This window comes from Vitis vinifera, chromosome 16, assembly GCF_030704535.1.
Source record: "Vitis vinifera cultivar Pinot Noir 40024 chromosome 16, ASM3070453v1".
NCBI classification, from domain to species: Eukaryota; Viridiplantae; Streptophyta; class Magnoliopsida; order Vitales; family Vitaceae; genus Vitis; species Vitis vinifera.
In genome coordinates, this window is record NC_081820.1 from 5,706,786 (window position 1) to 5,826,025 (window position 119,240).

Below are 119,240 nucleotides of genomic sequence, written 5' to 3' on the forward strand. Positions count from 1 at the left end.
TTAAAAATATAGCACTCTTTGAAAATCTCTCTTAATAAGACATATATAAGTAATTCTTAATAAAGTCAATAAATACTCATCTTTGTGATTTGACTTACTGATTTTCAATGTAATCATTTATGTATAACTCTTGACTAAATTTTAAGATGAATTTAGTGAGACTGAGCTAATAGAATTTAATATCAATCTCAAAGGAAAACACTTTAGTTCTATGTGGATCCAACTAAACCACTATACTATTTAATATTTCTTATTATGATTCATATCATTTTGGTTTTAAGGAGCGAATGAACTTAAAGATTTTGAATATGAATGGACATAACTGGATTTGAGTTTCAAGTTGTTTTCTAAAAAATAAAATTTGAATCACACAACTAAAATTAGCATAAATTTGACTAACCAAAAACCAAAATTGGCTTTTGTTGATGGCAAAATTCCCCTGCTATAGTAGTCGTCACCAACAACAGAATCTTGATCAACGCGTTACAGTGAATCCTCCTTTCTTCTGCAAAAAAGATGCCTAGATGGGTTGTCCGGACACACCCTCCAATGACTAAGTTAGTATTTTGGAAGCTGTTGGAAAATAAGGTTTTCCTTTGGGAGTGTTGCTCCGTGATTTTTGTCAAGGATGTTTATCCCTTAGCAGGATGTTTATCCCTTGTTGCTTATCTCTCTATTGCTTATAGCTTCAAGAATGCTTACCTCCTTGAGAGCCTCCTTAGAGTTTATATATGAGTATGAAAGTATGGCCTTGCTGTGCTAGCGGGTCCCATCGTCATGATTGCGGCTCATAAGGTGGCAAAGTAATCATGACGTTTCTAGTCCAAGATGGCGGCTGTCAGGAGGATATTTAAGCGGTGGATGTCACCTCAATTTATGACTTTAAATATCGGGGATGTGTCAGGAGACCTGAAAAGACTTGGGAATGTCTTGTCGAATGTATCTTGCATTAAAAATTAGTGACAGTTCAGGAGACTTGGTCTTTAGTATTGTTAGAGTTATCTTTTTTATTGTGGGCGGAAATGGATCCGGCAAATCGCGAGTATCTGACGAGCCAAGCTGTCCAGGTAAGCATCACCAGAGGATCCGGACATGCCTGTTTGGGGAAGTTGAATCATCTTCTTCTCCCATCCGACAGCAGGCGCCGAATGTGAAATATCCGGAGAAGGTGGAACGTCGGCCGGATCCGGATGTGAGATATCTGGAGAAGGCGAAACGTCGGCCGGATAGAATTGCTGCTGCAAGATATCCAGAGAAAGTGGGATGTCAGCTGGACAGAATTGTGGCTGTGAGACATCCGGATAAGGTAGAACGTTGGCCGGACAGAATTCCGGATGTGAGACATTCGGGTGGAATGAGTGAGAATTCTCGTCCGGGTGGAATGAGCTATGCCACGCGTTGCAAGGGGGCGTCTGCGTGTCCAAGGGAGAAGGAGCCACGCGGCAATTTTTAGAGAGGATCCCACAGCTTTGACAAGCATTGCAAAATCAGCAATATGCTAATTTGGTAAAAAAAAAAAAACATGATTACTACCCAAAAGATGTCATTATCCACATATTCATCCTCCTATTCATATTCGTACTTTTATAACCATATTCCTATAACCTTATCCATAAGTAACCAATACCATACCATATTATATATATTGAATAACTTAAACCAAATCCACATATACAATGTTGTTTCTTTTGTAATCTTATTCAATAATCTTATTTATCATCTCAAAATTGCTTCATTCATTTTTGGATTTGTAATCCTCTCTTCTCTAATCAAGCATTAGAGAATAATAGTCATAATGAAATGCCATCGAATATGTCACTAGAACGAAAGATGAACCACAATTACAAATATTGCTATAAAATATCCAATTTGTTATCAAGAAGATGTCACTAGTCTAAGCCATCAAGGCAAGAATTCACCTCCAACACTAGACCACATCCCTTGAGTTTCACTATTGAGGAAGTGGATTTTGTGCCCTAACTTAAAGAAATTTCTTCAACTTATTAAATTTAAGAGACGCTTTTAAAAATTTGAACAAAAAAAAAAATCATTTGTATTGAAAAATCACTTGTAATGTTTTATGAAAAAACACTTAGAGTGTGTTTGGCAATGATTATATGAAGTGTTTTCAGTGATTTCATTACTTGAAGGATAAAATTTTCCAAGTGTTATAAAGGTTAGAAACATTTCATAAAATCACTACCAAACACACTTAATTAAATGATTTTCTTAAAAAACACTTTTAAAGAAAGTACTTCCATTAAAAATGCTTCATGTAGAAACATTATCAAATACAATCTAACTCAATCAAGCCATTTTGATAAATCAATCAACTCAACATATTCAACTTATCCCCAAAATGTTGTAAAATTATTAGATAGAGTATCAAAATTGCCTTCAAAATCGCCTCGAACCATATTAATTTATTTAATATTAGAGAGAACTTTGCCTAGTCAAATGATTATAATCTCTACCTTTGTTTGGTTCAATCATAAGTTCCTAAAAAGATCATAACCTTTTCTGTGTTGAAGCCAACAAATCATTCCAGGGGGGTCACATGTAAAAGAACAAAATTTCAAAATGAATATTTAAATAAAACACTTAAATATCAATGCATAATACTTATTTATAATATAACAATTAGTATCTTTTTTAAAATAATTATATTTTGAAACCATGTTTGGAGAAGCTCATTCTAATCAAATAATCAAATACTTCATCAAAAGTAAAAAAAAAAAAAATGTAAAATGTATAAATTAGTTAATTTTATTAAAGTTTCATTAAAAAAATTAAAAATCAAAGTTGTTGCAGGTACAAATGGCCAGTGCAATTTACAATTACAAAGAATTTTAATAAAAAATAATCAATAATTTTAATAACTTTTCTACTTAAAAAATTTTTTTTAATAAAAATTAAAATATGTCTAGCATTTATTAGATTTTTTTTTCTTTTTTTTTCTTTTTCCTCTTTTCAAGGTGGGGATGTTAATAGGCAAATTCTAAGTGGGTCAATTCTTTCAATCATCTCAATTAATTTAAATCTATTGTCATTCCCAACCAAATTAAAAAAACCATTAGCTATTAGTTTTTCCTTTTAAGGTGAACATCAATAGGCACATCGTGAGAGGAGGTTAGCCCATCTCAATCTCATCTAGATAATCTAAATCTATTTTTCATTATAATAAAATAAAATTATAATTTAAGCCTATTGTCAATATATATATATATATATATATATATATAAAAGGTAGGTATGAGAATTCCTCATATTTGCTTTACTCCGACCATATAATTTTTTTTTATAATTTTGAATGCCTTCTAATTAAAATTTTGAATTATATTCAGAGTAAATATAATTTATAAATATTAAAAGATTTTATTATTTATTTTTATTTGAAGTAAATTTATTTTTCGTTTTGTACATGTTAAAAAAGGAAAAAATAAAAAATTAAATTTAAATTTTATTTAATTATATACAATGAGGCCAATGAGCGAACAATACTTGAACCTATTTCAAAATCTAAACAAATTTAAAAAAAAAAAAATGAAACTTGCTCCTTATCACATTGTACCTCTCTTAAAACTATCAAAATTATCTTATTAAGGTCAAAACTATTAAGAAAAATAAAAAGTTGCTAAAAGAACTTTCTCTCTCAATTTTTAATCTAAATTGGGAGAAAAACAACAAGGCTATATATCAGGAGTATGGTGATGGTTTGTAACTTGTAACAAATTCCCAACTCATATATCAGCTTATTATAACAAGAAAAACAAAAACAAAAACAATCAGTTTAATACTCCCCCTTAAGATGAAGAATGAATGTTGTGAATTTGCATCTAGCTAAGAAGACAAGCAAATTGAGTTGGATGAAGAGGTTTAGTTAGCAAGTCTACAACATAATGCTATGAAGAAACATATTAACATCTTTAGATGACCAACTTGTATTTTCTCTCTTACTAGATGACAATCAATCTCAATATGTTTAGTGTGTTCATGAATATGTAAATTCGGTTGGTTGTCACAAAATAGTAAGGCAAGTTGTGGATGCTAAATATGCAAGTCCTTGAGTAAAGAGAAAAGCTACATAATTTCACAAGTTGCATTAGCTAGAAATCGATATTTTGTTTTAATTGAAGATCTTGATACACTTTGTTGGTTCTTTGATTTCATGAAACCAAAGAGTCTCTAATGAAGATACAAAAACCACTGATAGATTTTTAAGTGTCTAGATAAGAGGTCCTTTCAAAATCTGTAAATCCATTTAACTAAATTATTGATGATGAAAAGAAAAACAATCCTTAGCCTATAGTGGACTTTACATATTGGAGTACTCTACAAGCCACTTACAGATGTGGAATTCTTGGTTTAGCAAGAAATTGACTCAAATGATTGACATCATAGGATAAGTTTGGTCTTGTTATGGTAAGGAACATTTTTCCAATCTTTCTTCTATACACAATAAGGTCATCAAGTAGGTCATCTTCTTCTTATGAGAGCTTGATGTTGGGATACATTGGCATTTTACTTAGCTTGCATCCAAGTAATCCTAAATTTGATAGAAGTTGCAAGGCATAGTGTCTTTGACTAAGAGAACCTTTGGGAGATCTAGCAACTTCTAATCCTAAAAAATATTTTAAGGGCCTTAAGTTTTTTAGCTTGAAACACCCATTAAGAAATTGCTTCAATTCAACCATGTCCTTCGATTGTTGCTTTCTATGAAAATATCGTCAACATATACAAGTAGCACCATGAAAGAATTATCAATTGAAAAAAAAAAACTTATCAGTAGTAGATTGCTTGAAACCTTTGTTGATGAGTACACTTGACAATTTGGAAAACCAATTTATTGAGGCTTGCTTGAGTCCATAAAGGGATTTATGGAGTTTACAAACAACATTTGCAGGTAAGAGAGGCTCCCCCTCACAATGAAATCCAGGTGGCAAAGACATGTATACTTCTTCAGTAAGGTCACTGTGTAAAAAAACATTGTTCACATCTAATTGAGCTAAACTCTAGCCATAGATGGAATCTAAGGCAAATAGCATTTTTACAATGACAAGCTTAGCTACTAGGGAGAAAGTATCAAAATAGTTGATTCTCACTTGTTGAGTATACCCTTTCGCCACCAAACGAGTTTTATAATGCTCTATGGAACCATCTGCTTTGCATTTAATTCGATAAACCCATTTACAGCCAATAAAATGTTTTATTAGGAGGTAGAGTACATAATGCCCAAGCATAACTGCTCTTTAAGGCCTATAAATCAGTTGATATAGCCTCCTACCATTCTAGAATTGCAACTGCCTAATAATAGGTTATTGGTTTAACATGAGAAGATATGACACGAACAAAGGCTCATTAGGCTGGAGTTAGTTAATTTGTCATAATTGAGGATGTTTGATAAAAAATGAGAGGTGAAATGAGTGACACTGGAATGGAAGAGCAGTGGGAATCCTTAAGGTAAGAAAATGGTTTTGTAACACAAGAAGAACATGAGTTAGAGTTAGATGGTGGACTGGAATTTGTGTTGGAACTTGATGTTATATCAGTGGAACCGGAAATTGTTAGGATCAATAGATGAGAAAGATGGTAAAACTCGATCAAAAAAAGAAATCAGAATGAGGAAAATCTTGGGACACCAATGATTGGAGCCAAAATATGTGCTCTAATGGCACATATTTAATGTGATTTATGCACCATAAGACACTCAAATCATCCGAATTGACTCAAATCAATGCTAAGGTCGTAGACATGGGTTTAACTTTTATTTTGAAGATATATCTTAGATTTAAGGGAAGAAAATGGCACAAGTTGAAACCATGTTGGATTTTGAAATATAAAGAGATTAAATAAGAAATTGAGTGAGTAAAGACTCATGGACAATGAGGCATGAAGCAAGATTCATCAAGTTTGCTTGGAAATTTGGAACTTAAGATCTGATGGTAACATATATTATGAGTTTAAGGCAACATTTGGAGTATTTCCCGAGGTCCATTTTGGGCAAGTTGTATATTGTTTCGAATCTCTGGAAGTCAAGAACCTAATTCTTTAAATAGTGTGAAAATTGAAGCTGAAACAAGGAAGTTATGTGCATTTGAAGCAAACTGGTCAAAGAGGAAAGTTGAGTTCAAAATTGACAACTTGAGTTTGAAATGGTTTTTGGCCATTTAAAACCCAAAGGAATGCAATGAAACTTTTGGTAGAGGCTAAGTTCAAATCCTACTACTTGTTTCAAGTAAGAGGCTCACATTTCGAAGTCGAAAACATGAAGTTTTGCATAGGCAATGAGTGAGTTTGAAATTCACATATGTTGATTTTTGAACTGATTTTTCCCTTCTGCTTATGAGTTTGAAATTGATTTCAAACTCACCCAAATTTCAAACTCAGCCATTGGTGATTGATTTAAGCCCTAAAACACATCGAAACAAGTTCCAAAAGCTTCCATCCAATTCAAAACACTTTATACTCAATTAGAACTTGTAATTTTTGAAGCTCTTTTAGGTTGTTTATGACTTTCCCTTGTAATAAGTGGCCAATGAGAGGGTGCCACATGTTAGGTCATTGATGATTCTATATAAACTCTCTTAGTTCTAGGTTTTAAGGGGAGAGAAGAATTTGGATCTTGGATATTTTTCCAGAGGTTTGACACTTTGTGGGGAAGAAGATGAAAAGTTTGGTTTGTTTTCTTTTCTTCTTTATTGAATATATTGTTTTTTTTCTTTTGTTTCAAGTTGTGAATTTTTACCCTATTATGGATTGTGAATGTGACATCACCCCATGAGAGACTAAAAACCTAACTTGGGGCTTGAAGCATGAAAACCTAGGGTTAGATCTAAAGGGAAACAATAGGTAAATTATTATAACAATGAGATTAATTATTGTTTGGGTTACAATTTATCAATTTTTATCCTATCCTTGTGAGTTAGTCTAGGGAATAATACAATAGGTTATTACCCGATACTAGTGATTCTTGGTAGCTCTCAATCATTAGTTATCTTAGTCTTCCCAACCATTATTTGCTCCAAAACAAAGGTATAAAGAGTAGGAAGGGTTAAAAACTCAAATCTTAAACTAGTAATCAATCTCATTCATTCAATGGTTTTAGTAATCTATTTTTAAAAATGGGAAATTTAAGTTTTGGATGCAATTTTGAGTTATAAAACTCAAGTTGATCGAAAGCGGCCAAGGATCCCAAAACCCTAAGATCACTTTACTTAAAAAAAAAATTAAAAAACAAAAAAATAAAAAAAATAAAAAAAAACCCTTATTTTCTCTATTTCTATACCTTAAGTTAGATTGTAAAAAGCCCTAAACTTAAATCGATTGAATTAAAAATAAATATTCATTGTGTTATTAATTTAGTTTCATTCATTTAATCTCACTCCATAAAAGATAATTCACATATTATTTTTCACTTTAGGATTCATTTATTCTGGTATTGACAATTTCCATAAGTCAGTCCCTAAGGACGATACCGAGAGTAATACAAAATTCGCAGTAACTCTTTTTCTAGTTTTTCTTTATCAGAGTTGCTATGTAAAAAGGCTTAATATTTTGGACAACATAGAAGATCAATCAACCACCTTGAAGGGAAAATTTTCTTCATGAAAAACAACATTTTTGGATATGAATGTGATGTTAGTAGCTAAATCAATCAGTTGGCATCCTTTGTATCCAATAGGATATCCAAGGAAAACTGTTTGCATGGACTAAGGAGAAAATTTAGTGTAGTGATGAAGAATGGTGGAAACATAACACAAACAACCAAATGCCCAAAGATGACTATAGGAAGGCTTCTTGTTCTAGAATAATTCAAATGGTGTTTTGTTAGTCAAGAGCGATGATGGTGTTCTATTTGTTAGGTAAACTAAGGTGAGTATGCAGTCTCCCCAATGTCCTAAAGGAATATGTGATTGGAAATGTAGAGCCCTACCAACATAAAGGATGTATTGATGCTTTCTCTCAACCACTGAATTTTTTTATGGTCTATCAACACAAGGGTGAAAGGAAATGACTCTCTCTTTATGAAAAAAATTAGAAAAAACAAATTCAAGTATATTGTCTGAGCGAACAGATTTTATTTTGACTCCAAATAAGATCGGATTAAAGAAAAGAAAGTAGAAAATACTTTTGTCACTTTAGATTTTGTATTTAAAAGAGGGACCCATGTAAAATGAGTGTAATCATCGACAATTGTAATAATAATAATAATAATAATAACATCAAAAAATAAATAATGACATCCTTCAGTAGTGGAGGTGTGAAAAAAGCCCCAAAAGTTATAGTGAATCAATTGAAATGGTGATTTAGACAAATTATTTGAAGAGATAGATAGTAACGTCATTGTTTTGCAAATGGCATATCAAGTAATAATCAGAATTATTTGAAAATTTTGAGGACCACTACTTTGGTGAAAACGATCACGAAGATAGATCTAAATTTCAAAAGCATTGTCTATGTATAATAGACTATCCGTTATGTGAAACCAAGGTTTGGTTAATCTCGGTTTTGATGATAACAAAATAAGGTTTAGAACTAATGATTATATTTCAAGTGTGCTTAGGCAAGACGATTTCCAAAGTGGCAATCATAAAGACAAATCAAACCAAAGAGAAATCATTAAGAAGAAGAAGACCTCAAAGAGAAGTGTTTTTCAAGACTCAAACTTCATAAGATCTCTTTGTAAGGTTGTTGGTGCACTAAGATTTTCATGCATTACATTCTTTACTTATGCACCAAAATCATCCAAGAGTTATTTTATTTTAAATATTTTAAAATTGGATGATTTCATGTTTTCAACTAAAATCTTGTAAGGTTTTAAGTTGAAAAAATTGGTTGTTGAGTCAAAAACGGCTCAACCGGTTGAACTGGATGAGGAATCAGTCGATCCCCAGCTCAACCGGTCGAGGAGTGCCAAAAAACCTTCTCTCTCTTTCAAAACAGTTGTTTAATTGGTCAAGGTTGAACCTCAACCAATCGACCCTCACCTCAACCAATCAAGATCCAATCAAGGGGCGATCGAGGTCCAACGGTCACCTGTTGAGCATTAAATGCTAACAGCTAGTCAACCGATCGAGCTGGGGGTCAACCGGTAGAACCCTCAACGACTAGTTTGACATTTTTCCTTTATAAAAAGGCTCTGATCTTCATTATTTTATGAGCTTAACCTTCCTAAATCTTTCTTGAATATATTTGAGCCTTGGGAGAGTGTTTTTTTTAGTGCACCATTGTTCTAAAACTTGCATATCTTTAGTGCACCATTCAATCCTAGTTTTCTTATATTATTTGAGCCTAAAGTTTTGTACTAGGATTTTGTGAAATCATTTGTAAATCTTTGAGAAGAAAATTTTAAGTGTGAGGTCTCACTTAAGGATTCTCAAGTGTGAAGTATCACTTGAGGGGTCGTTCAAGAGTGGGGTATCTCTTGAGAAGTGTAAAGTGTGCTTGGAGCCAAAAGTCCAAGAGGGTGGATTGGAACCATAATCCAATTGTATTGCTTGAAGGCTTGAAAAATGTGGTATCTCTTAAGAAGTGTAAAGTATGCTTGGAGCCAAAAGTCCAAGAAGGTAGATTGGAACCATAATCCAATTGTATTGCTTGAAGACTTGGTTTGAAAGCCTTGAAATAGTGGAACCTCAAGCTTGGGATTGAAACTAAAGGAGAGTGGATGTAGGCTGGGTTGTGTCGAACCACTATAAAATCTTGTGTTTACGTTCTCTCTTCTCTACTCTTTTACTTTATATGCAATTATTTTTATATTGTTTTATTATATATTTGCATATAATTGTGTCTTGCATTCATACTTTTCAAATTTACAAAAAGAGATCATCACCTTATTCACCCCCCCCCCCCCCCCCCCCCCCCCTCTTTAGGGTGATTACCATAGGTTGGATTAGCCTAATTTTTCTAACATGTTATTTCTCTATAAACAAAATTAAGAATCTAGGAATTTACCATGCTATTGCAACAATTCCAAACACTAAAGAGAAGATGATCAAAGGTAGGTCAAGTGATATTCCCATCAACGAAACCGACTTCGTTCTTTGCAATAAGAGCCATAAGCATTGAACAACTCCAAGTGTTGTAATTAGATCTAGTCAAATAGTGTGAAACCAAAACCATACCTGGATGATCACCATTGTGTATATAAAAAGGACTTCCATAATAATCCATTGATGACATATTTGATGAACCCACAACCTAACAACTATCATTGTTGACATTTTGGTTGCTTCCTCGAGCCATTAAACAAGAAATAAATAAAGGAAGGAAGAACATGAGATAGCGGAGCAAAGAATTGCTCTAATACCATATCAGGAAAGAAAAAGGTTGTAATAAGAACTTTCTCAATTTCTTATCTAAATTGGGGGAAATACAAGAAGGCTACAAATCATAAGCATGGTGATGGTTTGTAACCTATAACTAACTTGTAACAAATTCTCAACTTAGATATTAGCTTATTATAACAAGAAAAACAGAAACAGAAACAATCCGTTTAAATAGAAACATAATCCCAAAAATACTGGTCATTACCATTCATAATTGGGGAAATTTCTCTCTCCCAAAATTGTCTTATTAAGGTAGAAGCAGATGAGTTAGCTCTTTTATTTTTTATTTTTGGAAACTAACATTTTAGTCTTGTAAAAAAAAATAATGATGTTGACTTTTAGATGCAAATGTATTAATATTATATTGAAATTAACTTGAAGAAAGAAAGGAAAATAAAAAAATTACAATTGAAAAAAAATTATAAACTTTGGATAAAACATAATTAGCAAACTCTCACATTTGATTTATGAAATTAAAGAAATTACAATTTCTATTTTGTTTTAACAAGTAATGAAAATATTAAGATACTATATTGGTACGTATCAAAATTCAAATTCATATAATTGAATATATATATATAATGAGATCTTAGTCGTTGAGTGAGGATACAAACAACTAGGACCAAGTAATAAGAAACAAACAAATAAAATTAAATTACAAACCATGAGACTTGAAAATGTTTATTTCAAATAATTGAATTACTTGATTAGTGGTACATTTTTCTATATTTACAAAAAGAATAAAAAAAATAAAAAATAAAAAATAAAAACACATTTCTTCATCATAAGTGGGCCCAACAAGTAAATATCATTTTTGGCCAATTGTGAACGGAGGCATCCGTCCCGCACCATATCCCCCAATATGGGTCTTTGGGGGAGGGGGGTGATGAGTGCATGATGTTGACTTTTAGATACAAATGTCTCATGGAGTAAAATTATTTCAATTTGCAACAATAGTCATGTCGCAACTTGTTTTCAATTTATAAAATGTCTAAATAAGTAACAAAAATTAATCTTCTCACATGGAATAAAAATATTTGAATTTTTAAATCAATTAATCGCATTTTTTTTTTCAAATATTTTCATTCTATATAATTTATCCAAATTTCCCTTTTAAAATTTTATAAATTAATAATTAAAATATTTAGAAATAAAAACTTTAGTTCATGTATGTTTGCATACTATTTTTAGTTTGTGTTTTTAAAAATTTTTTAAAAAAATGGGATACAAAATGTTAAAGCTTATCAAGATCATCAATAATTTGTTGGGTTAATTTATATTTATATTTAGTCATTTTTTTTAATTATGTCTCAATCTTATCAAATATATTTACCACACTTTCATAATCCCATCTATGTATTTGGAAATAAAATTTTAGACGTTTATAGTGTATGAAATATTATGAATAAATGAAACAATAAATTGAATACTAGGAATTAAATAATGGGACAATTATGATTTAGGGTTTATAATTTTTACATAATTGATACTAAGGATATAAAATTTAAAAGACAAAAATACCCTTAAAAATCACCTATGAAACATTATGAACAAATGACTCAATAAATTGAATACTAGGAATTAAAGAACGGCCAAATTAACAATAACGCTCGGCTTTCTTCCAACGCCCTTTAAGTTACGAGCCGAGAATATCCAACCCAAGGATGGGGTGATAACGGGGTTAACGGAGGCAAATGGAATGTCCCCTCCATGTCTCTCTCCTCCCAAACGGTCCTCCAACTTGACGGCGTTAGCGGACCCGCCTGCAAAACATTAGCCGCCGCCGCCTCTGTCACCACGGGGCTGTCAGAATCCGGTGAGGCTTCTTCTTGCTTTAAAGCCTTTATCTCCGGTTGTTTGCTCTCTTCACTTTCACTTTCGCTTTCTCTCTCCCTTTTCCGGATGGAAGTCGCCGGTGGGTCAGAATCCGACCAATTCCCTGCTTCGAGAGGAAAATTAAGAACAGCTTTGGAGCCACGCATCTTGAAAGCAGCTCGATCATAACCTCTGGCGGCTTCAATGGCTGTCTCGAAGGTTCCAAGCCAAACCCTATGTCCTCTCCGATTCGGGTCTCGAATCTCCGCGGCGAATTTTCCCCAAGGCCGGCGGCGCACGCCTCGATAGTGCCTGCTCTCGCCGGAATCTAACGAAGACGAAGTGTGAGAAATTGGTGGCGGAGGAAGGGAGATGCTGACTGGGGGTCGCCGATGACTTAATCTGGAAGGTTTTGGGGATTCGTTTTGAAACTGGAAAACGGCAGATGGAGAAGAGGTAGAGCAGTCGAAGAGAAAAGCGTTGCTTTCATCTTCATGGAGTTTCGGGTTCTCAGAAACTTGAGTAATATCATCGGTAGAAACACTTGAATCAGAGGCCGAAGATTGTAACGAATGACTTACATGAGAGATGAAGGTCTCCATAGAATCAAATTCGGAGAGGAGGAGGTGGTGGATGAGTTGCAGTGATGAAGCTTCATCTCCCATGATTGGAGATGAGCAGTGAGAAATAGTCTAGGGTTGAAAGTCGAAACAAGTTGAGAAAGAGAGACGAGGGTAAAGAGAAGTGAGTAAGTGGACCTCTGTGCTTCAAACATGAGGTTGTGGTGTGTATATATACACATATATGGAAAGAGGAGGTTTCGGATGAGGTTCCTGGTTAGTTCGAAGAATGTTCTATAAAGGTAGACGTCAGACAAGTTGGGGCTGGTCCATGCATGTGCATTATTTGTGGCGGCTGACTTGTGGTTGGATGGGGTGAGTCATTTTAAAATCCAGGCAATGCCTTGAATGTTACTCAAGTAGGATAAGGACACTTTATTATTTGGATTACCACTATATATATATATATATATATTCTCTCATGATTATAATTAATTTACATCCTAAAAGAAGATGCTAGAAGTTTAAAGAGGATAAGAAGAGAAGGGAAAAGAAGATAAGTCATATAAATGAACCTTTTTTTTTGAGAAAATGCCCACTGAGGTATAAGAGAGGATTCAATAGAGAGGAGTTATCATTCTATTGATTGGAATAAGATATTTATGAAGTTTTATTTATTTATATATTTATAGGTTTTTGTTTTTTCTAAAATTAATAGGGATAACAATGGAGCAGTTTTGGATGCGTCACCTCTATCCTAATCATCTGTTTATTCAAAATAATTATTATCTTTATTTCATTAAAAATAAATAAATGGGGCGGAATGCAAGTGGAATGAATATGTGCATTCTCATACCTATCCTTTTCCTTTCGTTTAACTTTTTTTTTAAAAAAAATTAAATTTCCTTTTAAAAATATTAATTAGATTAAAATAAATATATTTTATAAATAATTAAAATATTATAAGTTTTTTAAAAACATATACTATTGAAAAATATTTTTATTATTATTATTATTATATTTTAAAATAAGAAAATAAAAACTAAATTAAATTAATTTTATATAGAATTAAGGTAAGACAAAGTGAGATGAGACAAGATAATACCTAAACTTGTTTTGAGTTGAAGAAATAAAATAAAATAAATAATAATAATTAAATTCATCCCTAGTTTATTTATTTAAATTTCAAATTTATCTCCTTAGAAACATATACTTAAAAAAAAACTAAATCGGTTGTCATCCTTGAAATATAATGACTTTATAAGCCTTGAAACATTGATTTCTTATTGAAGTTGACTGGCCATTCACATGGCAAGTGGAGATATGGATTTCTTTTAGGAAGGAGAAGACCACTTGTTTCAATAAATTTCCATTGGGTCAAAGATCTAAATGTGTCAACGTACCGGTTTTGTTGACGAGTCCACATAACAATTTCATTTCTAATAAACGAGTAAGAAAATATATGAAATTGAACTCATCACAGACCCATGTAGGGTTCATACAGGGTTTCCTGCTGGAGCAATGTATTCCTTAAAAATATTTTTCAAAAAACTGTAACATTAAAATATTTTAAAATTTCAATACTTTTCAATTTCTAGTATAATTTATATAAAAAAAATTAAAAAAAAAAAAAGGATAAAAGAGGAATTCATCTTTTAGTACAAAAAATAAACTCGTCTGTTAAAAAAACGAAGTTAGTATAAAAAATGAATTCGGGTTTTAAAAAGATGAGTTTAGTGGAAGAATATAAGAAAGGGTGAAAAGTATCGTATTTTGTGTATTTAATTTTAAAATAATTGTATTTTAATAATATTTTTTTAAAAGAACATTGTTTTTTTTTTAAATATCCGGACAAGACATCCATTGGATTGTAATTTACTTTGTTTTTGGTTGAATTTTGTTTTATGAACTGTTATGGTGAATGGGAGGTGGAGTAACCTTTTTCTACCTTTATTCTATTTTTGTTTTCATGATTTACTATAAAATGTCAACATTGTACATTTTAAGTTGTGGGAAAGGTCATAATTAACCTCTAGGCTATGTTTGTTACCATAAAATTTGAGGAAAAATAGGAGGGAAAGAAAATAGAGAGAAAATGTAAAAGGAAAAAAAAATGAAGAAAGATAAAAAGTAGGTTCAAAATTAATAAATTATTTTTACATATTTCTTCAAACTCATTTCACTTAATTTCCTCACTTATATAAAGGTTAAATAATTTTAAAATGTATAAATTTCTAATTAATTTAAATTATATTTAATTTTCTTTTAAAAAAATTATAGTAAAATCAGATATGAGAAAATCATTTTCCTTTACATTTTTTTTTCCTTGGTACTTTTTGGGAACCAGACATAACCCTAAAGTTTTTAAAAATTTTGCTTTATTGTTGAGGATATCACTCAATTTTGTTCTCATTGATTGAAAATTCTCCTTAAATAAGTATTGAATCTTTCTTAAATATTAAGATTTCATTTTAATACTCTATAAGAGATTTCAAATTAGTATAAAATATTTTTCTTTGTTTTGAGGATGCTTTGGGAGGTTACCTATTTTGAATTTGATATGAATTCACTTACTTTATTTTACAAAAGTAGTGATGCCTCTAGAATAATTGTTGTTATGTTAATTTTGATATGTTGGAAATTTGGACAAAAAATGGTCTCTACAAAATGTATGTTGACTTTATGTGGTAGTCTTAGTAATTGGAAGATAACCTTGCAATCTATAGTTGTTTTGTCAATAATTGAAGCAAAATACATGGGAATCACAAAAATTGTGAAAAAAAAAAAAATTAAGTGTTTGGTTGACGATTTAGACTTACAATAGGAGTCATAGAATGCTATTGTAATGAAACACATTTAATTTTGTTTTTAATCTTGAGTGTTTGAGTCAAGGTCAAGATTATTCAAAAGTGTCTCAAATTCTAATTTAAGTCAATTGGAAAGTCATTGATAGTTTTTTAATAAGATATATTATTGTAAGGGAGTTTCCTATTATTGAAAAAGGAATACTTTACTATAAAATCTTCTTTTAGGAATAGGTATTCTTTGATAGTTATACAATTAGTTTATTATAAATAACTTCTCTATGTAATTAAGAAAATATATAAGAGATTTTGACAAAAAAAAAAAGTCTTATTTTGGGTGTAATCGGGGCTTTGGGATTTGAGAGTTCCGACCTTATAATCCCATCAACAATAATAAAAATTCTTCTGAGTCATAATTCGTAAATATAGAAACAAAACTATGTGAATCGTTATGCATTTGATGTGTTTTCTGATTTCGAATTATTATTTTCTTTCTCTCCATTATTATTCTTAACGGTTGCTTTTCACATGGACTCCTAAACTAAAAACTTCTACTTACGCCTAATACGCAAGGCCCACTCAACAAGATGCTTGGACAACACAAATGTTCTCAGTTAGAGCTCTAGTTATATAGTAGACACTAGGAGACAGAACTGGTAGGAAAAATATGACTTTTTATATGACAAACTCTTGATAAATAATTTTGGAGAAACAACAGTCAAGCAAGAAAACTTATACATAATTAAAAGAATAAACAAATTCAATAACATTAATTTATGAAATATATCAAGTCCATCAAACTTCAATTGCCGGTGAGAACTCTCATTCAACTATAAGTTGAGAATACGCTGTCCAATGATGGGGTCATGATGGCGTTAACGGTGGCAAATTGAATACTCCCTTCATCTCTCTCTCTTCCCACACAGCTCTCCAACTCGACGGCGTTAATGGACTGATCCCCAAAACACTTGCTGCCGCCGCTGTGCTGTCAGATTTCGGAAACTCCACTTCTTCTTGCTTTAAAACCTTTATCTCCACCTGTTCTCTCACTTCGGTCCCAAAATCTCTCACCCTTTTACGGCCGGATGTGGCCGGTGGGTCAGAACCCGACCAATTCCCTGCTTCAAGGGGGAAATTGAGAATGGCTTTGGAACCACGCATCTTGAAAGCTGCTCGATCATAAGCCCTGGCGGCTTCAATGGCTGTCTCGAAGGTCCCCAGCCATACCCTCGATCCTCTCCGATTTGAGTCCCGAATCTCCGCCGCGAATTTCCCCCATGGCCTTCGCCTGACCCCTCTATAGTGCCTGATCTCGCCGGCAACTGGCGCCGATGAGGGCTGAGAAGTGGGTGGCGGAGGAACTGAGATGCTGAGTGGGGGTCGCCGTTGACTTAATGTGGAAGTCTTTTGGGATTTGGTTTCAAACTGGAAGACCCCAGATGGAGCAGAGGTAGAGCGGTGGAGGAAAAAAGAATTATTTTCATGTTCATTGGGTTTCAAGTAATCAGAGACTTGAACAATATGTGAGGCGGAAACGCTTGATTCAGAAGTTGAAGCTTGCGATGCTTCACCTACATCAGAAACGAAGGTTTCCACACATTCAAAGTCGGAGAGGAGTTGCTGGTGGATGAGTTGAAATGATGAAACTTTATCTGCCATGTTGGAGATAAATCCCAGTGAGAGAGCTGGAAGTATTGAAGAGGAGTGAGTGTGGTGGAGTTCTATATGCACAAGAGAATGTTGTGTCGTAGAAAAACAGATATGGAAAGACGAGGTTTCGGTCGAGGTTTCTGGGTCAGAGGGGAAGAATCTTCAATTCAATAATTGTAGAGTCGAGAAACTGGGTGGGGTTTGTCTGTATGTGCTTTACTTGTGGAGGCTCCATCAGACATAGTTGAGTTGTTTCTAGGACATTTCTTCCTACGTCTACGACATTCCTCCAATAGAAATTAAATAAATAAACCATTTTCTTATGAACTATGTCACATTCACCACTATTTTATCACTAATACTATTTTAGTAACATGTTTATATGGAATGTGAGAATAAAATATAATGAAAAGTTATTTCTATTTACTTGTATAAATTTTATTGTTTGCTAATTATTATTTATTATCTATCCAAAGTGATAAAAATGATGGTAAAAATAAAAATATTATCGGTACTTTTCAATTCTTATTAGAGTTTATTTAGCATTAATTAAGATGGACAATTTTCTTATCCAAATATGTTTGTGGCACAATTTGAAATTTTATAATAAGACCTTTTCTTTTTTAAATATTACCTAAGTTTAAACATATATATTACAATTTTTTTAATAAAAAATTATGTGTATCATGAGTTCATACCTTATTTAACTATATCTTAAGTAAATAAAAACTTTTAATTACATTGTTAGTTTTTCTCATTCCTTCGATTTCTTTTTGTAGTTGGGGGGGAAGGATGTTTAGACATAATATACAATATACATCTTGTAAGTGCTAAAATCAATCTAAACATGCTCAAAAAGCATATATTACTAATGTAATCATGCTCAAAACCTTAATAATATTTATCAAATGCAAAATAAAGGAAGAACCGAAACATACGTCCAGCCATTGATGGTTTGGGAATCCGATAATCAAATTTGATATTTAGATGGGTTGAGGTGTTCTAAACCCTTAATCAATCTTAAATCAATAGTGTATATATGTCCGAATAGAGATCGGAGGCTTAGGGGCCTAACCATAAGAGCTATATTTATGACAATCAAAAAGGAAAACCAGATCAATAGAAATCCAATAATATTATGAGCCAGATTTCTGGACCCATTTAGGAAAGTGTAACATTATTCCCAAAATTGATGGAATATTATAGGCTAAATTTCGTTTAGGAAAATCTAACATTCTCCCAATTGGTCCATATATTCCATCATTTATCATAGTAAGAAACAAAATACACAAATCATGGCGATACTTCTCTAAAATGATGAGGGATATTCCTCACACACATTGTTGATCACATACTCATCCCATGCATTTTTTTGACCTCGTACATGTTCATTCCATTACCTACCCCCTTAATGATGGATAAGAACATATATTTGGGTTCGATTTTGTTTTTATTCTTTTTCCTGAGCCATGACAATGGAAACATAGTTAACCCACTCATATGCATACATTGCATTAAAGGTCTATGGAATTTGTGCAAGTGTGCAAGGTATTTACTCTAAGTGTATAGGGTAAATGTACTAACTGTACAAGGATGTACAAGACTAGCTTCCTTGAAAGATTTCAAATGATTTTGAAAAACTCGTTCTCTCATTTCCCTTTTCCAAGGATGGGGGGCATTCTTCACACTCATTGCTTGATCATGCACTCATCTCATGCATTTTATTTATCTCATACATGTTCAGTCGATTACATACCCTACTAATGATGAATAGGAACTGAAATTGGGTTCAATTTTTCCTTTTTTACCTTGATCCATGACAATGGAAACATGGTTAACCCACTTATATGCACACATTTAGTTTTACCTCTGTTGAATTTCTACCATTGTACAATACATTTACACTAAGTGTTCAAGGCAAATGTGTGAACTATATAAGGGTGTACAAGGGTACCTGTCTTGAAGGATTTCAAAGGATTTTGAAAAATCACTCTATCATTTCCCTTTTCCAAGGATGGGGCACATTCCTCACACACATTGTTTGATCACATACTCATCTCATAGATATATTTGACCTTGTACATATTCATTCAATAAACTACCTCACTAATGATGAATAGGAACCTAAATTGGGTTCAATTTTTCACCTTTTCTTTGAACCATGACAATGGAAACATGGTTAACTCACCCATATGCACAAATTTCATTATACGTCTATAGAATTTGTACAAGTGTACAAGGTATTTACACTAAGTGTACAAGGTAAATGTCCTAAATGTACAAGGGTGTATAAAGGTACCTATCATGAATGATTTTAAAGGATTTTGAAAAACTTGCTTGACTTTTATTTTTAAATTTCATCATCCAAAATTTGTGACTCCATGTTTTGTTTTTCATTGTTTTAGCAATGTTCTTTGTTTGTACATTCAAATAAGTTATGAAATGGGAATAACCAGGGTACCATTGCATGGAAGATACGTAATAACAACTTCAAGATGACTAAATTAGTGCCTAGTCTTGATGAAAAACAACAACAAATGCAACGTCTAGCTTAGTCGTACCACGATTGAGCATAACTAAAAGAACTTTTGAACAGAAAATATGATTATGAATGTTACAACACATCCTAATACAAAAAAAGCAATGAAATTTGATTTTCGATCTTTGATCTTTTTTAATACTTGGTCTTCTACTAGTTGCCTAATATCTTGATTAACCTTTTCAGGCGCAGACGATTCAATAAGTGTTTCAGGGTTTTTTCCACCGAGGCTCACACATCACCCAGGCCGATACAACCTCATGATGTGTTTTTTTTTTTTTTTTTTTTTATGATTTCTAAACGTTATCCTTGTAACCAATAATTTGAGTTTGGCCTTCAAACCAAGTTGTGTACACACCTCATCTCCTCCCAACAAAAACAACATAGAACTTGTCTTTGTTTGCCATATATGGCTCCTCATATACACAACTGCAACTATATTTGTTAATACTGATGCAAACAAAACACCATATGTGCATGAGTCTTTCTTCCATATTTGCTTAAAACATTGATAGACAATTTTAATTTAAAATAAGAAATATAGAATTGTTGCCTTAAAACATACCTAACCAATATGGTTGATATACGTTACAAATTGAGGTCATTTACACGGTGCATAGATCCAAACAATAGTGTTTAAAGGTTATACCATTTATATACTTTGAAGATTGGTTGGAGAGCCTACTTGTAATATTGGTCTGAGGGCCTACTTGCAATACAAACAAAAAGTACAACATCTATATGAAATTTTGAATAAAGATATGTGTGGGTAATAAAACTGTAATTGTGAAGTCAATTTTCACATCAATAGTGGTGTTCTAGTGATCCATCATTTTTAGTGAATAGGTAATTGAAAAATATACTTATTATTTTTTCTATATCAAAGTGTACTTCACCTACAATATGTCTTCTTATTTTGTTGTCATGCAAGGTGTTTAGAATGAATATATTTAATTCATTATCACATGCAATATGTGAATCTTATTCAAATTTGCTATCACATATTGACAAGATATGACCAGATGTGAATCTTATAACATAGGGTGGTAAGTTTGCAATGGGAGGATAAAAACAAAGTAGATCATTAATTTCCAACCATTTGCCTAAATAACTTGGAACATTTAGCCCAAAACTCAACAATATGTAAGTACCTAAAACAACATCACTGCCACCATATACCATGGGATGGAATAAATGGGAAATAAACAACAAATGAAAACATTAAAAGCACAAAAGAAGGAATCTCACAACAACTGATTATTACATTTAGATTGATTGTGTCGATGTCATTGCATCGAGAGCAATGAATAGCTCTCTTATGGCTCTATTGTGACTCAATGCGCCATTGGTGAGATCTTTCAAGAAGACGTCTCACTTATGGGGGTTTGAGAGCATGGAATAAGTTCCCTTCTCCATCTCGCACACTCCCATCTACACAAACCTTGGGCAAGTTGCTCATCAGTAATGGTTGAAACTAACCCGAGTAAATCAAATGTTGAGTGGAGACATGGTAATATGAGTCAATATACTCATACACATACACATCTTGTCTCATCATGCGGATGATAGCACAAGCATGGACGCATGGCAATCCGAACATTAGTCATGTCATACAAGTACCCGAATGTTGCTACATGTCCACAACCAAATAAACCTCCCCAATAAACATCTTAAATATCCCCTACAAATATGGCATGACAACAATCGGACCAAACCTTATGATATTTGACATTAGCTTTTCCTCTATTCACGTTCTTCCACTTTTATGTTCCACACGTGGTTACAAGCTTATCCATGTGCATCAACAACAATGTATATATTGTTTGGTAGCACTCCTCTCTTAACCACACATGAGAGAACTTTGCAATTTTAGTGGTGATTTTATCCTAACATTTTTTAGGGAACTTTGACATATTAATGTGATAAAGAACTTTGACATCATAGTTTTCTGAGCTAACTGCACCAAGGGCTAGAAAAAAGATTTCATCATCTACATCATATGAAATGGTAGACAAAAGAACCCCCTTATATAGACCGCTAAGGTGGCAAGAATCAATATCCAATACCGGTCAACACCCCATGATGAACACCTGAATTGAAAATGCATGGGCAATGATCAATTACATAAAGTAACCTTCATTAGAAGTATACCCATTATTAGTTCTTGGGTTTATTTCCCTTAGCCTATGGTATAACCAAGGCAAAAATGTGTGAGTCACATAAAACTTCATATATGTGCTCATTTGCCTTCTTTTTAAGGTACCATGCTTGGTTATGTGTCAGTTCAACTCCATGATCATAGGCGAAATCCTAGCATATTTGGCGATGAAGATAATATGGAGTTGTTCTAAAGATATCTTCAACAACAACAACACCTCTCTTTGAACTAGCCATCACCTTGGATGACCATTCATCTTGAGTTGTGTGATTATGATTAACTTAAAGTATAAATGAACTTGAAATATTACATTCCCCTCTACAACGTGAGCTATTATCTTCCAAGGACAACCCTCAACTAAACACTTTATTAACATATGATTAGGTGAATTTTTCTTGTACTTGTATTGAATCGTCCCACCTAATGACATCTAGTTATTGATTGCATTATGGAAATCTTCTACATTTTTAAATGTGTGTCCCAACCCTAATATTGCATCACGAAACTAATTTGATTCCAATGGAATGTACTCACTTTTTGCACATCGTGATGCAAAACCTCTTGATAGTATCTTAACATCACATATTGCGTCACATGATGCACCAGAGAAAGGAAATATAGGAGGTGGACCTTTGCATATTACACAAATACATGAAATTAAACTAAATCATGCATAATATTGATAATCACAATATTTTACTTGGATATTCATGTGAAAGCGCATTACACAAAAGTTAGTTGTGTATTTGGTATATTTTCTTCAATGGCTTCTACACAGGGTGACTCCACTATGTAGACATTTGCATAGTCATCATTGTGGAAAACCATATTATCCAAGTCATCATCATCTTCTAAATCTTGGATGAGTTTGGGGTTAACTTAAGAATGTAATGCATCTTCATTAGATCAAGAGAGATGTTGAATTTTTCTAATACTCTCTGAATGAATTATTGAAATGGAATTTCTTTATATATGTGAATACCTTTGCTCTTCTACCCACGTATTCCCAAAACCCATCATTTTTTTAAACAAGTTTACCTCCCACGAAAATGTAACAATATATTCTATTTGTAGCATCCATCAACCTATTCAAACATAAAATATCATTTTCATATTGTTGAACAAATAATTACGCATATAGCCTACTTAACCATTACATGCATTTCCAAACAAGCCCAATGGTAAAATCCCAAATCAACTTTATGCTCATTCATGAAACTAATAGGAAGCATTTGGTTCTATTTGTATCCTATACATGTTAGCAAGAGCTTACAAAAATAGAAACATGAAGACCTGGCTAGCAATGTATAATAGAGAGGGAAATTTTATATTTTTTTTCCACACTTTACTCAAATTGTTATATCATGCATTACATATTGCCATCCCAACACTGCAAGCACCTAAAACCTCTTTTAACCACCAAGAAACAAACTTAAAGAAAAATCAACAACAATAAAACACCACAAAAAACCATTTATCAGGCAACACACCTCTCCTAAAAGAAAGTAGAATTTATTCAAATTGAATGTCATCCAAAAAATATTTTCGTCTCAAAATATGTAATGTTCCCACATGAGTTAATACCAATAGCATTCTAAACCCAATACTCATTAGAACCCATCAAATGTTGAAACTCAAGCTTTTAATAAAATATATATCAAAAGCCTATAAAGTTTTGAAACCTATTAAAGCCCTTTGAATATTTCAAGATTAAGCATAAACAAGCAATACCCTTGAGGCTATAGCTTTATTACACAATAATTGAGGCTTAAGCCTCATTTTGTTAAGGTTTGTAACCTTATGGCTAATTCATGACACCTCACTTTTATGAGAATGCTAGTTTTATTTTGTATTGGTTAGTTGGATTCACAAAGATGACATACATGAATGTAATGGGTACATATTTAAAATAAAAATAAAAAAACAAACAAACAAACCTTGGATGCAAGGGAAACTAAGACTAGCATTTGGTAAAAATAAAAATAAATAAAAACTATATATCCTTTAAAACTTGGATTGACCATGTCTTTTTCTATTTCTAATATATACATTTCTATCTATAACTATTAAAAAAAAAATTGTTATTGTTGTTTTAATCTCCTCTCAACCATGTTAGTTGGCTAACATTTGATGCATTTTCCTCGCAATTAGTTAAACTTGAGTTGAGGACTCAAGCTAACCAGAATGAAGTGAGTAGGAAAGCATTAAACTTATTTGAATATGATTAGGTGACTAATCTTCTTTCCATGTTAAAGTTTTTATGCTCAAGCTTTTGCTTGAACGTATTGTTTCATAAATATTTTGTGAATATAATTACCACAAGTTTTTCCCTATTTATTGCTTCAACTAGCCCATGATTTCTTAATACCCATTAGAATACCATTAGATGTTGTAAAAGTTTGACTTTTTAAAAAACAATGACAATGGAGAATAAAAAAAAAAATTTGAAAGCATATATTAGGTTTTACTACTTTGTTGTAGGTTTCAAATCATTTTTTGTCATCTAAATGTAGAAGAAAAAAAAAAATTCAAGTGTCCTACAATATTATATTCTATGATCAGCATAGACAAACAAGAACCCTACAGTTTACAATGTTCAATGTCCAAAATCTAGAGACAGATAAACTACTATATGTATTTGCTCTTAAAATTGTTTTAAGAGTTAAAAATTTTATTATATTTTCCTTAAGATGAGGTATCATATACTTTGTATTTCTTAATACCCAAATTGGTTGCAGAAACTGGAGAGCTTGTATACAATGTGAACAAGTACAATCAGAAAAAACATTGTGCATATCATCAAAGAAAATCAATCCACTGCTCAAATTAATGGAAAGGTAGAGACAAAATACCATATTGATCAACGGAAATAAGCGTTTTCATTGGAATAGTAGAGCATAGGAAAAGAAAAACTAAAATCCCTTAACATTTCAAACAAATCATCAACAATCAAATAAGATAAGAGTGAAAATGAAGAAGTGGGGATGATTTCCAGTTCATAGGAATACCAAAATTGAAAAAAAACTATTTCTAAGATTTGAAATACGTACACTTGTGAAGGCACCAACAAGAAGACCATGATTGTGGTTGAGATGAAAACGATGGCAAGAGGAACCTAAGTATGGCAACGCCAATAGGAATGCGGCTAGAGCAGCAACAAGTGAAGTGTGGTTACAACAATAGGCCACAACAACGACAATGACTACGGTCGAGAAAAGGAAGCTAGTCAACAAAGGGAAACTAAGGCTAAAATATTTGGGGATTTTTGGGTTTTCTTTCTTCAAAAACCAATATAACAAGGGAGATAAATTTAAGGTAGGGATCTAATGTGGTGTTCAAATTCCAATTTTTTTTTTTTTTGTGTTTTTTTTTCATAATAAAAAAATAGTTCTTTTGAAAAAATTGAAGAATGATATCCTTCATCTCAATTTTCATACTTCTACTAGGTCTTGGGATTAAATGGCCAAGTTATGAGGACTAAGGGCTAGTTTTTAGGCCCAATTGGATCTAAAGCATAATTCTTCCTATCAAAATTGCCTTTAAAATTACCTTGGACTAGGTTAATTGATTTAAGGGAAAATTGTGTTTTAGACCCAATTGGGCCAAAAAAATAAGCTTTGGTCCATATAAGTTCACCATTTAAACCCAAAACCCAAAGGAAGTGTGAAAATTGAGAAGAAAGATATGAATTTTTTATCTTTCTGGAAATGACCTTTGTTGACTATGAAAAAAAATTCAGAAAAATCCACGTTAGAATTCCATTTATGTTGCCCTAATTTTACTATCTTCGATATTTCATTTCAGACAGTGACATTTTTCTTCTTTCTCGATTTCCTTCCTCGCTTCCATTTCATTTGAGGCCCAAAGAATGATCTAATCTCTGTGGTGATTTCCTTATCTCTCGGTTTTGTCTCTCCCGACCATTTGATTTTAGGTGTAGATAGTGGCTTTTTCATCTCTGTCGATACATTGCCCTCGTCAATTCCTACCGGTGTTGCCCTCTATGCCAAAGTAGTTGGATATTTGAGGTTAGTAGGTTCTCCAATTTCGTCTCTCCAAACCATTTAATTTTAGGTATAGATAGTGGCGTTTTTCATCTTTGTCGATACATTGCCCTCATCGATTCCCACTAGTGTTGCCCTTTATGCCGAAGTAGTTGGATATTTGAGGTTAGTAGGTTCTCCAATTTCGTTTTATGCTTCATTTCGTCTCTCCCGACTATTTGATTTCAACCCAAATAGATTGCCTTAATCTCTCTCTCAATTTCAATTCATCGTTTATCATTCCCTCGTCGATCCCCATCAACATTGCCCTCTGTGCTGATCGTAGTTGGATATTTGAGTTTAGTAGGTTCTCCAATTTCGTTTTATGCTTCATTTCGTCTCTCCCAACCATTTGATTTCAGCCCAAATACATTGCCCTAATCTCATTCTCGATTTCAGTTCGTCGTCTATTGTTCCCTTGTCAATCCCTATTGGTGTTGCCCTCTGTGCCGACCGTAATTAGATATTTGAGGTTAGTATGTTCTCTAAATCTCACCCTAGATCTATTTAATCCTACATTTTGTTTAATCATCGTTGGTATGAGGAGAGAGATTCTTGTTTTCTGTTAACCTTTAGTTTACGAAGTCAATTTAGGGTGCTATTAGTATTTTTTGCAAACCTATCTCTAAATGGAAATAGTTCTTATTTATTGTAGTATTTTTTATGTTGAGATACATAGGTGACTTATGAATTTTAGATTCTTGGATTTTTTTTTTACACTAATGGATTTTTCTGGATTGGTGAACCAAATTCTGGGGATGGAAAGTTTCAAAATTATGCACCATCCTTAATTTTTGGATAGTAGTATTCATTTGTACCCTATTTTATTGGTGATACTCTCTAGTCTACCCTGTTTTCTATTCCAACATAATCAGGCTTAGTTGTTATTTGTCTTTTATGAGTGGTTATGAATCGTTCTCCTTATGACATAAATTGAAACTATTCATACGCCTGAATACAGTGAGTATCTAAATGGAATTCTATGATGGCACCAAGAAATACAATATGTCAATATTCCTTTTTTTTTTTAAATGACCATGTTACCCTTCAACCTTGGGAACTAGGGTCATGGGATCAGATTCAATCAACATTAGCTCACACTTACCTGAATATGAGCATAAACTTGTGTCCCATGTGAAGGAATAGATAGCTTATATGACTCATCAACACCAATTTGTAAATCCACAGCACACAACAAATTTAATTTGCAGAATTGGCATTTCTTCATTAAAATAAACAGAATAATGCAAACCGGAACAAACTTCAAACAAGTTTTAGAGACAAACATGTGAATATGAAAATAAATTTCTAATGAAAAACTAGGCACTGAACTCCGGCAAGTGTTTATCTATCAATTATAAATGTTCTACTACACAAATCTTGTTTATCCATCAAACTAGATTGAGGGTTATGTCCTCTCTAAATTTAGGGTCATATAGTCTTCTTCCGTCTTGTCTTGAATAGATGCCCATGTCTAGGTTTCAACTAACATATTCATTTTTTAGTCATTTATCCATCTTAACATCTTCATTTCAGTATGCTTATTTGATGTGGGCAAGCACCATTAGTACAAGGCCTTTACTAGCAAAATTGCCCTTTAATGTTAACCTAACAACCCCGCAACAACTTTCCTGTTCTAATCTTGGAGCTAATATTCACTTCATTCTCCATATATCAATGATCAGTTCAAAGAGAACCAAATATGCACTTGGGCATCAATTCTTACAATTCCTTCACTTCTACTCTTTTCAATCTTTTTAAATTCTACTCTAGGCTTTTTTTTTTTTTTTGGATAGTAAAACAAGAATATATAAAAGATGCCAATAAAAGAACACTGCTAGTACACGGGACAATTCTACTCTAGTTAGTGAAGTTATATTTTATAAAATTTAAATTTTGTTTAATTTTAAATCCCTATATTGCAAGGCTCATTTTCACAGTTATAACTTAAATAAAATCCAAACGATTTAAAGACCACATAGGAAAAAAAATAAGTATCTAATGTGAACCTTAACATAACCATGGTTTGGAATTGATTTGTTTATTTCTCTTTCAATAATCATGTTTTTCAATATATTAGTTCTTTATCACATTAATATATCTTGTGTCCATGCTCTCATTCAAAACTTTAACTTCTTGTCATTCCATTCATCAAATCATTTATGAATACAAGTAAATGAAATTAGGATGGATGCAAAGGATAGAAGCATTTCAAATAGAACTCTCACTAACATAAGATTCCTTGCTTTTGATAAAAGTCCCTTCCTCTAAGAGGTTGTCTGTTTCTTAACCTTTTCTATCACTACGATCAATGTAAAGAAGACTAACCAATTGCTTGTTTTGGATGTGGAGGAAGGGGGTTTAAAACCTAGCAAAGTTGTTTGGTTGCGGGAAAGGGTCATTGGAAATTCTTTGTTTAGATTCCTTTGAGGTGAAAACAGCATGGAATAAGGCACTAATAGTATTTTAAGCTATGGAATTGGCCCAAATCAACTTGATGTGCATTATTACCCTATCATTACCTAACATCGATAAACTTTTGAATCAACTTTGTAGCTTAACTTTACATCAAGGGCCAAGTTGTCAGGAAGTCATAAGTTCAAACCTCACTGTATTGTTTATTTCCCCAATTTATTGAAGCTATGTGCAATTCCAAAAGAAATAAAGGCATTCATTTTTCCTAACTTTCATAATTTATGGTTGATATGAAGAAATGTTGATTACTTAAGGTTTGTTTGGATATATTTATTAGCTATTTTTTTTATGTTTAACATCATAAATCAGAGCATAGTAGAAATTTTTATAAAAGAAGAAAAACTCTTTAAGATTGATATATATAAATATTTGTGGGCAAAATTAAGGTATCATAAAACTTTAAATAGTTTAAAATTTCTCATCACTAAAAAAATGATTTTTCAAGGCATAAGCTAAAGTTAAATTTTTGTATATATAAATTGTTTTTTTTAATATAAATTTTTTTAATGTATTATTCATTAATTTTTAGAAATAGAGTGACTCTGGTCTTTACACTCTCTACTCTCTCCTTTATGTATAAGGTTATGCTTTGTGGCGAAAGGTGCTAGCAGTCAAGATTGAAGTTTCTCATTTCTTTGCATTTGCACTTGCACCTTACCCACTTTCTTTTTTAGTGCCACTGCTTGCTTCATTGTCCACCCAAAAAACCCTATAAACTCAAATTAAGGATAGGTGCATATGTAAGTGCAGGCAAATGGCATCTCCATTTTATCATGACCACCAGCAGTATCCTCACTTAACTTGCATTCTTTCTCTTTCTATCTTCCATTTCATGTGCTTCTTCTTAATTACTTGTTGTTGGCTTCAAGTTAAAGGAATGAAAAAATAGGCCTCACACTTTGTTTGAACAATAGATCTTGGTGATAAAATGTTGGTGGTAGTTATTCGTATGGGAACAATACTTCTTGTGAGATGAAAAAACTTTTTGGGTGACATTGAATATGCATAATTGTGTGTTCAACAATATGAAATTTGTGCTTTGTTTGAATAGGTTGATGGATGCTACAGATAGGATATATTGTTACATTTTCATGGAAGGCAAACTTGCCTAAAAAAATTATGGGTAATGAGAATACATGGGTGGAAAAAGCAAAGGTATTCACACATATAAAGGAATGCCATTTGAAAAATTCACTCAAAAATTCTTAGAGAAATTTGACATCTCTCTTGATGTGATGAAGATGCACTACACCCTCAAGTTCAACCTCAGAGCCATCAAAGATTTAGAAGATGAGGATGACTTGGATAACGTGGTTTCCCATAGTGATGACTTTGTAAATGTATACATAGTAAAGTCACCTCATGTGGAAGCCATTGAGACAAATATACTGATTCGTTCCCAATTGGTGTCTTAGCTGATTCATGTCCTCTCAATGGTCCCTAACAGTGGTACCATTTGATTCGTGTCCAGCTAGTGTCCCTTGATTGTGGTCCTCAGAAGGGAGTAATCAACAAAATTTATAACCTATTACATCATATAATAGGATAGCCTTAGCTAACATAGCATAGTGGCTCTAGGGTCGTTCACTGGGATGGGTTTTCACTCCACAATTGATATTACTTCAAAGATGAATTGGTGCTTTTTCATTTCAAGGTTAGCTTTAAAAGAAAACATAATCTTTGGTGGAAAAGGTTGGTTTTAAGCTAACAAAAAATAATAACTGATTTTAATTACAAAGAAAAGTGTTTCTTGGAGTTTAGATCACTAGGCTCAGGTTCCTCATACAAAAAGGAGAGTTCCGATCACTTGTTTCTTTTCCTCGCATTAGAGAATTAACATATAGTTAATTCTCTAACCGGTGTGGTACAGATGCTTCCCCTTAATGGGTTCAAACACTAAATCTCTCTCACCTAGCATTTACCATTCAAGGTGATCTTTAACCTTGGATTACCCGTCAAAAGCTCGCAAGAGATAACTAATGGATGTCTCCTTGGAGTCCAAAAGCTTACCAAGTATTGGCTATTCTAGAAAATCCTACCTTCAAACCACCTCCCAAAGGCTCGCAATAGATAAATTAGTGTATCTCAATGGACGGAGACCACTTGCCTTACCAAGTGTTGGCCCAGGTGATTTAAAGGCGTTTTAAGTTAACTAAAAACATAGAAACCATTAACGGGTCACACTTTCTATTCATTAATAATTGAAACAAAAAAACTTCAAATTCTTGCATTTGGAAACTTACCCGGCTTTCTTCACTCCAAGAGACGAAGAGCCTAGCCTCTCATCCTCTGAGGAAAAATCCTCAGAGTTTGATTGGCTAGAAAGAAAACTAACGAGAAAACAAAAATATGAAGGAAAAACAGAGCAAGTGCTCTGTAAAATATATTTCTTCCTTCCACCGATTACATGATTATATATGATTGATATGTTGTGTAAAGGAAATTACAAACTATATATAAGAGGTTATTCACATTTTTTTCTTACTTAAAGACTAAGGAATCCTATGATAGGTGGGTTACCAAGAGAGGTTGGGGATTTAAATATCAAATATCTAAAGAAAAATATCTCAAAATGTCGGTCGGGAAGCTTCAGGAGAACACCGCGGCACTGTGCAAAATGGTTGCGAAATTTTCGCAGCAAAAGGACAACATTTTCGTAGCCAAAGGATGATTTCGCAGTCGTGCAACATTCTGCCTTCAACTTGGAGTGATCTACTTACAATGGCTGTAACTCCTTCATTTCAACTCTGAATCGCATACCGTTTGAAGCATTAGATTTTTGACTTCCTGAGATTTGAAACGACATATAGCATGCATAAATTAGACTTCAGGAAGTCCTCTAAAAGTGGCTAAAATGACTGTCATCAAGAATGCTTCATGTTAGATTTCTCTTTGCTTCCCCTCCTTGCATTCCAGATTTGCTTATGGAAAAGGACTTTAAAGCTTCGATTCTTCATGTTTCTGAGCTTTCCATTTGCTTTTCCATGGATTCCAAAGAACTCTCCTCAATCTCGGATTGCTTTGGTGATCAAAAATCTATCAAAACACCAAAACTTAACACAATTTGATTAGAATTGATTGTAAGGGTCCTTAATATGTTAATTGGGTTAAAAGGTAATAACTACTACTCAAAAGTGTTTAAAAGAGTTAATTAAAAGCTATCAAATAGCACTTTTTGAGTAGTAATCATATACCGAATACACAGTTGGCATTTGGGTAATGAACTTTAACATGATGTCTATTTAAAATATTGTGAATATCAATTTTACACATGATGTAGTCTAATGTATGTAAATGCAGAGGTCCACCTCCCATGTTTCCTTCCTCTAATGCATCATGCGATGCAATTCCTAATACTATGATGCTATCAAGAGGCTTTGCATCGCGTTGTGTAGATAGTGAGTACACCCCTTTAGAATCAAATCAGTTTCGTGAAGCAATATTAGGGTCGGGACATACATTTAAAAATGTTGAGAATTTTCAGAATGCAATATACCATATGTCATTAGGTGAGAGGTTTGAATACAAGTACAAGAAAAACTCACCTATGCATATGTTCATAAAGTATTCTGTTGAGGGTTGTCCTTGGAAGATAACAGCTCACGCTATAGAGGGGAATGTAATCTTGCGAGTTCATACTTACCAAGCGAATCATAATCATATAGCACAATATGAGTATTCATCTAAGGTAAAGGTTTCTTCAAAGAGAGGTGTTGCTATTGTTGAATATGTGTTTAGAATCATTCCAGAATATCTTCTCCGTCAAATTTGCAAGGATTTTCAATGTGATCATGGAGTTGAATCGACATATAACCAAGCATGGCACCTTAAAGAAAAGGAAAAAGAGTGCATATATGGAGTTCTATGTGAGTCCTAAGCATTTTTGCCTTGGTTATGCCATAGCTTAAGAGAAAGAAACTCTAGAACTATTGCGAAGTGCACTTTCCATGAAGGTCACTTCATGCAATTTTTCATTGCCCATGCATTTTCAATTCAAGGGTTCATCATGGGGTGTCGACCGGTATTGGCTATTGATTCTTGCCACCTTAGCGGTCCATATAAAGGAGATCTTTTGTTCGCCATTGCATATAATGCAGATGATGGAATGTTTCCTCTAGCCCTTGGTGTGGTCAGTTTAGAAAATTATGAGGACTGGTATTGGTTCTTGGAGAAATTAAAGGGGGTCCTAGATGGTAAAGAAGTAGCTATTATATCAAATAGACATTAGGGAATATTGTGTAGTGTTTCCAAGTTGTTCGGAACAAAAAATCATCCATATTGTTATCGACTTGTGAAAGAAAACTTTTCTAGCTTCTTGAATTGGCAAAACATTAGAGGAAAGAAATGGAAAGAAGATGCTTTGTTGCTTTTGGATAACATTGCGTATGGTAGGTTGGATATAGACTACAACGAGACATTTGAAAAACTTTTGTGCTTCAATGACAACTTAGAAAAATGGATTGCATAAAACAATCTCAAGCATTAGGCTATATCAAAGTTCCTTAAAAATCATTGGAATAAAATGACAACTAATATTGCAGAGTCCTTTAATGTGTGGTTAAGAGATGAGTGCCACCAAAAATTTTATACATTATTGTTTGTGCCCATGGATAAGCTTGTAGCCATGTTGGACACCCATATGCGTGGTATAAAAAAGTGGAAGAGTGTGGTTGGACTGAAAACAGAAGAGAAACTAATGTCAAATATCATGAGGTCTGGTCCAATTAGTGTGTTGCCTTATTTGGGGAGGACGTTTAAGGTGTTTACTGGGGAGATTTATTTTGTTGTGGATATGCATCAACATACGTGTACTTGTATGACATAGCAAATGTCTGGATTGCCATGTTCACATGTATGTGCTGTCATCCGCACAATGAGACACAATGTGTATGAGTATATTGACTCATATTTTCATGTCTCCACTCAACATTTGATTTACTCGGTTCAATTTCAACCATTACCAATACACGACATGCCCAAAGTTTGTGAGAATGAGAGTTTTCAAGATGAAGCAGGCAACTTATTTCCTGTTCTCAAACCCCCACATGTGAAACGTCATCCAAGAAGACCCCGACAAAGGCGCATTGAGTCACAATTTAGCCATAAGAGAGCAATTCATTGCTCTCAATGCAATGGCATAGGTCACAACCACTCTAAATGTAATAATTTGTTGTCATGACATGTCCATTTTTGTGCTTGTAAGGTTTTCATATTTTGTACCATCCCTCATTATTCCATTATATGGTATATGGTGGGGGTAGTTGATTTTGGTACTTATGTATTGGCCTCACTATAGGCACGATGAACTACTTTTTTATTTTCACGATTTAGAGTTGCTTTAATTAACCAATTTAATTGAAAGTGCAATTTGAACGTGGTCTCTTTTTACTTGTTGCTTAATTTCATAAGGGTGTCTACATTATGCTATATTTTTTGTTTTGAAAGATCAAAATAGGTTGAATATTAAGAGGGAATAGGGTTGTTGAGGTTATTGATTTCAATCTTAATGAATTAGAAGGTGTAAGTGTCCTCATAGATTTCATCAATGAAGACCTCTGTTTATATTATACATTGACTTTTAGTAAATAAAATGAATAGAATAGCTACACTGTCACATTTACATGTACTTGTATGCAATCTAGTATGCCCATTTTTGGACATCTTCAATAGTTAGATGGACAAAACATCGTTGTTAGTCCAAAGCCTTTTAGTTGGACATGATCTTACAAATATTGGGCCAAAATAAACTACTTACATCATCTCTTTCTAGTTAAATTAACTATGCTCTATATATACGTACTTTTATTGCTACTAAACTACAAAAGCAGTTGCAACAATTGTCTTGCTGTGTGAACCACCACTCATGTCAGAAAATAAGTCCACCATTGTATAATATTATAGAGTGAACCATCTAATTTATTGCCATGTCACTATATAATCAATTTGTTAACAATGTATAAACTTGTCTTCATTTTAATATGATATTGTTATGCTCTTTTCATCCCTAAGGTTCATTATATCGAACTAATACATATTAGACAGTGTCAAATTTTTAATATAATTTATTATTAAGTTTCAACACTCATCCTAAACAATTTTTTGTAGTCTGATTGGTTTTTGAACCAATTCCTTCCTTCATGATGTCAATTGTTGTGCCCTCTTCATGTTCAGTAAATGTATTTAAGGTTGAGGGTCCACTCTAATGTATTGTAAACTTGAGCTAAATCTATCCCAAGGATAAATGAATTTTTGAATTGCTAATTTGCTTAAAATGCTAGTAGTTTGATTGGTTCTTGGTTGAATTAGTGTGTTGCAATGTGTTTCATGATTGTTAGAGAATTTTTTGTGTTTCATCTTTGAGAAGCTAACTAGTAATTAAATTTAGACTGTCCTATGCAATCTTGTCTCTTCTCCACGTATCTTTATGCATATGGTTGAGGTGTTCACGTTCTGCTTGTCCTTTATTATTTCCACATTTTGGTCTTCTCTTCTTATCGCATCACGTTCTACTTGCACCTATTCAAAGTTGTCACGAAGTCCTAACATGTAATAAAAACTGTCTTTCAAGGTCTCTTCAATGAGATATACTTGTTACGTAGCTTAACCTCATGGTTATTCTATAGTAATTTATTCATTATGCGAATTATGGTAAGTTGGTAGGGGAATAGTAGTTCATACAAGTGTTTGTTTCCAAAGTGGAAGTTCTATCCTAAATTGCCTTTTTTTTTTTGTTTGATTCATTTATTTTTTCCTTAGAAATCTCAATATGGTGTGCCATTACCAAATTTATCAGACTGATGAATGGTACGACTATTTAAATGACGATTCCCTTTATTATGAGTTCTTCCAAGTGGGAGATAACTACTATAGACCAAATTTCAAGTAAGCAGTTGTTGCAAAGTTGAATCTTTCAAGGATAATTTCATTCTTCAATGGCTTCTACGAAGGTAATGCTTTCTTTCATGTTTTTTATTTTCATCAATTTTGTTTGGAAGTTGAGATTTTAACCTACTTAAGACACTTAATTGTGTTGACTATTAAGGATTGTTTATTACATGAGCATTCACTAATAAATTATTGATTCACATGAATATGTTTGTTAGTTATCTCCCTTCCCATTAGCTTTTGTGGATGGTGAGAAAAAAAAAAGGGAACACTTGACTTTATATAAAATTGTTCATGTTTAATTCAAGTTTGTAGCATAACTTCAATTTATTGGTTACCTCTGCAAGCTATTTCAAGCATGTGTAGAGGAAAAAATATGTATTTCCTCATTATCAAGACAAACTATAAGAAGACAACTATTTTGTTATTTTTTAAAACATATGGTTCAAATTTTAATTCCACGTTCAATGGAAAAAGTCATACACTCTTGTTTATTCCGAGTTCTTTGAAGCAAGATTAAATATGATAACTACACAACACAATCTTGCAGTTGAATCACATGTCTGGTAAAAAAGACTTAAAAAACTTAGTCAATTTTATTTGTAAAATTAATATATATTCCTAGTATACAAAGCTCAGTAAAATGAAACTCTTATTTAATTCTATTGCACTCTTCTTTAATTATATTGTTGGTCCTTTAAGTACTATTTATGATGGTATCAATGTTGTTAGTTGTTATTGAGGATTTAGCTTCACTGCACTACTGAAGTTTTAGTAGCACCTTAATTGCTTCTTTCTGCTCTAGTTTCCCATAGCTGGTATTGTTTGTTTTTTCATTCAATTGTATTGCTTTCTTAAGCACTGATACATATTCATATTCATGTTTATACTTTTTTGTTGTTTAGTAAAATTTATGTCTAAGCTATTGGTGTCGCAATAACACTTTACAAATAATATACTTTAAAATGAAAAGCTAGTTACATTACTTCTTACATGCAAATCACCATAGTTTTTTAACCATTCCAAATATATTAATACTAGTCCACTAATTCTTCCACATTTGAAAGAAATAAAAAGGGAATGAAACAATATAGTAACACTAATTCAATTTTCCTCTTTTTTTTTTTTTTTTTTTTTGTTGCCTCGTTCCAAAAGTCTTGACAAACCATTAATGATTCTTTGTGGTAAAGATGTATCCAATAATCAGTCCCTAACCCACTTTCATATCCCATCAACACCATTTTCCTATCAAACACTCTGGCAGGCTCAGTTCTTGACCCTGTTCAAAAGTTGATGTTTGTGGTGATGCTTGTTTAGGATTTCCACATTTCCTTATCAAAGGATTTCCACACAATCCTGGGTTTCCCTCATAGGAACCACTCCAGTATTGCGCTCATTATCATCACATAGTGGCTGTATATAAGAAGTAGAGTTTGTCACCATCAGATTTTAACATAAGAGTAAAATCAGCGAGTGCACCAACATGAAGAGATACACAAATGATACCATAATCTCTAATTTAATTTAGCACTTTTGGATACGAAAAAACTTGTAGTTCAAGTCTTATGGAAGTTTCTGGCTGATGTTGAGTCTAACTCTCCCTCACATTTTTTCAATAAATAGAAAAAACAAGTTAAAAACCTTATCTCGTGAAATTGAAGCTCTAACTCCAAGTTTGACCAACTGCATCATGAAAATAGATGAAATCCCATGGTAGTGGCTATTAATTAGATAAAAATGCATAGATTATGAATAGACAATAGCTTCAATGCACAACTCTTTTTTGAGCTCTTTTGTCCACTATAATTTAGACCTATACTATTTCTCCATAATACTCAATTAACAATTGCAGTTATGTTAACGGAAGTTGAGACTAATGATCTCCAACAATTTTAATGCAAACCACCAAATTGTCGACATAATGTTTTTCTTCAAGATTTCTCAAACTATGCAACAAGTTACTGGATGAGAAATTAGAAGTAGTTCAAGACCTCAAGTTTGAAGGTCTTCTTAACATAAACTGTAAGGAGATACACCACAATATATTTCTATGGTTAATCTACCATTTTAACTTTGGATTCAAACGCCTAGACATCTCAGCCGACAAAAAATATGATCTTACAACTGCTGATGTGGGACTTGTCTTTGGCTTTCCAACAATCGGACAGATTCTACAAATTGCATCAACCCCATTTGATCATTTGTTCGATACACTCTACACATGTGAGGAAAGACTCTTCAACTTACCTGTTGGGGAAGAGTTTCGAAGATGCTTCATTTACTACGCTTGTACGATAATATTGGCACCCACCTCAAGGATTGATGGATGCCGAAACTTGTGGCATACCATCCATGAAGATGGTTTCATAAACGGCGTTAACTAGGACCAATTTGTTATTAACTAGCTTGTAAAGGATATAAGACAATATAAGCAAAGTAACAGTGTTTGGATACATCGTTGCACCCTTTTTTCTTAGGTATTGCACTTTTTTTACATGCGTTACTTGGTAAATTTTTAATTGTTAACATTAGTAACCCCAAGTAGCGATTGCACATATGTTTATTTCCATAAAATATAGCTCCATTATGTCATGAAATTCAAGATTTCTTCCGTCTATGTTCCCATGACAGTGCCCCAACTCTCGGCATGGCCAGATGAGTTGATAAAGTAGCAACTAGCTATTGAGGTCAAGGAGTTTGGCACTTTTGGACATGGCAAGGTAGTCATATAGTCTATATGCATGTAAAAATGTAATTTAATGACATGCAAATTGAACACCTTAAAGGTTTATGTGTTTTAAACAAGCATCATGTTCTCAATTGTAGGGATTCGATGAATAGTCACCACCACCTACACATGTGGAGGCCGAGAGTAGGCCCATAAGTAGTGATGTACGCATGATTTTTTGTTATTTTATGAGTTCAATCTGTCTCAATGGAATTATAATTGGGTTTACTTGTCAAAATATTGTAAATTAGGGGTTTTAAAGATTTTTTTTTTTAAAGAGTTTTACACTAAATAGTCTGGTGGACTTTGGTTGACATGTGACAGGAAATTTGGGAGCAGTACCATAAAGCAGAACATGCAATAACGGCATATCAGAAGGTCATACAACAACAACTTGGCGTCATGCATGGGTTGATGCATAGATTGGGGGCCCGAATGAAAAAAAAGTGTACCTTCGAGTGTTGCTAGTCACTCTGGGTATGCATCCGATGCCTTTCCCGTTCCCGAGTAGCATGCAAACTTTGCCCAAGATGACATGGCATGGCATGGCATGACATAGAAGACGTACCAAACACACCAATTCAGTAGCCAGCCCCAGATTTTCATATGGAGGTCGGAGGGTCAAAGTCAAAACTTAATGGTAACATTCTGGGGGACATTCATTACTACAGTAGTTCATACAAAATAACAAATATTATAGTGTCCTTCATTGAACTGATTAGTTGTTAGTCCAAACCAATAGATGATGAAGTAGTCGTCTATGACCACTTTCCTTTGCATTTTGTGATTCTAGCCCCATCCGAGAAAGGTGGGAGGCGACGAAGAGTGCGTCGGATGGCTCCCAATTTGTTGTCACCATTCATAGCGCAACCACAAACCCAACAGTCCGCCATAAAGATGGACCTGAAACAAGCAGCTGCAGTTATATTTGATGGGGATTTGGACCCAAGGTATGTTGAACCATATACTACTCCAATTTCAATTATATGAACCTGAAAAAATTTGTATTACCCTAACATATATGTTTCTAGTGATAGTGAGGAACTAGTGGCAATGCATGACATGAGTTTAAGCAGAGGCAACCTTGCCTATTTCGAATAAGACAACTAGATTGGGAATGATGTTAATATCACAGTTTTTCCATGATCTTGCATTATTTTAAGTTTCATATTCATGTAACAGCTTGTCATTAGTGATTGTTAATCTTACTTACATATTAATCATTTTTTGTCTTAGGTCATGGATGCATATTATAGGATGCTACAGTTCAAAGATGTATCAAAGATAAAACTGTTTTTTTCGCCATACATAGTTGTAATGAAGAATTTTTATGGAGACTGAATTTCAATGATTAGTTGTTATAACATGTACATAAGTTTTGCTAAATTTGAAAGCTTTAACTGTTTTCATATGATATATAGGAAATGGTCATGCTCTCCAACGGCAAACATTTGACGCGAGAAGCAGTAATAGCCCTTTTTAAGCCACATTTGTATCCCCTAGATGTTTCATATCGGATTGTTAATGAGGTGAGGTGGATTGAATTGTTTTATGTTTGCAATATTGTAATCTCATTAACCCAATATTTATTGTAATTCATTGGAAGTCAAATAATGCAAGTCTATTTACCGATTCTTGTAAAGAACCATTGGACACTATATGTATATGACCTGTAGAACAAGAGAATCCATTTCCTAGATTCTCGGCCAGGAAGGAAAATGAGTTGTATGAGTGGAATACAATAGAATTTGGTAAAGTAGCTTGAAGTTGTGTATATTTTGTTGCATTGTACATAATAAGGGGAGTTTGAATCTGCTTTGTTTGATTGTTTCAGGCGAAGGTTGTACCATGGCTTGCTACCTACAAGAAGGAAGTGGTGGATATAGACTTTAAGACATTCAGTTTCATGATGCCAGACGCACCAACCCAGCCAAATGAGTGAGTGTTTAGTATGTTTAAATTGATTGCAACGTATTTTAAGTATATTATAATTGTCATTCCACACATAATGAATAGTTTTTTGTAATTTTGTGTGTTAGTCATGACTGCAGAATATTTATTTGAAATTCATAGACTTCTAGTCAATTAGGGGATTATCCAAATCCATCGATGTGGTATGTAGATACACGAAAGTATTATAATCTCATTTATATAAAATTAGCATTACATGGCCAAATTAATTAACATTTTCTTATGTCTTTTAAACTTGAATGAATGTAGGGCAAATTGAAGAAGTATAGACTGAAGATAATGGTTAGATTGTTGTTTTCCACACAAAATGCACATCAACATCAATTTATGGCAGAATGATGGGGACTGTTGAATTGGATGTGACAAGACTAATTATTTGAGATGGTTGTACATTATTTGAGAAGAACAAACTGATGTAAATGTATGCATATGTTATTTGGTAGTATTTGGGCATAATACATAGATATATTATAAGTTAAGACTTATTTAAATTAAAACTAGCCACTTTTTTGGAAGGTTAGGTTAGACTGATTTTGGAGATAATCACAACTGAAATGAAACTGTATGATAGAAGTATGTCATATATTACTACCTCAGCTATAGGGACTTGATTTTTCAGGTAACACAGTGTTACTAATAATGTGCAGATAGGTGTAAAGGTTGATAGTGTCATCTAATAGGCAAGCTATTGTTCAAAATTGAATGTAATTGTATGGCAATTGTATAGAGACTTTGTTTATATATATATATATATATATATAAGTATATTGACTGTAAAATGAAGTATTGTCATTTGAATTATGTAGGGAATTTAATTAACATTGCTTTTATAGTTGATAAGAAGGTATTAGGTGGTGGGTGTTTAATTGAATTAATTTTCTGCTTATTTTAATATATTATGTCTACCATATTAGGTACAACATACTTTATGCCCAAGTATTTTGGGTTCAATAATATTTGTGTACTTCTAGTGGGGGTAGCACATAGGCATATGGATGTACCTTGGGAATTAAATATCTCCATTAAATTGAAGTATTACTTCCAACTAATAGGTAGAGAATTGTAATGAAAACCCATAAACTCCTTTAAATGCTTGTTACATGGCAAAAATTAGATTGCTCCAACCCATCTATATTTGCATAGTAAAGAGCATGCAAAGGTTCCTTGTAAGTGGGACCAAACCAAGTAAGGAAGTTGTAAATTGAAGTTTGAATCAAAGTTGAAAATGATACAAATAGTTTAAGGAAAAATAAGGTCAGACTTGTGAGTAGGGATTTAGGATGTCCAAGCAGACAAGTAGAATAAAGTGGATGTATCTTTACGGGACATAATAACAATATACCTTAATAGGTTTATAATTATCTCAATCAGAACGATTTGAGAATATCTATATCTTATAATGGAAAAGAGCATATGACGTAGAACTGGTTAAATGAAAGGACGTAAATAGTATAAATCATATCTAATCGAACATGTATTCGGGTATGCGTAAAATGTTCTCATACTCACACATTCACAAATCCCAACCATTGTCTTATGAAATTGGATGCAAATTCGCAATAATGACTCAAGAGCTCTTTGACGCATCATTCGATTATTTTCCATGTGTATCTCAACTAATGCATCTTCAAATGCAAACATTCTTTCACAATGTATTTGAACAAGAATTAACGAGAGAACCCCGACATGTAGTTGTTGTAATTCCATGACTAAATCAGTTTGTTCCCACACCCTATAAGCCCACTCTCTACGCATTATTCGTAATTGATCATTGAAGCTAATTAATGATAATTAATGATCAACTTTGATTCCAAACATCCCATTATTAACTTACCACCCCATGGTATAACATTGAAATTAGCATCACATATTGTTAATCTTACAATCAATTATAAATAACACTGACATATTGCATGTCATGCCGTATCGAATATATTCATTCTGAACACATTGTAGGTGAAGTAAAATTTGGTTAGAAAAAATTAATAATTATCTTTTTGAATTTACCAATGATTCACATTTTGCCACATTTTATAAATATGTGACAGTGAAATAAAATAATAATATTATGCATGTCATAGCTTTGAATATATTCGCTTTGAAGATCTTTCGGGGCCACTCAAATAGGACGTTATGATGTAGGTGAAGAACACTTTGATCATAGGATATTATTAACTTTTACCAATGACTGAAAGGGGTGTGTCATGAGAACAATATTCATCTGAAAATTAACTACAAAATGACACTTTTAACAGGCATACGTATTTATATTAAAAATTTTAATATAAGTCTTGTACTTTTGTGTTTATATTGCAAATAAGCTCTCATGCCAATATTACGAGTAGGCCTTCCAACCAATCTTCAAACTATATAAATGTTATAACCTCAACTTTAACACCATTGCCTAGTTCAAAGCACCGTGTAAAGAACCTTGATTCCAAACGGATAACAACCATATTGTTCAGGTATGTTTGAAAGCATAAATTTAATATTTCATTTCTTCAATTAAGCATATTATCAATGTTTTAGGCAAATATAAAAGAAATACTCATGCAAAGATTGTTGATTTGTTTGCATCAATATAAACAACTACATGGCAAATGAAGAGAAGTTCTACGTTGTTTTTGTTGGAAGGAGACCGGGTGTATACACAACTTGGCTTGAATGCCAAGCTCAAGTAATTGGTTACAAGGGTAATGTTTATAAATCCTACAAAACTCATCCTCAGGCTATATCAGCATGGGTGATGTATGAGCCTTGATGGAAAATACCTAATGCACCTATTGAATCCTCTATGACTGAAGAGGTTAACCGGGTTATTGGCCAACTGGTGGATGACCAAGTATTAAAGAAGATTGAAGAAAGAAAACAAAATTTCCTTACTCCTTTTGTCCTCGGATATGTTGTAACATTCACGATCATGTTTGGCATTCAGAATTTCTTCTAGGTATGTTGAAATGTGGTGCGACTAAGCTACATGTTGTAATTGTTTTACATGTCTTAGATGCAATGGTACTCTGGTCTTTCATTTTGCAAGCTATTTTAGTTTTAAAACAATACTAAAATAGCATAAAACAAAATAAGAACTTACAAATTGTTGATGATGAAATTTAAAGGGGAAATGACAAAGCGAGTTCTTCAAAATTCTTTAAAATCCTTCAAGATAACTTACCTTGTACAATTAGCACCCGTACCTTGTACACTTAGTGTAAATGCCTTGTACACCTGCACAATTTACATACAACTATAATGCAATGTGAGCATATAGGTGGGTTAACTATGATTCAATTGTCATGGCTCAGGAAAAGAGGTAAAAAAATGAAATCAAACCCAACCATGTATCCCTAATAATCATTTAGGAATACAAGGTGATGAAATGAATATATATGAGGTCAAATAGATGGAAGGGCTGCACGTGATCAACCAATATGTGTGAGAAATGTTTCTCATCCTCGGAAGAGGAAAATGAGCAAGTCGGTTCCTCAAAATCATTTGAAAAAATTTGAGATAGGTACCCTTGTACACCCTCATATAGTTAGCATATTTGTCTTGTACACTTAGTGTAAATGCCTTGTACAATGGCAGAAATTCCATACACCTGCAACACATGAATCCATATGGGTGGGTGAACGATGTTCCAATGCCATAAGTTAACAAAATATGAAAAAATTGATGCCAAATTACGTTCCTCTTCATCATTACTGTGGTAAGTTATATGATGAACATGTACGAACTCACAAAAATGAATGGGATGAGTGTGTGATCAAGTAATGTATGTGAAAAATGTCCCTTATTGTTGGAAAATGGAAATGACCAAGCGACTTCTTCATATACCTTGAAATCCTTGTGGATAGATACCTTGTACACCTTGTACAGTTAGCACACGTACCTTGTACACTTAATGTAAATGCCTTGTACACTTGCACATTTACATACACCTTTAATGTGATGTGTGCATATGGGTGGTTAACTATGATTCCATTGTCACGCCTTAAGAAAAGATGTAAAAAAGTTTTAATCGAACCTAACCATGTATCCTTAATCATCATTTATGAATACAAGGTGGTGGAATGAACTTGTATGAGGCCAAATAAATGCATAAGTTGCACTTGATCAACCAATATGTGTGATGAATGTCTCTTATTCGTGAAAAATGGAAATAAGCAAGTCATTTTCTCAAAATCATTTGAAATCCTTCAAGACAGGCATCCTTGTACACTCTTGTATAATTAGCATATTTTCCTTGTACACTTATTATAAATGTCTTGTATAGTGACAAAAATTCTACATAACTAGAACTGAATGTGTGCATTTGGGTGAGTTAACGATGTGCTAATGTGATGCCTGAGGGAAAAGAGGGAAAATTAAACCCAAATTAGCTTTGTATTCATCATTAGTATGGTAGGTCATTCAATCAACATGTACAAGGTAAAAAAAAAAAAAAATTGAATAGGATAAGTGCGTGATCAAGGAATTTTTGTGAGGAATGTCCCCCATCCTTACAAAAGGTAAATGAGCAAGCCAATTTTTAATTAAAAAATATTTGAAATCCTTCAACATAGGTACCCTTATACACCCTTGTACACTTACCATATTTTCCTTGTACACTTAGTGTAAATAGCTCGTACAATGCCAAAAATTAGACATAGTGACACTTGAATGTCTACTCATATATGAGTTAACCATATTTACAATGTTTTGGTTAATAGAATGGGGAAAAATTGAAGTCTAAATTTGTTCCCCAACTACTAGTCATCATATTATTCAAAAACAACTACTAGTCCATGAGTCTTACACAATAATCATATAAACATATCAATGAATGATACACATGGAAAACCCTTCTACTAACTTCCTACATGTAAAACATTTAATATTCACAAACAATTTTCCCTATTATTATTGTCTTACTCAAACATAAAGGAGTTTCAATCATACAATTAATGAGGTCCCAAACATAAAGAATTTTAACAAAGATGGATATGACAATTCATTCCTAAACCTAATAAAAACACCCTCAATCCTCCACAAACTTGGGTTCCAATTCCACAAATTGTACTAACCCGAAAACCACTTCAACAGGTCGAACATATTTTCATGTTCAAAGGAGGTCATAGGGCATATACCCCACTACCAGTGTTGCAATGGCTTTAGATTTTCAAGGAAATTCTTGTTTTTCAAATTTGTTTGACTTGAATGAATTGTCAAGGCATTGCATGATCTTCACATAGTCTTCTTCCCCAAACTTCATCCTCTCTCTCTTTACGCACCATACTCAAATCCTCTCTCTGAATTTATTATATTGGACAATAGACCCAGGTTATAGCCACATACACATTTTAAATATATCTAACATGACAACTTTAATTGACCACATATGAAACCCAAATTTTACAAACATTTGCTATGAAAATTTGAAGGGTATATTTGTCTATTGATATTTTATATCCTTTCTCTCAATTATGCAATTTATATGGACCAAAGGTTAATTTTTCATTGGAAATGAGTGTGCGAGTTCTTCAAAAGAATTTGAAATCCTTCAAGATAGGTAGACTTGCACACCCTTGTACAATTAGCACATTTGTCGTGTACACTTAGTGCAAATGCCTTGTACAATCGCAGAATTCCACATAGGTATAACTGAACGAGTGCTTAAGAGTGGGTAAACAATGTTTCCATTCTCATGGATCAGGGAAAATAAGGAAAAAAGTTGACCCTAATTTCGATTCATATTCATGATTAGTGGAGGAACTAATAGAATGAATGAACATGGTGGACATCAAACAAAATGGATGCAATAGGTGTGTGGTCAAGGAATGTCCCCCATGATTGGAAATAGTAAATGAGTAAGTTCTTCAAAATCATTTCAAATCCCTTAAAATAGACACCCTTGTTCAGTCTTGTACAATTAGTATATTTACCTTGTACACTTTGTGTAAATGCCTTGTACAGTGGCAGAAAATCGACATAGCTATAAATGAATGAGTGCATATGGGTGGGTTAACGACATTCCAATGTCATGGCTAAGCGAAAAGGGGGAAAATGAAACCCAATTTAGGTACCTATTCATCATTACTATGGTATCTCATCCAATGAATGTGTACTAAAGGAAATGAGAAATGTCTATGAGGAATATCCCCCATCCTTAGAAAAGGGAAATGAGCAAGCCAATTTTTCAAAATGATTTGAAATCCTTCAACATAAGTACCCTTATACACCCTTGTACAATAAGCACATTTATCTTGTACACTTACTATAAATGCCTTGTATAATGGCAAAAATTTGACATAGCTACAACTGAATGAGTGTATATGGGTGGGCTAACCATGTTCCAATGTGATGCCTAAGGGAAAAGAGGGAAATGAAACTCAATATAGGTTTCTATTCATCATTAGTACGGGAGGTCATCCAATGAACATGTATGAAGTAATAAAATTGAATGAGATGACTGCGTGGTCAAGGAATGTGTGTGATGAATGTCTCTCATCCTTACAAAATGGAAATGATTTTAAATGGATTTGAAATCCTTTAAAATAGGTACCTTTGTACACCCTTGTACACTTAGTGTAAATTTCTTATACCGAGGAAGAAATTCCATACAACTACTATTGAATATCTGCTCATACATCATGTTTGCAATGTTTTAGTTCATAAAATAAGGAAAAACTAAAGTATTAATTTCTTCCCCAACTACTAGTCATCATATTATTAATTTTCTATTCAAACATAAAGGAGTTTCAATCATACAATTAATGGGGTTGTGCTTTGGATCATAGCAAAAAAAATTTTACAAATATGAATATCACAATTCATCCCTAAACCTAATAAAAACACACTCAATCCTCCATAAACCTAGGTTGGAATTCTAGAAAATATACTTACCCCACAAAAGTACTCCAAAAAGTCATATACCCTATTTAGCATATTTTCATCTTCACAAGATGTTGCTAGGTCACTGCCATCATCATGGCCACACTTGTAGCCATTTTAAATCTTCATCAGATTTCTTCATTTTCTCTGTTTCGTGTGGTAAACCAACTTCACAATTATGACAACCATCTTCTCTACTTTCAAGATACGTTTGATCTGAAGGATAGCTATTCTAGAGGAATTTCATCATCATAAAAGAATCTTCTTTCCCAAGCTCACCGTCTCTCTCCATCGACCATACCCATTTTTCTCTCTAGACGATTGACCCAGCAAGTAGATTCTAAAGTTGGATTTTTAAGACAGATGACATGCCATTTTTCCATTTCTGAGTTGCTCACAATCCTCAGTTGTTGAAGAAATGAATTGGGAGACATTGGAGTCAAGGGAGAGAAAGAGGTAGGGAGTGGTGACCGGCCTTTATTTCAAATTTTAAAGACTAGTGACACGGCATTTTTTATTTAACAAGTATGAAACTCATTAATTTAAAAGCCTCTGAGTTGGAAATTTGAAGGGTATATTGCTTTCTTCATATTTTATATCCTCCCCATCAATTATACAACTTATATGGACCAAAGCTTAATTTTTGGGCCCAATTGGATCCAAAACACAATTTTTCCTTGATTTAACATTAGAGAGTCCTTAGCCTAGTCAATTGATTATAAGCTCTACCTTTGTTTGGTGCAATCATAAGTTTTGAAAAAGCTGACAACCATCTCTGTGTTGAAGCCAACATATCATTCTAAAAGGGTGATATGTAAAAGGATCAAAATTTTAAAATGAATACTAAAATAAAATATAATAATTAGTATCTTTTTAAAAAATATATATATATATTGAAACCATATTTGGAGAAGATCATTATAATCAAATAATCAAATACTTCTTAAAAAGTAATATATATATATATATATATATATATATATATATATGTATTATTAAAATATAGTTAGAAAAACAATACTTGAACATGTTCCAAACTCAGAACAAATTTCAAAAGAAAAGTGAAACCATCAAAAATGACTTATTAACATGGAAACATAATCCCAAAAATACTGGCCATTACCATTTATAAATGGGGAAATTTCTAGCTTTGAACAAAAAAATAGAAAATAAAAGATCAAATGTTACAAACATTTTCAGGGGTAATTTAGTATTTTTAACTATGAAATTATTATTTTTGTTTAACTATATATTTAAAAAATAGTTTTAAAAACAGTTTTCAAAAAATATTTTATAGAAAGTAAAATATGAAAAATAGTTTGCTCATTTTATTTTCCATAGGTCTTTAATTTAAAATTTTTTTATTACAATGTTAAATTTTTTAGTGATTTAATAATGTTGATAATATTTCTCTTTCCACGAGTAGAAGTGGGTGAATTAGCTCCTTTATTTTTTATTTTTGGAAACTAACATTTTAATCTTGTAAAGAAAAGTAATTATGTTAACTTATAGATGTGAATATATTAATTTATATTGAAATTAACTTGAAGAAAAAAGAAAAAAAAATTTAAAAATTTGGATATAAAAAAATAATTAGCAAACTCTCACATTTGATTTATGAAATTAAAAAAAAATTATAATTTCTATTTAGTTTTAACAAGTAACGAAAATATTAAGATACTGTAATGGTATCTATTGAAGTTCAAATTTGGATTGTTGAAAATATATATATAATAAGATTTAAATCGTTAAATGAGGATACAAACAAATAGAATCAAAGTATAAGGATACAAATAAATTATATTAGAATACAAACAATAATATTTGAAAATGTTTATTACAAACAATTAAATTACTTGATCAGTGGTATTTTTTTCTATATCTAAAAGAAAAAAAAAAAAAAAGGTATTGTGGACCCTAGGTTTTGCACGATACGTTCTCACTCGATGACGCAACTTATTTTTTTTCATTTGGTAAAAAATATTTTTTTTATTTGATAAAAAATATCATTTTTAAAAAAGACTTGAAATCGTCATTTATTTTTGCTTTATTTTTAAAGGGTGACAGTGTATTTTTGTCACACATGACATGCAACTCTGGACACTTATGGAGGCCATCTCCCACTCCTCCAAACAAAAACAACAAAAAAACACCAACTCCTCTTAGGTCGAAAGAGGGGTCTACAAGTATATTTCTTTAGCCAACAAGTAAATATCATTTTTAGTCGATCATGGATAGAGGCATCCACGAGAGGCTAATGTTTGTCCTTGCTCTATATCTCCCACGTGGAGCTTAGGGGGAGGGAGGCGACAAGTGTGTGATGCCCAAGCAAACATGATCTCAATGGCTCGACCTAATGGTTTGAAGCATAACTTGCATTTAAAGATTCAATGATTTATGAAATTATGTAATTCACACTAAAAATTAGTTAAAGCATGGATTTAAGGTCCTCAACTTTTGCATAATTAATAATAAGAATATAAAATATAAAAGATAAAAATATCCTTAAAAAGGAAATCATGCTTATTGCTTATCAAACATTATGAATAAACGAATCGATAAATTGAATACTAGGGAATTAAAGAATAACCAAATTAACCATAACGCTTGACTTTCTTCTAAGGCCCTTCAACTTATGAGCCGAGAATATCCAATCCAAGGATGGGGTGATAACGGGGTTAACGGAGGCAAATGGAATGCCCCTTCCATGTCTCTCTCCTCCCAAACGGTCCTCCAACTTGACGGCGTTAGCGGACTCGCCTCCAAAACATTAGCCGCCTCCGCCACCACGGGGCTGTCAGAAGCCGGTGGGGCTTCTTCTTGCTTTAAAACCTTGATCTCCGGTTGTTCCCTCTCTTCACTTTCGCTTTCTCTCTCCCTTTTCCGGATGGAAGTCGCCGGTGGGTCAGAATCCGACCAATTCCCTGCTTCAAGAGGAAAATTAAGAACAGCTTTGGAGCCACGCATTTTGAAAGCAGCTCGATCATAAGCTCTGGCGGCTTCAATGGCTGTCTCGAAGGTTCCAAGCCAAACCCTAGATCCTCTCCGATTCGGGTCTCGAATCTCAGCCGCGAATTTTCCCCAAGGCCGGCGGCGTACTCCTCGATAGTGCCTTCTCTCGCCGGAATCTAACGAGGACGAAGTGTGAGAAATGGGTGGCGGAGGAAGGGAGATGCTGAGTGGGGGCCGCCGATGACTCAATCTGGAAGGTTTTGGGGATTCGGTTTGAAACTGGAAAACGGCAGATGGAGAAGAGGTAGAGCAGTCGAAGAGAAAAGCGTTGCTTTCATCTTCATGGAGTTTCGGGTACTCGGAAACTTGAATAATATCATCCGTAGAAACACTTGAATCAGAGGCCGAAGATCGTAACGAATGACTTGCATGAGAGACGAAGGTTTCCATAGAATCAAAGTCGGAGAGGAGGAGTTGGTGGATGAGTTGCAGTGATGAAGCTTCTTCTCCCATGATTGGAGATGAGCAGTGAGGAATAGTCTAGGGTTGAAAGTCGAAACAAGGTGAGAAAGAGAGAGAGAGTAGGGGGAAGAGAAGTGAGTGAGTGAAGCTCTGTGCATCAAGTATGAGGTTGTTGTGGCGTATATATAGACACATATATGGGGAAAGGAGGTTTCAGATGAGGTTCCTGGTTAGTTCAAAGAATGTTCTGTACATGGCGGCTGATTTGTGGTTGGATGGGGTGCTTCATTTTAAATCTAGGCAATGCCTTGAATGTTACTCAAGTCGGATAAGGACACTTTATTATTTGGATTACCACTATATATATATATATATATATTCTCTCATGATTATAATTAATTTACATCCTAAAATTGAAGATGCTAATAGGTTAAAGAGGATAAGATGAGCAAGGGGAAAAGAAGATAGTTATATAAATGAACCTTGTTTCGAGAAAATGCCCACTGAGGTATAAGAGAGGATTCAATAGGGGAGGAGTTGTTATTCTTTTTTATTGGAATAAGATATTTATGAAGTTTCATTGATTTATTTATTTTTCTAAACATTTTCATTTTATAGGTTTTTTTGTTTTTTCTAGAGTTAATAAATATGACAACAGAGTGGATATACGATTGATTGCCCATTAAAAAAATTAAATTGGGTGCATTTCTCATTCCTGTCCTATCCCTTTTCGTTTAATTTTTTTTTGAAAATTTTTTAAAATTCTTTTTAAAATATTATTTTAAAAATTATTTTAATTACATTAAAATAAATATATTTTATAAATAATTAAAATATTATAATTTTAAAAATTATTTATTGAAAATTATATTATTATTATTATAATATATTAAAAATAGAAAAATAAAAATTAAATTAAATTAATTTTATATATAATCTAGGCAAGATAGGATCGGATAATACAAAGCAATACCTTAATGACTCTCCAGTTTAAAAATTTAAATAAATAATTTTTTTTTAATTCATTTATTTAAATTTTAAACTTATCTCATTAAGAATGAAGTTGATACCAAAAAAACTCACTCTATTGTCGTCTCTAAGAGTTAACAAATTTATAAGCCTTAAATATTGATTTCTTATTAAAGTTGATTAGCCATAATAGACTAAAGGTTACTCCACATGGCAATTGGAGCAATGGATTTCTTTTAGGAAGGAAAAAGCCATTTCTTGCAATAAATTTCTTTTGGGGGAAAAGATCTGAAAGTATCAATGTAGGGGTTTTGTTGACGAGTCTAGATATATTAATGAATGTACGGTTTTTGTTTACGAGTCCAGGCATAAGAATTTCATTTCTAATAAACGAGTAAGAAAATATATGAAATTTAACTATCACATACCTTTATGGGGTTCAGGACAAGACAAGGATTTAATGCAGTAGTAATGTATTTTTAAAAATATTTTTTAAAATACTGTAACATAAAAAATATTCTAAAATTATAATATTTTTCAATTTCAAGTAGAATTCATCTTTTGAAAAGATGAGTTCAATAAAAAAAAAAATAGGATAACAAAAAAAAAAAAGAATTTGTCTTTTAAAAATATGAATTCAGTACAAAATGTGAATTCATATTTTGAAAAAGTTGAATTCAGTATAAAAAGTAAATTCGTCTTTTAAAAAAAATGATTTTAGTGTTAAAAAAAAAAGTAATAAAAAATATTGTATTTTGTGTAATTATTTTTTAAACCACTGGATTGAGGTGGAGTAACCTTTTTCTACCATTATTCTAGTTTTGTTTTCATGATTTCCCATAAAATGTCAACATTATACATTTTAAGTTGGGGGAAAGGTCATAACTAACCTCTAAAATTTTAAAAACTTTTGCTTTATTGTCAAGGATGTCACTTTGTTTTGTTTTTATTATTGAAATTTTTTCATAAATCACTCTATTTATAGAATATTTTTGATGCTATGAGAGGTTAGCTATCTTGATTTTGATATGAATTCATTTACTTTAATATACAAAAGCTTTGTTTGGTTTGCTTTAGCTAGACATCTTTATAACATACTAAGTGAAATACTTCAAATATATGGATCCATTGGCAAGCAATGAAATTGATACTTTGATACTTGAAAGGAACATCACATGTTAGTTTAGTATATGATAAAATCAGCGATGTCTCTTGACAATTCTTCGTTATGTTAATTCTAACCATTTTGGAGATTTGGTAAGGTCTATAATATGTATATTCACTTTATATGGTAAGTGTTATTAGCTAGAAAGCAACCTTGTAATTTATAATTGTTTTGTCAACAATTGAAGTAGAATACATGGTAATCACATAAGTAGTAAAAGAAGTTATTTGACAGTGTTTGATTGTCGATTTAAGCTTATAATAAGGGTTGATTGTTGTGTATGGTTATGGTCAAAGTGTTTATACATTTGATCAAAAAATCATATGTTCCATGAGATAACCAAACATATTGATATCCAAATGCATTTTATTGGGGATGTTATTGCACAGGATGCTATTGTAATTATAAAAAAAAAAATCCCTACAATGGATATTCTAATAGGCATGATGACTAAAATCATTTCTACAATCAAGTTTAAGTATTACTTTTGGACTTAATTAGTGTTAGCAATAATTTTGGAGAAACAACAGTCAAGCAAGAAAACTTATACATAATTAAAAGAATAAACAAATTCAATAACATTAATTTATGAAATAAATCAACTCCATCAAACTTCAATTGCCGGTGAGAACTCTCATTCAACTATAAGTTGAGAATACGCTGTCCAATGATGGGGTCATGATGGCGTTAACGGTGGCAAATTGAATACTCCCTTCATCTCTCTCTCTTCCCACACAGCTCTCCAACTCGACGGCGTTAATGGACTGATCCCCAAAACACTTGCTGCCGCCGCTGTGCTGTCAGATTTCGGAAACTCCACTTCTTCTTGCTTTAAAACCTTTATCTCCACCTGTTCTCTCACTTCGGTCTCACAATCTCTCTCCCTTTTACGGCCGGATGTGGCCGGTGGGTCAGAACCCGACCAATTCCCTGCTTCAAGGGGGAAATTGAGAATAGCTTTGGAACCACGCATCTTGAAAGCTGCTCGATCATAAGCCCTGGCGGCTTCAATGGGTGTCTCGAAGGTCCCCAGCCATACCCTCGATCCTCTCCGATTTGAGTCCCGAATCTCCGCCGCGAATTTCCCCCATGGCCTTCGCCTGACCCCTCTATAGTGCCTGATCTCGCCGGCAACTGGCGCCGATGAGGGCTGAGAAGTGGGTGGCGGAGGAACTGAGATGCTGAGTGGGGGTCGCCGTTGACTTAATGTGGAAGTTTTTTGGGATTTGGTTTCAAACTGGAAGACCCCAGATGGAGCAGAGGTAGAGCGGTGGAGGAAAAAAGAGTTATTTTCATGTTCATTGGGTTTCAAGTAATCAGAGACTTGAACAATATGTGAGGTGGAAACGCTTGATTCAGAAGTTGAAGCTTGCGATGCTTCACCTACATCAGAAACGATGGTTTCCACACATTCAAAGTCGGAGAGGAGTTGCTGGTGGACGAGTTGAAATGATGAAACTTTATCTGCCATGTTGGAGATAAATCCCAGTGAGAGAGAGAGAGAGCTGGAAGTAGTGAAGAGGAGTGAGTGTGGTGGAGTTCTATATGCACAAGAGAATGTCGTAGAAAAACAGATATGGAAAGACGAGGTTTCGGTCGAGGTTTCTGGGTCAGAGGGAAGAATCTTCAATTCAATAATTGTGGAGTCGAGAAACTGGGTGGGGTTTGTCTGTATGTGCTTTACTTGTGGAGGCTCCATCAGACATAGTTGAGTTGTTTCTAGGACATTTCTTCTTACGTGTATGCCATTCCTCCAATAGAAATTAAACAAATAAACCATTTTCTTATGGACTATGTCACATTCACCACTATTTTATCACTAATACTATTTTAGTAACATGTTTATATGGAATGTGAGAATAAAATATAATGAAAAGTTATTTCTATTTACTTGTATAAATTTTATTGTTTGCTAATTATTATTTATTATCTATCCAAAGTGATAAAAATGATGGTAAAAATAAAAATATTATCAGTACTTTTCACTTCTTATTAGACTTTATTCTACATAAATTAAGATCGGCAATTTTCTTATCCAAATATGTTTGTGGCACAATTTGAAATTTTATAATAAGACCTTTTCTTTTTTAAATATTACCTAAGTTTAAACATATATATTACAATTTTTTTAATAAAAAATTATGTGTATCATGAGTTCATACCTTATTTTAACTATATCTTACGTAAATAAAAACTTTTAATTACATTATTAGTTTTTCTCATTCCTTCGATTTCTTTTTGTAGTTGGGGAGGAAGGATGTTTGGACATAATATACAATATACATCTTGTAAGTGCTAAAATCAATCTAAACATGCTCAAAAAGCATATATTACTAATGTAATCATGCTCAAAACCTTAATAATACATATCAAATGCAAACAAAGGAAGAACCAAAACATACCTCCAACCATTGATGGTTTGGGAATCCGAAAATCAAATTTGATATTTAGATGGGTTGAGGTGTTCTAAACTCTTAATCAATCTTAAATCAATAGTGTATATATGTCCGAATAGAGATTGGAGGCTTAGGGGCCTAACCACAAGAGCTATATTTATGACAATCAGGAGCCATTTAGGAAAGTGTAACATTGTTCCCAGAATTGATGGAATATTATAGGTCAAATTTCGTTTAGGAAAATCTAACATTCTCCCAATTGGTCCATATATTCCATCATTTACCATAGTAAGAAACAAAATACACAAATCATGGGATAGTTCTCTAAAATGATGAGGAATATTCCTCACACACATTGTTTGATCACATACTCATCTCATGCATTTTTTTGACCTCATATATGTTCATTCCATTACCTACCCCATTAATGATGGATAGGAACATATATTTGGGTTCAATTTTGTTTTTATTCTTTTTCCTGAGCCATGACAATGGAAACATGGTTAACCCACCCATATGCCCACATTGCATTAAAGGTCTATGGAATTTGTGCAAGTGTACAGGGTAAATGTACTAACTGTACAAGGATGTACAAGACTAACTTCCTTGAAAGATTTCAAATGATTTTGAAAAACTCATTCTCTCATTTCCCTTTTCCAAGGATAGGGGACATTCCTCACACACATTACTTGATCACGCACTCATCTCATGCATTTTATTTATCTCGTACATGTTCAGTCGATTACATACCCCACTAATGATGAATAGGAACTAATATTGGGTTCAATTTTTCCTTTTTTACCTTGATCCATGATAATGGAAACATGGTTAACCCACTTATATGCACACATTTAGTTTTACCTCTGTTGAATTTCTACCATTATACAAGACATTTACACTAAGTGTACACGGAAAATGTGTGAGGTGTACAAGGGTACCTATCTTGAAGGATTTCAAAGGATTTTGAAAACTCGCTCGATCATTTCCCTTTTCCAAGGATGGGGCACATTCCTCACACACATTGTTTGATCACATACTCATCCCATAGATTTATTTGAACTTGTACATATTCATTCAATAAACTACCTCACTAATGATGAATAGGAATCTAAATTGGGTTCAATTTTCTACCTTTTCCCCGAACCATGACAATGGAAACATGGTTAACTCAACCATATGCACAAATTTCATTATACGTCTATAGAATTTGTGCAAGTGTACAAGGTATTTACACTAAGTGTACAAGTTAAATGTGTTAAATGTACAAGGGTGTACAAAGGTACCTATCGTGAAGGATTTTAAAGGATTTTGAAAATTGGCTTGACTCTTATTTTTAAATTTCATCATCCAAAATTTGTGACTCCATGTTTTGTTTTTCATTGTTTTAGCAATGTTATTTGTTTGTACATTTGAATAAGTTATGAAAGGGGAATAACCAGGGTACCATTGCATGGAAGATACGTAATAACAACTTCAAGATGACTAGTCTTGATGAAAAACAACAACAAATGCAACGTCTAACTTAATCGTACCACGATTGAGCATAACTAAAAGAACTTTTGAACAGAAAATATGATTATGAATGTTACAACACATCCCAATGCAAAAGAAGTAATGAAATGTGATTTCCGATCTTTGATCTTTTTTAATTCTTAGTCTTCTACTAGTTTCTTAATATCTTGATTAACCTTTTCAAACCTAGACGATTCAATAGGTGTTTTAGGTTTTTTTCCACCGAGGCTCATACATTACCCAGGCCGATACAACCTCATGATGTGTTTTTTTTATGATTTCTAAACATTACCCTTGTAACCAATAATTTGAGTTTGGCTTTCAAGCCAAGTTCTGTACACACCTCATCTCCTCCCAACAAAAACAACATAGAACTTGTATTCGTTTGCCATATATGGCTCCTCATACACACAATTGCAACTGTATTTGTTAATACTGATGCAAACAAAACACCATCTATGCATGAGTCTTTTTTCCATATTTTCTTAAAACATTAATAGACAAATTTAATTTAAAATAAGAAATATAGAATTGTTGCCTTAAAACATACCTAACCAATATGGTTGATATACATTACAAATCGAGGTCGTTTACATGATGCATAGATCCAAACAATAGTGTTTAAAGGTTATACCATTTATATACTTTGAAGATTGGTTGGAAAGCCTACTTGTAATATTGGTTTGAGGACCTACTTGCAATACAAACAAAAAGTACAACACCTATATGAAATTTTGAATAAAGATACGTGTGGGTAATAAAACTGTAATTGTGAAGTCAATTTTCACATCAATAGTGGTGTTCTAGTGATCCATCGCTTTTAATGAATAGGTAATTGAAAAATATACTTATTATTTTTTCTATATCAAAGTGTACTTCACCTACAGTATGTCTTCCTATTTTGCTGTCATGCAAGGTGTTCAGAATGAATATATTCAATTCGTTATCACATGCAGTATGTGAATCTTATTCAAATTTGCAATCACATATTGACAAGATGTGACCAGATGTGAATCTAATAACATGAGGTGGTAAGTTTGCAATGGGATGATAAAAACAAAGAAGATCATTAATTTCCAACCATTTACCTAAATAACTTGGAACATTTACCCCAAAACTCAACAATACGTAAGTACCTAAAACAACATCACTACCACCATATACCATGGGATGGAATAAACGGGAAATAAACAACAAATGAAAACATTAAAAGCACAAAAGAAAGCATCTCACAACAACTGATTATTACATTTAGACCAATTGTGTAGATGTCATTGCATCAAGAGCAATGGATAGCTCTCTTATGGCTATATTGTGACTCAATGTGCCATTGGTGAGATCTTTCAAGAAGACGTCTCACTTATGGGGGTTTGAGAGCATGAAATAAGTTCCCTTCTCCATCTCGCACACTCCCATCCACACAAAACTTGGGCAAGTTACGCGTCAGTAATGGTTGAAATTAACCCGAGTAAATCAAATGTTGAGTGGAGACATGGTAACATGAGTCGATATACTCATACACATCTTGTCTCATCATGCGGATGATAGCACAAGCATGGACAGATGGCAATCTGGACATTAGTCATGTCATACAAGTACACGAATGTTGCTACATCCACAAATATGGCATGACAACAAACGGACCAAACCTTATGATATTTGACATTAGCTTTTCCTCTATTCAGGTTCTTCCACTTTTATGTTCCACGCATATGGACACATGGCAATACTCTCTTAATGAATTATTGAAACAATGATTTATGAAATTACGTAATTCACACTAAAAATTAGTTAAAGCATTGATTTAAGGTCCTCAACTTTTGCATAATTAATAATAAGAATATAAAATATAAAAGATAAAAATATCCTTAAAGGAAATCATGCTTATTGCTTATCAAACATTATGAATAAACGAATCAATAAATTGAATACTAGGGAATTAAAGAATAACCAAATTAACCATAACGCTTGACTTTCTTCTAAGGCCCTTCAACTTATGAGCCGAGAATATCCAATCCAAGGATGGGGTGATAACGGGGTTAACGGAGGCAAATGGAATGCCCCATCCATGTCTCTCTCCTCCCAAACGGTCCTCCAACTTGACGGCGTTAGCGGACTCGCCTCCAAAACATTAGCCGCCTCTGCCACCACGGGGCTGTCAGAATCCGGTGAGGCTTCTTCTTGCTTTAAAACCTTTATCTCCGGTTGTTCCCTCTCTTCACTTTCGCTTTCTCTCTCCCTTTTCCGGATGGAAGTCGCCGGTGGGTCAGAATCCGACCAATTCCCCGCTTCAAGAGGAAAATTAAGAACAGCTTTGGAGCCACGCATTTTGAAAGCAGCTCGATCATAAGCTCTGGCGGCTTCAATGGCTGTCTCGAAGGTTCCAAGCCAAACCCTAGATCCTCTCCGATTCGGGTCTCGAATCTCAGCCGCGAATTTTCCCCAAGGCCGGCGGCGCACTCCCCGATAGTGCCTTCTCTCGCCGGAATCTAACGAGGACGAAGTGTCAGAAATGGGTGGCGGAGGAAGGGAGATGCTGAGTGGGGGTCGCCGATGACTCAATCTGGAAGGTTTTGGGGATTCGGTTTGAAACTGGAAGACGGCAGATGGAGAAGAGGTAGAGCAGTCGAAGAGAAAAGCGTTGATTTCATCTTCATGGAGTTTCGGGTACTCGGAAACTTGAATAATATCATCCGTAGAAACACTTGAATCAGAGGCCGAAGATCGTAACGAATGACTTGCATGAGAGACGAAGGATTCCATAGAATCAAAGTCGGAGAGGAGGAGGTGGTGGATGAGTTGCAGTGATGAAGCTTCTTCTCCCATGATTGGAGATGAGCAGTGAGGAATAGTCTAGGGTTGAAAGTCGAAACAAGGTGAGAAAGAGAGAGAGAGTAGGGGGAAGAGAAGTGAGTGAGTGAAGCTCTGTGCATCAAGTATGAGGTTGTTGTGGCGTATATATAGACACTTATATGGGGAAAGGAGGTTTCAGATGAGGTTCCTGGTTAGTTCAAAGAATGTTCTGTACATGGCGGCTGATTTGTGGTTGGATGGGGTGCTTCATTTTAAATCTAGGCAATGCCTTGAATGTTACTCAAGTAGGATAAGGACACTTTATTATTTGGACTACCACTATATATATTCTCTCATGATTATAATCAATTTACATCCTAAAATTGAAGATGCTAATAGTTTAAAGAGGATAAGATGAGCAAGGGAAAAGAAGATAGTTATATAAATGAACCTTTTTTTGAGAAAATGCCCACTGAGGCATAAGAGAGGATTCAATAGAGGTGGAGAAGTTGTTATTCTTTTTATTGGAATAAGGTATTTGTGAAGTTTCATTGATTTATTTATTTATTTTTGTGAACATTATTATTTTTATAGGTTTTTTGTTTTTTCTAGAGCTAATAGGATGACAACAAAGTGGGTTCACAATCGATTGCCCTTATCCTTATTCAAAATAATTCTTAACTTCCTTTTATTAAAAATTTAAATGGGGTGAATTTCTCATTTCTATCCAATCCCTTTCATTTATTTTTTTTTCAAAATTATTTTAATTACATTAAAATAAATATATTTTATAAATAATTAAAATATTATAATTTTTTAAAACTTATTTATTGAAAATTATATTATTATTATTATTATTATGATATATTAAAAATAGAAAAATAAAAATTAAATTAAATTAATTTTATACATAATTGAGGTAAGATAGGATTAGGTAAGACAAAGTAATACCTGAATCACTCCCGAGTTTTAAATAAATAAATAAATAAATTTATTTCTAATCCATTTATTTAAATTTTAAACTTATCTCATTAAGGATAGAACAGATACAAAAAAAACTCATTTTATTGTCATCTCTAAAAGTTAACAAATTTATAAGCCTTAAACATTGATTTCTTATTAAAGTTGATTAGCCATAATAGACTAAAGGTTACTTCACATGGCAATTGGAGATATGGATTTCTTTTAGGAAGGAAAAAGCCATTTCTTGCAATAAATTTCTTTTGGGGGAAAAATTCTGAAAGTATCAATGTAGGGGTTTTGCTGACGAGTCTAGATATATTAATGAATGCACGGTTTTTGTTTACGAGTCCAGATATAAGAATTTCATTTCTAATAAACGAGTAAGAAAATATATGAAATTTAACTCATCACATACCCTTACGGAGTTTAGGACAAGACAAGGGTTTTATGCAGAGTAATGTATTTTTAAAATACTGTAACATAAAAAATGTTCTAAAATTATAATATTTTTCAATTTCAAGTAGAAGTTGATCTTTTGAAAAGACGAGTTCAATATGAAAAAATTTAGGATAAAAAAAGAATTCGTCTTTTGAAAAGATAAATTTAGGACAACAAGTGAATTCATATTTTGAAAAGTTGTTCAGTATAAAAAGTGAATTCGTTTTTTTAAAAAATAATTTTAATGTAAAAATAAAAAGGTAATGAAAAATGTTGTATTTTTTGTTATTATTTTTTAAACCACTGGATTGAGGTGGAGTAACCTTTTCTACCATTATTCTAGTTTTTTTTTCATGATTTACTATAAAAGGTCAACATTATACATTTTAAGTTGGGGGAAAGGTCATAACTAACCACTAAAATTTTAAAAACTTTTGCTTTATTGTCGAGGATATCACTCTGTTTTGTTCTTATTATTGACAATTTTTCTTAAATCACTCTATTTATAGAATATTTTTCTTTGTTTTGAGAGGTTAGCTATCTTGATTTTGATATGAATTCGTTTACTTTAATATACAAAAGTTTTGTTTGGTTTGCTTTACTAGACATCTTTATAACGTTCTTTTGAATTCATTATGTGAGCTATTTGCACTAAGTGAAATATTTCAAATATATGGATCCATTGGCAAGCAATGAAATTGATACTTTGATACTTGAAAGAAACATCACATGTTAGTTTAGTATATGATAAAATCAGCAATGTCTCCAAGACAATTCTTTGTTATGTTAATTCTAACCATTTTGGAGATTTGGTAAGGTCTATAATATGTATATTCACTTTATATGTTAAGTGTTATTAGTTAGAAAGCAACCTTGTAATTTATAATTGTTTTGTCAACAAAAGTAGAATACATGGTAATCACATAAGTAGTAAAAGAAGTTATTTGACAGTGTTTGATTGCCGATTTAAGCTTATAATAAGGGTTGACTGTTGTGTATGGTTATGGTCAAAGTGTTCATACATTTGATCAAAAAATCATATGTTCCATGAGAGAACCAAACATATTGATATTCAAATGCATTTTATTGGGGATGTTATTGCACATGATGCTATTGTAATAATAAAAAATAAAAATAAATAAAAATCCCTACAATGGATATTCTAATAGGCATGATGACTAAAATCATTTCTACAATCAAGTTTAAGCATTACTTTTCGACTTAATTGGTGTTTGCAACATTTGAAGGCTGCTTAGAAGTGTGGGAGTGAAGTAACATGAAACACTTTTGATTTTGTTTTAATCTTGAATGTTTGGGTCAAGCTCAAGATTATTCAAAAGTGTCTCAAATCCTAATTTAAGTCAATTGGAAAGCCATTGATAGTTTCTTAATAAGATATATTCTTGTAAAGGAGTTTCCTATTATTCTAAAGGAAATATTGTATTGTGAAATCTTCATTTAGGAATAAGTATTCTTTTATGGTTGTACAATTAGTTTCCTATAAATAACCTCCCTATGTGATTAAGAAAATATATAAGAGATTGTGACAAAAAAAAAAGTCTTATTTCGGGTGTAATTGAGGTTTTGGGATTTGAGAGCTCTAACCTTGTAATTTCTTTGAACAATAGTAAAAGTTCTTCTAAATCATAGTTTGAAAATATAGAAACAGAACTACATAAATTGTTATGCATTTGATATGTTTTCTGTTTTCGAATTATTATTTTCTTTCTCTCCATTACTATTGTTAGTGGTTGCTTTTCACAACATCACCCATGGACTCCTAAACTAAAAACTTCTATTTACGCCTAATAACAAGATGCACAACATATATGTTCTCAGTTAGAGCTCTAGTTATATAGTAGACTCTAGGAGATATAATGGTAAGAAAAATATGACTTTCTATATGACAAACTCTTGATAAATAATTTTGGAGAAACAACAGTCAAGCAAGAAAACTTATACATAATTAAAAGAATAAACAAATTCAATAACATTAATTTATGAAATAAATCAACTCCATCAAACTTCAATTGCCGGTGAGAACTCTCATTCAACTATGAGTTGAGAATACGCTATCCAATGAAGGGGTGATGATGGCGTTAACGGTGGCAAGTTGAATATTCCCTTCATGTCTCTCTCTTCCCACACAGCTCTCCAACTCGACGGCGTTAATGGACTGATCCCCAAAACACTTGCTGCCGCCGCTGTGCTGTCAGATTTCGGAAACTCCACTTCTTCTTGCTTTAAAACCTTTATCTCCACTTGTTCTCTCACTTCGGTCTCACAATCTCTCGGCCGGATGTGGCCGGTGGGTCAGAACCTGACCAATTCCCTGCTTCAAGGGGGAAATTGAGAATGGCTTTGGAACCACGCATCTTGAAAGCTGCTCGATCATAGGCCCTGGCGGCTTCAATGGCTGTCTCGAAGGTCCCCAGACATACCCTCGATCCTCTCCGATTTGAGTCCCGAATCTCCGCCGCGAATTTCCCCCATGGCCTTCGCCTGACCCCTCTATAGTGCCTGATCTCGCCGGCAACTGGCGCCGATGAGGGCTGAGAAGTGGGTGGCGGAGGAACTGAGATGCTGAGTGGGGGTCGCCGTTGACTTAATGTGGAAGTCTTTTGGGATTTGGTTTCAAACTGGAAGGCCCCAGATGGAGCAGAGGTAGAGCGGTGGAGGAAAAAAGAGTCATTTTCATGTTCATTAGGTTTTAAGTAATCAGAGACTTGAACAATATGTGAGGTGGAAACGCTTGATTCAGAAGTTGAAGCTTGCGATGCTTCACCTACATCAGAAACGAAGGTTTCCACACATTCAAAGTCGGAGATTAGTTGCTGCTGGATGAGTTAAAATGATGAAACTTTATCTGCCATGTTGGAGATAAATCCCGGTCAGAGAGAGAGAGAGAGAGAGCTGGGAGTAGTGAAGAGGAGTGAGTGTGGTGGAGTTCTATATGCACAAGAGAATGTTGCGTCGTAGAAAAACAGATATGGAAAGACGAGGTTTCGGTCGAGGTTTCTGGGTCAGAGGGAAGAATCTTCAATTCAATAATTGTGGAGACGAAAGAGTGGGTGGGGTTTGTCTGTATGTGCTTTACTTGTGGAGGCTCCATCAGACATAGTCGAGTTGTTTCTAGGACATTTATTCCTACGTGTATGTCAATTGGAAAGTTATTCATATTTATTTGTATAAATTGTATTGATTGCTAATTATTATTTATTATCTATCCAAAGTGATAAAAATGATGGTAAAAATAAAAATATTATGAGTAGTACTTTTCAATCCTTATTAGAGTTTATTTTACATTAATTAAGATCAGCAATTTCTTATCCAAATATGTTCGTGGCACAATTTGAAATTTTATAATAAGACCTTTTTTGAAAAAATGTTACCAAAGTTAAACCATATATAATACAATATTTTTTTTTAATAAAAATGGTGTTGGATTGGACTTGAGTTGAGTACTTTATCTTAGAGTTTGAGTTTGATTGAATTTAGATTGATTATTTATTTGTTAATTCGGGTTAGTCATCAGTCCGATCAAAGTGTTTAAGTTGCAACCCTAGTTTGGAAGGAATGATTTTTGAACATAAAATACAAATATACATTACAACAACATTAGCTAAATTTATAACTCAAATCTTATTAAAATACAAAAAAACAAAAAAAAAGGATTTTGGGATGAATTTACATGTTAAACTCTTATTTTGTTAAATTCAACTTCAAAAACTCTATGCCTATTTGGTTATGTTTTTTTATACTTGTTTTTGAAAATTGTTTTTTTTAATTAAAGAACAAAATATAGGTTTTTCGTATTTTATGAAAACAATGGTGTTTGACATTTTGTTTATAGAAATGCTTTTATAATAACAAAAAATAAAAAACTTAAGTTTTTTTTAAAAAAAATTTAATTTTTCTATTTTGATTTAACGAAAACATTTTATTATAATAAAATCGAGAGTTTTGGTGGATGTAAACTTATTATTATATGAAAAAATCACCATACATTGCACTTTTTTGTTTTCTTCCCCATATAAATTAATTTGCTTCCTCTAAAGTCCATAGTTGTCCTTCATGCAATGATCATCAATGTCTCCAACAAATTTCACAACCTCAAATTAATATATCATTTATTGCAATAAAATACCTAATCGTTATATTTGGTTCCAAGAAAATATTAAAAAAAGAAAAAAAAATTAAAGAAAAACATTTTCTCATGTTTGATTATTCTATAAAAAAAAATACAAAAAAATCAAATATAATTAAAATCAGTTCAAAACTTATATATTTTTAAATTATTTAATCTTTATATCAAATAGTTAAAATAAGTTAAATAAATTTAAAATAGTATATAAAAATAATTTATTGACTTTAAATTTATTTTTTATTTTCTTCTATTTTTCCTTCTTATTTTATTTCCTTTACATTTTTCATCGAATTTTCTATGAATCAAACATAGTCAATAAGTAATACTATATAATCAATTATCCACCTTGGAGGATAAAACCTCTAGCTTGTCATTTATTAATTGCTTCTAAAAAAAGTTTATTTGATATGTAAATTTTCATCAATGTTAATTAAGTTATAACATCACACTTGATTGAACATGACAACATGCAACATAGAGGAAAAAACAAAGAAATGGGTTGGGAATGATTTCTTCTTTGATGGTTGTATATAAGCGGAAAAAAATTATCAAATATGATGGTTTTTGAGACCTCAACCATTCATAAAAGCAGGAATTTTATTTTTATTTTTTATAACTGTGGATGTTCGAGTCAGCTTACACGTATCTCGACTAATCCCACAGGGCCCTGAAGTTAACGATCGGGTAAACCTCCAGTGGCCCTGAGGGAACTCGAACTGGTGACCATTGGGGAGCAAACTTAAGGCCGAACCAACTGAGCTACCCCTTAGAGTTATAAAAGCAAGAATATTTGCACAGGTTAGTGTGGGGATTTTCAATATAGGGTTAGTGAGAATGTCAAACTCTACCTTGATTGTTAGTGAGGGCATCTACATGATTATAGGGTTTCTCAATGACTACCATCTACTAAAAAGGCAAAAGTGTACAAGCAATAATGGAGGAGAGGGAAAGTAGGGCTGCAAATACTATCTAAAGCTTGGGCTGGGATGGGATGGAATGCAATTTCAGCTTCAATCCAAGCTGGACCATATGGGTCAAAACTCAACCTAAGCATCCTCCTTAATTTGCTGGCTAAGAGAGCTTTGCAAATCATGGAAAGTAATGAGAAACTTTCTTCCAACAATATAGCCCAATTCGTCCAATGATTCAATAAGTCATCATAAATTTCTCTAAGACAAGCAAGAGAAGATGACATCACCTAATCCATTAGCACTTCAAGAATTTATCTCCTTAGAAAGCAAAATATCTCCTACCATTTCTCCTAATCATAGCATAGGGCTATGTAAAAAACTTTTTTCTTCCTAAATTATTCCAAATGGATCTTGAGACTACTAAAACTTACAGAGTAGAAGTATGTCATTTGGAAGTCTTTAGGATGATAAGTTTAGTTCTATATCAAGTATCTACTTGATGCTTCTCCTCTTGACATTGCACTTTAGAATATTTATTATAAAGGCTTTGAATTGCGCAAAAGTATAAATGAAAAAAGAAATATGACTTGGATGGATGAAATGAACAACTTTTTTATAAGCAAATGCATAAAGGATAAAAGATATGAGTTTTTACTTAGCTTAGCTCTCCCAAAAGTAGCTTGGAAAATTGGTGAAATTTTTTACATGAGTTGTAACTTTGAGCATCTAAAAATTACTCAAGATATATAACTTTTTTTTTTCTTTCTTATATGACTTTAATATTTATTTTCCTTTGATTTCTTTATTATTATGGGATAAATAATAAACAAGTGGAGAGGAATTAGGATAGTGGTCATCTAAGATTGCTCTTGAATGGAGAAGTTACAAGTACACTACTTAGTTGAGAAAAATGACTACTCTAAGAGGGTGTTTGATAATCGATTTAATGACTTCATTTGACTTAATGACTTGAGTCATTAAATAGATTAAGTATGTTTGGTAAAATAACTAATTAGTATGACAACTTAAAGTTAAAAATAATTTTAAGTATTAAATCAACATAGTTAATTATTCTTAATCTCTAATTTGTTTGCTCTATTTTTCCATATTAGTAAAAATATATTTAAAAATTATGATTCTATATGTATAACTCATTTCTTATAATAAAAATTTTATTATTATTTCATATATGTACAATACTTTAAATATGGATATTTTATAAATAAATTTATAACTTAAAATTAATGAAAATAAATATCAATTAAAATCAATGAGGATTATTATTAATTAAAATTAACAAGGATAAATGTATTGATTTAATGATTTAGAATAAATTTTAAGGTAATTTTACCATATAATTTTAATACTTAAAGTAAAAAATAAATGATAAGTTTTAAGTCAACAACTTAAAAACCAATTTAACTTAAAGACTATTTAAGTCATTAAATAATAAGTATTAAGTTTTATCAAACATCCATTAAATTTATTATTTAAACTTATTTGAAAAAGTTGGAGGAATAGGGAAAAGACAAAGAAAATCTGTTTTAAAATGAAAAATCACAAACTCATTTGTCTACTTTCCAACTAATATGATAAAAATATTTGAAAAATCTACAAAATCTTTTATTAATTAGTTTTACAAGAATAAGGAAAATCTATGTTGTAGGTTATTTTTTATATTGATTTTGTTTTCTTTGGTTTTTCCTCTAAACACCAAACAAAGGAAAATGATTCTTTTCTCGCTTAACTTTTCTATAAACAACTAAACAAGAAAAAAATTTGTACTAAAATTAATTAAAAATGTATATATTTTTAAATTATTTAATCTTTATAATAAAAATGAAAAATAAATAAAATAAATTTAAAATAACATATAAAATAATGCATTGATTTTAAATTTAGTTTTTATTTTTCTTTCACTTTTCTTCTCTATTTTCTTTTCCTCGCATTTTTCTTCATATTTTTCCGAACATTTTTCTTTCCTTCCACTTTTCCCTTTTATTTTATATCCTTACCATCTTCCATAAACCAGGCCATAATGAATGGATATTCCAATACTAAATAGGAATCATCCTAATACTTCCAACTGCTGAAACATATAACTGTATAAGTTGACTAGTCGTTCTTTGGGCTTGTGGGCTTGGGCTGGGGCTTGGGCTTGGGCTTGTATTAAAAAGCATGACTGCTTGTGGGTTGACAAAGCAAGTCTTGTACCATCATCTTGCTTTGCCTGCAACCGTTTTTACTCAATTTCACTTTCAATTCCAGTCTTTCCATTTAAATTATAAAAATTCACAAATTAATCCTTATTGTTTATATATAAATTATTTTCTAATATTATAAATTATTTTTCAGAATTTTAAAAATATTTTCTAAATATTTTTAAACATCTAATATTTTTTTTCAAAAATATTTTTGAAGTTAAAATAACTTTTTAGAATGATTATCAAAAAGAAACTCATTATTGATTGCATTTCTTAGTCGTTGAGAAAAGCTTTGAAAAGTAGATAGGTATGATAAAATTAATTATATTCATATACTATCACGTGTGTTCACTATTTTAAAAATAATAATATTATCTAAAACAATATTTTTAAAATCGGATTGCGTCGATTTATTGGACCGTAGCCGATCAATTCAAAAAGTAAACTGCTTTTTGTTTGAATTGATATTAATTACACCGATTAATTACATCGATTTATTGGACCGCCACCTTTTTTTTTTTTTCTTTTTTTTTTGTCTCTTCTGACTTCCAACGCATAGAGCCGAGCCGCTCTTTCTGAAAATTCTCTTTTCCCATATTCTACCTCAAACAGGCCCAACCCACGGGCCCACCCTTTTTGACTTTTTCTCTCATTTCTATTCAAAGAAGCAGAGTGGGCCCACCCTGTTTATTTTCCTGAAAGTGTCGGGACCACCCTTTAACCATTTTTTCGGTTATCGTTATCGGCGGCCATTAAAGGAAAAACGGGGGATAGTCAGTTGGGCCGAAAATCGGCGATACTACCGATCAAATCGCGAAATAATCGGCCTTTTATCGCTAAAACAAAAATATAGGCGGAGCTTAAGCATGCCACGTCAGCCTTTCCTGATAAATCGCCGATTTTTATTTTTGTTTTATATTATCTTTTACTTTATATTATCCTTTATTTTTATTTTTTTTCCACATTTATACATCAAATTTTATCTTTAAAAAAGTATAATTAGATTTTTTAAATTCTTTATTTTTAAATATTAAAAAGATAAAATAATTAAAAAATCACTAAAATATTAAAAATAATAAAATAAGTTTTTAATATTTCATAAAATGAAAATATTAAATGAAAATTCATTTTATAAGATAAATGCAATAATTTTAATAATTTTAATATATTCACAACAAAAAAATTCAAGCAAATTTGTTAATGAAACTTTCCAATAAAAATACTTTTAAAATTTTTGAATAATTTAATTTTTGTTATGAAAAAGTAATAGAAATATTTTAATAAAATTTATAATATTATTGATTTTTTTTCAAATAAATGAATATAAATATATTAAACGAATTAAGATAATATTAATAGAAAATTAGATAAATATAGATTGAATAACAAAAATTTGAATAATTTAAAGTTAGACTTTTTAATATACACATTTTTTTGATAAAATTTCATCTATTTTAATTTTAAATATTGAAATATAACATATTTTCAATGAAATAAAATTCCTATTTACATTAATTTATGTTTGACACTAATGTTAATTTATACTTGATCGATGCTATTAATTTTATCATACATATATTATTTTAATTAAAATTTATTTTTTTTAAATTAAATCTTATGTGAATATTGAATATATACTTTCAAAAATCGTATTTGTTATTAGCATACCTTACCTTATATCTAAGAGAAGCCCATGCATCTCCCAACATTTGTATTCATATTTTTTTAACTAATTCCTATTTTATTCATACATTTGATGTGTGTGTGTATTGGCAATAGGAAGAGTCTAAAGGCCTAACCTTGTTGCCGCATTGGAAGGAAAGAGAATTAGGAGCTAAGAAATAAGACTCTTATGTTAAAAAAAATTAAACAAATCATGTCATATGGTTAATATTGTGTTATATATATATATATTTGTGTGTGTGTGTGGAGAGGGTTGGGGAGGGTGGTGTTCTATAGCTTTAGATTAGGCATTCTATATATTAGTTTGTTCACTATGCCCTTACTAGAAGAGAGACAGACATAGAATGGATTATTCTTAAAGCTATATATGTAGATGGATAGCCTTCCTTTTCCTATTATCATCTCTTGTAGTTTATTTCATGTTGAACTTGATTTTGAGCGATTAAGTAGGGGATTGATACTCTAGGATCTTCACAATATCATAGGATTGTACCTAATGTAAAGGGAATGGTTGGTCATGCCAAGAATATTCTAAAGCCACACCTTCTATTGACCCTCTAGTTGCTTCTATACTATCTAGTGATCCATCTATAATGGAGATAATGTAGGGATTACTCTTGTTAGATGAGAAGACAACATCATATGTTGATGCTATGAAGATATGACTTCAAAGCATGAATGTTAGTTTGATTATTGTAAGGTCATGGGTCATTGTACAACTAGGACTGAGTTCTCATACTTATCTATTTTTTGTTATTACTCTTTGTTCATTTTGACTTGTATTTGGATATGATTACTTTTCATGTTTTTATTATACAGATATTTCATGTATTAATTTCTCTTTATTTGCTTTATCATGCTTAATTTTCTTATATTTGTCAATTTTATGAGAAAAAATGGAGTATCATTTGTTATTGTTGGCATATAGGCAAATTATTCATCGCTACATTTTACCTTCTTAAATTAATTGATTACTCCTTGCAATATTTCTATCATATTATTTGTCACACTTTGTGTTTCACGAGTTTGTTTTTTAAGTTCGTACAAATTACTAGTTGAACTATGTTATAAATGGTTAAGAAAAACTTAGACTTAGGTTCATTGAGGTTTTATGAGAGTTATAAGGGACATTATTTTATTGATTTATTTTGTCACAAATTGTCAAAGGATGAGATTGTATTAGGTTTAGTTGGCAATTTTGTTTCATTTTTTACTAAATAGGATGCGGTATACTTTCTTAGATCTTGTTGCTATTATTCAACTTCGAACCACTTCATAGTTGACTTTAGACCATTTTAAAGTTGGTGATTTTTGAGTTATGTATGAATTTAATGTTGTTAGAGCTAAAAGAATGGCTAAAATATATTTTTGAGATGTTTATTATAGAGAAAACTCAAAAAGTGAAAAACAATATCTTGATAAAAAGGGGAAGAGCATTCAAATGCCTAGAGGAGAGTTTAAACACCCCTCTACGGAGTTCAAACACCTTGAGAGACGTTCAAACATTCTTAAGGAAGTTCAAGTGTCCCTTCCAGCGTTCTAACATTCCTCATGAGGCATTCAAATGTTGGACCTTCCTGTTTAGCGATTTTATTCCATTTTTATTTCTAAAATTCATTTTTGATAAGTTTAGAAAATCAAAACTCTTCATAATTTAAGTGCTAAGGTTATTCAAATTAAAAAAAGGCATGTTTGATAAAAATTGGGTGCATAAGAAAGAATAGTTATTCTTAAAACCCTAAACTATATCTTCAAATCTTTCAAGACCACTCTTGAAAGGCAGTTTTCAGCTATCAAGAGGGTTGAAGATTTTCAGTATTTTAAATCTCAATAAAGGCTTTGAGGGATCCTCCAAGAAGCACTATAGTGTTGCATCAAACATATAAAAAAAGAGTATAAGGACATAAGATCCTAAAGAGTAGGAATATTTGATCAAGTAAATCTATGTATTTTTTTCATAATTAGACGATTATTTGTTGTTGATAGATCAACCATAGTTTTATAAACCTAAAAGTTTTTAGGTGATTTTTACACATTAAATCCATTATCTAAATTGTGTAATCGAAAATCTTGTTGTGAAAAATGGCTAATTGAGTAAAGAAAATTATCAAAGAGGGGTGAATTATGTGTTAAAAACTTTTTGATAAATATTTCATTAAATGTAAAGAGACAAATTGTAATAAGCAAGATAATGAAAGAGTTACAAATCGGGAAAAAGAAAGTGCAATCTCTTTTATAGTGGTTCAACAATCCACCCATGTCTGAGTTCCTTATACTCCTAACCGAGTGAGGATTGCACTAATACCAAGATTACAAGGTTCAAGTCTTTAACCTTTTTATACTCGGATTGCAAGGCTCCAATGGTCCTTCACACTTTCTTCAAGTATGCACACAACTTGAAGTTTTTTTTTTCTCCTCAAAATGAGTAGATAAGAAATGAATTCAATGTTTCTAACCTTAGAATGAACTTAACTCACTATACAAGAAAAGCTAGGATAGATTTTGTGGTGCACTAAAAGAATTTGCAAGTTTGAAATGAATGCACTTGAATGTAGAGCTTTGAAAGTGAGGAAGTAAGTATTTTTCAATTCAATGCAAGTGCTCTTATCAATAAATGCATTAGTGTTCTTTAATTTATAAAAAACAACTTTGAACACCCCAAAAATACAAAAAAGTACCTTTAGTCAATCGAGTTTCAACTCAATTAGTTGAGTAGTTGTCGTTAATGTTCTGTAGGTAAACATTGGTGCCTTTGGGGTTTGATTGACCCTTAATCAAATCTCAACTAGCAACGCGCTAACTAGTAGAAGAGAGGGAAATTTTTTGTGCACCCTTAGTTGGTCCTCAAATGATTTAAGTTATTCTCAAGTAGTTATACCTAAAAGTGTATAAAAACTTCTTGTTTAAGGTTCCAACCTTCTAGAAACTTGTGTAACCCATTTAAAAACTTTTTAAAATTAATTTAGAAAGAACTAGGCTCAAGGTTTTGAAAAAAAACAAAGACTTCTCCCAATTCATGGTGAAACAACATTTTTAAGCTTAAGTATAGATAAAGAAATTAACTTTGAAGTGTATGAAAGGAGTTTTAGGCGTACGTGCACGGTAGAATACCAACTTATTTATTTCTTAGACACTTAAAGTCTTTAAGGGATCCAAATTTTCAAATAATTGATTTTCTTTCAAGGTTACTTGAGTTTTTTTTTCTTTAATTTTTAATTGAAACCTAAAAACTTCACTTGATTTAAAATGTTAGTAAACTTAACTTTGCTTTATAATCATTAAAACTTGATTGGAAAAACCTTTACGTTAATACTTGTGCATGACATGAACACTTTATCATTATTGATATCAATATATTAATTAAGTGGAATGAAAATTTTAATTTTAGGAATAATTAATTACTTAAACTTTCCATTCAACTTCGCTCCCGTTCCCCTTTCTCTAGCTAATTTCATATATCAAGATAGAAGTGTTTTCATTATATATAATAATAATATGATACATTCAGTAATATTTAAGCTTTTTCAACATAGCTTTAGGAAAATTTTTAAGAATTAACTAAGAATTTTCAAGATTGCATTCGGAAAAGCTTTTAAGAAATAGGAGACAAAATTGTATACAAATGCACTATCAAGAATCTGAATTTAAAGTTATGTTTAGTTCAAATAATAAAGAAAAGTAAAAGATCATTTTAGGAAATTATTATCTAACTTGTAAAAAACTATACGTATTTTAAAATATTTTTAAATAGATGAAGATAATACTGATTTATGAAAGTTGAGTCAAAACCTACCTTTTCCCCATTTTCTTATTCTTGTTTCTTTCTTCTTCTCTAATTAAATTTTATTTCTTTGATTCAATTCAAGTGAATTCAGTTTGTATATCACATGCTTTACTTCTCAATCACTCATTGTGACGTTTACTTGCTTAGCAATCAAAGTAAATATTAAAATTAATGTCTAATATATCCAAGCATTTGGGCAAGGTGAAAATTAATGTGACCTCTAGGATATCAATCGGTCAAATCATAGAATAAACTTGTTTCCATGCCTATAGAAGAAGCATCCCAGAATTTACTAAGATTTTGAGTCTTTGACAATATGTATCTTATATTTGGCAGGAAATTTTGACTGAAATTGGCATGATATGACCCCAGGAATGATGTGGGATTGTTTGAATGGGAAAGTATAAGCATGTGTCTTGGGTTTTGGGTTAATTCATACTCTTTGAAAACGTGCTCAAATATCATCATCGGATAGTCAAAATTAACCTAATAATAACAATGATTGGGTGTAGACTGAGATAATTGTATAGTCTTGATTCATATTGAATGTACCATGTTTGGTGTTTTCATTTTCAGTTGGGTCTTGGTCAATATAAAATTCAAATTTTAGGTAAATTTCGTCGAAATTCACGAAATTTCGGAAAGCAAAGCATTTGATGCCGATGGATGAGACCGAATCTTGGCGGTGAGGGCCTGATTTGACGCTTTTTTTGTTTTAATTTTTAATTTTTAATTTTAATTTATGTTATCCTTTTATTTAAAAAATATTGCAAACAATTTTCGAAGACTTTATTTTTACTTTTTAATTACATTTTTTCATTTTAATTGTTTTTATTTTTTAAAAAAAATATAAAGTTATTAATAAACTACTATAATAAAAAAAATATTGATAAAAAATATTTTTTTATTAAAAATAAAGAAAACAACAAGGAAGAAATGAAACTATAAGGGAACTATTAAAAATTTACCGATTAAAAACGATGAAATAATTTTTGAAATTGTAAATCCAAGGTCATAGTAACTCTTTTCAAAAACAATTTTTTATAATAGTTTTGATGCCCATGGATGAGACCAAATTTTGGCGGTGGGGGCTGATTTGACGTTTTTTTCTTTTGGATAATTATCATTATATTTTAGTTTAGTTTTTAATTTTTAATTTTAATTTATGTTATCCTTTTATTTAAAAAATATTGCAAACAATTTTCGAAGACTTTATTTTTACTTTTTAATTGTTTTTATTTTTATTTTAAAAAATATAAAGTTATTAATAAACTACTATAATATAAAAAAATTGATAAAAAATAATTTTGAATTTACCTATTAAAAAAGATGAAATAATTTCCAAAATTGTAAATCTAATGTCATGCTAACTCTTTTGGAAAACAATTTTTTATAATAGTTTTTTAAAACTATTTTCTAATATTTTGTAGGATAAAAGTTTGTTTGAGTGCTTGAAATATTTTTAACGTATTTTTAGTATTTTTAAATATATTTTAAAAATTATTTTTATATTTGGTGTTTTATTTTTAATTATTTTTCATATATGTATAATTATTTTTAAAAGTATCCATCAAGTTACCACATTTTTTTTTTTTTTTTGAATAAGACCTAACTTTTCCTATGTTTAAACTTGAAACTTTATATGCAAGTTTTTAAAGAGATGGTTATATGGTAGTTCATAATTACCGACATAAGTTTAAACATTCTCTATGAAAAAATTAGTTAAACATGGATTGCTAGAACTATTTCATTAAAAGCTTCATTAGTAAAATCTACTAGGACAAAACTTAAACAAAGAAAATAAGAGTACAAGATGATAACATCCTCTCATAATATTCATAGGATGACATAATTATACTATATCCTTCTTAGTTTTGTGCAATACATGTGATAATGTCTTCATATAATATAATTAGATTGTCTTTAATAGAAATTGCACTTCATAGTGTTGTATTGCGACTAGTTTACCTTAATTCATATGGAGATTATTGTTGTTTGTTTGAATACATGTTATGAGGTTTTAAATTAGTTACTTGAGACAATTTGAATCTTTCAAGGATTTTCGTGTATATTTGGTGTAATAGATTAATATAAATAAATTGTAACATTTATGAGAGACATATCTATCCTTCAGAGACTATTAAAGTTTTAAAATGTGATTGCATCAATTATAAGGGAATACAATTCCTTATAATTTATTTTAGGTCTTTGGGAGAAACCTTGAGCAACAAGACGTACTTTGCATATCATGATTTCATTATTCTCATTATATTTTCATAGAAAGACTCAGTTATATCTAATAGACTTTATGCTTTCAAATGTTTTAAACTACAAATCCAAATATCTCTCATTTTGCTAATGAATTTAGCTTTGTTTGGATTGCTTTTTTTCATTTTGGCTTGTAATTTAATTTCTATTTCAAAAATCATCCATTATTGGTGGATCTTAATATTTTTATTTTTTATGATGTTTAGAATCATTTGGAAAGAGAAATATATCATCAATAATAGTATTATTATAGTATTATGTTTCTCCCATATGTATTTGACTTATTAAAATGTCTTTAATTTTAGGTATCGATACTTTTTAAGAGACAATTGTTTAATTTATACCTTATGGGTTACTTGTTTATCAAGTTGGGACTCATTAGTTATTTATGTTAACCCTTTCGTAATTATAAACTTTTCAAGAGCACTAAAAGTAAGGGTCTAGTAAACAATTATCGATGCTTGACAAGATTCTTTCAATGACTAATATGTTGAAAGCAACATAACAAGTTGAAAAAAGATAAACATGAGATCACCGATTTGAAGCATCAATTAAAATAATAAAATAATAAAAAAATCCACTAGAAAGGTCAATAGGCCCACAAATGTCCCTTGAATGCATTCTTGAAAGATTGCAAATTTGGATACAATCTTGTTAAAAATAGTCTAATAATTAATTTGTCTTGTAAGCAGACAATATAATTACAATCATTAGGCACCATAATTTTTTGGTTCTTTAAAGGATGCCCATAATAATTGTTGATGATACAACATACCATGAATAATCTTGGATCTGGGCATTTATGCCAAAGCATAAATGTTTTTTATTTGTATGACTTTTGGTTCATGACAACATACAATTCAATGGATCTGAAAGTTGTTTAATATAACTCACATGAGAAAGATGGAAGTTTTTCCAAGATATGACACGTTCTTACCAAAAAATTACTAAAATATGGGGAAGGTATCCATTACGACAATTATTCATAGTTTCTAAATAATATGTCATGACTCTATAGAGGACTCCTCTATAGCACTCAACTCATTCTTGCAAATGTTTCCTTGGGTTTTATATAGAGTATAGCACATTTCTTCTTTAGAGACTAAGGTGATGTTTGTTTTTTACTTAATTCTAAATAGAATATTAGTGCTTAATAGTGTTAAATATTAGGTTGTTTGTTTTTGTAGTAATTTATTTCTATTAAGTATTAAAAAGTAAAAAAAAAACCAATATGTTATTTTTTCTATTTAGAAAAAACTACAGATTTTGACTTTTTCTATTTAGTAAAAAGTTTATAATAAGTCATGAAAAAATAGAAAAACAAACCACATAAATTCTAAAAACAAATTGCTTTCAACAAAAAGCTAAAAAAAACAAACACCACCTAATACTAAGCCCTTACGAAGATTCCATTTTCCATTATCGAAGTTATTTTCACATCCTTGTTTTTCTAGTACAAAATGCAGATGTGGTACATGCCTCACATCTCTTAATGTCACCTACATTATACATTGTTGCTTAACGGGGGATGACGTCCTTGAAATTTGGGGAAAAAAAAGGTTCTTCCAAGGGGGTTTGAACCATTACCCTTTGGTATAGGAGGAACCATATCCTTTCAGTTTAGGAGGAAAGTTGGTTACCACTCAACTATCTAATTGATTTTTGCTCCTTTTTGCCCCCTAGAAAATAAATTAGTATTCTTGTCCTCCTCAACTTATTTCTAATTCCGTCATTGCCTATAATCTTAGAGTAGTTGAATTTCTTTCTTAACTACATTAAAATCTTCAATTTTGAAGTTAGAAACTCCAAGTAGGGAATATCATCTTAGGCATTCACATGTTTACAATCCCCTCAACTCCTTGATCTCTCATATGCAAACATTCATAAATTAAAAGTACTAATACTTCACACTCTTAGATACCGCAACTTTGGTGTTCTTATCATCTTCTTTTCTTCTAACTCTATCCTTTTTGTTCCTTTTTCTTGATACGACAATTCTTTTTTATATGCCCCTCTTTACTATAATGGAAACACCTAATTTTAACCTTGGACTTGTCATGACCTTTTTGTTCATATTTATCATCCTATCTATCTCAACCAAATGTTCAAAAACTTGCTCTAGCTTACTCCAATTCAAGTGATCAATCAAAGTCTTCGGACAAAGCTATCAAGGTAACAATAAAAGTAGTAATAATTCAATAGTATCCATAGCAAAATAAGCTAGCAAGCTAACAATAAAATTACTAATGATTCAATAGTATCCATAGAAAAGTATCAATAACGTGGCACCAAAATATAAAGTGCAAAAACTCTTCTAAAGGAGGCAAGAAAAATCATGGGAAAATCCTCCCATTACCATGAAAAATGATAATACAACTTCTTACCAACTTCTACATAATGGAGCTGGTGGAAATATCCTAATACTTGATATGGTAACTCATCATCTCAAGAATACAACTAAGAGACTCGACAGATTTTACTACAAGAGCTGTTTGAACATGGTAGGATATGTTTGGTTCCTAAAGATTTTGAGAAAAAATGTAAGGAAAAGAAAATAAAAATAAAAAGTAGAGGATAAAATGAAAGCAAATAAAAAAAAAATGGATTTAAAGTCGATGAATAATTTTTATGTCACTTCAAAGTCATTTAATTCACTTATTTTAATTTTTTGATATAAAAATTAAATAATTTAAAAAATTTATAAATTTCTAATTAATTTTAATTATATTTGACTTTCTTTCATATTTTTCATAGTAAAATTAAATGCGAGAAAACCCTTTTTTTGATTTTTTTTTTTTCTTACTACATACTTTCCAATAATGAAACATAATTGTAGAAAAAAACTTTCACAGAAATGCACCTTTTGACCTTTGATTAGTGGGCTTGTGTCCTAGAAAATTAATCCTCGGTGGGCAAAGTGGGCAAACTAGGTGGGCAACATGGGGCAAGTGGACTTGAACCCCAGTCAAAACATTCAATGTGCAACTTGACCTACCATTGGGCAAACTCAGCCCTTTACAAATATAAGGAGGCACCAAATGTATAAAGATTAAAGGTTATCATATAAACAAAATATTAAAAGAATATTTTGAAAAACAAATTATTTTATAATAAAATGTAAAATTTTCATTTAATTGATTATAAAAAATATAAAAATTATCATAATTTTCTTCAAATTTTTTTTTATATCATTAATATATTAATTAAATATTAAATTTATTTTATCTATATCATCATTGATTTTATATCAATTAATACAATTTAATTAAATATAACATAATTTTAATATTAAATATATTTTAAAATTAGACATATTATAATCAAATATCACAATATTATTATCGAATAATATTTGATGTAATTTAATAATCACTATACACTTATAAAATTTATATTTTTTATCGATAGATATAATATATATATCAAATATGATAAATTATATCAAATATATATATATCAATTTCTTCAATAAAACAACTCTAAAATGTTTATTATACTTCTAATTTCATTTCTAATGGTTTTTTTTCTTACATTTTTATAAGTTTTGATCAAATTTAAGTTAACCAATATTTTATATCAAAATATCTATCAATATATCCGTTATTACCGATATTTTCATTAATACATAGTACAATGCATGACTTGGGCCAACTTGTTAATATTAAATGAAAAGCTCATGGACAAGATCCTTGATTGAGGATTAGGTAGAGAACTAGTTGTTGCATGAAAACTTCCTTGGTGAGTGTATCATGCATGCATGAAGGCATTGTTGACATCTAACCCATGAAACTTTCGGCCAAGAGTAAAAAGCAAGGGTTTAACTAAAGCAAACTATGGTAGGTTTAATAACAGTTTGCATGTGGCATGGCAGTTAACTCCACGCCTTGGATGAAATCCCTCAGCAAGAATTCTAACTTAATTTATAATGAACCAAGCTACTAACTAATCACCCTAGTAAAGGGCTTGGAAGAGTTTGAGACCAACTAAGAGTGCGTTTGATAATAATTTTAGGAAATGTTTTTAATCTAAAAAATACTTTAAAAAAAATTAGGTACTTGCCAAAATTTAGGAGACATTTCTAAAAATCTAAAAATCATTTTAAAAAAGGTATTTGACAATAATTTTAGAAAATATTTCTAATATTTTTAATGTTTGAAAGATAAAAAAAATTAGAAATCCTTCATAAAATCACTACCAAACGTATTAGTTTAATATGAATTTTAGAAAACGTTTTTAAACTTTCTAACACAATTAAATAATAAAAAATTTCAAATATCAAAAAAACTATAAACGCTTCCTATAATTACTGTCACACGGATTCTATAGTGTTTTTTGAGAAACACTTTATATGTGATTTTTCTAAAACCACTTTTAAAGAATACTTTTGACTAAAAATATTTCAAGTAAAAGCAACGTCTAAAGCATCTAAATTGGCTTTTTAATTGGGTTGGAAAGAGGGTTAGCTATTTGGGCCTGGAAAAGTTTGTTTCGACAACCACGTGGTCCATGGGTCCGTGAAGACTGAAGACACTCAAGTGGCAAAGAAAGGGATTGAAGGAGGAGGATGGAACAGAGCCGAAACGAGAAGAGAAAGAGCATCAGACTTTTTGGATGGATGACAAATCAAGACATTTGTGTGCGGTGGTTTGACAACTTGAACAGCCACGACAAACATGTGTGCTTGTGGCCAAAGGTTGATGGGTAGTGAGTTTTGAATAATTAAGATTAGTTTGAAAGGGTTTGGTGAATGGGAACCCGTAACATGAAGTTAAAAAAAGAGAAGAACAGTGGAAAGGCGGTTGGTGAGATAACACGCAAGCCTCAAGGCACCGTAATGATAATTAATGGGAATAGAAGCTTGGTTTTGGGATATCATATTTTCTCTACATTAATAATATTGTATTATTATTTTTGTCAATTCTCTCACTTCTTGTCTTATTTGTGATGTCAGTTAATCAGTCTCCAACGCAAGTATTCATTCAAGCCATTGAATGATGTGGTTTTTAGTCCTAATCATATTTTGGCTAACACCACACTCCACATTCTTGACCTTCATATGTATTTTCATATGTATTTTCTTAATATGTATGGACCCAAATTCAATTAAAGTAGGTTTGGCAATGGTTCTAGAAAGCGTCTTTCATACCGTATGCAAAAAATGGTTTTGAAAAAAAAAAAAAGGTATTTGACAAAATTTATAAAATATTTTTAAAAAATTTTAAAATCACTTTTAATATTAAAAAATTATTTATAGTGTTTTTTGAAGAAATACTTTATAGATGATTATCTCATTATTAAGAGTCTGTTTAATAGTAATTTTAAAAAATCATTTTTAACTTTTCTAATACTTGAAAATTTTTATTATTCAAGTATTAGAAATGATAAAAACGTTTTTTAAAATTATTACTAAATATATTCTAATACTTTCAGAGAAATATTTTCATTAAAAATATTTTGAGTAAAAATACTATTAAACGTACTCTAAAATTCAAAGTATTTTTAGTGAGACTACTTGAAAAACGTTTCCTAAAATCATTGCAAGACACTACTTTGAATTCCAAATAAAGAATTTTTGCATTAATTCCTGAAAACATATAACCTGGGATGCATTTGATTCCTGCTTTCTTTATTATTTTTATTTTGGTTTTAAAATTAAAATTGTGAAAATTATTTTAAATTTTCAGCATTAATAAGAAAAATCTAAAACTTAGTATCCGTTTGATAAACTTTTTAATTTTTATTTTTAAAATAAAAAATAGTAATAAATTCTATATAAAAATAGACCATATTTTATAAAAATAAAAAAAATATACAGATTTGCATTATTTTTTAAAAATCACTTTCAAATATTTAAAATTTGAGATATTAATTTTTTTTTACATATTAATCCTTTTAAATAATTTTAAAATTATTTTCTTTTTAGTATAAATTTCTAAAAGTTCTCATATCTTATGTAAATTTCTTTTTATTTTAAAATAATAAATAAAAATTTTGTGCAAATGAACTCTTAGTTATAAACAAGGATTGAAATTTTGGCAAATTTTACCGATAAAATTAATCATAAAAACAAAATATTAAAGAAATATTTTACTAAATAAATTAATTTTAATTATTTTATTTTTAAATTTCAAATAATGAACTAACAAATCTTTTTTATATCATTTATATATTAATTAAATATTATACATATTTCAATTCATAATATTTAATATACATATTAAAACTAGATATATTATAATCAAATATCATAATATTAGTGTCAAATAATATTTAATGTAACTTAATAATTAATATACACTTACAAAATTTATATTCTTTATTGATACATAATATTATTATTGAATATAACAAATATGTTTCATACCTATATCAATTTCTTCAACAAAATAACATCAAAATGTTTATTATTATTTCTTATATCATTTTTTTAGATTTTTTTTTTAATATTTTCATGAGATTTGATCAATTTTTGTTTTCAAAATATATATTGATATTTTATGTCAAAATATCCATCGATGTTTTAAGTCAAAATATCCGATATATTTTATGTCAAAATATCCGATATATTTTATGTTGATATTATTTTCAAAAATATCAATGGATATTTTAATATAAAATATCCATTATCAAAATCCATATTTTCATCCTTGATATTTTATGTTAAAATATTTATTGTCAAAATCGATATTTTCATCTTGATGATATTTATGTTAAAATATTCATTGTCAAAATCGATATTTTCATCCTTGGTGATATTTTACATTAAAATATTCATTATCAAAATTTATATTTTCATCATACTTTAAAAAGTATATTTAGAAAAGGAAATTACTCTTGAAGGGTGAGAGCGAGTGGGAGTAGTAATCCGTCATCTGTCCATCATTTGTTGATGAGTAATATTTAGAGAGAAAAAAATTAAGATGAACATCACTATAATCAACTGGTCAAAGTTAAGATCATCCCTCTAGAGTGAATAAGGACGGAAAGGCCCAGGAAGCTAAGGCCCCAGGGGCTGTTTGGTTGGAAGTCCAAGCCAAGGCCCCTACGTACGCCCTTCCTCCCCTTCTTCCCTCCATCCACGAATCTCCCCTGAACCCTCCTCACTTCCCCACTGCCTACTCCACCTATAAATATATTTCCCACCCTCACTCTCTTTTCCACTCCTTTCTCCTCCAACACTAATTCCATCCCATGGCTTCATCTCCTCAATCTTCAGCGCTCCACCACATCCGCCACCACCTCCTCTCTGATTCTGCCGACTCTACTACTGCTTCTACTTCATCTCCCCTTCTTCAACTTCTCTCTCATGCTGCTCCATCACATAACTCCCCCGTTTCTTCTCCTCAATCCTCAAATTCCTCCTTCTCTCCCAATTTCGCCCGTCGTAAGCCCACCCTCAGCATCGCGATTCCTCACCCTTCCCCTCCGCCCACCGCCGCTGATTCCGGCCACGAGAGGCACTACAGAGGCGTACGCCGCCGCCCCTGGGGGAAATTCGCAGCTGAGATCCGCGACCCCAACCGCCGAGGGTCTAGGGTTTGGCTTGGCACCTTCGACACCGCCGTCGAGGCCGCCAGGGCCTACGACCGAGCGGCCTTCAGGATGCGCGGCAGCAAAGCGATCCTCAACTTCCCTCTCGAAGCCGGAGCACCACCAGAGGCTTCGCAGCGGAACCCCAGCGTTCGGAAAAGGCTGAGAGAGACTGAGAAGAACGACAGAGAGACCGTGGAGGTCAAAGTAATAAAGAAGGAAGAGATAGTTGAGTCGCCGGTTTCGGACGTCACGTTGGCTAATACTTCGACGGCAGTCGCTTGTCCTTTAACGCCGTCATCCTGGACGGCCGTTTGGGATGGTGCAGATGGGAATGGTATTTTTAACGTGCCGCCTTTGTCGCCGTTATCACCCCTTGTGATGACATGAGATGAAACGTTATAACGGCGTTCAAGAAAGCGAAAACCATCTGACGGCGCTACAGTCTTGGATGATGCGTAAATTAGAAATAGAAGATTTATTCAAATTATTTAAAAAACCAAAAATATAAAAAAATAAAAAAATAAAATAAATTGGGGAAAAAACAGTAAAGTTAGTAGAGATACACGTGGAAACCACACGTGGAACATGGTTGTGTATCCCCAATATAATATGCTTGATGATGCTTGTTGTACTTGTAACAATGTATATTTGTTCATTTATTAATTTGTTGATTAATATTTTAATATAAAATTTTCTATTTATATATTGATTTTTCATATACGTAAGATTTTTGAAAGGTAAGGTTGAAGAAGTGATGGACACGAAAGGATTCTGAAAATAAGCGCTGTAAGGCAGCTGAAGGGCTTATCCATGCGATGACTTGAGATGCCTTAACATTATTATAGTCATGAGAGTTCAATTAGGATGGCCCTTGGGTGAGCTTCAAGGTTAAGCTTCTTAAAAGGAGAAGTTTGTACCCCTACTCAAAAGATGTTTTAATTTTTTTTTTAATTCTTTACTAACTTTATTAGCCCTTTAAAAGTGGTTTTATACATATATAATGACATCATCACTTCAATTTTATTTTTTTTATTCTATATAAAAAAGAAAATGAATTAATAATTTATTTGAGAGTGATTCCCAATAAAACATTTTATGTATAATTCTTAGGCGATGACGAATATTGCTTTTAGTTTGTTTTGTTTTATTTCACTTAAAAATGATGTGAAAGTTTCTACTCGTTTTTTGGAATGAGGCAATTAGTTTTTTAATAAAGTGAAGAGTCAAAAGGAAAGCTCAATCGCTTGGTTCTGATTCCAATGATGAGATAACTAGAAAAAAGTGTTTCAAATCTTATCGTTTGAAAATGAATCGAGATAGACCGATCCACAAGAATAAGAAAGATTAATAACTAGAAAAAAGTGTTTCAAATCTTATCGTTTGAAAATAAATCGAGATAGACCGATCCACAAGAATAAGAAAGATTAATATTGAAGTGAATGATACGAAATAGGTAACATAACTCATAGAAAATAATATAAGTCCGAAACTGGATTTGAGTTCTTTTCCATGAAAGAAAGCAACGGAAGTTTAGGTCCCAATGATAAAAAACAAAAGGAAGAAATTGGTCAAATATATATATATATCTATATATATATATATATCTTTATTTGATCATGTTAAGATATATAGAAATTTTGGATTTAAAAAAATTTAGAAAAGGATGACTTGGGGAAGGTAAATAGACTTTGATGTTAGTAACTTAGTACCATGACGTCACTTGACTATAACAATAATAAATAAAGAGGAAGAGGTTATCTGATTAAAGACTCTCCGGACCATGTCAATGGAGTAATCAATAATTGAGAATTTGAGATAGAATGAAAGAACATTTGATTGGAGCACTATCGTATAGATTAGGACATGGTTTCCCATTTCATCCTATCCCTCCTCAAGAAGTAAGATTAGGACATGGTTTCAGATTCCATCCCATCCATTCTGAAGAAGAATATGCGTTGGGAATAGATTACATGATTTAATTTCTTCTATTTTCTTAAATTTAGAAAACAATAAGTTGGAATAAAGTAAATAAATTTCCACCCAATACTGTCTATTATAGAATTTTACTTTTATCCCATCTGGATTAATAAACCATAAGAGCATGATTCAGGATTTCATCCTCAGACAATACATGGGTTAGTCTATATATATTTAAATCTAACCTTTTTGTTTGTGAATGAGTCGAGAGAATGATAGAAGGAATTAAACTAATTCCTCCTTATTTTTTTATGGATTTTATTTGGTTAATTATATATAACATAAGATAGGATAAGAGAGGGATAATAATCCTATCTTTGAATGGTAATGGGAGAGGATAAATTATCTTATCACTTATTATATCCAATGTTAAATCAAATATATGATAAATAGTGAGATATATTATCCATAATTTTATATATGATATGTTAATTTTAAGTTAAGAGGTGGGATATATATATCCATGTATCATAAATTTATTTTTATCAAATTTTTTATATTTTTATATTACTTATTTTAAAAAATAAATTTTTTTATTATAAAGTTAAATGTGTGATTAAAAAAAAGATTTATAAAATAATATTAATCTATATTATTTAATATATATATATATAAATTATTTTTATATATTGAATAACATAATATAAAAAAATTTATTTATAAAATTTAAAATTTTAATCATGAATATTGTGAAAGGTAAGAGAAATTTCATATGTTTTTTAAAATAAAAAAAATATTAGAATGTAATATAATTTTTATTTTAAACATTGAAAAATAATATATATTTCATTATATTATTTATTTATTTTATAAACTAAATATAAATATAAGATAACATATCATAAGAGATATGTTAACTATATATATATATATATATATATATATATATATATATATATGGACAATCAAATATAGCCATAGGGAATAATCAAACATACATTGAATGCACTTCTTAAACGCATGGAAAACTAAGATTATTGTCATGTATATAGAGATGTTATCAAGCATAGTATTAAGGCCCATTTAGATCAAGATTCATATATTAAAATGGGATTTTTGAAAAAAAATATACAATAATTCTAAAAAATATTTAAATTACTTTTAAATTTGTGGGGAGCTTTCTTCCACATGTCATTCCCAGACTCAAGACCCTTTGGCCGACCAGGGTAAACTTATAACCCGTCTAGGATCACTTCGTCTGGACCAAGATAAGCTTTGTCTGGCACCAGAAGTGAGAAGTTTTTCTTCTTCCACAATGCCAGATGGAATGGACAGATCAAGCCGGCTGGACATTTCAGATTGACAAATCAATCCAATTAAGTCCTCAAAATTTCTTACATGCGTGGTTAACCACGCTTGATGTCTGAGCGATGGACAAGATGCCTGATGTCTGAGCGATGGACTAGACGCTTGATGTCTGAGCGATAAACTAGACGCTTGATGTCTGAGCGATAAACTAGACGCTTGATGTCTGAGCGATAAACTAGATGCTTGATGTCTGAGCAACAGACTAGAAGCCATTTACACCCAAAAGTCAATGTCAATCAATTGTTACACACAATCCCAGACATTGACAAGCTAAATGGATAGTTAGCTACATGGTCCGAGATTTTGGCACGACAATTAGCAAATGGCACCAATCAACAACCTTTACTTAATGATGATTGCCCAGTCCACATAGGACTGACGGCGTTGACTGTCCTATCAAGGCTCGATTTATGCTCTTAGGGCAATTATCATTACAAGAAAGGTAAGCGTTCATAATCAGTGTTATAATGATGGTGCCATTAGCTATATATAAACCCCTTAAGAAACACGAACAAGATACACACTCATTCTCTCCCACAAAAAATAGTTAAAGCTATCCTTAGTGATTTCTGACTTAAGCTTTGGAGAGGTGTGCCTGGACCACTTGTCCGGACATCCTTCTCTGCAAGAAAGAAGTCTGCCTGACTCTAGTAAAGCTGGATAGACCTGAATCCAGTTGGCTCGACACCAACATTGACACCGTCTATGGGAACAACTAAGAATGTCAACACCCTCCAAAAGCTGATCATTAGCTATGAGTGGTGAAAACTACTTTGCCTGGCGTGAAATGATGGAGAGATGCTAACAAGAGAATGATCGATAGATGCAGTCTCTTCTATTCCAAACAAAGTGACTCAAACAAGATAATGAAGAGTTACGGGCACAAATGTCAACATCAGGCCCTTCTCAAAGTCGGCACCCTTAAAGCTAACAAACAACCTCAAGATGAATTGATGAGACATCTTTCCTCGGGAACACAGAGTTCTCCTCTAGCAACTACACATGACGGTCTGAGGAGGAGTTTTCACCGGCTCACCAAATGCAGCTGGATGAAGGTACCAACTATACCCGAGCATCAATGAAGAAAAGACGCGACAGAAGGTCACATTTGTCAGATACGATGCGAGCCCAATTGAGACCTTAAGCACCAAGCATGGAAGGGCAACCATGCATATTAGAAACCCTGAAGGCCCATCTAGGTCCCCTAGTTGTAGTAGTTATGTCAGAATGACCCTCTCAGCCGCAAAGACAGTAGCAAGTTGGGCTCCCAACGATTCGAGCTTCGTCTAGCTCTGTCAACTAGCGGTTGGATGACATGCCTTCCACGTCGTTCGACCCTCATATTATTAATTATGAGATGTTGTTCATAGTGCTGAAATTCACGATGTACGATGGAACAAGCGATCTGTTCGATCACATCATGCACTTTAAGCAGCTCATGACCCTCGATATAGGGAATGATGCACTACTATGCAAGGTCTTTCCGACCAACCTACACGGCTAAGCTCTTTCTTGGTTCCATCGTCTCCCGTAGAATTCTGTGAACACTTTCCAGGATATATTGGAAGCCTTTGTGGGCTACTACTTATGTTCAACTCGCCATAAGAAAAACATAAGCACCCGAAAAAACATCAAGTTGTAGGAGAACGAGTCACTCAAAGACTTCATGAAGTGGTTTGGGCAAGCCATGTTCCAAGTGGAGTCCTACATTATGGATGCCATCCCGTAGATTTTCAAGCGAAGCATCGGCTCGGGCATGCCATTTTTTTAGTCTCTCACAAAGAAGCCTCCTGCAATGATGGATGACTTGTTCAGGTGAGCATACAAATACTCCATGCTTGAAGACGATGTTCGGGCAGTTACTCAACAGGTCTTGGTCACCAATCGTTCGACCAAGGATGACGAGGCAGGAAGTTCTAAGCCCTTGAACCAATCGATGCAAGCTAACAAGAAGCGGGCTGACCAGTAGCAACAAAATCAAGCGAGACTGACCCTTCTCAGTATCTCATATGAGAAACTCCTCCTGATGATCCATAATCTGTCAGACTTCAGATGACTAAAGCCGATCAAGACAGATCAAACTAGACGTGATCGAAATAGAAGGTGCTTCTATCATAAGGATCACGACCATACCATTGAGCAATGCAAAAGTCTCCATTACTTGGTGGAGAAACTAATCAAAGTCGGACAATTTGTCAAACTTCAGATGGCTAGAGCTGATCAAGACAAATCCAACTAGACGAGATTGAAACAGAAGGTGCTCCCATCATAAGGATCAGAGAAGTCAAATATCTAGACTAGTTGGCAAACGTGGTGATCATTCCAAAGAAGGATGAGAAGTGCTGAGTTTGTGTTGATTACACCAATCTGAATGATGTTTGCCCAAATGATAGTTTTCCCTTACCTTGGATAGATCAAATAGTCGACTCCACCATTAGGCATGGGATGTTTTCCTTCTTAGACGCCTTCTTCGGATATCATCAAATCCCTATGTTCCATCCGGATAAGGAAAAGACAACCTTGTTACACCACATGGGTTGTACTACTACAAAGTCATGTCGTTCAGGCTTAAGAATGACGGTACTACTTATCAGAGAGTAATGAAAAAAATCTTCAAGCCCCTGATCGGCCGAACCGTGGAAGTCTACATTGACGACATTGTTGTAGAAAGTGAAACTTGAGCTGAGCACGTCCAACACCTAGAAAAAGCATTATGTCTGATACAGGCATACAACATGAAGCTCAATCTAGTTAAGTGCACCTTTAACGTCAATGCAAGAAAGTTTCTAGGGTTTATGGTTACTTAAAGAGGAATTGAAGTTAATCTAGCTCAAATAAAAACTGTCCTCGAAACACCCACCCTAAGCAACAAAAAGGAGTTGCAATGCCTCACAAGCCGTCTCGTAGCTTTGGGGCGTTTCATAGCTCGTTTCACGGACAAGCTAAGACTTTTCTTCCTCACGCTCAGAGGATCAAGCATGTTCGGTTGGACAGATGAATGCAGGTAGGCATTAAAAGTAGTCAAGCGCTATCTCACTAAACCGCCCATTCTAAGCAGCCCCAAGTTCGGTGAACAACTTTATATGTATTTCGCTGTATCTAACTATACTGTTAATGTCATCCTATTTCGACACATACAAAATAAAGAACAGAGGTTCATCTACTATGTGAGAAAAGTAATGTTAGATGTTGAGACTCGGTACTTCAGAAAGGAGTATACTGCTTTAGCCCTAAAGAATGTTTCTCAGAAGCTTTACCTATACTTCCAAGCTCATCAAGTGACTATACTCACAAACCAACCACTTCGAGTTACCTTGCACAAACTGGATCTATCTGGATGATTGTTGAAATGGGCTATCGAGTTGAGTGAGTACAGAATCAAGTATCAACCAAAGTTATCATTGAAGGGACAAGTTATAGTCGAATTTATAGCTGAACTCCCTAAAGAAAAAAAACACATCTAGCTAATCACCCTGGAAATCAATGGTGAACACTTCATGTAGACGGAGCGTCCAAAGTGTCCAGATCTGGAGTAGGCCTGATCCTACAATCAGCAACTGGAGAACTGATGGAGCAAGCTATTCGTCTTAGTTTTTTTGCCTCTGATAACGAAGCAGAAGATGATGTTGTCCTAGTCGAACTAGATCTTGCTCTAGTATTAGCAGTAACCAAGTTGGTAATCAGGAGTGACTCTCAGTTAATTGTCGAACATATTCAACAAGAATATGAAGCAAAGGATGAACACATGACTCGCTACTTTGCCATGGTGGAGAGTCACCTGAAAAAGCTGGACGAGTGGGTCATTAGAAAGGTGTCTGTGAGGAAAATGGGAAGGCAGACGCACTAGCCGGAATAGCTACCATTCTTCCCATAAAAGAGGCGGTGATGCTACCCGTTTACCTCAAAGTTGTCCCCTCAATCACACCCGATCCAATATGCACCACTAGTCAAATGGAATCAAGTTTGCTACTTAACATCGTGAAATTCCTTTAGACAAGGGAGGTACTAAGAGATGAGAAGCAAGCACACAAACTCCGCATACAAGCAACACACTTTACTTTAATTAATGACCAATTGTATAGACGATCATTTGGAGGTCCAAACCTAAAGTGTTTGAGTGAGCTAGATGCAAAATATGTTCTGGTCAAACTCCATGAAGGCGTATGTGACAATCACCCAGGCGGACGAACTTTGGCACATCGCGTTTACACGCAAGGGTACTATAGGCCCACCATGAAGCGGGAAGCTGAAAGTTATGTTAAAAGTTGTGATCGGTGTTAAAGACACGCTCCCATTCCTCGTGTACTTTATGAAGTTCTCAACCCGGTCACAAGTCCTTGGTTATTTGCACAATGGGGAATGGACATAGTCGGACCCTTGTCCATTGTAGCAACACAAAAGAAGTTTGCTCATTACAACCGACTATTTTAGTAAGTGGGTGGAGGCAAAAGCCTATTCCAACATCAAAGATAAAGATGTCTCCAAGTTCGTTCGGAGTTCCACGAGCGATTGTTACGGATAATGGACCACAATTTGATGGTATTGTCTTCCGAACATTCTACTCGAAGTTAAACAACAAGAACCTATACTCAAAACCTCACTATCCACAAAGTAACGGAAAAATAGAGGCGACAAATAAAATCCTATTAAATGCACTAAAGAAAAGATTGGAAGGGGCAAATAAAAAGTGGGTGGATGAGCTACTTGGAGTCTTATGGGCTTACCGGACAACATCCAGACGACCAACGGGGACCACTCCTTTCGCCGTTGCTTATGGGATGGAGACCAATATTCCAACTGAGATTGGCATATGCCCACTACCAAAACAGCCATGCAAGACCAAAGGGATAATGATGAAGAACTCATAAGACAACTGGATTGGGCAAACGAATTGCGAAGAGACGCGACTGTCCAGATAACTTCATACCATCAGAGGACAATTGCTTAGTACAACAAAAAGGCATGACCATGATTTTTTTGGCCAGGATCTTTAGTCCTTAGAAGAGTTTTCGAGAATACAACTGATGTAAGAGCCTAAAAATTGCAATCTAATTGGGAAGGGTCATATGTTGTAACTAAGATAGAAGACTCGAGGGCATACCACTTCCAAACTCTAGATGGAGTACCCCTACTCCACCCGTGGAATGTGACCAACCTAAATCTATATTATCAGTAAAATTGCTTATATAATATAGTAGAGATAAACAACTAAAGCAAGCATACTTAAAATAATGGGTGCATTCATCTCGAAAAAGAAGGAGCATTCATTGTATTTACAAGTATGGAAGACTAGGCTTCATTCGACCAAAGTAAAAAAATAATATATATATATATACACACAAATAATCAAACCCTGCTTAGGGATTTTTCAATTTCTGCCTCAATTGAATAACTTCTTTTTCAATATTTTCTTTCTCAACCACCATAGCCGCCTTTTCCTTAGCCAATCGATGAGCTTCAGCCTGAGACGTCTCATTCCCCTCCTCAGCCTTCTTCAACAAACTGACACCTTCTTCAACCAACTCCTGGGCAGCAATAGCCTCACTCTTCGCCGTCTCCAAGTTAGCAAGGAGATCTTCATTCCCATCCACATTATGGACAACATATGCCCTCATGGTCTCAACTGCTTCCTGCAGGTGGAAAGGGTGAGCGCGCTACCGCATAAGGTTTTGAATTCCGACTACCATCTGGGGAACAACAAAGAAATCGTTATAAAATGAGAGACTAAGTCAAAATAAGCGAAAAAATGGGAAACGATCTACCACTTCTACTGTCACAAAAGCTCTATAGTCCTGCATATGAAGAATGTGGGCAATAGCAGTATTCAGAGTACCATACGGAAGCCTTGCCGAAGTGTCACGTGCCCCTTGGCACCCAAAAACTTGAAAACAAATAATTCGTCCTGCCTCAACCCGACAACTACCCTATTGAATAAAGGCAGACATATTAGGGGGCATTGTGGGGAGCTTTCCTCTCCATGTCTTTCCCAGACTCAAGTTTGACCAACCAAGGCAAACCTATAACCCATCTGGGATCACTCTGTCTGAACCAAGATAAGCTTCGTCTGGCACTAGAAGTGAGAAGTTTTTCTTATTCCACAATGCCAGACGGAATGGACAGACCAAGCCGATTGGACCTTTCAAACAGGCAAATCAATCCAGTCAAGTCCTCAGGATTTCTTATATGCGTGGTTAACCACGCCTAATGTCTGATCGATGGACTAGAAGCTTGATGTCTAAGTGACGGACTAGACGCCTGATGTCTGAGTGACAGACTAGAAGCCTGATGTCTGAGCGACGGACTAGATGCCATTTACACCCAAAAGTCAATGTCAATCAATTGTTACACACAATCCCAGACATTGTCAAACTAAATGGACAGTCGGCTACATGGTCAGAGATTTTGGCACGATAGTCAATAAATGGCACTAGTCAGCAGCCCTTGCTTAATGATGATTGCCCAATCCACGCAAGAGTGACGACGTTGACTATCCTATCAAGGCTCGATTTCCGCTCTAAGGGCAATCATCATTACAAGAAAGGCAAAAGTGCATAATCAACGCTATAATGATGGTGTCATCAACTCCATATAAACCACTTAAGAAGCATGAACAAGGTACACACTCAGTGATTTCTAACTTAAGCTTTGGAGGGGCATGCTCGAACCACTTGTCTGGACATCCTTTTGTGTAGGGAAGAAGTCCACCTGACTCCAATGAACTTTGACGGACCTGAATCCAATTGGCTTGACACCAACAAAATTTACAACACTTTTTATAATGTTAATTGAAAGTTATCTTTTAAAGAAATAATTTTAATTTAAATATGAAAATATATTTTCAAAAAAAAAAAAAAATCAAAATCGAATTGAAATTAAATTATTTAAAAGTACTGTAAATTCATCGCCAACGTCTGTGGACCCCGCATTTCGGCTCATGCGTTTCCCACTCGATGGCGAAACTCGCTTTTTATTTTGAAAAATTGATTTTATTTGATTAAGAAAATGACTTGGAGTCGCCATTTTGTGGACCCTGTATTTCGGCTCAATGCGTTTCCCACTCGATGGCGAGCTCGATTTTTATTTGAAAAATTATGATTTTTATTTATTAAGAAAATGACTTGGAGTCGCCACTTATTTTTGTTTTATTTTTTAAAGGGTAAACAAAATAAGAAAGAAAACACTAAGTGTGACTCCTTATTTGGAAAAGGTGATCTGCGAAAAATCAGATCGGGTTCGAGGGTCAGGTTACTTATCAGGAAGGTACGGTGGAGACCGTAACACCCCTCTAAGTCCCTAAAATGGGTCTCTACTAATAGAATGAAGCTGACATGACATCTAATAAGGAAAATCAATGAATACCCGGAACTATCATGCACATACGAGAATCAAGGCATGCATATAGAAATACTAGAATGGCAATAGATACGTACCTGGGCAACGAGCCACCATAAGCTTATCAAAAAGTGAGGTTAATGCACAATTAAGAAATAATTTCGAGCATGTCATAGAGCATAATAACATCAATCATGCATGTCAATCAAATTAAACAAACAATCAATCAATCATAAGGAAATCGCATATGTTGGACCTCCCACCAAAGCCCGATCTATTTTGTATGAATTAATTTCGTAAACTCCATCACTCGGAATTATAGAGTTTAAATTCATGCTTATTTTAAATCATTTTAAAATCATGAAAAATTCGAAAGTTGCTTGCCGAAAAGAAAATGGCGGCCAAATTTATTGAAAATGGGATCTTGGGAACCTCAAGTAAATGCTCTAAGGATGAAGAAAAAGGGGGAACATCGGTCGGACAGAATTCTGGATGCGAGATATTTGGGGAAGGTTGAACGTCGGCGGATAGGATTCCGGATGTGAGATATCCGGAGAAGGTGAAAAGTCGGCCGGGTAGAATTCTGGATGTGAGATATCCGAATGGAATGGCGGCAAAGAAGAATTCCGGGTGTGAGACATCCGGATGGAATGGCGGCGGGGCAGAATTCCGAATGTGAGACCTCCGAGTGGAGTGGGCGGCAGAGAAGAATTCTGGATGTGAGACATCTGGATAAGGTAGAACGTTGGCGGGCGGGATTCCAGATGTGAGACATCCGGGTGGAATGACGGCGGAGAGGAATTCCGGATGTGAGACATTCGGATGGAATGATGGCGAAGAAGGATTTCGGATATGAGACATCTGGGTGGAATGGCGGCGGAGAAGAATTCCGGGTGTGAGACATCCGGGTGGAATGTTGGCGGAGAAGAATTCCGGATGCGAGTTATCCGGGTGGAATGAGCTATGCCACGCGTCGCAAGGGGTTGTCTGCGTGCGAGGGAGGGAGAGAGCCACGTGGCATTTTTTAGGGAGGATCCCACAGGTAGGTGAAGGTTTAGAGAGAGAAACGGGTTTGGTGGGTTATATGGATATGGAGGTTTGGGTGAGTAGTTTTAATGGGTAAGTGAAGGATAGCGTGCACTCGTGAGACTCCATGTAAGTGAGGGAGTGGAATGGAGAATGAATGAGAGGAAAATGGGTGTGGTGGAGGATGCTTGATTCCTACAAGCTAACGAATCTCCTCTCTAGAAAATGCCAAGAATAGAGGAGAAGAGCAAAGAAAAAAAGGAAAAGAACAAACAAAAAAAAAACCAGGAAAAAGAATAGAGCAATGTATAAGGGGAGATAACGCCACTAAAACCAAGCTCTGCATCACGAAAACCAAAAGAGCTTTCAAAAGAGTCTGGTGGGAGGATCTCAATGAAATTAACACTCAAACACAGAATATATCCAACATGCAGCTCATACGGGAGAAAACAAAGATCAAATAAACAAAAGTCCGAAACAGGTTTTCTTCCTTAGGTAATCAAAGCAAACATCTCAATATCAACAAGGAACCTAAGGTGATCCTAAAAAAAAGAAAAGATAAAGTAAGAGATAATCAAACCTGACTGATTTTTCTCCTACCTCTCCAAAAAAAATCCTTTTTCCCTTCCTCCTTCCGTTTTCTCCTTTTTTTTCCGTTGTTTTTCTCCTCTTTTTTCTTTTTCCACCCGCCCCTTTTTTTCTCTCCAGCCGTTCCCTTTTTGTTCACTGGTCAGCAAGCATGGCTTGCCCAACCACTCTCCCTGCTGCTGCACGCCTGCTGCCCTCGGCATCAAGCCCTCAGCTGCCTGACTGCCCTGTCCCATCTGGCCGGGATTCATGGTAAGAGAGAAGGGGGGGGGGGGGGGGGGGTCCCCTCACAGAAAGTTCCTCCACGTGTCAAAGTCCTACTGCAACTTCGAAAACCGAGGTTGATTCCTTATGACCACTAAGGATGTAACATGTGGCCCGCTGTGATAGTGACACCTGGCTAAAAATGTGATCTGTAAAAACAAATAAAGAAAAAGCGACCCAGGCCTAAATGGGGGTCTACAACGTCATTTTACTTCAACAATTTTTGTGATGATATATATATATATATATATGTATGTATCGAAGAAAGAAAAAAATCTATATAATTAAAATTAAATAAAATGATTTTATATTTAACTGTAAATATCAAATATAATTAACATTAGTTAAAAATATAAAATTTTAAATTATTTAATTTTTATATTAAATAATTAACATAAATGAAATAAATTTAAAGTAACTTGTAAAAATAATTTATTGATTTTAAATTTACTTTTTATTTTATTTTATTTTTACACATTTTCTCTCAAATTTCTCGTGAACCAAGTATAACCTTCATCTCCATTATTGTAAGTGTATAAAAAAAGAAAAAAAATTAAATCGTTAAATAAATGTTCAAATAATAGGACTCCGATATAAAGAATAAGAATAAGGTTATTCAAATCTATGAGTCAAAACTAAACCAATGAGATCTATCTAAATGTATTTTTACATGACTTGATTGATCGTATTTTTTGTAGATACATTTTCGTTATCATAGACGGACCCACATTACATATATGGCTATTCTTATATAGTATCAAGATTAATGGAAATGTGAATCGCATGTTGAGTAACGCCAAAAAAAGGACAAGCAAATTCTAGTGGAGAAGAAATTGAAATTGAAATTGAATCAGCTCAACCATGCACTTTTTCGTTATCTGGTGTTGACTTGGTGAACTGCTCCATTTAGCTTCTCTTTAATTTATCTATTTGTTGATGGAATTATGGAGTATGAGTTGAATATATCGACAGAACATGTGAAGTAATGGAGGAAGAAATTGGATCTACTGCTTCATTTATGAAACATGTGCTTATCCTCAGCTACCATTGCCAATGGAGGTGTCAAGTGTATTTTGAATACACACTTACATCAAAAGAACAAAACTAGTGGAGGACAAATTGAATTACTAACTTCACATTTAGATGCCTTTAAAATATAATGCATAAGTAAAAAAATAAGTTTAATAAGAAAATTTAAAAAAAAAAACTAAAATAAGAGGAGATATTAAGTGTCAGTTTGATAACTGTTTTCGAAACCAATTTTGAAAAATAGTTTTTTTAAAACAAAATTTTGTTAAAAAATTTAAAATGGTTTTAACTTATTTTTAAATTTATTTTAAAAATAATTTTTATATCTAATGTTTTATTTTTAATTATTCTATATGTTTATATAATTATTTCTTAAAACAAATTTCAGAAAACAAGTGAAAATAATAGAAAACAACTGAAAGATGTTATCTGAAAACACCATATTTTATGCTCTTAAGAACAAAAAAAATAGAAAACAACTTTTGGTTGTCAAATGTATTTTTTGTATTTTTTGTTTTAGAGAACAAAAAACTGTTCAGTTCCCAAATAATAATCGTTCAGCTACTAATTTTCGTAAAAGTTTAAACTTATAGGATTTGAATTCAATATGCATATCATACTCTTTAACGCTATACCTGCACGCGGAACCCTACCTATATATGGAGAGCAAACATATCCACAAAAATGTAAATTGAAACCGGGAGAAAGGAAAAACAAATGGGGAAACAAACCTGCAAATTGTGGCTAGGTAATTCAAATCCATGACTTCCTACCCATCCACATTTTGATTCCATGTTAAACTATCAATTTTTCCAAAAGTTTATACTTGTAGGATTTGGATTTAATAGGTATATTATGCTCCTTAACATCAATCTTAAATTGAGTTAGTCTAAAAATATAAAAGAAAATCAAATATAATTTAATTAATTAAAAATATATGCATTTCAAATTATTTAGTCTTTATAGAGAAGTGAAAAACAAGTGAAATATGTTTGATGGAGTATATCAAAATAATTTATTAATTTTAATTTCTCTAATTTTTATTTTCCTTTTCTCATATTTTCCCTTAAATTTTCCTGCACTCATCCTATCCTAAACAAATCATTAAATGCAATATTGACATCATGATCAGTTTGACTTTTGGGAGGAAGCTATCTTCTCAATGCATTGCATTCAAGATGAAATACAAATATGTCACATCCCGAATTAAACCCATACATTAATTCAAGGCTATGTATCCTTTCATTACTTAAAGATATGTACAACAAGGAGATAGATTTCAATTTCCCACATTGAAAAGTTCAATTTTTTAAGGCCAACACTTGAAAATGGCAGTACTGACTTTTGATTCAATTCATTAGTCATAGTTTGGATAGTAGCCCTAACCTTATTGTAAAATATTAAGGTGCATATATGCATGCATATGGGTGTTATGCTAACTGGCTATATGTATGTCGGCTACAGCTAGAGATGAGTGTATGAGATATCACAGTCACTTTCACAACTTGCTCTCCTCTGATGAACGAGAGTAAGGATATTCTGAAGGGTGATGGAAAGTGATGGGTGTTCAACGAGTTGGCTGCATGTAGGGCTAGTTGCAAGGCTGTCTCATGCATTATCACTTTTCCCTTTCATGTCCGTGTACAAAGTAGGAGCCTTGCTGCCCAAATGTATATGGACAGCAGACTATCAAGTTGGGTATTTATTAATGGGCATAAGATCCAAAAATGAAGCTATAAACAATGACGTATTGTGTAATTGCATGCAGGCATACCTCACTCTCAACTCTTTGGATGACAACTGAAATATTGGCTCAAAGCTATATTGCCGGACTAAAAAGTCTCCATCATGATTTTTCCTTCTTTTAATAATAATAATAATAATAATAATAATAATAATAATAATAATAATAATAATAATAAACCTTTTATAATTTTCTTCTTTGAAGTCTAGGAGCACCCATTTTTTTTCTTAATTTCCCTCATCTCCCTCATATTTTTAGAAATTTTTAAGGATGAAAAAAAATGGTTATCTTAAAGTTTAAAATAAATATTTTTTTTTACTATTATACAAATTTTGAATTCTAAGGTCGCTTTTAAATGCATTTCTTTTGAAAATAGAAAACTCTAAAATAAAAAATATAGGCTTGTTTTATATCTTTAAAAATTACTTTAAAAAATTTTAAAATTTGAGAAAGTAAAAAAATTTTCATACCTCAATTTTTTTAAATAATTTTTAAAACCATTACCTTTTTACTGAAAAATATATATATTTTTTATTTTATATAAAATTTATTAATATTTTTTATCTTCAAATTTTAACTTAAAATTCAATTAAAACATTTTAATTTTCTTATTTATTTTTAAAATATTTATAGATCAATTGGTAGACAAACAAATTAAATTTAAATTGAAAGGATAATTTTTTCTTCAAAATTTATCTCAAAATTCATTTAAAATATTTAATTTTCCTATATATATTTTTAAGTATTTATAGATCAATTGATATATATATATATATATATATAAATTAAATTTTAATTCAAAGGATAATTTTTTTCTTCCATTTTTAGTTTTATCTTAAAAAGCTAGCAATCTATTTTTATATTTATTTTATTTTTTAAAATTTAAAAATAAATTTAACACTTGATTTTTTTTTTTTTTTTGTTTCCATTTATACAACATTTCATGTGTTTTGGTAACAAAAAAAAGCAAGTTATAAAGAAAAATTCAAATTACTTCACAATTCACTTGTGTTGGGATAGAGCCCTAGAAAGTATGATATGATGTAACAATTTTAGGTTCATTAATAAATTTATTTATTTATGATTCTATTTTCCTTTTACTATCTTATTTGCATTAATTGATTATTTAAACATTTAAGCCCATATAATTTGCATTGTACATAACTTGAGTGCATTAGGACTTGTACAAAAAATCCAAGTCATGGTTTCCTTACAAGATGATAAGTTGTTCACAGTCGATCTATGAATTTGAGCTATCCAATGGAGAATGTAGTGGACTATCTCCTAAGTGGAGGGGTGACTAGTCTTGACCATCAAGATAGGATTCCCATGGTGAGTACAACAGTGTATACAATTATACATTGGACAAGACCTATAGTGAATCATGACATTAACTATCTAGTAGCCATGATTCACTAAGCTATTATATTGCATGGACTCTCAACCTTGAGAGGATATTGAGTCTACGTTGAAATCAACAAGAGACTTTGATCTATGGGTGAGAACCTAATGTGGTTATATATTTGCTATGGATTGGGCAATTGTTGATGGAGGCTAATGACAACAAGTATTCTTGATAGAAGTATCGTGATATCTCATGAGATAGAGATAATGTGTACCCTTAGGTGATCCTAAGGACATGTGATCAGAAAAAACTATGACAATAGTTACTTCTTAAATGGAATTTGACATATTTGTGAGTTGGAGTATGTTAGTTGATTACATAATAGTGATTCGTGCCCAATTGGTGTCTCAGCCGATTCATGTCCAGCTGGTGCTCCTTGTTTGAGGGAGTAATCAACAAAATTTATAACCTATTACACCATATACTAGGGTAGCAAAGAAAAAGCTACTATAGTATAGCGGCTCTAGGATCGTTCATTGGGAAGGGTTTCCAAATTACAAATGATACCAATTCAAAGTGAATTGGTACTTTTTTCATTTCAAGGTTAGCTCACGAAATAAAACAAAAACTTTGATTGGTAAAGCTTTAGATTTAAAATGACTACAAAGCAAGTGATGGAAATTACTTAGGAAGAAAAACATTCCTTTGAGGGTCAGGTTCACTGGGGAGGGTTCCTCATGCAAAAGACATAGCTTAGGTCAGTTGGTTCATTTCCTCGTGTGAGAGAATCAACATATAGTCAATTCTCTAACCAGTGTTGTACAGATACATCCTTTAATTAGATTTCAGCTTTAATTCTCTCACTAATGCAACTTGCAATGGTTCAAACCTCTCACTAAGCCTTAACCATTCAAGGTGATCTTTAACCTTGGACTTCCCTTCTCAAGCTCGCAAGAGATAACTAATGGATGTCTTCTTGGAGTCCAAAAGCTTACCAAGTGTTGGCAATTCTAGAAAATCCTACCTACAAGTCACCTCTCAAAGGCTCGCAAGGGGTAAACTAGTGCATCTTCATGGTTGGAGATCACTTGCCTTACCAAGTGTTGGCCCAGGTGACTCTAAGGTGTTTTAAGTTAACTAAAAACATAGAAATCACTAAAGGATTTCACTTCCTCTTCATTCATGGCTGAAACCACAAAGCTTTGCATTCTTGCAATTGGAACCTTCCTCGGCAACCTTAGCTCCAAGGAACTAAAGGTTTAGTTACTCATTCTCTGGGGAAAATTCCTTAGAGAGTGCATAACTTAGTAAGAAATAAAAAATACAAAGTGAGAAGGTAAGGCAAAACAAAGGACCTGGACTTTACTTGCTTTTCCAAAACTTTACAAAAGGTCTCCTCTTCCAGAACAGGCTCTCGAGAGGTTTATATATGAACATAACACAAAACTAATTATTACATGGATATTTACTCTTTTTACTAACTTAAAAGCTAAGGAATCTTGTAATTGGTGGCTTACAAGGAGAATTTTGGGATTTAGACAACAAAAATCTGATGGAAAATATCTCCCAATGTCGGTAGCAAATATCGGGATGCACTAAGGATCATTTCGTAAGAGAAAATGATGTCTGCGAGATTTCGCAGACATACAAAAAGGGCTGCGAAATCACTTCACAGCAAAAGGTTATTCTCGCAGGGTTGCGAAGTTGGCTTTCATCTTGAGGTTCTCAACTTCCAACTTGTCGCATATATCGGGCAACTTCAGGAGAAAATCCACCACACTGTACAAAAAGGCCGCGAAATCACTTCGCAACAAAAGGGTGATTTCGCAACACTTTTGCAAAATGTTTTCTTCAGCTTAGAGTGATTGACTTGCAGTGGCTGTAACTTCTTCGTTTCAACTCCAAATTGTGCACCGTTTGAAGCATTGGATTGTTGACTTCCTAAGCTTTGAAATGACATATAGCATGCATCAATTGGACTTTAGAAAGTGCTCCAAAAGTGGCTGACACGACTATCATCAAGAATATGCTTCATGGCAGATTCTCTTTACTTCTTCTCCTTGCATTCCGGATTTACTTATGGAAAAGGACTTCAAAGCTTCAGTTCTTCATGTTTCTGAGCTTCCAATTGCATTGCCCAAGATTCCATATAACTCTCCTCAATCTTGGATTGCTTTGGTGATCCATAGGCTATCAAAACACCAAAACTTAACATAATTTGATTAGAATTGATTGCAAGGGTCCTTAACATGTTAATTGGGTTAAAAGGCAATGACTACTACTCAAAAGTGTTTAAAAGAGTTTATTACAAGCTATCAAAGAGCACTTTTTGAGTAGTAATCACTCCCCCCAACCGACAAATTGCTAGTCCCTTAGCAATAAAGGAGAGAGAAAAATATAAAAGCAAACTAAACTATAATTTACAACATCATGCTGAAAAACAATTTTCAAGTGGCATGATAATCTAATTCTCACATGATACATCAAAGAAATATACACCCAAATTTCAACAAGAGTTATAACAAACTACGCTAAACACTATCAATTAAGGGAATGCATTATGCAAACTGAAGTTTTAAAATCATTTTCACTTCCAAAGAACCAAAATTTACTCTTCCACAAAAATCTAAGTGTAAGATTCCTTAGCTTCCGAATATAGTATGCTAAACTAATCTCTCCCCCCAACCTATCTCTTTTCAACACTTAGCAAACTGACCAAAATCAATAAGAAAAGAACACATATTTTTTTTTTTTTTTTTTAAGAGGCTTAAAGGGGTATTCTTTCTGAATTGTCCATATAACGGGGGTCCATCGATGACTCCCAACCAATTAAGGTTTAGGGTATCAAGCTTTAAGGATCTTTCAACCACTAACTCCTCGGATTTTTCCCCGGACTTTTGAGAATGAAATTTTAATACCCATGCACCTACCATATGCTAAACTCCACCTATCCACCCTTGTAATGAGCATTGAAGTCGGTGACTCCCAACCAATTAAGGCTTAGGGCACCAGGTTTTAAAGATTTTCACCATATACCTCTCAGACCTTGCTCGGGTTTCAAGGCAAGCAAACATTTTTCTTTCTTTATTTCAAAGGGTCATTGGCCTTTCATAAGGTGTCTCAACTTTATCAACTGAGGTCAAAGGTACCAAGTCCCAAAATTTTTCTAAGTCAAGAGGGAAATAGTTTTTCATCTTATAATCGGAATCTATTGTGCACAGTATGTGAATAGCTTAAAGTGGAAGAACTAAGGTTGAATTCAATAGAAGCTTCAACAATTGAACCACTTTAGTAAACATAATCCATACTCTAAGTCAAGTGAAAAGCAACAGTTCAATTTCTCCTATTTTAATTTGAAAATTTTTCCTCAAAATCCATGGAGAATAGAATAAAAAGAGTAAAAAGCAAAAACTACAACTGATTACCAACCTAATTGCATTACCAAAAAGATTTAGCATACTTCCTTTAACTTATCATACTTCATTCCTTCCTCATTTCTCCCCCCCAACCGAATTGAGCATTGTCCTCAATGTGATATGGGTGATTGCAATTAAAGGGAGGAAGTGGTACCTCCTGAGTGATATCAATTTCGAATACTGATTGGAGAAACCACATGTTTCAAAAAGAATAAAAGCTGTGAGAAAAGGAAATAAAAATAAATTAATGCTAAAGGTTAACAAAAAAAATATTAGACTTGTATTACTTTGAATCCATTTGAGTACAATGAAAAAGAAGGCAATATAAGCAATCCCATATATGGTACCAAAATAATGGGATTTCTTAAAAACTAAAAAAAACGAAATACATAAAATACATATGCAATAGATATATATAATGATCTGATGAGTGGGTGGTGCTGGGGCTAGGCAGATGGGTCTGCCTCTTCAGTAGCTGCTCCAGAAGGGGCTTGAGGCTCTGTGGGATGAGAGTGTAGCACTGCAGTGGTGGAGGTGGAGGTGGAGGGCTCAGCAGCTGAAGGCAGGTCGAAATGATGCTGGAGCTGCCTCAAGATGGCAGTGTGTTGAGCCTGGGTGGCCAACATCTGCTCTTGGCATGCTCGAATGGCTGCCATCTCCTAAGCAAGGCTGCTCTGAGATGCTGTGAGGGTCTGCAATGCATGACATAACTCTCTGTATTTAGAAATGGGGATGGCCATCCTTGGTTCAGCTGAAGTGGATGGCTTAGATGAAGCTGGAGTAACTGGTGGAGCTCTGGGAATGACAGGAGCAACAATAGGTATACCCTCAGGTATGTGTCGTGGGGATGCTCTCCTAGCAGCTGGCTGTGGGCGCTCTAGCTGCTCAACTCTATAGGCTGTTATGTTGTTCCATTTGTCGAGAGTAAATACCTCTCGGCAAATGCGCTTGCGCTCCAACTGAGGCTTTGATGGATACCCCAGGTGCTCTAGAATTTGGCACAACAGCCTTGGAAAGAGAAGATGAATGGCATCAGCTCTCTGCAGCTTCTTTTTATGCACCTTCTCTTCGAAATAGAGAAGGGCAGCCATAATCAGATGGTGAGGGCCGAAGAAATATCCCTCAGAAATCTTGAATAAGGCCTCTAGAAGCACTCCTCTCCTCTGAGTCCAATGCTGCAATGGGTAGAGGTTATGACACAAAAATGCATCAATAAGAAACATGATTGAAGGAAGCTCCCCCCTCAACAGATGTGGTCGTGTGGAAGCTCCTCTAAACAGGATATGCATCATTTCCAGCTCAGTGGGATTGGTCCACACTCTAAAATCCTCAAAATGAGTTGGCTCATATGGTATTTGTAAGGCCTCAGCTATATGGCGAGCTCCCAATATGCCATGCCTCCCATCAATGGTAAAATGGATTAGAGTAGGATGCCTGACCTAGTTGGTAGTCATGGACTGATAAAAATCCATGGCTACCCTGGGGTAGAAGAAGTCTCTTGGAGTCAACAGGCGCTCCATGTGGTATCTTCGCAGCAGGTGGAATGACTGTGCAAGCTCCGGCCGCAAATTGGAACGTGGCTGTGTCAAAGCACAGCTCGGAGTGGAATGGCCGAGCTCTACAGTCCAAATTCCCCTCAATTGGAGGCTGAGTCAGCATCGGCCGCTTGATTACTGCTTCAGGAGCTATCTCAGATGGATTTTGGGGTTCGGGAAGTGGTGGTTGAGGCTTCTCAGGCTCTGTTGGCGGCGCCGGAGATGGAACTGGAGATGGAACCGGCGAGGGTTCTGGGGACTACTCCGTTAAATCAATGGGCTCTGAGCTTTCAACCCTAGCTCTCTTTTGCAGTGGCCGACCCCCTGACCTGGTGAGATAACGCCTCGTCGGAGGCTTCTGCGGCGCGGGCTTCACCGGAGGAGAAACTGCTTTTGGCCGCGGAGGCTCAGAAGTGGGATCTGGAACGGTCTCCCCTCGCGGGACTTTCTTGCGACTTGAAGGAGAGGAAGATTTAGCTTTTCTGGTTCGCGCCATTTCGGGTTGCCGAAATTTGGCCGGAAGTGACGACCGGAGAAGATGAACGGAGGTTTGTGCGGCGTCGGGCTCGAGCAAGGAGATGAACAGTCTGCAAGTATGGCACACTCTCTTTTTGAAACCCTTTCGCAGCTCAAATGACCGGTATATATAAAAATAACGGAATATTAAGGGTCATTTTGAGTTTCGCAGAAAAAGGCCAATTTCGCAGCAAAAAGTCATTTTCGCAGCCCACTTCGCAATGCGTTTCGCAACTGCGAATTGAGTGTCACTGTGCTGCGAAGTGGCACACGTGTGCCAAAATCGCTTTCGCAATTGCGAAATATCCTGCGGAATGGAACTTTGGTTGCGAAATTAGGGATTTTCACGCTTTATCGCTTCGCAGCCGTTTCGCAGCTGCGAATTGGGGGCTCCTGTGCTGTGCAGTGGCACTCGTGTGCCAAACTTGGCTTCGCAACTGCGAAAATTTTCGCAGAGGAGTCAAATGAGTTGCGGAATGGTTTGTCAGCAAAGTGCTGTTCTCGCAGAAGATTCCCTTAGGTTGCAAAATCTCGTAGAGCCCTATTTTTGCTCTATTTTCACTCTGTTTTTGCTCCGATTTCTTCCTTTCAATTTCTTTGCAATTTCTTCCACCTGAGATCATTCAAAAAGATTAAAACAAATATAAAAACATAATTTTAGATCAAAAACTAAGATCAAAAGTATGGAAAAAACTTTGAAATTTACAAAATTTACAAAAATTTTGGACTGTGGTAAAACCACGTCCACCAAACCCTTATTTGCTTAGGCTTTTTGTGGCTCAAGGAGATTGATTTCCTCCTTTTCTGGTTTGAATGGCTCCATGAATGGCTTGAGACAATATCCATTGACTCTAAAGGTGCCTTTGCCGTTAGAATTCAATAATTCCACCACTCCATTGACATATACTTGGTGAATAATGAACGGGCCTATCCACCGTGACTTGAGCTTTCCAGGAAAGATATGGAGTCTTGTGTCATACAGTAAAACTCTTTGCCCTTTCTGAAATTCCTTGTTGGAGATTAGTTGATCATGCCATTTCTTCATCCTCTGTTTTGCAACTTTGGAATTGATATAAGCATCATTTCTTAATTCCTCCATCTCATTAAGGTCTAGATATCTCTTTGCTCCGGCTCTGATCAAGTCCATGTTCAGCTTTTTTATTGCCCACCAAGCTTTGTATTCGATTTCCACAAGGAGATGGCATGGTTTGCCATAGACAAGACGATAGGGAGACATGCCAAGAATAGTCTTATAAGCTGTTCTATACGCCCACAATGAATCATGAAACCTAATAGACCAATTTTTTCTGCTTGCATTCACCACTTTCATCAATATGGAAGTCTGAGGATGATAAGGTGTAGCTACCTTATGCTTCACTCCATACTTGGATAATAGAGCTTCAAAAGGCTTGTTGCAAAAATGAGCACCTCCATCACTGATGATGGCTTTGGGCACCCCAAATCTTGAGAAAATGTTCTCTTTAAGAAACTTGAGAACCACCCTGTGATCATTTTGTTTACAGGGGATTGCCTCAACCCATTTAGAAACATAATCCACCCCCACCAAAATGTAAGAATTACCAAAAGACATTGGGAAAGTTCCCATGAAATCAATGCCCCATACATCAAATAGCTCAACTATTAGAATGGGGTTCATAGGCATTTGATTTCTTTTTGTTAACTTTCCAAGCCTTTGGCATCTATCACAACTTTTACACATGATGTGGGCATCTTTGAAAAGAGATGGCCAAGTAAACCCTGATTGCAACACCTTCATGGCTGTTTTTTGAGAGGCAAAGTGGCTTCCACATGCATTCTCATGACAATGGTTTAGAATCCCTTGTTGCTCATCTTCAGGGACACACTTCCTTATGATCTGATCTGCACAATACTTAAAAAGAAAGGGCTCTTCCCAATAATAAGCATGAATTTTTGCAAAAAAGTGCTTCCTGTCCTGTGCATTCCACTCACTTGGAATTTCACTAGTAACTAAATAATTAGCAATATGAGCATACCAAGGAGTTTTTACTAGGAACATGAGTGATTCTTCAGGAAAGTCATCATTAATAGGCAAGGGATGGGAATTATGTGCTATAACTAACCTTGAAAGGTGGTCAGCTACCACATTCTCCACTCATTTCTTATCTTTGATTTGGAGATCGAATTCTTGTAACAAAAGAATCCATCTAATCAACCTTGCTTTTGCATCTTGCTTTGTCAATAAATACTTCAAGGCTGAATGGTCAGTGAAAACAATGATGAAAGACCCCACTAAATAAGCACGAAATTTGTCCAAAGCAAATACCACAGCTAAAAATTCTTTCTCTGTAGTTGTGTAGTTCTTTTGAGCTTCATTCAGTGTTTTGCTTGCATAGTAGATCACATAGGGCTTTCCATCTTCTCTTTGGCCAAGCACAGCTCCTATAGCAAAGTCACTGGCATCACACATCAGTTCAAAGGGTAGTTGCCAGTTAAGGGCTCTCACTATTGGAGTTGTTGTTAAAAATTTCTTCAGTTGATCAAAGCTATTTTGACATCTATCATCTCATATAAAATTAGCATCCCTAGCTAACAGCTCACAAAGAGGTTTTGAAAGACTTGAAAAACCTTTTATAAACCTCCTATAGAACCCTGCATGGCCAAGGAATTGCCTTACTCCTTTTACAGTTGTTGGTGATGGCAATTTAACAATAAGCTCCACCTTTGCTTTATCAACTTCAATGCCCTTTTCAGAGATGATATGGCCAAGGACAATTCCTTGACGTACCATAAAATGACATTTCTCCCAGTTGAGCACTAGGTCTTTTTCAATGCATCTGTGAAGAACCGCTTCCAAATTAATTAAGCATTCCTCAAATGTACCTCCATATACGGTGATGTCATCCATGAAAACCTCCATAATTCGCTCCACCATATCACTGAAAATACTCAACATACATCTTTGAAATGTTGCAGGTGCATTGCATAAACCAAAAGGCATTCTTCTGTAAGCATATGTTCCAAATGGACATGTAAAAGTGGTCTTTTCTTGATCTACCACATCAATTTCAATCTGAAAATACCCTGAATACCCGTCCAAGAAGCAATAGAACGGATGTCCAAAGACTCTTTCCAACACTTGATCGATAAATGGCAATGGAAAATGATCTTTCCTGGTTACAGCATTCAACTTTCTATAATCAATACACACCCTCCAACCTGAAGTGAGGCGTGTAGTAATCTCTTCCCCTTTTTCGTTCTGAACCACAGTAATCCCTAACTTCTTTGGTACCACTTGAGTAGGACTCACCCAAGGGCTATCAGATATAGGGTAAATAATACCTACTTGAAGTAGCTTCAGCACCTTAGCTCGCACTACCTCTTGTAAATGAGGATTCAATCTTCTTTGAAGTTGACGAATTGGCTTTGCTTTCTCCTCCATATATATATGATGTGTGCAAACTAAAGGACTAATGCTTTTCAAGTCAGATATTTGCCATCCTATTGCCTTCTTACACCTCTTGAGTACTTCCATTAAACAATTCTCTTGATGACTGGTCAGAGATGAAGATATTACAACAGGACATTGATTATTTTCTTCAAGGTATATATATTTAAGCTCCATAGGCAGAGACTTTAGATTGAGTTTTGGAATTTCTTTTTCAGCAGCTGTCTCTTCTTCTTTATTGAACAAAGGTAGAATCTCTTCTATCTTTCTCCAACTTTGTAGAGTAGCAAGCACATTAGGGGGTTCAGACAAACCTTCCTCAAAATTAGCAAGATTTTTATTCAACTTGTCTTGCATCTTCTGATTACAGTGCTCCTCTACCAAAGTGTCAATAATGCACACCTCTTCTAGACCCTCTTCTTCTTCCGGAGTGGTTTGCTTTTTAGACATATAGAAAATATTGAGATCAAGTGTCATGTTGCCAAAAGTGAGTTGCATCAGCCCATTCCTGCAGTTGATGATTGCATTTGAGGTAGCAAGAAATGGCCTTCCAAGGATGATAGGAACTAAATTAGCTTCCTTTATAGTAGGATCTGTATCAAGAACAACAAAATCTACCGGATAGTAGAAATTATCCACTTGAACCAAGACATCCTCAATTACCCTCCTTGGAATTTTCACTGATTTATCTGCTAGAGATAGAGTGATTGCTGTTGGCTTCAATTCTCCAAGTCCCAATTGCTTGTAGACGGAATATGGAAGCAAATTCACACTTGCTCCCAAGTCTAACAAAGCTTTCTCCACTACTTTCCCTCCAATCATGACTGAAATGGTAGGACTTCCCGGATCTTTGTACTTCAAAGGAGACTTACATTGTAAGATTGCACTTACTTGCTCAGTCAAGAAGACTTTCTTGTTTACAGTCAACTCTCTTTTGATAGTACATAAGTCCTTTAGGAATTTTGCATATGTTGGAACTTGTTTAATCATATCCAGCAGTGGGATATTGACTTTCACTTGTTTCAATACCTCAAGGATTTCAGCTACATTTCTAATCCCCTTTTTCCCATGCAATGTTTGAGGAAAAGGAGGAGAAGTTGACTTCTTCAGCATTTCTTCCTTCAGAAGTTCCTTCTCTGGAATTGCATTCATTGTTGAATCAGAGTCCTTCTTTTCACTGATCTCCTTCTCTTTATCTTCCATTCCATCCCCTTTCTTTATCTCTTCTTCTTTCTCAACATGTGGCTTGGGTGTTGGCTTCTCAATTTTTTTACCACTCCTTAGAGTGATCAAGGCTTTGACATCTTTCATCTGTGATGATTCTCCCTCTTGGCTTTCCACTTCATGGACACTCTTGGGGTTTTGGTGGGGTTGAGAAGGAAATCTTCCCTTTTCTTGCACCGTGTTCAAATTTGTGAGCCTTGAAATTGAGTATTGGATATTATCAAACTTTTGAGATATATCATTTTGCATTCCATCCATCTTTTTATTCAAAGTACTCTCCACTCTGTCAATTCTTTGATTGATTTGAGCATTGGTGGCTTCTTGGTTTCCAACAAAATCTCCCACTACCTTACTGAGATTCGCTATTGCTTGTTCAAGACTTGAAGATTGTTGAGATGGTTGATCCGGCTGTTGGTACTGAGTTGCTCTGGCCTTCCATGAGAAATTTGGATGATTCCTCCAACTTGAGTTGTAAGTATTTCCATACGGTGCATTGTTATTGGGTTTGAATTGTCCAACAACATTTGCTTGATCTCTAAACATTTCCCTTTCAACTGAAATTGCAGGGCATTCCTCCACCAAATGCTCATATGATTGACAATTAGGACAAAGCTTCACTTGCACTGGTGCTTCAGCAACAGCTTGCACTTCATGCACTTTTTTCAGTTCCAGCTCTTCCAATCTTCTTGTCACAGCTGCCAATTTTGCTTTCATATCATCATCTTCTTTCAATTTATATATCCCAGCCTTAGCATTAAAAGCACTCAGTTGAGACTTCATCTTCCGCACTTCTCCTTTGGTTGGTTCGTCCCATCCCCTTGAAACATCAGCTACATAACTCAAGAAATCCATAGCTTCCTCCGGATTTTTGCTCATGAAATCTCCTCCACACATTGTCTCGAGGAGTTGCTTCATTGAGGAAGACATCCCATCATAAAAATAGCTCACCAATAGCCAAGTATCAAAACCATGGTGAGGGCAAGCATTTATAGCTTCCATATATCTTTCCCAACACTCATAGAATTTCTCATTTTCTTTAGCTGAGAAGTTTGAAATTTGTCTTTTCAAGCCATTTGTTCTATGAGTGGGAAAAAATTTCTTGAGGAATTCAGCTTGTAAGTCAGTCCAAGTGCGGATACTCCTTGGCCTTAAAGAATTAAGCCAAATTTTGGCCTTATCCTTTAAAGTAAAAGGAAATAACTTAAGCCTCATCAAGTCAATTGAAGCTCCTCCCTCTTGGAATGTATTACAAACATCTTCAAATTCCTTGATATGTGCATAGGGATTCTCACTTTCCATCCCATGGAAAGTTGGTAGAAGTGGAACAAGATACGGTCTGATCACTAGCTGCTCTGTAGGGGGCACTATACATGATGGTGCACTCATACGAGGTGGATGCATGCGGTCCCTCATTGATCTGAATTCATTGAGATTGTCTTGACGACCTTGGTGACTATGCTGATCTTCAGGTGTAGCTTCCATGATATTCAAGCTCAATTCCAATTCTTTGTTATGAGGTGTATCACGTTTAACAAGCCTCCCTCCACTGTCTCGTATCCAATTTGGCATACACAACTAGTATCTTTCTGTAAATAAAATGAAAATAAAGGACAACAAAAGAAAACAGGGCTACGAAAAACAAAATTAAACTAAGCTGAATTTAAAAGATAACTTTGGATTATGAATTAGTAGAAAAAGAATGAGAATTAGTAAAGTGAAAGAAACGGTACCAATCTTGTGATGAAAATCACAAGTGCTCTAAAATAGTATCACTATAAACTCGACACCGTCCCCGGCAACGGCGCCATTTGATTCGTGCCCAATTGGTGTCTCAGCTGATTCATGTCCAGCTGGTGCTCCTTGTTTGAGGGAGTAATTAACAAAATTTATAACCTATTACACCATATACTAGGGTAGCAAAGAAAAAACTACTATAGTATAGCGGCTCTAGGATCGTTCACTGGGAAGGGTTTCCAAATTACAAATGATACCAATTCAAAGTGAATTAGTACTTTTTTCATTTCAAGGTTAGCTCACGAAATAAAAAAAAAACTTTGATTGGTAAAGCTTTAGATTTAAAATGACTACAAAACAAGTGATGGAAATTACTTAGGAAGAAAAACATTCCTTGGAGGGTCAGGTTCACTGGGGAGGGTTCCTCATGCAAAAGACATAGCTCAGGTCAGTTGGTTCATTTCCTCGTGTGAGAGAATCAACATATAGTGAATTCTCTAACCGGTGTTGTACAGATACATCCTTTAATTAGATTTCAGCTTTAATTCTCTCACTGATGCAACTTGCAATGGTTCAAACCTCTCACTAAGCCTTAACCATTCAAGGTGATCTTTAACCTTGCACTTCCCTTCTCAAGCTCGCAAGAGATAACTAATGGATGTCTCCTTGGAGTCCAAAAGCTTACCAAGTGTTGGCAATTCCAAAAAATCCTACCTACAAGTCACCTCCCAGAGGCTCGCAAGGGGTAAACTAGTGCATCTTCATGGTTGGAGATCACTTGTCTTACCAAGTGTTGGCCTAGGCGACTCTAAGGTGTTTTAAGTTAACTAAAAACATAGAAATCACTAAAGGATTTCACTTCCTCTTCATTCATGGATGAAACCACAAAGCTTTGCATTCTTGCAATTGGAACCTTCCCCGGCAACCTTAGCTCCAAGGAACTAAAGGTTTAGTTACTCATTCTCTAGGGAAAATTCCTTAGAGAGTGCATAACTTAGTAAGAAATAAAAAATACAAAGTGAAAAGGTAAGGCAAAACAAAGGACCTAAACTTTACTTGATTTTCCAAAACTTTACAAAAGGTCTCCTCTTCCAGAACAGGCTCTCGAGAGGTTTATATATGAACATAACACAAAACTAATTATTACATGGATATTTACTCTTTTTACTAACTTAAAAGCTAAGGAATCTTGTAATTGGTGGCTTACAAGGAGAATTTTGGGATTTAGACAACAAAAATCTGATGGAAAATATCTCCCAATGTCGGTAGCAAATATCGGGACGCACTAAGGATCATTTCGTAAGAGAAAATGATGTCTGCGAGATTTCGTAGACATACAAAAAGGGCTGCGAAATCACTTCGCAGCAAAAGGTTATTCTCGCAGGGTTGCGAAGTTGGCTTTCATCTTGAGGTTCTCAACTTCCAACTTGTCGCATATATCGGGCAACTTCAGGAGGAAATCCACCACACTGTACAAAAAGGCCGCGAAATCACTTCGCAACAAAAGGGTGATTTTGCAACACTTTTGCAAAATGCTTTCTTCAGCTTAGAGTGATTGACTTGCAGTGGCTGTAACTTCTTCGTTTCAACTCCAAATTGCGCACCGTTTGAAGCATTGGATTGTTGACTTCCTGAGCTTTGAAATGACATATAGCATGCATCAATTGGACTTTAGAAAGTGCTCCAAAAGTGGCTGACACGACTGTCATCAAGAATATGCTTCATGGCAGATTCTCTTTACTTATTCTCCTTGCATTCTGGATTTACTTATGGCAAAGGACTTCAAAGCTTCGGTTCTTCATGTTTCTGAGCTTCCAATTGCTTTGCCCAAGATTCCATATAACTCTCCTCAATCTCGGATTGCTTTGGTGATCCATAGGCTATCAAAACACCAAAACTTAATATAATTTGATTAGAATTGATTGCAAGGGTCCTTAACATGTTAATTGGGTTAAAAGGCAATAAATAATACTCAAAAGTATTTAAAAGAGTTTATTACAAGCTATCAAAGAGCACTTTTTGAGTAGTAATCAAATAGGAAGATTTGTAACTCTAAAATTTGAGAGGTAATCTTGATAGGCTAGTAGCACTACCTCACTAGATTATGAACACCATTACATAAAGAGTTTGCGTACAATGGATAGTAGATCATCGAGCTTTGGCTTATTGTAATTTCATAAAATATTGGAGTGCAATTGACTCTTTTTAATGGAGTGTTGAGTCAACTTCAGAATTTGATTTTGAGGAAACTAGTATTTTCCCATGGATTTCAGTGGTTCCCACTTAAGCTTCTAATTCATGGTGGCACGTCTATTTGAGGGATTTTGGGTTTGTAGTTCATAAGTGTGCGGTAAAAATGTAAGGTTGCATTATATCTTATGAGTGGTATTTCTATATTAGGCTATTTAATTTATTGGAGCCTAATAAAACCAATTAATTTATTAGGACCCAAGTAGATTAGATTAGGTGACCTAAGCCTCTAAGCTAGGCTTAAGTCACTTAAGTCCATAGGAAGCCTATATAAACCCCCTTAGGGAGAGTGATAGAAAACCTTAGCCACAGTCAAGAGAGAGAGAGATAGATAAGCTCACCCGTATCTTATGCCAAATTCTATAAAGTGAAATTTTGTTGGATGGATGGGATTTACAATGACTATTGTAGATTCGACATCTTCTTTGGATTAAATTCAATTTGGGAACATCCAAATCACAAGTATTATTCTTCTTATCTTTAGATCTAATCTTTGTTATAGTTTTTTATGCCATTGTTTTCCACCTATGATAGTTTTAGAGAAGCCTAGAACTAGATTACATGTACCCTACGTGATCTATGCCTGGGAACAAAGTAATCCAGAGTACTTAACATCTTGTACACCCTTTATATAGTTAGGTCATCTACCTTATACAATTAGTGTAAATTTAGTATACAGTGTGCAAAAGAGGACACCTCATCTTTGATATGCATGCACAAGTATGTAGATAATGTTTAGAGTGTTTTCATATGACTAATGTAAAGAAGGAAAATTTCAAAACAAAAATTACAATGCTAAACATATTTCAGTATTTTGAAGATAACTTTCACTACAGATATTGAAACAAGGTGATTCTTAAAGATGTGGAAATATAAGAGAAAGGACTACAATTCATTTATTAACAAATTCTCCTAAATTAATTGTTATCGAGGATAAAAATTGATGGCAAGATTTATGTATAGGATTAGCATAATTGGAGGATTCCCTTGGTACAGATGTTTTAGAGATTGAGAAGAGAAGAAGGTGGCAGCTGCACATAGGAGGGAGCTCACACACCATTGGAAAGTGAAGTTAGAAGAAGAAAGGTGAGCTCTTGAGTAGAAATGCAAAATCTTGAGAGGCAAAGGTGAAGTCTTAAGATGCTAGGAGAGGTATATTTCTATTTTCTTTTATTTTTTTGCATGTCTTGTTTATGATCATCTCTTTACTTTCCTTCTTATCTTCCATCCTATTCGGATTTAGATTTATCTTTGATTTGTGTGGATGCATAGGCCACATGGATTGTTGATTTCTGTTAATTGATGATTGTTGAGGATAATTGCTTATTGTGTTAGAAATTTATGGATTTTCTTGGTTTTCTTTCTCTATTTTTAAGCCTCTTTGATTATCATATGTTTCTCTCTCTATTTTTTCATAAAGATTCAATCTTTTTATCTTTTAAGTTCATATTATGTTTCTTGGTCATAAAAAAAATCATCTTTTGAAAAACATGCAACCATGTTTCATTTAGCATGTAGATTTGAAAAAAAAAAAAAAAGGCTTTTGATTTTTGGGTTCTCACATGAATAAAAATTCATGACTCCAAATAATGGAGTAGTTCTTGATTTTTATAAGCTTCCTCATGATTGTGAAAGATTGGGAAACATGGATTAAATTCATATATATTAATTTGGACCTTGGTGAAGTCCAACATTCAAATTATTTTTTTTGAAACAAAAACCTAATCTACTGTTTGTTCAATTCATTGACTTTTAGACTAAAAAAAATTAGAATCAAATGGCCTAAGTTGTTTCTAAAATTAGTTTGATGTTTCTATGGTGTTCTTAACTTCTTAAAATCGTCAAAAACATTTAATTTGGGCTCAAAATCATTTTTTAATTAGGAGATTTAAATCATTTTTTTACACAAGTTCAGTTTTAACCCTATTCTGGACACTTGAAATGATTATGTAAATTTAAATTATTTCTTGAGTTCTATAATTCTTGTTGATATATTTTTCTTAATTTTCAGTTTTTGAAATTAATTGTAAGACCTTGTTTCTTTAAAAATCGATTCTTCAAGAAGGAGAAAAAAAATATTTTTCTTACACCTATTGTACTGACCATGTTCTATAGTTGATGATCCTTTGGCTTAATTTAAAAATCTTTATTATGTGATTAAATCATATTCTTATTTTTCTTGTAAAATAAGAATATTGAATATATTGTAAAAGTTTTATCTTGATTTTACCATGCTTTTAGGTTAGTCAAAAGAATTCATTTTGAAATGCTATCGAAATTTGCTTTATTTCTTACCAATGTGCTTGTGATGAAATTAGGTATTGAATGAGACACAATTTAGACTTATTAAGGATAGTGTAAAATTTTTATTTTAATGAAATACCATGTCTACATATTTTATTTGGATTTATCTTGTGCATGACCCTATTCTAAGTTGATGCTGAGTGTTCTATAGGTAATTATTAATTTCACCTTGTTTAGCATGCTCTTTTATGTATTATAAACATATTGAACACAATAGATGCACCTTGTTTTGTGTCATAAACCCTCTTTTGATATTTTATTTAGATTTATTTTTGCAATTGTATATCTTTTGAAAATGTTGAATCTTTGATCTTGGTTATTGCATATTATTTTTTACTTTGTTATTTCTTTACTTTTTAATTCAAGTTGCATGTGTTATATGTTGTAAGATTCTTGCCATAATTCCATATTCCTTATTTTGATTATGAGTTACCCATATCGTTTATGAAAGTACTTTGTATGCTCTCAAGGCATGCTTCCTCTCTTCTACACCTACTTGTTTTCGTTAACATGTAATCCTTGTTTTTAATATTCTCATGATTGTTCCATTTTGTTTTGCCTTTTCCCTATATTATTATTTCTTTTATTCTTGATTTGAGTGGAGTGCATGTTGTATATGTTATGGGACTTTGGTCATGATTTGTTTGTGAGGTAAGTCTGTTGTTTTATGAAAATGTTTAGCTTGCTATTAATGTATGCTCATTTCCTTCCTTATTTGTTTGATTATTTAATATGCATGCTTTGGTCTTGAATGCATTATGATCTTTTTTCTTGTCATTGTTTCCTTTTTATATCCTTTTTATATTGGTACCCATGATTGATTGACCAGTTGTCAGAGTTTCCTTCAACTTGATTAGTAGAGACCTTTATTTAGGGCTTAGAGGGGTGTTACCTTATGATTATATTTCCAATAGGTGACTTGACTTCCGAACTTAAATTCAGGTTTTCAAAAACACGTTTTTCCAAATAAGAAATTACTCTTAGACTTTTGTGATTGACTCCATTTTTTTCAAAAATCAATTTTGAAGGGAATTAAGCTGAATTCCCAAAACATGTGAGAAACAAAAAAATAGAGAAAAACACACGCCAAAGAAAAAACAATCACACGCACAAGACAGTATTTACGTGGTTCGACAATTTGCCTACGTCCACGAAGTTGCAGGGATATCATTATTATCAAGGAAGAATCCAGAGTACAACCTTCGGCTACAATATTGTCTCTCTGTATAAAAAACAGTAACAACACCACACTAAAAAAAAAACCCTAATTATAAAAGGTGGTTCTACAATGGGCTAAACGGGCCCAAAAGTTTTTCCCGGGGGCGTTGCCCTCAGATCCCCAGGGCCTATTGGCCCAAGCCTTCACTCCATGGACAAGCCTCAGTAAATCTCCCATTAAAAAACCACGCAATATTATTCGGGTTGGGTCGTCAAACCGGATCAAATAAAACTAGGCTCCACAAAAACCCAACAAATTTTACACAATAAAAAAAAAAAAAAAAAAAGTCTTGCCATTGAGGGTGGATTCGTATGATAAATGGGAGTCCACGGTAATCAACTTTTGGAAAGTCACTTCCATCAAATGCGCTGTGATATGACTTGATTGACCATATTTTTTCGTACATGCATTTCCCGGATCCATATTAAATATATTTGGCTCTTCTTATATATTATTAATATTAATGGAAATGTGAATTGCATGTTGAGGAATGCCAAAAAAGGACATGCAAACTAGTGGAGAAGAAATTGAAATTGAATCACTAGTGCTCAACCATGTACTTTTTCGTTATCTGATGTTGACTTGGTGAAGTGCTCCACTTACCTTCTATTTATCCATTTGTTGATGGAAATATGAAGTACGAGTTGAATATGTGGGGAGAACATGTGAAGTAATGGAGGAAGAAATTGGATCAACTACTACATTTATGAAACATATGCTTATCCTCAACTACCATTGCCAATGGAGGTGTCAAGTGTATTTTGAATACAAGCTTACATCAAATGAACAAAACTAGTGGAGGACAAATTGAATAACTTTAATAAGAAAAAAAAAAACTAAAATAAATGTGATATCAACCTCATCCAATGACGTATAATGGCATATATAGTTCAGAAAAATAGAATATTAAGATTTTTTTTTTTTTTCATATTTGAGTTATCCCTAAAAATATAAAAAAATAAATATAATTTAATTATTTAAAAGCTTATACATGAAAAAAGTAAGTAAAATTTGTTTAAAAAAACACATTAAAATAATTTATTAACTTTAAATCTTTTTTTTAATATTTTTACTTTTATTTTTTAGTTCTCGTATTTTCACTTAAATTTTCTAGGAATCAATCTATCCTAAACAAACCATGAACTGCAATATGAATTAGCTTTGGGACATCATGATCAATTTGACTTTTGGGAGGTATCTATCTTCTCAGTGCATTGCATTCAAGATCAAAAACAAACTAATATGTTACATCCCAAATTAATATGTATCTTTTCATTACTTAAGATATGTACAACAAGAGAGCTAGATTTTAATTTCCCACACTAAAAAGTCCAATTTTTTAAGGCAAACACTTGACAATGGCAGTACTAACTTTTGATTCAATTCATTAGTCATAGTTTGAATGGTAGCCCTAACCTTATTGTAAAATATTAAGGTGCATATATGAATGCATATGCATATGGGCGTAATGCTAACTAGCCACATGTATGTCGGCTATAGCTAGAGATGAGTGTTTGAGAGATATCACAATCACTCTTCACAGCTTGATCTCCTATGAACATATTGTAAAGAGTGATAGAAAGTGATGGGTGTCTGCATGTTGAGCTAGTTGCAAAGCTTTGTCTCATGCGGTATGACTTTTCCCTTTCATGACCATGTACAAAGTAGGAGCCTTGCTACCCAAATGTGTATGGACTGCAGACCATCAAAGTTGTGTTGTCGCATGCATCCATACCTCGCTCACAACTCTTTGGATGTCAAATAAAGCATTGGCTCAAAGTTATATTGCGGGACGAGATACAGCTAGCTTCAATTAAAATTGGAAAAAGCTGGACTTCTATATGCTTTAAATGTGAGGTGGGTAGAAAAATCAGTACTCTTTGTTTGGTTTCTAGTGCTTCCCATGAAAGGGATTGATTGAGAAGCATTATTTTTTATGAATTAATATGATTTTTTCTTTTCTAGTGGTGACGATGGAATCGAAGTAAAATATTTT

At 33.2% G+C, this 119,240-nt stretch overlaps 6 protein-coding genes and 1 pseudogene across 6 annotated transcripts; 1 reads left to right on the forward strand and 6 right to left on the reverse strand.

Moving 5' to 3' along the window:
• Positions 1-11,764: 11,764 nt before the first annotated feature.
• On the reverse strand, positions 11,765-13,173 carry LOC100259623 (ethylene-responsive transcription factor ERF104). Its single transcript, XM_002282203.4, has one exon. It carries the CDS (start codon positions 12,806-12,808, stop codon positions 11,960-11,962), a length of 849 nt encoding a protein of 282 aa, XP_002282239.1. The 5' UTR covers positions 12,809-13,173; the 3' UTR covers positions 11,765-11,959.
• A 2,989-nt stretch (positions 13,174-16,162) lies between these two features.
• Positions 16,163-17,372, reverse strand: LOC100261410 (ethylene-responsive transcription factor 5). Its single transcript, XM_003633977.4, has one exon. The coding sequence runs from the start codon at positions 17,164-17,166 to the stop codon at positions 16,372-16,374; it is 795 nt and encodes a 264-aa protein (XP_003634025.1). The 5' UTR covers positions 17,167-17,372; the 3' UTR covers positions 16,163-16,371.
• Positions 17,373-49,335: 31,963 nt separating this feature from the next.
• LOC100247649 (ethylene-responsive transcription factor 5) lies at positions 49,336-50,415 on the reverse strand. Its single transcript, XM_002282209.4, has one exon. The coding sequence runs from the start codon at positions 50,289-50,291 to the stop codon at positions 49,455-49,457; it is 837 nt and encodes a 278-aa protein (XP_002282245.1). The 5' UTR covers positions 50,292-50,415; the 3' UTR covers positions 49,336-49,454.
• A 2,472-nt stretch (positions 50,416-52,887) lies between these two features.
• On the reverse strand, positions 52,888-54,088 carry LOC100251162 (ethylene-responsive transcription factor 5). The gene has a single exon (XM_003633978.3). The coding sequence runs from the start codon at positions 54,071-54,073 to the stop codon at positions 53,051-53,053; it is 1,023 nt and encodes a 340-aa protein (XP_003634026.2). The 5' UTR covers positions 54,074-54,088; the 3' UTR covers positions 52,888-53,050.
• A 4,044-nt stretch (positions 54,089-58,132) lies between these two features.
• LOC100264804 (ethylene-responsive transcription factor 5) lies at positions 58,133-59,225 on the reverse strand. The gene has a single exon (XM_002282217.5). It carries the CDS (start codon positions 59,106-59,108, stop codon positions 58,272-58,274), a length of 837 nt encoding a protein of 278 aa, XP_002282253.1. The 5' UTR covers positions 59,109-59,225; the 3' UTR covers positions 58,133-58,271.
• Positions 59,226-62,357: 3,132 nt separating this feature from the next.
• LOC100249398 (ethylene-responsive transcription factor 5-like) lies at positions 62,358-63,489 on the reverse strand (annotated as a pseudogene).
• An 18,868-nt stretch (positions 63,490-82,357) lies between these two features.
• On the forward strand, positions 82,358-83,711 carry LOC100254504 (ethylene-responsive transcription factor 5). Its single transcript, XM_002282145.5, has one exon. The coding sequence runs from the start codon at positions 82,665-82,667 to the stop codon at positions 83,391-83,393; it is 729 nt and encodes a 242-aa protein (XP_002282181.1). The 5' UTR covers positions 82,358-82,664; the 3' UTR covers positions 83,394-83,711.
• Positions 83,712-119,240: the final 35,529 nt, after the last annotated feature.

What these genes read in the sequence shown, in the direction of transcription:
- LOC100251162 (XM_003633978.3), bottom strand. Translation starts at nt 54,073, where the DNA reads ATGGAGCCTCCACAAGTAAAGCACATACAGACAAACCCCACCCAGTTT.
- LOC100247649 (XM_002282209.4), bottom strand. Translation starts at nt 50,291, where the DNA reads ATGGGAGAAGAAGCTTCATCACTGCAACTCATCCACCAACTCCTCCTC.
- LOC100264804 (XM_002282217.5), bottom strand. Translation starts at nt 59,108, where the DNA reads ATGGGAGAAGAAGCTTCATCACTGCAACTCATCCACCACCTCCTCCTC.
- LOC100254504 (XM_002282145.5), top strand. Translation starts at nt 82,665, where the DNA reads ATGGCTTCATCTCCTCAATCTTCAGCGCTCCACCACATCCGCCACCAC.
- LOC100261410 (XM_003633977.4), bottom strand. Translation starts at nt 17,166, where the DNA reads ATGGCAGATAAAGTTTCATCATTTCAACTCATCCACCAGCAACTCCTC.
- LOC100259623 (XM_002282203.4), bottom strand. Translation starts at nt 12,808, where the DNA reads ATGGGAGATGAAGCTTCATCACTGCAACTCATCCACCACCTCCTCCTC.